The sequence below is a fragment of the Macrosteles quadrilineatus genome, unplaced genomic scaffold (genome assembly GCF_028750875.1).
Source record: "Macrosteles quadrilineatus isolate MER2022 unplaced genomic scaffold, UCM_ALF_1.0 Scaffold_1__1_contigs__length_201487025, whole genome shotgun sequence".
Lineage (NCBI taxonomy): Eukaryota > Metazoa > Arthropoda > Insecta > Hemiptera > Cicadellidae > Macrosteles > Macrosteles quadrilineatus.
Genome location: NW_026542594.1, coordinates 32,882,747 through 32,993,022, shown reverse-complemented (window position 1 = coordinate 32,993,022; position 110,276 = coordinate 32,882,747). Strand labels below are relative to the sequence as shown.

Below are 110,276 nucleotides of genomic sequence, written 5' to 3'. Positions count from 1 at the left end.
ATCGAAAAAAACCCTTTCGGGGTCCACCCCATTGGCTCTGGAGTTTCCTTTGTTAACCTTATTAGAATGTATTATTAACTGGGACAGGTGGCGTCGTCCTGTAATCCAGCTACTAGGAAGTCACGAATTGTGGATATTTATAGGCATGCACTGTTAATGCGATACTCCCTGGTGTGGATTAACGTCCGCACGAGTGAGTACTACGACTATCCGCAGTACTATCCTGATAATTAGACCAATTCGTATATACCAAGGAAAAATGTGGTTCGGATTCCACTATAAACTGTAGGTCCCTTAGTTGCCATTAGCTGTATGGGCTATTAATTAACAGCTGTGTCTAAGGAATGTCGGCCTTAGTCACTAACAAGACTACAAGATTGTGTCACTCATCCCACACTCTTGGCTTAAAATACCTACTATGTATGGTCGCCATTTCATTGAACAGTTTTCATATTTATAATTTATTATTGTAAAAAAGTACAACCGACTTCAAACGCTCAAAAAAGAATGAAACAATTTCAATAAAGTAAACTTTTGTATTGGTCAAGCTCTCATATCGTCGGCGCGGCTCTATGATGATTTTTTATACAAAATTGAATGAGGATGTCCATATTGCAGCTGACTATCTATAACTAAAGGTGTCAATCTGCATGTCTTTTTCATAGTTATGCGTTGGGTGTTATTTTATTACCGTAACCAAAGATCGGCATTATAGTGGTATTAGGCTAACTAGTATCTTTAAAAAGATTATAACGCATTTCAATGTTTCTAACTAGGAAAAGTAACGTTTTAATATTAAACTAGCTTTTTTCCCTATCATAATATCAAAATAAATTATTTTCCTATTCATAGAACATTTGTGTGTGTTATTTTCATAATGCATTCATTCTGAAGTAAACGTAAAATACTTCCTTTGATATATAAACAAAACAGTTCAGTATGTTTTTTTTTTTATATTTATGCTATCCAGCTAAATTTATTAATTTTCAAAATAAACACACAATATTTTATTTCAATCATATTTGCAGTTAGAGCCGACTTGAAATGCGAGAGCTTGACCAATACAAAAGTTTACTTTATTGAAATTATTTCATTCTTTTTTGAGTGTTTGAAGTCGGTTGTATTTTTTTACAAAAATAAATTATTTCATGATTTTTAGTGACTGTAGGGGCAGCGCTGTAGGTAGGTCCGCCACTGACTATCAGGTTTACGCAAGGTTTCCACTCTAATACAGCAGGAAGGACAGCAGTGGCCTGGCCATGGCATTTGCCACCTAGACTGGTTGTATCAGGGAAGGTCAAATCACTTATAAGTTATAGATGGTGTGTAGTGTATACTGTGTCTGATATGGTAGTTCCAGGTAGTAAAGGGACAAACCAGACAGAGGAGATCCTGGCTCTGGATAGGGGGCGTTACTACCCTGAAGCATAGAGATAGACTCGCCAGCAAGTACTCATCACACATACATCATGGTACTGTCCGATTCTTTGATGACATAACATAGTAAAAGTAAAGACTCTAGATATTAAGCATTTCTCTCAGAATAGTTTTGTAGGTATCAGTATAAAATAAGGTAAGAATACAATAAAAATGTTTATAGTTGATATATTTTAACATTAGTAAACTTTTAAAAATTAACAAATTAACAGTTCAAAAGGTAAAGATATTTGACTTATGAACACATTTCATAAATTCTAAAAAAATAACAATTAAAATTGACGTACTGACGTATTATAATAAATTTCTTAACATTAATTACTCAAAAGAGTTCTTGATTTTACTCTAATGGAGCACTGACACACTTTGGAAAGCTGTTTATGAGACATATTATATAAAAATAAAGGTATTTTAATGTGGTAAAGGGCAATACCTTGATTAAATAAGAAGCACAATTTAAAAATATTTAGCGAAAATGGCACTAATAATATATACAGGGTGTCCCGGAACTCTCTACCAATATTTTAGGGCATTGTTCCTGGGTAAGAAACATATCTAAATATCATATTTAAATTGTCCGGAAGTCCTTATTTACTCAGATAGCCGCCATTTTGTTTTTTTCACTTATTAATTTTTTTCTGAAGATTGGTTAAACATACGAAGTTGAAACTTTGCACAAACATTTATGACAACTAGACAAAGCTACAAAAAAATTATGACCATTTTTCAAATTCATAAAACAAAATGGCGGCTGTTTAAAATTTTGTTTCTTAAATTACTCGAAAACCGTTGATTTTACAAAAATTTTACAAGAATAACTTTTTTAAGGCAATTTTATTACAAATCGATCGACACCTTAATCTTTAAGATCGGACGAGTATTAACTGAGATATGGCAGTTTTAGTGATACGTGACCGCTTTCAGCATGCGCTGCAACTAATATCCGGCGGTCACGTATCACTAAAACTGCCATATCTCAGTTAATACTTGTCCGATCTTAAAGATTAAGGTGTCGATCGATTTGTAATAAAATTGCCTTAAAAAAGTCAATCTTGTAAAATGTTTGTAATATCAACAGTTTTCGAGTAATTTAAGAAACAAAATTTTAAACAGCCGCCATTTTGTTTTATGAATTTGAAAAATCGTCATAATTTTTTTTTGTAGCTTTGTCTAGTTGTCATAAATGTTTGTGCAAAGTTTCAACTTCGTATGTTTAACCAATTTTCAGAAAAAAATTAATAAGTGAAAAAACAAAATGGCGGCTATCTGAGTAACTAAGGACTTCCGGACAATTTAAATATGATATTTAGATATGTTTCTTACCCAGGAACAATGCCCTAAAATATTGGTAGAGAGTTCCGGGACACCCTGTATGTGTAATAGTGGTAGGCCTATATACCGGTAGTTATTTAAAAAAAAAAAACAAGACTAACTCTGAAAATAATTCAAGTCCTACTAGTAATGATTAACATTAAATATAGAATATAGTTGTTATAAAAAATGAAGGGACAGTGTTTCAAAAGAATAATTTATCTAACATTTAAATTATATTTCATGTACAGCAAACGAAAGAGGCCATGGTTCTGAATTAATTATCTAAATTAATCTTTATTTATTAGGTAACGGTACTCATATAGTTCTTGCTAGCCAAACTGTTTAAGGCACAATATCATAAATTTAAGACACTTTTAATTTAATATGTATGAAACAATATTTTTTAACAATCATAATACATTTAATTAAAAAAAGAAAGGAATTGAGAGATTATTACAATTATTTTATTACTGAAATATTGTATTTATATATTTGGCAACAAAAGGTGAAATATTAATGAGATTTTTGTATTGATTATTATCTACTATTAGCTCTGTTGATAAATATAAAGAAGTAAAATAAGTAATAAATGGTAATTATAATAACCAGTACAAGTAATATTTCTACACTATTTTCCACAATTTTTGACATAGCCAAGTCTTGTGCTTTGTCGATGAATGCATGAGCAATTAAGAAAAACAGACCCAACATTCAATGTTAGCCTCTTGTTATGTCCCTTGGAGTGCTACGAATTAAGTAAATTTTTAACTAAGAGCTTTAATCATTGTTCAAGGGGCCCAAAAATTGTTGTCCATTAAGAAATCTCTGTTTACCAAATTATATATTTGTTTATTTGTAGGGTATTTACTAAATGCAAAATGTCTCAGCTATGGATGATAGGGTTAAAAAGTTAGAGTGGCGTGGCTGGTTGTATCAGATTTGTCAATTGGTTGATTTGTAGATTGATTAATTAATTTTACTAAACTTTTAGCAAACAGTCAGGTGGTTTGAATCTATTATGTATTCAATAAATAAAATACACCTATTTTAAATACCATGTTTGAAATTGCTTTTTGCCAGAATAGTGTTTATGTTTCAAATATGTCAATCAGGCTATATAAACATTTAAATGCCTAATTATGGATGCATAGAGGAATAAAAGACTCAACTTTTTATTGTTCAAACAGAGAAATAAAATGATTCTGCTCTCTTAGATTAGATTAGCTTAGATTTATAGAACACTGTCATAAATGTTTGTTAGATATAAAGTTAAACTTTGTTATGCCCATGATGCATAACATAGAATATTTCCTTGTTTAGTATAGTGCTTACTGAGTTTCATTATAATAAAGAAACTGTTTAGAAAAGAATTAACAATCACACATGCCATCCCCAAAATGAGTGCTTAAAATATGTAAGCTATTTTTATTTAAAACTAATAAGATCTGACAAATTTTAAGAAATTGTAGACCTATATTATTAGATTTATTTTTATACAAAGCAACTTGAGCAAAACATTATTTGTAAATATTTTCTTTTGCTTGCATAGCATAGCTAAAAATAAATTATAATTTAAGGCACAATAAATACACAGTTACCCAATGCATAAATACCAGGGAAAAAAAAACAAAACAATTAAAGTGTATGCATATTACATCTAAGGTACACAAAGCGAAACAGAAAAAATATTTAATCCTCAAAAATAGACAATGTTGTACATTTAACAAATTATATGTAGGATGCCATGGTGCAGTGGATCAAGGCTTGATATTCCTATGATCAAAAGAATATGGTACTATGGATGGTACCATAGTTCTTTCTTTAAACAAAAATACTCCTCTAATCATAATACCTAATTTATTAATTAACAGTTTTAGCTTGGTTTTTTATCACTTTTTACACTACAAAATCATGACTCTTGTTATTATTAGAGCTAGTTAAAGAAGTTGAAACAATGAAGGTTTAAAACTAGAACTACCTTTGGTCAACAACAGTAAAATAAGGCACAACTATATGCATCTTAAAACAACTAATGTAGGCTACTACTCTAAAAATTTGTTGACTATGATATGCTGTTTGATGTTCGTAGCAAGTAGTAGACTGACAAATTATGTTTAGGTCCATATTCATTATGTAGTGCCTTAGTTAATTCAAAAATAAGGGAAGATAAAAGTGGACATTAAAGTAGTACAAAATATTATCTTATCATATTGATAATATTCTTTATGTTACAAAACAAATTGGAAATAAAAGTTTCAATTGAGGTACTGAGGTAACCAATAAGATAATGCAATAACTATTATCAATATAATTTTTTTCAATTTAAATTCAAATAAACTTGTATTTTAAAATCTATTTTACACAATATACTATTTTTGATTCCATTTTATGGCACCTTAATGAGGATAACTACAAACAGGTAACTTTACCTCAATATTGTTGCTGTAAACACCATTATGGCTTATTTAAATGTGGCATCATCAACGCTCACAATAAAATATTAAAATAAACAAAAACACAAAGAGTGATAGTAATTATAATAGTTGATAAAAAAGATGATTTAAAAAATCATTGATCTAAACATTAATTCTAATCCACAGAAATTAAAATTTTAAGGTTTACAATGTAAACCTGACATGTTGTTTGTCAATCTCTTTAACCTGATTTGTAATTTGTAAAAAAATAAAAAATAACATCAATTTATTTTCAATTCATCTGAATTCTACTAAAAATTACTTCGGCTTTGTATATTTCAGTTATTAAAACAACTGGATAAGAATTGTACAAGTTATAATAAGTTTTTAGAGAATATTTTCCTATAGGGAAGTAGCTATTACCGTTGGTGGCATGGTAAAACCTAAGCCAATGTTACCAATTTACTTTTTCATTTTGATGTCTCCAGGGGCCAAAACTATTCGTTCAAATTGTTATATATGTGTGTCAGTGAACATGATAGCACGGATAATTTTGGTCTGATTTGAATGAAGTTAGGCTTGAAGGAGAAGGGCGGGATAAGCTTGAATGAATTCGCGAACCAGCAAGATCGGGTAATGGGGTACTTTGGGGTTTTGAAATTTAAAAAATGGGGGTTTTCAAATTTTCACTTAAAACACGGAAATGCCCAATTTCCAATAAGACCATCTTGTAGAGCTTAAAGAAAACAAATAATTTGGCATATTGATGCGTTGCTGTACAATTAAAGGTTACAGAGAAAATTTTAAAAACTGTACATTCAAAATTCCCACGTTAATCTTATGGAGGAAAAGAAAACTGTTGCAGTTGGCTTGTTAATTTATGGATATATCTTGATCAAATTTGGCAAAGTTGTTTATTTTATCCTCTGTACTATTATTATTTGGTAAAAATAAGACTAATAAACCACCCCGTAGCAGCAAACCTAATTATGTATATATTATATTCTTGAGTGTGGCAGATTGCGTGAAAATATAATAATATTGCGTTGACGGTAAGAACCATAGATATTATTACTAATTATGTACTCGCTAAATCTAATGTTATTTAAATTAGAATAAATATGTCTTGTTTATGGATTGGAAATATTGCAGAAAATATCCAATCAGACAAATTGAAATTTTCTTAGTCTGCAGGTTTGCTGTGGTAGGGGTACTTTACTGTGTTTCTTGGCCTTTTAATGTTTTTTAACATACGTTTTTAAGCACTACGCTTTCATGATGCCACATATACGATAGAATATGTCAGCGAAGTATATATTGCTACTACTTTGATTATGTTGACAGAAGTAAAGTGAAATATACATACACAGTATAATATATGGTACATATAACAATATTCAAGGATATAATCAATAGTTTACTTCTCTTTATTTTCTTGTACTGAGTTTTAGTTGATCATCACCAATTGACATTAACGTTTAACAAATTATACCCCTTCAACTCTTGTAATAAGCTTTGACTAGTTTATTATTTGTTATAATTTGGGCTCAAAGCACTTTTTATGGGTTTAAATACCACATGAAATAAATTCATACCTATAACAATAACAATACATTTTAGTTTATTTTGTAAAATATAGGCTATGCCTGATTGTTATATCATCATCAACTTTCTTTGACACAATGTGAGATATGTTGTACATATTCACTTAATAACACAGACCCACTTATCACTAGTGTAAAAAGGTCCATTTTGGTAACAGATAGTGGTAGTAAAACTTCAAACAAGTATAACAGGTATACACAGTAGCTAAATCTACATATATATTTATACATGAACAATTACTATAATACACACCATTTGATGATGTGTACAATTTCATATAGGATAAAATAAGGTAACTCGAACCCCCAACCGACTAAGTAAATCTTCTACAAGGATATATACAGGTTTGATTTAATCCTAATATTTGGAAATGAGATCACGTAAAAACAAACCTTTAAAATAGACTGTTTGGACTATAACAGTGATGTGGTGACTAAGACAGTGACTAGAGATGTGTCCGAGGGTCAGGGCTGGCGTGGAGTGGGAGTTGTCTGGCTCGGAGGATGACGGTATGATACATGTTTGCGTAGCGCGTCGCGAGACCGTGACACGTGGTTGCATGCTGAACACGCGTAGTGAGCGTTTTGATGAGTCTCCATATGAACACGCAAGTTGTACTGATTGCTAAGCTGTTTCCCACATACAAAACAAGTAGCATACAGCTTCGGGGAGTTCTTCGATTTGGTTTCAACTACGCCTGGAACAATCATAGTTAAACAATCAAGTTATTCACTGTCTAGTCTTATTGCTCCTTCTGTGACTGGCCAATAGGTTTGAGGTCTGACTGCTGTAATAAAATGCAAGGCTTGTTATACCTGAATAGTTAGTTAGGTTTTTTTCTATGACAAACGATTCAAACTCATCTGTAAGTAATAATTACCATATATATTAATTCAACGAATTATTATGCATTTTTATCTGTTCACATCTTGAATGAGACCAGAGATGTTGCAGAAAGGTAAGTAGGTATGAGGAGTTGATAAACTGTGTGGTATGTAGCTCGATATATCCATTACTTTTGTACACTGTACAGTCCAACGAACTACTGGATCCCTCTCTTAGTAGCACTGCGGGCACTGTTTTTGGTCTAGCTGGGGAGCTAGACCAAAAACAGGGAGTAGGGGGCTACTCCCGACCGGCAGAAGCCGACGCAGCCCATACACTCACCATTATTAAACGCATATTTTTATTTGCTGCTCTGTTGAAATATTTAGGGATAAAATATTGCTAACGCATGCCAAAATCTTTTTACTATTCCAGACTTTATGGCTGTTTGGTTTCTTGCAGAAAATAACACATTTGAACTCTTAAAAACTAAACATTCACTACATTTAAGTTTAAATGTTTTTAGAGCACTGACATTGCTATTGTAGTTCCAAATTATACATGGGAAATTAATCAGTAATAGCAAAGAAAGGATAGAAAATACAATATTTGTAATTTTAAACCCATCACTAAACGAAAACATATTACACATTAAACATTTCTGAATAGTTCAATCTTTAACCTTCAGAAATGTTTAATCTTATCTTATACTAATACTAGCTGTGTACCCGTTCTACGCACGGGGATCTTATAGTATTCAGTTGAAACCTTCTTATATAAAGAACCTCAGTTGGTTTGCATATTTTCAGATATGCTGGCCAAACTATCTTACTAATATTATAAATCAGAAAGTTTGTGAGTTTGTGTGTGTGTTGCTCAATCACGCATAAACTACTGGATGGATTGGGCTGAAATTTGGCATGATGATAGCTCACATTCCCAATTAACATTAAGGCATATTTTTATCTCAAAAATCCTGTTGGGCTCCAACCCAGTGGCTATGTAGTTCCCTGTGTTAACCTTATGAGTACTTATATTTAAATGGAATTAAAGAATCTTAACAGCTGGTTAAACTAAACAATTTGATTCTGTGATGTTTGATAGCATTAAAAAGTTAATAGGTTTACCAACAGGGTGCAGCACTATTATTTTTTTTTATTTATGACAACAGCTAATTTGCAACCAAAAGGTGGACGATAACTTGTATTTGTAAACAACATTCAATGTAAACATATCAGTGAGAGCTAGAAGAAATAATCTTGATTCGAACAGCTGTTTGTTATTTCATAGATAAATATGTGATAAATGTTGGGAGAAAACTTTACAAAAATTCGCACAAAATTGGGTTTTTAAATGTCCGTCATTTTATTTACAAAGTAGTGACGCCATATTTTAATGACTTAAGACAATCTCGCCGATCCAGTGAATACATTAAAATGATTTGGAAATTAATAGGTACTCTCGTTTTTCAGGAGAAGGCCGCGTAAAATGGCTCTTGGGCCGTGACAGACAGGAAGACAAACAGACAGACAGAAATTTAGATGAGACTTGTTTCGGTTTCTTTAATGTTTAAAACGTAAAAATAACCTAAAAGTTTATGATTCTGAGCAATGTACAGACAAAACTCTAATTTAATTTATATAGATTATAAATCTGAAAGTTTGTGTGTTGCTCAATCACGCATAAACTACTTGACGGATTGGGCTGAAATTTGGCATGATGATAGCTCACATTCCCGATTAACATTTAGGCATATTCTTATCTCAAAAATCCTTTCGGGCTTCGCCCCAGTGGCTCTGTAGTTCCCCATGTTAACCTTATGAGTACTTATATTTAAATGGAATTAAAGAATCTTAACAGCTGGTTCAACTAAACAATTTGATTCTGTGATGTTCGATAGCATTAAAAAGTTAATAGGTTTACCAACAGGGTGCAGCACTATTATTTTTTTTATTTATGACAACAGCTAATTTGCAACCAAAAGGTGAGTGAGCGTAGCGAACGAACTTCAACCTGGAGGCGAGTTAGCGTAGCGAACGAGCTAAACCTGAAGGCAAGTGAGCGCAGCGAACGAGCTCCAACCTAAAGGTGAGTAAGCGTAGCAAACTAACTTCAACAGGACGTAATTGAGCGATGCGAACGAGCTCATCTTGAAAATGAACGAGCTTTGACATAAAACCACATTAGGACAGGACGACGTCTGTCAGGCCAAAAAGTTGTGGTACACCTCGAACTTTACTTTTTTCTATGGTTTAGGTGCAGTGGTAGATGTGTGCTACACTATAGGATACCTTATAAATTAAAAGATCAAATTTTCTTAAAACGTGTCCTCTCCCATAACTGTAATAAGCATTTATACTTATATGCCAACCCCGTACAAGGACGGGTACTCTGCTAGTATGTAATATGTTTTCGTATAATAAAATGGGTTTGTAATTACAAATATTGTACTTTCTATCATTTCTTTGCAGTTACTATTATTTTACCATGTATGATTTGGAACTAGCAATATCAGTTGTCTAAAAACATCTAAATTCGAGTTTAGTTACTGTGGAGTTTTAAAGAGCTCAAATGGGTTTTTCTGCAGTAGCGAACGTGTTAATATCGACGGAAATTTAAATAGCATTCAGCAATTTATTTCTCGGATTTATTACCGAGTTCCGCTGAGTTAAACAAATATTACTGAAAACTTCATTATATAAAGGGCTTTACAATGATGTATAACTACATTTATCTACTGTAAAATCTATGGTGAATTTTACGCACTATTGTGAAAAATCACGGTTAAACCAAAACAGATATTGTAAAAAATAGTTAATTTTACTTACTATTTTATGAGCTGACCACTGATGATGAGGGTTTGTGTAATTTATGATTGACCAAACTACACTTCCATCAAACTAAAGAGTTTTTGTTTAGACTTTGGAAAATTTGTTATAAAAAAAACACAATACATTAGTAAAAATACACAATAAAAATCAAATCAATGACATACTTCGTCCGAAGCACAACTTTTATTAAGGTGGAATCACAGTTTGGGTGTAAAGTGCCCTCCGTTTTCCCGCATGCAGGCCCTAGCTCGCTTGTGAATTGCGCCAACTGTGACCTCATACGTCAATTTTTCCCTTACTTTCCCAGCAGCCTCAAAGATTCTCTCCCATAACTCAACTTCAGAGTTTACAACAGTTGAGTAAACTAGATCTTTCATGTAACCCCAAACAAAAAAATCTAACGGGCTCAAGTCTGGAGATCGAGGAGGCCATGTCACACTTCCTCCACGTCGACCACGTCCAATCCATTTCGGGTAGTTTTGGTATAGCCACAACCGAACTTCCGCGAGTTAATTGAAATCTTATCTGAAATATGAAAAATATACGATAACCATAACTTTATCACAAACACATTTTACTACTGTATGTTTCTTTTCTTAGCTTAATAGTTATTAAAAAAACGTTGCATGCAAGAAAAAAATACAAATTATTCGTTGCCTGCACTTAAATGTATTATTCTTCACAATAGCTTTTCTTTGCCCTACCATGTTTTTTTCACAACAATGATTGAATTACATTGGGAAATTTGAAACTTGGTAAAAACTATATTACACCATTGTAAAGCCCTTTATATAAGGAAGTTTTTAGTAATATTTGTTAAACTCAGTGGAACTCGGTAACCGAGAAATAAATTGCTGAATGTTATTTAAATTTACGACGATATTAAAAATAATTGTTTAACGAAGAAATTTAAGTAGGGTATTTTTCCGTACCCCAGCGATTATGTGTTATATCTATTTAAAATTTTGTGAGGATTCTGAAAATGACATTTAAATTAACAATTAGTGCATTTTTAACAGAGTAATATAACCTTTTTCCAGTGTTGGGAAGTAGCGCGCTACAAGTAGCGACGCTACAGTAGCGCGCTACTTTTTTTGTAGCGTTAGCTGTAGCGTCGCTACTTTTAAAATTTTGTAGCTTTAGCTGTAGCTAGCTACATTTTTAAAGTAGTTGTAGCGGAATTTTAGCTACTTTTCTCGCTACATTTACATTGTTTGAGATAGTGATTTTTACCATAACCTCAACCTTACGTGAAACAACATCTTTCAAACTGAGACTGAGATTTTCACAACAGTTAGGCCTACTTTCTTGGCTTCATACAGCTGGTTGCAGCCGTTTCATTCCCTATTACAACGTTGTGTGGACATGGAGACCATTAAATGAGTGTTATCCACATTTTTAGCTCTCATTTCCTTAATTTACTACTCTATGATTACTGTCAGATAAAATAAAATCGCTACATGCAGACGACATTTAAACGTTACCGGTACCAGTGACAATACAAGCTATTGAACGCTTGCAAGTGATTGACAGGGAAATTAGTAATCAATTTAGTTTCTTTGTTATATCGATAGTGTTTTAACTAGGGTTTTAATGAAAACCAACACTTAACCTTAAAATAATGAGAAAGCTGGTCTATCAACCTTTGCTTCAGCTGTTGATTGTGGTTCATCATCACAAGCCCTTCCTTGGTTAGATTACAAAGATTTTTCTAAGGTTTACTAAATTAACAAAGAGGAAATTACCTGATGATGAGATTTAAGATATGCCTAGACTACATAATAATTGTAACGAAAAAATCTCCATATAACATGAAACTTACATTTAAAAAATAGCATAGTTTGCTCCTGCTAACTGCTCTTGTATTGGACTATTCCTAGGCTATGCTAGGGCTTAAAACGAATACCAAGTTCAATTATTAGGAATATATCTGTTTAGTCCTTGCAAGAACAAAGCTACTATAGCCAACTTGTTACATAGCCAAGTAGGCCTACATGTTATTTTTACTTTACAAATTTCAACATGTTTAAATTAAAAGCCGATTTCAGGATAAGTTGCTGCTGAATACTGTTTTCTGTACCAACTAGGTTGAAGCACTTGCCCTATGCATAATGACAATTAAGGACGATTTCTTGACATTGAAAAGTGTTATTCATAGAGAACAAGTAACTTATCACTATGGTTAAAAGTTATAGCAATGTCGTTTTTAACATTAAAAGTAAAGAAAGGTAATAAACTCCAATTTCAATAGGCTAGGCTCTGTAACACAAAAAAGTATTTTTAAATAATCGTTTTACAGTTTAAGTGGTCTTAATTGTTGATATAAGACATCTATAAATAAATCTATATTAAAGAAATAAAATGAGCTTTTAAAATATAGTTTGGTTGTATGTCCTTTGAACTTAATGAAATTTACATATAAGATGCTTAAAAATAATGCAATATTTAAAAATAAGTACTAAATATGATGGGACACCCAATTATTTGATGCTGTTGTTGTAATGTTAGGTTTATAATGCCAACAAATTAAATCAAATCTAGGAATAATTTGTTTTCCAAGTAATGTTATATACAATACTGACATTTCTTGTTTAAATGTTTGTTCAATAAAAATGTTGTTGCAATTAATTTTACATTTACCTAATGTGCGTGGAATAAAAAGTAACGTCTTTGGAAAAGTAGCTAAAATTGTAGCTGTAGTTGTAGCTAGCTACTTTTTCGGAACTGTAGCTGTAGCTGTAGCTAAGCTACTTTTTTGGAAATGTAGCAGTAGTTGTAGCTAGCTACATTTTAAAAGTAGCTTCCCCAACACTGCCTTTTTCATAACAACTACAATAATTTTTGGAAAACCTTAATTAATTTGTTATTCCCTAATGGTTGAGGTTGGGAACCTCAAATGTGCGTCATTATGTCGCCATTACCATGTAGTTTGATGCAAAATTTTATTTAACACTTATGACCGGACACCCTGTATATATATAGTCAATGCTTATATTTACTCCAAAGGAAAAAAATACCAAACCCTTAAAATATTTTAGTTTACGGGAGTGGGACCTACCACTTCTAAAGAACGCCACCGTGTCTGTCATCCCTATTCTCTTACTTAAGAACAACCCTAAAAACTTTCACTGAATAGGTAAGGTACTATCATAAAAATAACGAGGAACTTATATAAATCAGTTTTAATTTACAATTCTCTGGACGTACATCACTGTGAGAACCGAAGTCTTGGGGAAAGTCCACGGGTGCGGGACTTGCCACTAGGGCGGTCAATATCTTCAAAAGAACGCCACCGCGTCTGCTTTCCCTAACTTAACAACACCCTTATAAGCCCTAAATGAATAGAGACTATCATAAATATGACAAGCACCTTTTACAACTTCTTTCCATTTCCAATCAACCTGACCTGACCTCCATTGGCGTGAGAACGAAAGTATTGGGGAAGTCCAGGGAAGCCTAGTACTGCGTAGATGAAAGAGAAGCCGCGTTGGATGACCTTGCCACCCCTTCGCATACCTTCATCAGCAATATGTCATAGTTTGACTTTTTACAACGCAATTTTTGTTGTTTAAATATTTCTAAATTAACTAAGCGAATAGCTGATTATAATTCATTATTTTTATTGGCATTTGTGTAGCCACAATATCCGGATTGAGCGTAGTAAACAAACATCAACCCGGACGTGTTTGATTGATGCGAGCGAGCTCATCTTGAAAATGAAACATTGTATGAAAAATGAAATAAATTTGTATTTATTTCTCTATTGAATAAATGTAACGGTAGTTACCTCACCACTGTTCACAATATTTGACCCTGCTATTACAAAAATATGTTAGTTAATTTAATATTCAAACTCGTGTACATGTTGCTCGAATTCGAGCAATTTCAAAGTATTACAGAAGTTATTTCAAAACGACAAACAGTCATATTTTCAATGTGTTTAAAAGAGTCTACTCAAAAATCACCGGTGTGTAACTCATGTATATACATGTATATACAGTAATTAACATTTCCTGTAAATATTTTATGATATTTCATAACTTGGTATTGCTTTTTAATGTATCTGCAAATATTTCCTGACTTATAGCCGTATAACGTTTTCCATGTTTATCTTATTTATTGATAAACCTATGCATGGTACCACCCTTTTCGCCAGCAGTAAGTTAACAAATTTCAGTAATTCTTTAGTAAAGAACTTTTTTGATCACCTTAATGACTTCCTGTTGTCTGTCACAATTTTATTTGTTCAATTGGTGTTTTTTTTTTTATTTAGCTAAATAAAACATTTATTTCATTGAAGTAAACTAATAGGCCTATTTATATTCACTGTACTCTATTTCAAAAATATATCGATTGAGAAACAAACAATTAGGTACACGTAATAAAAAACCTCATAGCTGAAAATCGCCGTAATAAAAACCGCCACTACAAGAAACAGAAGTTGGTACGCCTGCAGCTCCCTCCACAGCTGCTGGCGCTGCCGCTCAACACATCCCCACCTAAAAGACGAGCAAGTTGTAAGTCGGCCAGGTCGATTGCCGAGCAGTTTGTTTCTCGCGTATAATAATTTAGTTTTACAGGCCGGTCAACTGGACTGGCGACGAAATAACTTGTCAACGTACTGGTTTTCAGTATTTATCTATTTATTTAAAAAAGAAGGTCTAGTGGCCAGACGACCAAGTATCTTGTCGGTCAACTGGTGGCCCCCCCATAAAACATTGTAAAACTGTATTGTGAACAGACCACGGATAACTGAAAACCACGGTTCATCCAACATGACATAAAACAGTCATTTGTAACTCATAAACGCCTAATACTGTATAAATGAACTTAATTGTGATAATTTGCATATTACACCATCAAAATACAATTAGTAGGCTATTGCGCAATCATGATAATTATGTTAAACTACAACCGTTTTTTAAAGTAGCTGTTTCAGTTCAGTTTTTAAAATTGAAAAGTTTCTCATAACAGCATAGCTTTACTCATAACAAAACGGGTAACGGACCAATGAGGTTCAAGGATTGCGAGAGAAGAAGTATAATTGTAATGATTCGAACTTCAACTAATAAGCTGTTCAGGCCAATTTAATTGTTGAGTGGTGCAATTAGTGTTTGGTACAATGTTTTGTTGCATCACTGTCAGTGGCAATGAGACGTTATAAACGAAAACATAACCTCTCTTAGAAGTTATGAGTAGTGGTTTTTAGTACTTAAAGCACTGTCGTAGGTTAAGTAGAGTATGCAACTCGTGTAAATAGTGTTAACGACACTCGTAGAAGTTTTTAAGGCACTCGCCAAGGCATGTACCTTAAATTTTCTACTTGTGTCGTTAACACTATCTTTATGCAACCTTTGCGTAAACTACTATTAAGTCATTAACGTTAGTTAGTAATAAAAACTGTAACGTTTAAACTCACAGATTTCTCAAACTTCTACGCTTACAAACAAATTGCCAAACATTGTACAGCAAAATAAAGAACAGAACAATAGAAAGTCTAGTTACTGCTAGTCATAGGATAACTGCTACGCTGTTTCAGGAGAGAAGAATGTCGATAAAACATTAGATAATGTATAAAAAAGTATAAAATAACAGTAGCCTAATTATAAATGAAAACAACAGTAAAATACACTGATAAAGATAAAAATGACATAAAAACAATGATTATTCTTTCTATTTGTTCTTCTATTCTTTCTTGAGTTTCTCTTCATTCACCCATTCAACAAGTATCCATAGTTACTAATCACTCAATCACAGGCTACTAAAGTTGTCATGGTTACCAAATACCCAATCACAAAATGTTGAGACAAAGCAAGTGCACAGCAGACTGATGTGTAGGCCTAAGGAGCAGACGATTGTCAGTGCAAACAGATAGCTTGACCTTGAAGCTTTGTTTGATGGTGCTTTTTTTTGCTTCCATTTTATTTTTGTCAAATGGACTGTGATTTTTCAAAAACAACAATGTGGCAGCCTACTGCATATAAATGATGGGTGGAAATAGTTAAATATACAACGAATTTCAACACAATTTATAAAATTGTCTAGGTATTTTTCTTGGACAATGAGGTTATATAAGTGAAAGCCTATTGTGTCGGTGGCACGGTCGGACCAAGCGAGGAGTCGGGACTATCCGAGGTCCGATTAGTGAGGTTCTACTGTACAAGTCAATAGGTTGATTTTTGCTAGTAACAAAATGTTTGTGAATGAAAAGGGATTCAGTCAGTCATTTAGCCACTGCTAGGGCTGATAGCTGTAGTAATAAGAATTCTTTGATGAACTCTGTAGACTTACCTTGGGTCAAATCAGTTGGATTGCCAGTCAAATCTATGCTGACTGTGGGAGGACCTGGGTCAGCCTCAATATTGTCAGCACTCCTGTGGCTCAAATCTTCAGCTATCAGCGTTGGCTGATCCAACGTCGCGACTACATTAGCATTGGCCTCTACCCAACCATCGTCTACTGTTTTTGATCGACTTTTGACAGTGGTACTTGTTGAGTTATTGTTAGTAGAAGCAGGACTTGAACAGTTCACCTCTTCGCCAGATCCTGCTGTTGTCTTTACACGTTTGCATCTTGGACTTCCACCTGTATTTTCTTTCTTTCCTACTTCACTATTAGCTAAGTTCCCACTCTGAAATACAGACAAAACAATAATTGATAGTAGTATACTGTGAATTTGAATATACTATTTAATATAAACTAGTTGTCGTCCAGTGTTCGAAAACTCGACCAAAAATTTGTAATGTACAGACTTCTCTATTTTTACCCCACGCTGAAAATAAAACATGTTATTGTAATTTCTTCCATTTGTTTTTATTTTCTGCTTATATTTTGTTGTTATTTTGTCACCAGCATGGCAACCCATGAGGCCCATGTTAACTTCTTTAAAATTTAAAATTAATTTTTTGTGCTTATTTTTTAGCCTATTTTATTTTATAAAGGAATTCTGCACATCTACAGGAAAATATCTTTCTAACAGTATGAGCAGATTTTCCCTGCAATGCACACGAGCTGAGAAAAAGGGTTTTCAATAAACTTTTTTGTTTATTAATATACAGAATTATATAATATAGAGAATTATTTAAGGATCCGGATATTGTTGCTGAGGTAAGGAGCAGATGACTGAGATGGGCAGGGCATATTCTAAGAAAAGATGACAACTCCCTATCAAAGAACATCTTGAGGAATAACCCAGAAGGTAGAAGACCCCTTGGAAGACCGAAACTTAGATGGTTCGACCAAGTGGAGAAAGACCTGAGGAAGCTAGGGAGAAGGAAGGAAGATGCAAGAAGCAGAGACCTATGGAGGCAGTGTGTTGGGGAGGCCAAGTACCATCTAGGGTACCAGTGGCCACAGCAGTAAGTAAGTAAGTAAGTAATATACAGAATTAGCCCCATGTTAAATCTCCATAAGAAAAGTTTAATTTCCATTTTTGACCTAATTAACAAAAATGTTCTCAAAATACAAATAAAACCTGCACATATAGGACATGCTTGCCTATTAATACAGTAAGAATGGAAAAGTGTAGGTGGATTCAAATGGCAATAGCAATAAAGGTCTTTGTCATCTGCCATCAGGTTGGTAACACATCACAATAGCTGTTTTTTTCTAGAACATAAACAAATCTAGCAGCAGGAAAACTTTCTATAGGCAAGATATCAAGATTACAGAAATGAGAAAATCACACTATACTCTGTTCGGCGAGTGTTTGGAGTGAAGCGCCGCCCGCTGTGGGAGTGACATTTGAGTCAGGCCTGTTCACAGTAAACCCCCTGCGCAGCCTTGCTATTGGTATCAACCTCGAGTCCATTCAAACACTTTTGTTACTAATTTGACCGGTGGAATGTTTTTAAAAAGCCCCCGAAGAAATGTCAACCTCTTAATTCCACCATCTCGGGGATCACTCTTTTTAAGGGTAAAGAGGCTCCCACAGGGCTAGGCCAAATAAACCTGTGGTACGGAGTAACCCATTTCTTCTATTTATTAAAAGGATGTTGTTCTTCAGCTAATACAGATTCATCACTGTTACTAATGTCATTTTCTAAATGTATTACTAGATGTGAATTTTCTTCCTCCATACCTTTAATAATGTCATCCAGCTTTCATAATTTTTCTCCTTCCTTAATGGCGTGTTCCACACATCTCTTCCAGCGATCTTTTGTCACTCCTGTAATGCCTTCTTCCATAAGATGTTTTGCTTCAGGGAGCTTAAAGCTTTTATTATTAGAAGTAATGTAACCCTTGATCTGTGCCCAAATTAATTCAATTGGGTTAAGTTCGCAGTGGTACGGGGGCAGCCTCAAAACTGTTTTATTTGAAGCTTTGCTTCTTCATCAATGACGTACAGTACTTCATATTCTTTGGCTTTTCTTTGTACGCTAGTTCTAGTAATTCTTTTTTTTAACAATGTCTTGTCAATGTTGATTCCTTTTGATACCAGCCACTCGACTAGTTGATCTTTATTCCAAGATGATGTTGGGAGTTTTTCTACCTTCACGGAATGATAAGGCGCGTTGTCAAGCACAGTCACACAGTTTTCTTTCAGATTTGGTAGAACTCGTCGAAACTGTTGCAGAAATACATCGCCATTCATTTCATTGTGGTAGTCCTCTTTTGATTTGGATTGGAAAATCAATGATGCGTTGTTTACAAATCCATCTTCATTACCAAAAAGAGAACTATAAGACGCCTACCTTTGCCGCTTAGATTTTTCAACTCCGTTGAAAGTCCATTTAGAAAAGCATCTTTTCTACTCTTGACTTCGCCATCAATCCAAACTTAATTGTTTGTTTGACCTTCATTTACCCATGTTTCGTCTTGGTTGTATATTGGCCTACCTTCTTCTCTAAACCTCTTGATAGATCGCAGATATTTCCTTCTCCAAAGAAAGATATCGTCTCTATCGGCAAGGATCATATTTCTTCCCCTAGTGCTAAATTTGAAACCTAACTGCTTTAAAATACCGTAAAATGTAGTATGTTTAAAACTTGGTAGATCTCTGCCTTCATTTAATGCACACAATACTTTTTCTACTGTAGGCTGTTCATTTTTGAAGAAAAACTCATCAACTTTTGTCTAATAGCACATTTAGTAAAGTTGTCAATTCTTTCAAAAGTACTGAGGCTTTTTTTCTTATTTTTGGGAGATTTTAACCCCGAAACATGATCTTTATTGTAGGCGGAAATTAATCTGTACACGCTACTTTTTCCCACTCCTACCATGGCGGAAACCTTTTTAACTTTTTAAAAATATTAGGGGTTTCAGATAAAATACTTTTGTAAACATTAACCATTCACTGTTTCTTAACAAGGTTTATGTTTATAATATGAATTTGTCCACATTTATTCCTACTCACTGGTGAAAGAGTCTCCATAGTTAGCCTATAAAAATAGTTTTTGTGGATTAATATCATAAACTAATACCGGTATATATGAAACTACTGTACAATCAATGAAATAGATAACGATAACTAACTATTAAACGCCACTAAATAAAAATATACTGTACACTACGACTACCCAAGAAATATCTTTATACAAAATCGTGAAAACCATGTTATATAAAAACACTAACTCAAGAACTGTTGATGTTTAGACTGCTGGCAAGCGACTGAGGGCATGTGAACCAGCCTTTTATGATGACACATTCTGTCATACTTTCTCTTTCCCTATAGGCTACGACCCTTAGTCCCGTTAGACTTGGGGAGGCGCTTCACTCCAAAAACTCGACGAACAGGGTATAGTTTTAGAGTTTAATTTTTACTTTATATATAACAACACATAATGTTATAATGATGTCTGTAAAATATTAAATACACATGAAGAATTACTCTCCAACACTAATTAATGAAAAAGTTCTTCTTCTAAAGAGGGTGACATTGGTTTGGAAGCCATTAATACCATGTACATTAATTTTTTTTTAATATAATTTCTTCATATAACTTAGCATATTTAAATTGAATACAGATTTCTCTTTTAGACGTGGCTAACTGTTTCAGACTCTACACTCACTTTGGTCCTAGGATAACTACAACGTATCATCATGCCTTCTAAGGTATAATTAATCCCTAACATATTTTAGCTTGTGTAGAGTCATTAAACTTTATATTTTCAAGCTGTAGCTTCAATTTCAGGGTAAACCTGGGCAAGCTGTAGCTTCAAATTCAGGCCTTAACTACTTTACACATTTTTGTTGGTTTACATACCCAAGTAAACTCAGCGAGTCCTCTTATCTGCAACGTTTCTGCGACTGATAGCAAGCCTGCCAACTGATGCTCGTAAACATTGACTTCTCCGCTGTACATGAAAGTGACTAGAGCCACAAGGTCAGTGAAGTATGTACCTGGCAGCACGATCACAGGGTGTTGAATAGGGATCATCTCCTGTTCAAATAATAATTGCTAACTATTAAACATTTAAAATGGAATTTTTTTCAAAAGTCTTGCAGGTTTTATAACACTTTAAAACAGTGCTTGATTTGTAAAAAAGGAGGTACCGGAACTGTATCCTATTTAATGTCATTCGTACCAATTTATGCCAATATTTTTATCTTTCCAAAAGAGAGGTACCAGAACTCCATTTTGCAGCGTTCCCCTGCAAACCGAGCACTGCTTTAAAACAACATTCAATCAGGCCAATAATTATTGGCCTAATTACTGGTTTTATTTGTTTAAACCTACTTTTGCATAATTTTTATTCAATATTTATGTCTAATTGTAGGTTACAATTTTTTTTTTAATTTTGTCAAGTCTAATCAAAATAAAAAGTAAAACTCTTGCTAAAATAGCTAATTTATCTACGGTTCTTAGAGTTGTGCAATAAGAGAGCCTTTGTGATTTTTCAACTTAAAATGTTAAGAATTATTTGCTTAGTGTCATAACCTGTCTCAGGTAGTTCACCATGTGAGTTGAAAAGAAAGTTGTTAAATCATGTCTGAACTGTAAAAACTACCAGAGTAACCAAATACTTCAAAATAAATTCTTGAAATTTAAATCCTAAAAAGGTGTTTGTTATTCAAATTGAGATAATTACATTTTGCCATTTTACACAGAAGCGGTTGCTTTTTGACGAGAAAGTAAATGTTTACAGAAAAGGACTGTTAAAGTCAGCTAGAGAATAGTAGAAGCGGCTGCTTTTTGACGAGAAAGTAAATGTTTACAGAAAAGGACTGTTAAAGTCAGCTAGAGAATAGTAGAAGCGGCTGCTTTTTGACGAGAAAGTAAATGTTTACAGAAAAGGACTGTTAAAGTCAGCTAGAGAATAGTAAATTGACTGGTCAGATTTGTAATAGCCTACAACAATGCCATAGGCTGTCGATGAATCTACCTCCCCCCTTCCCTACCACAAAGATGCTAACATTTTGTTGGTTTGAACATGAATCACTTTCACCGCCATTGTGCAGAGTATTGTGATCATTTACGGAATCCATTGCAATAGAGAATATTGTGAAATCCCAAATAAAATAATTGTTTAAGTCAAGCGAAATTAGCTCAAGTCTGCTGCCTAATGAATCTAAAATCAGGTATGAGTTGGTGAGTCGGTGGCTCAGTCGGTAGCGTCGCGGACTTCGGGCCCAAGGCAGTAGTGTCGTGGGTTCGGATCCTGGTCACTGCCACTAACTTTTATCAGTACAGTTCACCTTTGTACTGTACCGGCTCACCCCTTGCTTTGCTGGATACAATCCACGCACAGATCTGTAGTCTATGTGGACGTGCAAATGCAAGGTAAAAAGAGGCCGCCAACCTCTTTAAATTAAAAAGAGAAAAAAAAGAGTTAAAGCTGGGTTTTCCTAGGCCCGGAAGAGGAACGCAGAGAGCAGAAAAGAGAAAAGCATTTTCCCTCCGCTCCCTAAAAAAAGCTGCGAGAAACATGACTTTGAAAGAGCAAAACGTGTTCTGTGTTTTAGAATTTCATTGATTTTAATTTGTGCAAATAATTTAAAATTGTAGTTAAAATCTAAAAATGTCTGTAGAGACTAATTTTGCAACTATGATTACAAAAGTGGTGTCAAAACAAAACTTTAGAATCTTCTCTTTCAAATTGATTCTCATCCTGTGATGATAGTATATAGGTATAGTTTTTATTAGGAATTAAATGTGAGATTTTTTAAGGAACATTTTGGTGAAAATCCAGTCAGGTATAGGAAATTTGCTGAGTCTGCAAGTTTCTGCAGCAGGGGAATTTACATTTGTGTTGTATTTTTTTTTGCAAAGTTTCCAATAAAATGTTTACAACATGGTTCAACAATCTTCATGGTGGGGATACTTGATCAGGGGGGGTACCTGTTTATTGCTGTTTTCACGTACAATATCAAGTTAAGTATGACTGTAAGCCAAATAGTGTAAAGATGTCTTACAATCTTATAAATATTAGTTTTAACCACTTAGGCCCTCTACACACAGAGCTACTTAGTTGGTAACTCAACCAGTTGGTAACTAGTTACAGAGACTGATTGGTGACTTGGCTCCACACACGAGGCTACTCATCACTAACCAAAATCTCGACATCTGACATGTCGGACAGTTTAAGTGGTGACGAAACCATAATATTGTATCACATAAGAAGGAGATGAAGAATTATCAGAAATGTTGGATACACCCATAACTTGAGAAGATTTTTTTAAATAGGTTGTCGCTTCAAAAGAGATAAACTTATGTGATGCGAAATGCCTGGCATTCTACAGAATGAGTTAAGAAAGTTATTTGGAACTTGTTCAATTGGTTTCCTCTATTTTGCGGAAGGTAAATGTAAGATAATATAAAATACTAATAAATGCTGCAAGTAAAGAATGTGTTTATTATTCAACAAGAGTCATCATCACCACAACAACAAACTAAAATATAAAACATATGTTAAATGCAAAGGCATATGAATGACACTACATCTCCCCTTCCTCATTATATTTACTCATATCTTATTGGTGGTCTGATAGTTCTGCTCGATCTTCTTATTCCATCATTGTGGTTTGGCTGCACCCTCCTTCCACGGTAGACATCGTCAGAATCATCATTCTCTTTTCTTGGTAGGGGAATGAGATGCCATCTGTTTCGTCTTACATCATTCCCATTACTCAATGATACTATGTAGGATCGAGGTAGATTGGTTGTTGTTCTTATGGTTCCTTTCGCACTTATATCTTTAACCCAGACTCTCTCTCCTACTGCTAAAGGTGGAAGTTCTTTGACGCCTCTTCTGTTGTCAAAGTTTTTCTTGACTCTGTCTCTTATTTTCTTGTCACAGTTTCGAAAGGATTCTATTTGATCTTTTCCAACCACTTGAAAGTCGTTGAGAGAAGGTAAAGTTGTTCTTAGTTTTCTACCATACAGCAGCTCTGCAGGTGATAACCCCGATTCCAATTTGGTGGTCCTGTAAGCTAATAGACCAAGATTGGGATCCGGACACTTTAGTAGAATCCTCTTGGCTATAGATACAGCGTTTTCAGCTTCTCCATTCGATTGAGGAAAGTGTGGACTACTAGTTACAGCTCTAAATCCGTACTCTTTTGCGAAACCTTTGAACTCGTCAGAAGTAAACTGAGTACCTCCATCTGTACGAATTTCTAGAGGGATCCCGTGTCGTGCAAAAATGTTTTTCATCCTTCCAATAACTGCCGCTGAAGTCAAAGTATTGAGTTCGATGAGCTCTAAAAATCGTGAGAAATAATCTTGTATTACCAAATACCAGTTTTGGTTACATTTCAAAATATCTGCACATAAATGGGTCCAAGGCTCTTGAGGAAGCTGTGTAGACATCAGAGGCTCCTTTCGCTGTAGTCTGTGTTCTATACATGTTGGACAATTTTCCACTGTAGTACTAATTTCTGTTGAACAGCCTGGCCACCAAACAGATTCTTGAGCACGCCGCCGACATTTCACTATACCCAAATGTCCCTCATGTAATCTTGATAAGATTTCTTTTCTCAAGGCCTTTGGAATGAACATCCTCCTTCCCTTAACAATTAATCCATCTTCCAAAGCGAGTTCATTGCGATACTTCCAGAATACCGAATTTTTCCGCCATGTATTCTCTTGGATGCATTTTAAGAGCTCCTGTCCTTCCGGGTCTTCATGTTGGGCATTCTTAACCCTAGATCTGGCGGTCATTTTATTCCCCAGTGGCGGGTATATTTTGGCGCTTTTGTAGTGGTATCATATATTTTGCCACAGAACATTTATTTGTGAATATAAATACACACATATATATATTTTCTATTTCAGTGATGAATTTAGAATATAATAATATACAAATATTCTTTTCCTAGCAATGTGTTTAGGCGTAGTAGCAAAAGGTTTGCAAATTTTTGGATTATGCAAATTAGAAATTTCAAAAGCAACCCACAAGAAAACCACAAAATAATTTTTTTACACATTTTATCTAAATGTAAAGTTTGTGTGAAATATGATTCCCTACGTAGAAATATCAATGTTTTTTAAATACTCATAAAAATAAAATTATAAAAAAATAAATTCTTCATACATATTTTCTTTTTTGAAAAACTACCAAATTTCTTTTTGTCACGTAGGAAATAATAAAATGCATCAACAAAAATGAAATGATACTGTACAATAGGTAATAAAAAGATATTTCTGAAAATATATAGTTATATTTAGTTGAATTCTAAAATGTCGGAGAAATTTACGTCGGAATGTAAAATTTTGAAGATTTTTTTACAAAAACATAATATTTATGACATTTTTAAAAAGAAATAAAATTTTTACAATCAACCTTATAGATTCACAGGGAATTGTAGGGAATTTATTGTAGTTTCAGAATATGTACTAATATTGTATACAATTTAATTGACAATCACCAAAAACAGCTGTTTTTGTAGTCAGGTGACCAAAACCTTCCACCGCCAAAATCTATTTTGAACTCTCTAGTTTTTCAAACTACCGTTTATCGCAACATAATACTCACTCAATAATGTTTTATGCATGAAAATGAATCCTCAGAATCTCATCTTTCTAATGGTATAAGATTTATTGCGTTTTAAAACTGTTTTCATATTTTAATAATAGAAAAACCCGACCCATGTCATCTTGGTCTATAATCGACCAGCGCCACTGAGAACTCACGTTTTAGTGGTCGAAAATCGACCAGCGCCAGATAGAGGGTTAATTTCCAACAGCCGTTTATCAGAACAAGGCAATGCATCAATTATGCTTCTTACAAACATTTCTTCCTCCAGATTCTCGATAACCTCATTCTCCCGATCCATTGGTGAAATTTCAGGGCTTCTTGATAGTAAATCTGCAGTTACATTTTCTTTCCCCGGGATGTGAACAACTTCGTAGTCGAAATTTTGCAATCTCATACGAAAACGTTGCAGCCGAGAAGAAAGATCAGAGATCGGCTTTGAACCCATTATCTCAGTCAGAGGCTTATGATCTGTGTAAAGCTGGAACCTTTTACCAAGAATAAAGCTAGAAAATCTTTCGCAAGCCCAAGTTAAGCCGAGAGCTTCTTTTTCAATGGTAGCATATCTTGACTCTGTTTCTGTTAATGTCCTCGATGCAAATGCTAATGGACACCAATCCTTTCCATCAAACTGCTCGATCACTGCCCCTAAACCATAAGATGACGAATCTGCCATTACACGGGTTTTCGCTTCTCTGTTGTAGTTGGCCAATACAGTATCATTAGCTACAACCTTCTTCAATTCCTTAAAAGCTTGTTCTTGAGGCTCATCCCAAGTCCATTCAACTCCTTTTTTAAGGAGACTTCTGATTGGTGCTGTTTTTTCAGCTAGATGAGGAACGAACTTCATTAATTGGTTTATCATTCCCAAAAACTGTCGAACCTCCGTTATACTCTGGGGGCTTTTCATGGCCAGAATAGCTTTAGTCTTCTCTGGGTCAATACTGACTCCCTGCGATGAGACAACGTGTCTGAGTAAAATCACACTTTCTACTCCAAACTTACATTTGTTTTTGTTTAACGTGATACCATTTTCTGAGAGTCTCTTTAGTACCAGTTTGACTCTGCTGTCATGTTCTGCTTCTGTCTTCCCCATTATCAAGATATCATCCGCTTGATTCACTACACCTGGGATATCTGAAAGCATTTGACTCAGTCGGAATTGGAAAACCTCCGGTCCAGAACAGATTCCAAACGGAAGTCTCTTGAAGAAATATCGCCCAAATGGTGTAATGAACGTGGTGAGTTTAAATGAATCACTGTGAAGTGGAACCTGCCAGAATCCATTGGCAGCATCCAACTTAGTGAAAAGCTTACCTCCTTCCAACTTAGCTAGAGACTCATCCACTGATGGAAGCTGCAACAATTCTCTTTTCACATGTTGGTTCAATTTTGTGTAATCAACACAGAGTCTAATTCTACCATCACTCCTTGGAACCACTACTACGGGAGAACACCAGTCAGTAGGTTCAGTTACTGGTTCTATTACACCATCAGCAAGCATCCTGTCCAATTCATATTTAACCTGTTTGTGGAGTGAGAAAGCCACCCTCCTCTGTGACATAACAGCATAAGGTTTTGCATCTTCGTGCAGCCTAATCTTGTATGGATGATTCATTCTACCCATGCCCTCAAACACTTTTGGATATTGACTCTGGAGTGATTCACCATCTACAAGATTAACGTTAAACGTAAGTAACTCCAGTTTCAACAATGCATTTCTACTCATTAGAGGTGTACTTTGGGAAGGCAAGACATATATGTCTTCTAATATTTGCTTATTGCCATACATAATTTCAGCTGAACAGACACCCACAACAGTCAATTTAGTCTGGCCCGGCCCAAAAAGAACTTTATGGGTTGGACGGATTACAAGTTTGAGGTCAAGTGCAAGTGTACTTCCCATAACAGAAACGTCTGCCCCAGAGTCCATCTTAAACTCTACTGGTTGACTATTTACCTTTACCACTACACTCGGACATTCACCCTGCTTAAAGTTTACTTCACCTAAATGTCCTTTTTTTGAATCAATCGAATCGTCTGAGTCAACTTCCTTAATCTCTTTTACCTCCTTCGGTTTGTTTGGACAACATTTTGCAAAGTGACCACGAAATTTGCACTTGGAACACTTTTCTCCAAAAGCAGGACATTCCCGAGGGCCATGAGTAGTTCCACAGCGACGACAGGAAAATGTTTTAGTAGTTTGAGCCACACGTTTATTATTATCAAAAGGTTTTGAACTTACCCCAAATACATCTTCCCTGGTTGGTTTATCTCTAATTACAGCTTGCTGTTTAGACATTGCTTCTGCTTGACGTACTCTCATGATTGCCTTATGAAGGGTCAATGACTCGTCTAATTGTAGAGACTCTGATAAGTTTTGGTTATGAACACCAATAACAATTAAGTCTCGTACCAAACTGTCCTTGAGCTGTCCAAACTCGCAACTTTCCGCGAGTTTGTGCAAGTCATTGACAAAAGCATCCACCGGTTCACCTGCACTTTGCCTACGTTTTAGAAATTTAGCTCTTTCGTAGACCTAATTTCTTTTAAGGCCTAAGTACTTCGCAAAGGCATTTACTACATCCTCATAACTTAACTCTTTTTCTTCGCCTAGTCCAAATGTTTCAAAAAGACCTTCACCTTCCTGCCCTAAAGTATATAAAAGGGTGCTTATTTGCTGGTGGTCCGGTTTTAGATACAACTCTGATGCCTGCCTGTAACGTTCAAACCGCTTAATCCATACAGGCCACATAGCTGGGTTGGTAAAATCAAATATTTCAGGAGCACTTAGTGGTGCCTGTAGACCTATCACTATTGGTGCTGGCTTTGATTGGGTACTAATCATTTTCATAGATTTATCAGAGCCTATTTGAAACTTACTTCTATGTCGTGGACCAACTGCCTCATCTCCAGAATCTTCAGTTGTAAACTCGTCCTCTTCCTTTTTTGACTTTCTAGAAGATTTCTTGTTAGGTCTTGGCATATTTTAAATGTTTATTTCACAACCTGACACCATGTAAGATAATATAAAATACTAATAAATGCTGCAAGTAAAGAATGTGTTTATTATTCAACAAGAGTCATCATCACCACAACAACAAACTAAAATATAAAACATATGTTAAATGCAAAGGCATATGAATGACACTACAGAAAACACGAACAGTAGGGAGTCCATGGAAGCTGAGGAACGGCTGTTTTCTTGATCTTGCTCAGGCTGAGAAAAAGGTTTTCAAGAAACATGCTTGCCTATTAATATATAGGATCAAAATAATAGGCCTCCAATCTATATGACATCTTGCTATGAACTGCTGAGCTATCTTACTGTCTAATGTATGAATCTTATTCAATAATGCTGTAAAAATGTACAAATTTCAACCCTCCAACTGGCAATGGGCAAACTCTGTGGTGGCAAGGCATTTTTGGAGATTTTGCAGTCATATTTTTGAAACCGTATAGGCCTACAGTACTTGTTCGTAATGAAATGAAGAATTTGAAAATGGTAACAGAATAAATATTTAGAACAGTAGGGTTTGTAATAATATTAAACAGAAAAAATTTAAAAAATGTTTTTTTTTTAAATATTGAAATTAAAACTTTGCCGCATGAACCAAAAATTCTTTATGTGAAGTTCAAGATATACAAAATGTTCGGAATCTATTTCATTACATGGTTTCTCAAAGTGACACATTTTAATGAAGGCACAATAAATAATATCAATACTAAAACTTAACAAATTTACTACTTATAAAGACGATGCAAACTTATAAAGTAAAACCACACCAAAACTCAACTTGTTGTTGGTCAACAGAGATTGAGGGGTAATCCTCGCAATCGCCCTCAAAACTCTACTGAGAAAAAAGAAAATACTCCTTCTCCCCCTGATCTGAGTTCTGCTACTCATTTTCCTGAGATTCATACAAACTTTTCGCCTCAGGAACCTTCTACATCATGAGTTTCATTTGCTAAAGTTGCTGCTACAAGCCGCCGCAACACTAATAATTCATTCTCACAAGAACAGATCCGATGATGCTCCTGATACGTCTGTGTTTTAAACGTTGAAAAAAATATCCTAGATGTGGTGAAATTCTTCATTCCTACTCTCAAAAAGATAATTAATAAGTAATGTGATAAGCTCTTTTCTCTCAAATGGATCAGATCAAATATTTTCAAATTAAAAATAATTTAACCCTCCTTAACTGGAATGCCAATAGGCTTAGAGATAAACGTGCTACTTTTATCGCGTTTATGGCTAGACATAGCATTGATATTGCGTGACATGTATTACTGAGACACACCCAACCAATGTGGAAAATTTCAAATAATGACTTGCAGGTGCTGTTTGCAGAAAATTGTTTGACTGTTGTTTTGGGGGACCTAATTTGCAAATATCAGATATGGGGTTGCAGAACCACAAATCCAAATGGAAACCGTTTGTTACGACTTCAAAAATAACTCATACGTAATGATTGATGCGCCACAAGAACCAACACATTTTCCATGGTAACCTAATTATCAGCCAGATATACTTGATTTGGTTCTGCACAAAAACTTTACAGCTCCAATCATTCAAAATGTTTTACCCAAGCTGGACTCTGACCATTCTCCCGTTATAATAAAATTTCTTCACGCGACCTCAATTCAGTTGTCCACCTCAACAATTAATTAATGGAAAGATAAATTAGGAAATTTTCAGTGCAGAATTGGATAAATGGTTAGAAGGTATGCCTAAATAATCGTCTTGCATCGAAATAGAAAACTTTGTAAAACTATTTACCTAATCATTAAAAACTTGTGCCAGGAAAGCTATCTTGAAACCATCACATCCCATATCAAATAACGACTACTATCATCCTCCAATGAGAATAATGCGTCTTATTAGAGAAAAACATAAAGTTAGACGACTTTGGCAGCGATACCGTCTACCACACTTTAAAAGGCAACTCAACAAACTGGGAAGAAGAGTGAAAACAGAACTCGAGGAATTTAGAATAGACAACTATAAGAAGTATGTTTCTGATATTCATCCGAGTGACCCAAATATGTGGAAAGCAACTAAACGTCTTTTAAATACTCCTACGTCATACCTACGTTGAAAAAAGACAACCTAATCTGTGAGACTGATTCACAGAAGTGTGAACTGTTGGCAGATTTTTATGAAACTACATTTCAACCCACTGATCTTGCTGATTATGGCGACTATGAGATGGTGAAGGAGACTTTGAATGGACAATTTTTATCTGCTGAACTACCAATGTGTGCCAATCTGAAATTAAGGCAGTGTGATAGAAAATATTCCCAGCTGTTGTTGGACATTGTTATTTTATTTGTTTATGTTGAATGTTTGTAATCATTATTTCATTCTCTAGATTTAACTCTTACTTATGAATTCCATTACTTGAATTGTGTTAAATAAAGCCTACTCATTCAAGGCAAACAATCTTTATTCTTCAACAATTTATTTAACACAATATCTGCAATCATGGAAAAACATTTTGCTCCAGCAAAACTTTCAATAGATCCAAACTCTTCAACAGCAGCAATGGAATGGAATCACTGGCTCAGGACATTTACAAATTTTATTGAAGTGACAGAAGCAAATGAATCTGAGAAATTGAAACTTCTAATCAACTATGTGGTGCCTTCAGTATATACTTATATCAGTGAATGTTTGAATTTTAAAGATGCAATTGGTAATCTTCAAAATCTATATTGTAAGCCAGTGAACGAAGTATTTGCTCGCCATAAGTTATCTACTCGTCAGCAACAACCAGGAGAATCAGTTGACCAATATCTAGAAGCTTTAAAGATACTCAGCAAAGACTGCAATTTTAAAGCTACTTCTGCAGAAGAAAATACAGATGACTGCATTAGAGATGCATTTGTAAATGGTCTGATTGCTCCACACATTCGCCAGAGACTGCTAGAGAACTTTAAGTTGCCTCTTCAAGATGCTTATGAACAGGCCCGTTGTTTGGAAAGTGCACAACAACAAGCCCTCCTATATCAACCCAGCTCAAATCTCAATTCAGTTTTAAAACAAGAAAACTCAATCGTTCAAGACGATGATACAAATAATCCAACCATAGCCGCTACTTCTGGGAGTAATAATAGATGTTTCTTCTGTGGATTCAATAGACATCCAAGAAATGACTGTCCCGCAAGAAATTCTTACTGTAAAGGTTGTGGTAAAAAGGGTCACTTTGTTAAGGTATGTAAGTCTTCCTCTCAAATAGATAAATCAAGTTTTGGTCAAAACTCAAAAATTAAACATACAACTTCATCTGTCATAAGCCACATAAGTTGTTCTTCAAGTTATCCCCTAGGTCTTTCAAAAGCTATTGTCCCAGTTAATGTAAATGGTAAAGCAGCTCAAGCCCTAATTGACACTGGTAGTACCACTAGTTTCCTGAGTAGTGACTTAGTAAATCAGCTGAAAATAAAAACCTATCCTTCTAAAATCAGTCAAGTATCAATGGCGGCTTCTGAGTTAACTTCTAAAACTAAAGGTGAATGCAAAGTTAATTTGAAGATTCTTGGTAACTCATACAAAAATGTGATTTTGTGCATTTTACCCAACCTCTGTTGTGATTTGATAATAGGTCATGATTTACTCAGTCGCCATTCTAAATTAGAACTCACATTAGGCGGACCCGAATCTCCTCTTGCTATAGTATCTGTAGCTGCTGCAAATGTACCACAAGCTTCACTATTTGAGCATATTTCACATGATTGTCACCCTATTTCTGTGAAATCTCGCCGTCATACAGTAACAGATTATCAGTTTATTTCAGAAGAAATTCGCTCACTATTGCATGAAGGGGTAATAGAACCAAGTATATCTCCATGGAGAGCTCAAGCTTTTGTTACCAGCTCCGAAAACCATAAGAAGCGTATGGTAATAGACTACTCTAACACTATAAACAGATTTACAAGTCTCGATGCTTATCCAATCCCAAATCTTGAAGAAATTGTCAATAAAGTTGCTAACTATGAAGTGTTTAGTGCCATTGATTTAAAAAGCGCTTACCATCAAATACCGATCAAGGCTGAAGATAAGCCTTTTACAGCTTTTGAAGCATGTGGTCAGCTGTATCAATTTACCAGAATTCCTTTTGGGGTGACAAATGGAGTTGCTGCATTCCAGAGAGTTATTGATGGCATAATCAGGGCAGAAAATCTTAATGACACATTTGCTTATTTAGATGACATAACAGTATGTGGTAAAACACAAGAGGAGCATGATAGGAACCTAAACAGGCTGATGAACGCTGCTAGCAAGTATAACTCGACTATTAATGAAAATAAATGTTCTTTTTCAATGAAATCTATTAGTCTCCTTGGATATACAATAAGCAACAAAACCATTAAGCCAGATTCTGATCGGCTTTTACCTCTAAAGAATTTCCCCTTGCCCACAAACGCATCATCCCTAAGAAGGGCAGTAGGAATGTTTTCCCATTTCTCAAGATATGTCCCACGATTTTCTGAAAAGATTAAAGTTCTGACAACCAGCTCTTTCCCTTTATCCGCAACGGCTATAAAGGCATTTAATGAACTGAAACAAGAGATTGAAAATGCCTCAATGAGTCCCATAAATCCTGATCTACCCTTCACTGTTGAGACTGATGCATCTGACACTGTAATAGCAGCAACACTGACCCAGGAAGGAAAACCTGTAGCCTTTTTCTCAAGAGGTCTGTCTCATAGTGAACTAAAGCACAGTTCGGTTGAAAAGGAAGCATATGCAATCGTGGAGTCAGTACGAAAATGGAGACACTATTTGCTAGGCAGACATTTCAAACTAATAACAGACCAGAAGTCTGTCTCTTTCATGTTCAACTCTAAGATATCGGGGAAAATTAAGAATGACAAAATCATGAGGTGGAGACTAGAACTATCAAGCTATAGTTATGATATTGTTTATAGACCTGGTAAACTGAATGTAGCTGCTGACTCTCTATCACGAGTGTGCTCGATGAGCGACAAAATGAACAGACTTCATCAATATCATGAAAGAATGTGTCATCCTGGTGAAACTCGTATGTATCATTGGATAAGAAGCAAAAATTTACCATACTCCCTTGATGAGGTAAGAAGAATGACTGCTTCCTGTAAGGTATGTTCTGAAGTAAAACCAAGATTCTTCAAACATGATGGAAAATTAATAAAAGCAACATCACCGTTTGAACGTCTTAGCCTGGATTTTAAGGGTCCTCTTCCCTCTTCTACAAGAAATCGGTATATGCTAACAATCATTGATGAGTACTCACGATTTCCATTTGCGTACCCCTGTCCTGATATGTCCTCTTCGACTGTTATTTGCAAACTGAAACAGTTATTTTCATTGTTCGGTACTCCTAGCTACATTCACTCCGATCAGGGATCTTCTTTTCTTTCAAAAGAACTAAAGGAGTTTCTCGCTTTAAACGACATTGCTTCTAGTCGGACTACTGCTTACAACCCTCAGTGTAATGGCCAGGTTGAGAGATATAATGGTATAATCTGGAGAACAGTAGAACTTGCCCTTAAGAACTATCAACTTGACGTGACAAAGTGGGAATTAGTTCTGGATGAAGCTCTTCACTCTATCCGATCCTTGCTTTGTACTGCCACGAATTGTACGCCACATGAACGAATGTTTGGACATCCCAGAAGATCACAAAATGGTGTTTCCACACCAACCTGGTTGATGACTCCTGGAAAAGTGTTGATGAGACGTCCTATCAGAAACTCTAAGTATGAACCAATAGTGCAGGAGGTGACATTGCTGGAAGGAAACTCTGATTACGCTCATGTACGATTGCCAGATGGGCGTGAGACAACAGTGTCTACACGCAACTTAGCTCCTTGTGGAAAACAAGCTGAGAGAACAGATTTTGATGATGAATCAACACCGGAGAACCACACAATGGAACTTAATAGCGATGTAAACTTAGTAGACGAGACCCAGGATGTGTCTCATCCCGATGCAGAGGTGATAGAAGAATCTGCAACTCAAGAGCCTCTACAAACCTTAAGGACTGATGGAACACAATCACAGAGACGAAGCTCAAGACAGAAGAAACTACCTTCTCACCTTAAAGACTTTAAATTATATTAGCGGGGAAGAATGTGATAGAAAATATTCCCAGCTGTTGTTGGACATTGTTATTTTATTTGTTTATGTTGAATGTTTGTAATCATTATTTCATTCTCTAGATTTAACTCTTACTTATTAATTCCATTACTTGAATTGTGTTAAATAAAGCCTACTCATTCAAGGCAAACAATCTTTATTCTTCAACAGGCAGTAATTAAAAAGCTTCTACTACGTAAATCGCCTGGCCATGACATTATTCCTAATATTATTTTGCGAAATCTCACCAATACGGGCTTTTCATATTTCACATCAATTATTAATGCATGTTTGTCTAAATCTTACTTCCCTTCTATTTGGAAGCATACGGAAATATCAACCCAATAAACCAAAGTTTTCTCCATCGAGTTACCGTCTACAGTACACTTTCTAAAGTTTTTGAAAAAATAATCTTGAAACAAATTGCCTGATCATCTGGAATGGAATTGCCTGTTACATAGATGCTGCAAATATAATTCCTGCTCATCAATTTGGATTTCGGCCGAAACATTCGCCTATACATCAAATCTTAAGTATATATATATGAAACTATAGTCAAAGGGTTTGAGAGGAAACAGCACACAGTAGCGGCATTTCTTGACATCTCAGGCATTCGATTAGGTATCGCATGACGGTCTTGTGTTTAAATTGATTAATTTTGGATTTCCAAAATATTTAACCGATATTGTAAAATCGTTTCTCTGTCACAGGACCTTCTCTGTTAAAATATGTTCTTCTAAAGCATCTATTCGACGAGTCAATGCAGGAGTTCCACAAGGCTCAATATTGGGCCCTGTATTGTTCAATCTATACATGGCAGACATCCCTCTTCCAGAAGACACCTCATTAGCTCTGTACGCCGACGACACTGCTACCATGTGCCAACATTCCAATATCCACAAGGCCACATACTCTCTGCAATACTCTATGGACGTTCTCGTTGATTGGTTTTACAAGTGGAAATTTCACCTAAAAACGACTCCTCAATTCCAATAACACAATATCATCAAGAGTGTCCCATAAACACTAATAATAGACTGCATTATATCTCTAGTCAGATACCACACTTCAGTTAAATGGAAACCGTTTGTTACGACTTCAAAAATAACTCATACGTAATAATATAATGGGATAATGGGGGGTAATGGGATTTTCTTTACCTCTTATATTAATACGCAAGCAGGTTTCTTTTCACAGTCATAACTCGATAACGGCTGGACGGATTTTAACGTTTGAGGTGTCAAATTAAAGGTATTTTCATGTAGATATGCAAATACGTCTCAGAATATTAAGAAAGGGCAGCACTTAAGTACAGTTAAGGGCTAAAGTTTGGGAACGGTGGCGCTATCTGTTGACAATAGTTCAAACCAACAAACTCAATTCCCTTTGTTTACAACTAAACATATGGACATATGGTAGCTTTAAATAGTTTTTAAGTTTAATCACAGACTGCAGGACTTATTACTTCCAGAGCAAAGTCAGAATTTTATATTTTTATTTAAACATCTGTTGGTTCATAAATAAAGAGTTTCCTTGCAAGACCTGACAACAAATTGTTTGTAAATGTTAAATTTATTTACCTTACATCATATTTTACTGAATTATCACATAGTTTTGTTTACAGTTCGGTGTGATTAAGTGAATGTTTGAAAGTGATTATTCACAGTGCATAGTTACCCTTTACATTACCATATTATCATGTAATTTAAAATGTGTATCAAAATTCCTTTTAGTGTTTTCTGTTGATTGGTTAACTTTCACATTTTATCTAAATTTAAAATTAAATGCCACAAGAAAGACGAAGAACTGTGAGTGGCTGGAGGGAAAGCAAACGTGACCGCTTGCATCAACCTCCCAATTTGACGGATACAGAGTGGCAGTACCACCGTGGTGATACATCCAACCTCGGACAAATTAACATGTCGGCCTTAGTCACTAACAAGACTACAAGATCGCCCCACTCATCCTACACTCATCCTTCACTCATATTTGGGTTAAAATACGCACATAGTGGCGTCCCCATCTTAAATAATTGATAATTGATAATTGATCACGTTAAATATTTACATTGTGGTGGCTTACATTTTAAGCAAGAAAAGACTGGCCGAGACAGTTCAATTTTTACTCTTTGTTGCCATAAATGAAAGGTTCGATTACCTCATTTGCCGAATTCACCATACTTTCAGGAACTTATTGGAAACTCCCAATCTGAAAACAGGGCTGCAAGGCTTAGATCTAGAAATTATCTGGATAAAATTCGTCAATTCAATTCCGCCTTTGCCATGGTCAGCTCTGAAGCTAATTTTGACGAGAGGGTCACACAGGGGATCTACAATTTCAAGATCCATGACACGTTTTACCACTGAGTAGGTAATCTAATTCCTCAAGAAGGTCATGATCCTGAATACGCACAGATCTATAAGTATGACGTTGGCACTAGAACCCAACAGCGCATGTAAAACAATTCCAACAAAAAATTAAACAAAAAAATATGCAAGAGTAGGGTGACAATGCCAACCCATTTACCCAATATTTTAAAGCTGTGGCAGAAATTTGTAGGGACGAGAGCTCCGAGGAGTCAAGTTAGATTCTTAAGTGCATAGTAAGAGACAAAATAAGTGACTTCCCTTGCTACAATGATGCTACCTGTATAGACGTCGCAGCTATTTTACAGCTGAAAACAGAGCACCACCTGTCCAAATAAATCTTTGTTTTTTTTTTATTTTCAAAAAAGAATAGTGTCAAACGTGAATCCGTTCTAGATACGTCATTAAATCCACTCTTATGTTCCAAACCGGAGACTTTGGTTGGGGCACCTTTGGTTAAACACGCCTAAAACAGAACATATCGTAGAAATAATTTAACAATGCTATAGCATGTGTCGTACTGGTCGGCGTCAAGAGAGGGATTTAGCTTGCTACATTAGGTCTGAAAAACTCACTTTACAGCACAGCTTTACAGTGTGTGGTTGACATCTACGTTCTCATAGAGGACACCTGCCCACAGTACATAAGAGATAACCAAAGCAGTATGAGAAATACTGTTGTGATCTATATTTAAATATTTTACCGTAGATTACTTTTATAATTTTTTACAGCATAATATTTTTCAAATTTAATTACTTTAGAGCGACTCTATGATTGAGGTTTCGCTGTTTATGTTTTTTGTTCTTCATTATTTTATTACAAGTTGCAGTTTTGCTCGATTTTGAGCAACAGGCTATCTAGTTCAACTAAATGTGAGACCAAAATATTTTCCTTGAAAAAACATACATTACCACATGAAATTCAAATATATGGTAAATTTCTACCGTGGAACCCTGATGACCAGGCCATAAAATATCTTGGAGTATGGCTGGACAAAAAACTTAATTGGAACTACCATGTTAATAAAAAGCTGTCCCAAAGTTATGCACGCCTTGCAGTGCTTTTCCCTTTGGTCAATAGGAAATCTACACTGAAGCCAGCTTGTACAGTTCTAATCTACAAATCAATAATTCGGCCTTTGATTACGTATGCATCTCCTATTTGGGGATTATCTATATCAAAAAACAAACTCTTCAAAATTCAAGTGACCCAAAACAAAATTCTAAGAATAGCGGTGAATGCTCCCTGGTTTGTTAGAAACAGGCATATACATGAAGAGCTAGGAGTGGAGTCTTAGTCTATCTCGGCCTTTATTGAAAAAACCACCTCCAAATTTCTGAAGTCTTTAAACAATGTTCCTGGTGCACTAGCTTTTCATCTTCGCGAAGCAACTGAGAACAGGAGGCTACGTCGAAGGCTTCCTCATGATCTATTGGTTGAATGAAACCTAAAGAAGATTAAATAACTTTATCTAAATAAATTATGTTACAGGGTGTCTCAGATCTGGACAAACCCATGATGTTATTATTGTTATTTTCTTGTTTATTTTTTTAATACTTCTGTGAATTATGTCATCATTGAACCAGAAATAAATTATGTAAAAAAATAATAGATTGAGGTTAGTTAGTCAGACAAATTTCCACAAAAAATAACAGCTGATTACTTCAGCACCAGTGGTGAAATCTAAAACAATGAAATACCACAATGCACAGAATTTCATGGAGTTTTGAATGAGATACTTTATCATATGGATAATTATATATTTCGGTAAATAAAACGTGTTTTACGACTGTGACTATTATAGTTGCTCTGTCACTTCACGAACTTGTAAAAATTGATTGATTTGTTTTTATTGTTGTGAGATCATATGTAATTATATCGAAATGATTTTTGCACCATAATATAGGAAATTTCTTCCTTATTGCAGTGGTACCACCCTTTTCTTTGTAGGCAAAAAATATCCTTTGTTATGATTTTTTTTACAATACGCGTTTGGCAGTTTTGGGACATGGTACAAACTGACTTTGCTCAAAATTTTCGTTCACTTTAGTGCTCAATGACAGTGATCCCTTTGTGAGATAAAGTTCATCTACGTAAAAGAGCAAGTTTAGAGAATCCAATTTTTTTTAATACTTTATCTTTCTATCGGTATAAAAATTATTCCATTTTACAATCGTTTTAACCATTTATTTGGAGTTAACCAAAACCTTGCAATACGCGAATATTATAGTCGCTACCACTCCAGAAACCACCTACCGCGACTATTATAGTCACCCTGCCAGTTGGAGGGTTAATGTATATCATATATAGTTTTGAAAGTAAAATTAGTTGATTTTAGTCTTGGGACAGGTGAGCTATGGATAACGTATCCCTAATATGAGTAGCACAAGTATCCCAATCTCCTCCATTATTGAAGCAGAGTTCGTTGCTGCGAGTGAGGCTTCTAAGCAAATTGGATGATTGAAAACTATGTTGGGTGAGATATATGGTCAAGAAATCAAGGCTGTTCTTTTTGTCGACAACACTGGAGCTGTTCGACTAGCTAGAAATGCTGGAGAGTTTTATAAGCGGTCAAAACACATTCATGTGAGATACCAGTACGTACGTAAGCAATTTCTTGCAGGTACATTTGATGTACAGTATGACACGTGTCTGGGAATGACCAACTAGCCGATTTCATGACGAAAGGCCTACCAGTGTCCAGATTGAAAACCCTGTTGGAGCCTGTTAGTTTGAGGGCATATTGAAAGAAACTAACTTGCTCAATGTCTATTTCCAATCACATGGTTTATAATTAATTAAATCATGTGTATAATTGTTTTATCTTAAAAAAACAGTTTCTGTAAACACAGTTAATAATAAAGTTTAACAACTATTAATCAATTACTAGGGGAAACCCGTCGAAATCGACGGTTACTTTCAAGGCTTACGTTAATTCGTCTAACTGCGTTAAATTTGGTGAAATATACATATTTTAAGCATTTAGCATTCTTTAAAGAGTAATAAGTGTAAAAACAATAATGATATTAATTGCGTTAGTTTCCGACTCTGGTTGATCATTCAATGATTAAAATATTTCCCATACCGTACGTCATCTGAGTTATTATTAGTATGTTATATGACATCTCTTCCTTATCCTTTGGAAGAACATTTAAATAGTATTAAAATCGTATTGGTGGGTCTTTTGTAGTTAAACACTTCTGTGATTTCATCAGTGTAATATGATTTTTCTTTTAAAGAAAATATTTTTTGGGAAGACATATTCTAACTTCAAAGGGAGGTATATCCGTTACAGTGTAAGATTGATTTTTCCTTCGTCACGTGGCGTCAGTTCATATCGTACTTCTGTGCCAATGAGTGAACCCTCTAGCATAGTTTTGAGAAATTGACTGTGGGGTTACTGTTAAAGCTGGAATTCCTTGACATGGGTCTCAGCCTTATCAATAACATAAAGTTGTCAAAATAATCTCTTTACGGAATGTTAGGTGTAGTGGAATACTTAAAGTGAAGTTAGCGGCTTCACTGGCAACCAATAATGCAAATGACATAGCAATGGGACATTTCCAAAAGCAAAAATACTGTAAATTGGCTGTTACGTATATATTGACGTTTACATAATGTTAATCAACGTATCTTATAAAGGATTATGTGATCTAGTTTAAAAGGAATATGACCTTTCTGTCATGACAGTAGCTGCTTAGATAGTATTTTCTCTTTGTACCATATTCTACAACCAAAATGTCGTGTTATTTTCAATAATGTTACCTACCCAGAGCGCCAAAGTTCGTAATATAGGCAGGTGCAAATAATTTGTCAAGATGGGTACCATTTTAGGCAAGGTTATATGTTTGGATTTTATTAGACACGATAATAGCAGATATTTCTACATAAATATTTTATATGTGTAGAATAATATGATAAAATGTAGACAAAAGTGGTGAAAAAGGCAGACACCAATAGCAAATGTAGTGTTATTTTCAATAATGTTACCAACCCAGTGCGCCAAAGTCCTTAATATAGGCAGCTGGCAGGTGCAAATAATTTGTCAAGATGGGTACCATTTTAGGCAAGGTGTCTGGGTACCATTTTAGGCAAGGTGTCTATGTTTGGATGTTATTAGACACTATAAGAGCAGATATTTCTACATAAATATTTGATATGTGTAGAATAATAATATGATAAAATGTAGGCATAAGTGGTGAAAAAGGCAGACACCAACCCGTACAATATATACGAGATAGTTCAATAAGAAACAATTTAAGAATTGCTGTGAAATAAGGATTTTCCACTGATTTCGTAATGGAACGTTATAATGCAAAACATGACATGACATGATAAAGAGGAAAATCAATTTTAAAATCAGAAAATAATATTGCAAATACTTATTTGGTAGAATTCAGTAACTCCCAATAAATATGTGTTGTTTAAGATACAATTTAAAAAGGAACAGCTGTTTTATTAAAAAGTATTATTCACATGGCCAAAATGTAAACAACTCTGTGGAGGGATCTTTAAAGGCTTCTGGGGCAGAGCCCTAAGTGATTTTGCTTAGTTTTTCTTTTGATAACTCATCTACAGACCAAGACCTTTCTTTGGACACCCCTACCAAGTTCCTACGCCCAGCCGATCTCTCAAATTAGTGGGGACAAAGTTTCCAATTAAATATTTCAATTCCCCCATGTTAATCTTATGGGAGAAAATCCAACTTTGATGGCCTGTGAGGCAAAGCCCGAGGATTTTTACTACAGGAATTGGTGAAAGGGGGCGTCTACACAAAAAATACTTTATTTTGACATGTTGTTTGTAAAAATCCGTCCATTATTAACGGAGAAGTAGTGTTTTGTAGAAATCACCTTCAAGTATTATATATAAGGATATTTTCTTTCTTTATTTAAAAGTATTCATTTCTGTGCTTTCTTCTGCATCATTTTCCTCTTTTGTTTTGGTATATGCGGATAACAGACGCTTCCGATTATCCTTAGATGCTTGATACTAGGTCTTTTTCCAAGCCATAGTTCGTACTGGGTTTTGTCAGCTTCTGAAGAAGGGCCGGTGCGATTGAGGATGTAAGCAGCACAGTTGTTCAGTTCATCCATTGATCATCTTGTGGAAGGGGCTCATGGCAGTGCATCATAGCACGAGCTGCTTCCACGATTGTTCGATTTTCCCTCTCACTGCAACCGTTCTGCTCCAGTGTGTAGGGCATCGTCAGGGTGTGCTTGATTCCTCTGTTCTGCAACATACTCTTAACTACGCCGTTATCAAACTCTCCGCCATTGTCACTCACCATTTCTTTAACTAAATGTCCAGTAGTTTTAGCTGCTGCCAGAAATAGTTTAAGTTTTACAGAAACTTCCGATTTCTCCTTCATGAAGTGAACATGTCAATACCTGGAATAGTCATCTGTAAACAAAACATAGTACTTGTAGCCTGACATTGAAGACTGGAAAGGTCCGCACACGTCCGTATGAATTTGTTCCCCAGGTGTTGTGGCTCGTTCTCTAGTGCCAAATTTCAACCTGTGACTCTTTCCATATACACAGCCTTCACATAACTCTTTATCCCCAGTTAGTTTTATTCCCAGCTCTCTCTCAATGGTCGCTTACACATGTTTCGTGTTTTGATGCCCCATCCGCTCATGATACACCTGTAGAAGATTGTCATTATTGGTTATTAAGTTTACTTCGATAGGCTCGCTTGGTTTATCATTTTGAACCTTCAGCTTATACAGACCTCCTTTTCTGCATAGGTAACCCACCAAGGCAACTTCTCCATTCACCTCAAGTTGACATGTTTCCGTTGTTGACGTGAACCGACTTTGTACATGCTAGTCCTGAGACGCAACTGACGTACTAAAAATAAATTCCTTTTTATTCTCGGTACATACCACACGTTCTCTAGTGTGACTCTCTTAGGCTTCCCATTTACCTCCACATCAAGTTCAATGGTTCCTTTTCCCAGCACGTTGATGGACTCCCCATTGGCTGCCATCACTGACTCCTGGTTGACGAACGGCTGAAACTTCCGAAACAAGTATTCTCTATACGTGACATGATTAGTGGCACCGTTGTCTACATACCAACAGTCACTGTTGTTTTCAGTCATCATTACATCAAGTCATATTTGAACTAGGTTTACCGGTACTATCCTCTGTTACTTTGGAAGTGGGTGGTTTAGGTGGCCTCCCATCTGCTTTCCACTTTGTATACTGCTAAACTTTGTGCCCTATCTTTTGACAATAATGACATGAGACTTTCTTATTAGTTCCCTTAGTTTCTAAACTAGCTTTGTTTTAGTTCTAGTTTCTGATTTTACCCATAACGCTCCTTGACCCTGAAGCTAGCCCTAATGCTTTTTCGTATGCACACAGTTGAGTGGTTAGGTTTTCAATAGTCCTTTCAGACTTTGCCATCATCATCCAACTAGACTTGAACGAAAAATAGTCCTCAGGAAGCATTCCCAAGATTTTACAGATCAAAAACAAATCTGGTAAAACAAATTTGTTGTCCCCTTCTTTAGATATTTCAAGTTTCAAACTATTCCATAAGTTCTTAAGCTTAGATAGGTTACCAGAAATATCAACAGTGGCGGCGATAAGAACCCGCGCCCCCCCCCCCCCCCCGCAAGTTTGTTCGCCGGGCCCTCCTCTCCCAATGATCTTTAAAAACATTTTCCCATGTATTACCGCCTAAACTTGCAATGAACTTGACAAGGCATCTCACGAGGCGTCATTATCGTCTTCCATGATCGCGGCAAAATCGTAAATACTTCCCGTAGTCATAAGTCATGGAAGAAAAATTATCATAGTTTACCGTGATTGCAAATGCAACCAAACCTATGACATCATTAGATAGCAGCATCATCGTCTACCGTGTTCACGGCCCAATCTAATATCACGGCCTAATATCTCCCCCCGACCCGTCGGTGGTAACGGGTAAATCATTTTTCCGTAATCGAGGCTTAATCCTAGATATATCTCTCACTAAAAAAGAAACGTCATTATCGTCTTCCGCAATCGCGGCAAAATATTGAACATCTGCGGCCGTGGAGACATCGTCATCGTCACCCGCGGAGAAATGTTCTCGTCGATATCCGCGATCGCGGCAAAAGCGTAGGCCTAATCTTTCAATTTCGTGAGCGTGATCCTCAAGGATATAAAAGCTTTTACTTTTAATTGTGCATTATTGTATTGAATACTGAGAAAATCGGCTCGAGCTTGATTTTCTGACTTTGTGCTTGATCTCTCAAGCAATCCAGGCTCTGCTCGGCTCGAAAATCGACATTATATAGGCCTATTATAAAAATCAACCGTTTCCAAAGCAACCCGATTTTGAACTGATCTGATTTGGCCTGAGGCCCTTAGGTAAGTAACATTTTTTACCTGACTTGTTGTTAACACATCTAAAGTACGAAGTAAACAAATCTAAAGGGCATCCTCCTAATAGTAAGACATGAAATGAAATGAAAATACTTCTTTAGCATCAATGAAAGAATGGAATTATTTATTAGCTAGTGCCCTAGCCACCTAAAATTGTTAAGTTTATTTAGTCGAATCAGCATAGAGGATCCTCTATTGTGTCACCCGCTGGGGACTAGGAGGATTAACATTAATGTTTTATCTTCCTAGGCCAGTGGCCACATTGGTTATAAATACAGCCCTATTATTATGCAACCAATTTTGACTGCGCCTTCACACAATCCACGAGGACAGTTAATGCAACCCGCATGACTGATGACAGTTCTTTTACTTAGGTTGGTAGGCCTAGATAATTTGATAATTTATATCGATTGGTCAAGTAATATAGTGTTAGTTTAGCTGTTGTAAACTACTTGAACTATAGGTTTCAACAAATTTTCAACATTCAAAACGTATTTTAATTCTCATATAAATATTGTTATGATAGGGGACCCGTGTGGTTGAGCCTGTCACACTATCGCAGGCCCGTGTGCCGGTAACATTTACCGAAAATTCCGGTCAAGGCTCACGGGCCCCACTAGCTCGCGGGCCCCCCCGCACCGCGGACCCGCTATCGCCGCCACTGAATATCAATGCTAGGATCCCGATTGAAACTGAAAAATTCTTGACATATTTCGTAGGCTTTGTCCTCAGACACCCCATCAAACAACCTATGCAGCTCTAGCCACACGTCTCTTGCATTTGTAAAACGCATGACTTTTTCTAGGGTTTCATCTGACAGATTGGTGGTAATAATTATCATAGCTGTACTATCAGCCTTCCTGAACTTATCTAAATTTGCCTCATACTCAGCTACCTCTGCTGTTGACAGCTCTTCTTTCTGTGTAGGCGCTTGTAGATTTCCCTCTATGACATCCATTACTCCAGACTGACTCCTCAGCAGAATACTAATCTTGAACTTCCAGGTAGCACAATTATCTTTCCCATTTAGAAGTCCAATTTGAACTTTTGTAAACTCCATATTATTATTTAGCCCTTTCCAGTAAATATAATATGTTACAAAAAGAAATAAGTACTTCACTATCAACAGTTTGTTATATTAACGAAACCAAAGCTCTGCTACCATGTTGAAATTAAAGAAAATAACTACTGTTGATACAGGAAAGAATAATTGTGTTTAGACATTTTGCTATGTTCACATCTGGGCAAAAACTTGAAAACAGGACAATTGCTGTCCCCAGCATTTGAAAAAAATTATACTTACCTACATTAATAAATCTTATATTTTTTGAAAGTTTGGTCTTTGTAGTTCATAAATATAATGTTTTTAAGTCTGAAATTAATTTATATAATTAATTATTACTAGAAGAAAAATTTGGGGACAGGTTTTTGTGTAATGTGGGTCACACACAAAATCCTAAGTTTTGACACAGTTAGCTTGAAAGAATTATGGTAATTATGATTCCATTAGCTTTTTAGGTTACCAAATAACAGTCAAGTGTGAAAAATATAATAGTTTATGAATATATTTGATGTTAAAAGCTCAAATAAAACTGTAATAAATTTGTGGACATGATTTCAGGATCTCTCTTTTTCCTTTATCCAACACACAATACTTATTATAGGTTGTTTTTTGGGTTTTTTCAAATAATGTACTTATAAGTACAATTTCCAATTATAAAACGACCATTTAAATTAGTAGTTTTTATTATATGGCAACAAAAACTTTGTGACCCACCATTACAAGAGTGACCCAAATTACAGCTAATGTAGGTCACGTGACTGACATTACATGTAATGCAGGTAACAAATTTTCAGCTGGATCCATTAACTAACATCACAACAGAGGTGTCAGCAATTTGTTAATTACAGTAATGCATAATATTAGTAACGCTGTGTCACCTTTTGATTTTATCGTCTGCTAATGATAGGTCACATCAGACTGAGCGAGGTTCGTAATTTTCTCGCTAATCTCGCAGCCAAACTCTGGCCGCCCAGATTGTCATATAGTCTCCACAATCGGAATATTTATCGTAAAGAAAATAAATATAAGCAATCACCAATCATATCGTGGGTTACTGGAAAAAAAAAATTCTCGACATTGAAAACTCATAAGAGAAGTAATTTGGGTCACAAAATGTACGAAAAGTAATGCTGGTCACACCTCAGATCCTCAGATTTTGTGACCGACATTAGCGTGACCGATATTAGCATTTTTACTCTCGTCATTGACTAAAACGAAACATGGTGGCATAGTTCCCTTCGCAAGCTATTATGTTTGATTTAATATTTGTTTTACTTATATTTTCTTAGTTTTCAATAACTTATTCACCTTATTGTCACAGTTATCAAGGGTACCGAGCATTACGCAAAAACTTAACGCTAACAAAACAGGTTTTAAAAAACGACTTTCCTGTTAACCTGCAAAGCCTGGAGTCACATCGCGTCTGACCTACCACACCCACATCTAACAAGGAACTGAGAGAGGGCGAAGTCTTGTTCCACCCGAAGACGAGAAGGTTCAATGACCCGACGAGAACCGGTCCCAACCCTCGAACCCAGCATTACGTTCCCGGCTGGGGACGCGACTTTTAACGCCCGCTATTGCCGTTATATTTAATTAAAAAGTCCGTTTGATGTATTTTTATAATCTTTTAACATTATTCATCAATTTAAAACCAAATATTACAACAATATCGTCTTAATACTACTGAAGAGGTAGGGTTATTGTATCCAACTTCTAATCTTGGGGACAGGGTTTTTGCATTAAATGTAGACAACATGAACTTTTTAAACACACTTTTCTTTATTAAATACAACAAAAACAAATACAAATTACACATTTTTATATAAAGTAAAGTATGATAAATTATTTAAAACCATTAGAAGTAAGAAATACATGACAGAAGAGAGATAATTAGCTGGGGACAGCAATTGTCCTGTTTTCAAGTTTTTGCCCATCTACAAACTCATATTATTTGTTTATATGACAAAACTGCTTTAATAATAATATCACAGCTGTAAAAAAAAAATTAAGGAAAATTATTGAAATGACAGATAATCACATATCTTAACAATTTGTGTAACTAGTGAGCAAAGTGGCACTTTGCTGCACACGAGAGCAATGTTTACGCACTCGCCTGCGGCAGAATGGTCTTGTCTTTTGCACTCGTGTTAGACATTATATTTTTCCTACAGTCACTATAAAGCATATAAATAATTAGTCTTTCAAACACTATGCAACACGTTTTTAGGTTCAGCCGGCAACACAAATAGGTGCCCTAGAGAAAGTAGTCACCGGTCCGTATGACTCCGCTATTTTTTCCTTGGCAAGCAATGTGCTCCGCGACTTGAGAAAATAGTTCCGTATGTTTTTGTAATTTGAAGTGGTTTCCGCGCCTAAAAAAAATGCTTTAAAGGTATTTTCTTGTTTATTAAGATCGTAGGAATGTTTTAAAAACGTTTAAAAGAAAAGTTCAGTAAGTTCAGAAATACCGAAACTATAAACACAAAATGAAAAGTTAAATCGTAGTTAAAATAGTCAATCAGCTGCTCATAGTATTATTATCTTTAAGTGTTGCCAACCTATTTCCAAGCGTACACGGATTACGTGCATCATAGAACCATGCTGTTTTGTGTTGTTTCGTTGGAATCCTGATGTGCGCCAAAGTATAAACCGTACGACAAAGTATAAATACGCAGCAATTAGCAGCTTTCTGTACTATAAACAGTGCAAGGAAGCCAACTTTTTCGGGTGACTGTAGGAAAAATTAGTTATTTCATTGAAAATATTGTTTTGTATTGAAAGTAAAACATAAATAAAAAAAAAATGAAAACTACTTACTGCGCCTTAATATATACCATGCTGCTGGTCAGTGTATCCAAGAGACCAAAACAAAATTTCAGCTAATGGGGTTGAGAAAATCCTGTTCTATTTTTACCCTGCTTTCATACATTAAAAAAATCCCGTTTAATACAGCACTAGCTGGCCCGACAGACGTCGTCCTGTCCTAATGTGGTTTTATGTCAAATGCTCGTTCATTTTCAAGATGACCTCGTTCGCATGGCACAATCACGTCCTGGTTGAAGTTCGTTTGCTTCTCTCACTCACCTTTTGGTTGCAAATTAGCTGTTGTCATAAATTTAATAAAATAATAGTGCTGCACCCTGTTAATAAACCTATTAAATTTTTAATGCTATTGAACATCACAGAATCAAATTGTTTAGTTGAACCAGCTGGTAAGATTATTTAATTCCATTTAAATATGAATACTCATAAGGTTAACATGGCAAACTCCAGAGCCACTGGGGCGGAGCCCTTTAGACGGATCTGCACCAAACATCACACAAACCATCCTTGAATAATGCTTAATAATGCCTGAAAGTTTCATTACAATCTGTAGAGTGGTTTCGGAGTCCATAAAGGACAAACAAACAAACATACATTGGATTTTATACAGGGTGGGGCAATGAAAGCGCCCCAATTTATAAGTAGTACAAACTCAATAATATTCACCCTATGGGTATAAATAGCCCATCAAAACACAGCTTATCTTTTGCCATTTTAACTTAACCAACTCATTTTTCATTTCTTGAAAACAAAATCCTGCAATTGACGTCCTTGTCCTACTTGACATTCCTTTTTAGTCACTTGAAAACTCCATTAAAGTCCTCCAGCATTTCTTCAGGAATCACTTTAGTTTTTGGATAATTCTTAGCTTCGGTTCAAGAAAATCTGTGGGGTGACTTTGAAATACCTAAAACTTCAGGTAACTTGTTAGAATAACCCCCCTCCCCCCCCAAAAAAGGAGCCAACGTAAAGCTTTGAACAACAAAAGCTTCCTGGCAAATCTCTTTGGACCTTGAGTTACTGCGACTCGCACATTTTCAACATTTGCTGGTGTACAAAGGGTTTTGCGGTACCCACCGATTATTTTTAAGGTTTAAGCTATTATCCTAAATAGTTTTACCCAGTTCACCATTGTTTTCCAATCTGTAACAGCGCCATGTTGACCAAGGAGGGAATGTGGTCCAAACAATCTCTGAATTTATGCACAAAAATCACTTTTTTAAAAATAGGTTTCCACATCAAAATCTAAGTGTTAATATCCTCAGGCATAATATTTACTAAAATGGCATAGCTTAATTGATGATATAAGCACAACTGTTTATTCATTGTTGCTTTACGTATAGTGTGACAACGAAAGGAAATTGGGGTGCTCTCACTGCCTCACCCTGTATATATACTGTAGATATTGGTTTAAGGTGAAAAGCAGTATAAAAAGAAAGCAGGCGTAAGAATCTTGTTTCACTTGCATCTTATTTTAATCCTTATTTTAATCTTATTTTAATACACTGCTCCTGGTGCTTTTTTTCAACTAACTTTTAAGCGGAACTGGGAAAAGTCAATTTAAGCTACCTTACAGATGAAAATTCTTGACTGGGTCAAGTACCCCTACTCTCCCCCATCTACCTAAGTAGGCCTAGAGATTACATGGCATACACACATTTTAAATCTACACAGGTTGACTCCTGAGACCTCAGATACCTAATGACACAAAACACCATAGTAGCTTTGCAGAACTTTGCAGGAGCTTTGATTTTCCATCTCATTGGCGACCCTAATTAACGAGATAATATAGATGTGGACTGTGAGTACTCTAGTGAGTAAATAATACAAGCAAAAAATTTACATTTGTTATTCAAACCAACACAGCACCAATAAAATTCAAACTCGTCCTGATAACAGAGACCAGACTCGTTACAGGCTAATGTTTTATGTTTTGTTGAACCATACCTTGAACAGATCTTTGAAGTACTGGCTGCAAGCAGAGAGCACTACACGATGGGCACGAATACTTCGACCTCCTGCACACAGGGTAACATCTGTCAGGTCGTCTCCATCCAGCAGCTGAGGCAATGTTGCTAACAGACAGTTCTGGTAGTTGTGCCACCTCAGGCAAAACTGCTGTTCTCTTTCACTTCCCATCCTGCAACATCATAGAGCAACTTTTGGTAACAAGTTTGCAGTGTGATCATCATATATTCAAACCCACTTGCTGATTATCCCTCTATGGCTTATTGTTTCAAAGAGGGTAGGCCTAAAAGACTTCCATTGACTCGGTAGTTTAGTTGTTTCAGTTTGCTCATTAGTTGACCAGGTTACAATAGGTTAGTCTGGATTATGGAGCATTGGATATTTCAGAGCAAGTCATTGGATTTTAGTGATGTTATAGAAACAGCACTTGCTGGATTAAGTGCTAGTCTAACAATCGAAAGGTCACCAGATCAATCCTGAAAAAAGTCAGTAACTTTTTGATGGTTCGAAACTGAATCCAGCTGTCCCTGAGCAACGTGCCATATTACATCTACTGTCCATACAATTAAAGGCAGAACACACACATATGGCATGTTCTACTTGCTACGGTCTGATTATCTCTTTTAATAAAATCAATTAAATTTCCTTTTTTTATTTGATTGAATGGTTATTAATGTAACTAGCTGTTACCCAAGGGCTTCACCCCGTTTGACTTCATAAGTATTAATAAAACTATTGATTGGTTAAGTTAAGCTAAAATAAACAAAGCAGAATACAGTAATACAAACAAATAATCACACCTGATTTTAATAAGATAACTAGGTGGCGTTTGCAGACGCGTCCACAAAATTGAGCGGAGTCATCAGGGCATTATAATGCCATTGACCCTCACCATAAAGCTTCAAAATTATTTTTACGTACAATTTAAAATAGACAAAAGATTGTGTTGAGACAACTTTAATTTATTGGTTAATGAAATTCAACAGATGTGAGTGAACATTTCAATTACACCAAAAGTTTATCTTCAAAAAGTTTCTTTCTCAGACGTTCTTTTGGAAATCCTGTGTCAAAAGGAGGGGGGTCCGGGGAAAATTTAGAAATAACGTCTTAAAATGAGTGATTTTAAACTATTTTGAGGACCTAGTTTATTGTCCCAAGCTTCCCAATATATTTCAAGGTCAAAGAATTTTTTAAAAATAAACTTGCATAATGTCACGCTTTTGCATTATTGAGACTTGTGGTTTTAATAGCGAAGGAATACCGCAACATTACAACACATTCAAGCATTATTGATTTACAAAAATACCCTTTCAACTGGTGCCGATGTGAACATGCTAAACAGAAAATGTCCAAAATCAGACCAAGATTTCGAACCAGAGAACTTATTTGATCTAATGTTTGAGAAATTGTACCCAACACGACTGCATTATACCTGCCCAGCAAGCAACAATTAACCTACACAGAGTACACTACCCAACTAACGTTGCCCGTTGCCGCTACCGCCTGAAGAATTGGTTCTCAGTGTTCTCATTTTTTTCCACGCCAGTGGCATTTTACAAGTGGTCAATGCGAGAATAAGGTTTTTGTGGTTGTCCGGGAATGAAATCCGTCCATTCCGCATCTAAGTCTGAGAAACTACCATTTTGATTTTGTTTTGTGGCTAGCAACATACCAATGGTAATCTTAAATAATATGATATAAGGTGCCCTAAATATGAATACTATTTAATATTGAAAGGAGATAATATTTGCTATGGTAATCATTGAATTACATTACTGTTGCTGTAATTACAATTCCTAATGCTGAACTCAGATAAATTAATATTTAACTACCTTTCAAGCTTTGACTATTGATACAACTTCTTTTCTTTATCCAATACCCAATTCAAGTTTTCAATCATATGTTAAAATGAATGATAGCATTAAATGCTGAAAAATTAAATAAGAAGAAGAATGCGGCTGAACGTTGAACGCCAGCATCGGAGACTGCCGTTGCTGTGTATGACTGAAAGTGTCCGTCGTCTGCCCAACTTCCCTACTTTTCATAACGTACAAAAAATAGTCAGACTCAAACGATCCCGAGTTTTAGATTAGAGTTGTAATTAGTACTTTCGTTCACCACAAGTGTCAAGACTACAATGGTGTCAAGACTACAATGAATTTGATAGAACGATTTGCAATAAAAATTATTAAAGCTACCCTGTTATAAGAGGTTATCTATATAAAAGTATTTTGGGGGGTCACGCAGTGGCGGATTTACCATAAGGCACACTAGGCACGTGCCTAGGGGCGCCAGCCGTTGAGGGGCGCCCGCCGTCTAAGGGCGCCTAACCGCGGCAGGCAGCGGGTAACGTGACGGGCGGCACGACTACGGGGGGTGTGCGTGGCCCCTTCACAGTGAGTAGCGCTCTTAGCGGGAATGATGACATCATCACTTACTTCCAGCTTTACGCTTTACTGATTTCTATATCAGTCTAAAATAATTTATTGGTATCTTCTATGATTTAATTACATTTATGGATTAAAACTTCATTTTCTGAAGGAGGTATGAGCTCATCATGGTCAATTAGGATAGCTGTAATCTGTATGTTATAAAAGGTGATGTGACACTAAACTTGGCTCTCGGTTGGTAAACCAGTTGGCCTACAGATATTATAGAATTCATTTCAACATTTATCTTGGACTTATTTACCACACAATTTGAGTAGTTCCAGATTTCATGAATCTATTTTGATTATCTAATCTTACTAATATTATAAATGTGAAAGTTTGTGTGTTTGAAGTTTAATCACGCATAAACCACTTGACGGATTGGGCTGAAATTTGGCATGATGATAGCTTACATTCCCGATTAACATATAGGCATATTCTTATCTCAAAAATCCTTTCGGGCTCCGCCCCAGTTGCTCTGTAATTCCCGATGTTAACCTTATGAGTATTCCTATTTAAAGGGAATTAAAGAATTTAGTCAGCTGTTTCAGCTAAAAAAGTTGGTTCTATGATATGGAAAAGCATTAAAAAGTTATCAGATTTACCAACAGGGTGCAGCACTATATTTTTTTTGCATTTATGCAAACAGCTAATTTGAACTAAGCAGCAACAAAAAAATGTGATTCACAATGAGAACTGTCAAAGTAGGATTGTTTACAGTTATGTTTACGTTTTTAATTTCATGAATAATTTGTGATATTTTGCGAATTGTTGATAATTTATTTTTCTCTATTGTTTGGGTGAAGTGGTAGAACATTATGGCTATGGTAGATGTGTAATACTATAGAATACTGTAAATTTAAAAAAGCAAATTTTATCAAACTGTGTCCTCCCTTATTGCAAACGCAAAGCTTGAGTATAACTGCAATAAGCATTTTATACTTATATTCCAACCCCGTGCGTACGAAGGACGGGTACTCTGCTAGTCTTAAATCATTTTGAATCAACAGCTTGTGCATAAACCAGAGAAGAAGGTCAAAATTTCCTCCCTTGCTACAGGAGAAACAAAACTTAGTTATTTTAGTTTCGATATCTATATATATAAAAGGCAAAGCCCTCACTGACTGACTGACTCACTCATCACTAATTCTCCCACTTCCCACTTACCTAGGAGGCTGAAATTTGGTACACTGATTCTTTAGGCATTAAATAGGAAAACTAAGTGGTTTTTATTCTGATCGGACTCTCGGGCTCTGGAGTTTCCCATGTAAACCTAATGAGTACTCATATTTAAATGGAATTAATGAATCATAACAGCTGTTTCAATTAAACAAGTTGGTTCTGTTCTATGATGTTCAATAGCATTAAAGTTACAAGGATTACCAACAGAGTGCAGCACTATTATTTTTTTAAATATTTGACAACAGCTAATTTGAAACCAAAAGGTGAGTGAGCGTAGCGAACGAACTTCAACCCGGAGGCGAGGTAGCGTAGCGAACGAGCTCCAACCGTAAAGGTGAGTGAGCGTAGCGAACGAACTTCAGCCATGACGTGTGAGCGCAGCGAACGAGCTCCAACCTAAAGGTGAGTGAGCGTCGCGAGCAAACTTCAACCAGGACGTGATTGAGCCATGCGAACGAGCTCACATATGAAGTTAAACGGGGCAAAGCCCGCGGGTACAGCTAGTTACGTATAAAACGTTTAGTTGCCTTGAAAATTACCCAAGCAATTATCATTTAAAATCCCGGCATTCTTTTAAAAAGACCCTGTATATATATATATATATATATAACTAACTAGAATATATATATATCTACTAGAAATATAATTTTTAGGGTTCTCTGTTGTACTTTTACTACCGTAATTTAATATATTATCAGCAGCCCTATTACGTGAACACCTAAATTCAAATATATATAATAATTTCATAGAAAGTATAAGAAAAACCAAAACAAAACCAATTTAAGCTGAATACATTTGAATTGAATTTAGTCAAGGACGGCAACGTGTTCGGCGATTAATTTAGGCTATTCATATTCATATTTATTCTCGTCTCAACAACAAAATATATGTTTTTCTTAAAACCTATTAATACAACTTTAATATAAAGTAGGCCCTACTCATATAGTGACTATGTTTTTCCTGGAAAATGCATTAATAAGCATGCCAACAACGGGAAGTTTAATATTGCTTTACGCTGAAACCTTTCCTCAATCGCGGAAAACAAAGGGGCGGCCGGCCGAACGGGCCTAGGGGCGGCGCCGTAGGTAAATCCTCCACTGGGGTCACGACCCCCCCCCCCCCCTGGGACCGCCCTTGACTGTAAACATACATCAACCCAGCACTGAATTCTCTAGGTCCAATATCAACAACTGCTTGGTTCAGGGTCATGTCTTGGAATTTGTGAAATGTAGGTGTCAATAAAAACTGGTTTTCGAGTATACTTAATGCCATGTTTTACAAATTATTTACAATAGGGACAATCGGTACCACATTATTGTATAATGTGGGCCCTCTATAATTACTAAATTTAACTAATACACATAAAAACTTCATTTTCAAATGTGATAAGATTTCTTCACATTCGTATAAAATATTGTGGAAAGTGCCGACTACCACTACATAGACTAATCCTGCATTGGTCCAAAGGTTGTGGCGTTACATGACTCTACATAATTTGGCTAATCTGAGGATGTTTTCATAAGATTGGCATTCATCAGAACTCAATATAGAGTCTATTGAAGGTTTGTTTATGACACAAATGAATACTACAGGACTATGCAGCTTAGCCAATTTTAGGGGTGTCAGTAGCCTTGTTAGCACCTATTCTTTTCGTGCCATGATACGAACAGCGTTGCATACTTCTACGATTTTGTTGGTATTATTTATATGAATCGTAAAGAAAAGAATATAATCTTCCTCTTGTATCGTTCCATGAGCAATATTAGTAAGCGCAATACGAAAATGACTGATCCTTGCCGGATTGACGCATAGCAGTTTTTAGTTGAAAATTGTTTTCAATGTGTTTGTATGCAAAACATCCATGTGATACCACTGATTTGAAAGATAAGATGGCATGAATAAAGCTTGATCCTGCACTGGATAGTAGATGAGCCATATCACCACAAAGATATAACCTATAATAATATTATTAAACACTACCCACACATTGCTTTTTCATCGCAAAATACGACACAGACCTTTTCTAACAAAAACTAAAGATCAAGTTCATTTTCCCCCTGTAGTTAATTTAAATTTTGTATATTCAATCTTAGTGCTAAGTGAAATGTTTGACCATTATACTGTTAATATTGTTCTATGAAATGGCGACCATACAAAGTAGGTATTTTAAGCCAAGTATGAATGGAGATGAGTGTAGGATGAGTGGCGCGATCTTGTAGTCTTGTTAGTGACTAAGGCCGACATTCCTTAGACACAGCTGTTAATTAATAGCCCATACAGCTAATGGCAACTAAGGGACCTACAGTTTATAGTGGAATCCGAACCACATTTTTGCCTTGGTAATTACGAATTGATCTAATTATCAGAATAGTACTGCGGATAGTCCTAGTACTCACCCATGCGGACGTTAATCCACACTGGGGAGTATCGCATCCACAGTGCATGCCCATAAATATCCACAATTTGTGACCTCCTAGTAGCTGGCTTACAGGACGACGCCACCCATCCCAGTCATTAGAATCATTAACATTAGAATCAGCACAACCGGTGAATACAAGAACACTTGTCGTCACCATTGAGTTGATTCTGTTGTACCGTATTTACAAACTAGTTTTTAACTACTGACATTTTTGTCTAAAGACATAACAATGTTTAGTTTGCAAGATAAAACTAATGGAACATTTTTATAATAAATACACCTATTCAATTGAAACCAAGAAGTAATTACGCAGCACGAGTATTAGAACAGAAATTGTATTGATGATAAACAAATAACGTTACTAATATCGGGACCATGTAAGTTTGCAGTTGAGGGAGGAGCCTATTTACCACATGGTTTTGAATGAACCAATGAGAACCGTGCGGTGTTGCCAAATCTAATAATACCAGCTGATTTGAAAATATTGCTTTGTATATTTTAATTAGTGTTGTCAACGGGTGATGTGGCAACGTCGCACTAGCCTTGTCTTGTGATTGGCTGCCACCAACTGCAAACTTACGTGGTCCCGACTTTAGCGCAAAAGCAAACATATTTGTATTATTATTTTTTATTAACCTGTCAAAAACCGTCCAAACTATATGTTTATGTTATTATTGGTTCGAGCTAGTGACATCATTTGTTTATGTTTATGATCCATACAGTTTCTGTTCTACTATCCATGATAACAGTTACAGTCATTCCTTTAAGTCAACAGCTGATCACAAGCCTTTGTTTTTCAGTCAAATACCGCTTCCATGAGGATTAGGATACATCTAAATTTTGTGGGTCCGTGGGGTGGATTCCTTAGAGATCCAATTTTCTTAGAGATGTAAAATTCCTTAGAGATGTAATCTGGAATTACATACAAATCAGTAGAGCTGAGGTAATTTTAACATTAGGTAGGCCTATAAGGAAAGATCCCTTTAGAAAGGAATTACAACCTTAAAGGGCAATTTATGAAATAATGGATAGTTTTGCGCCATGGATTGTTTCTCGTCATGACAAACATTTTAAGTACCTATATGGTTTATGGGGGTGTGACTTGTAGTTTTCTCATGGGTGCTTTGGGATTTATATATGGATTAGGTTTTTCCAATAGGCTATTCAATAGTTATTTGTGTAACTAGTGGGCAAAGTGGCACTTTGCTGCATAGGAGAGCAATGTTTACGCACTCGCCGAGCCGCAGTGCAGAAAAGGCCTTTTTTTTGCACTCGTGTTACACATTATATTTTTCCTACAGTCACTATAAAGCATCCTTATATATAATACGTGAAGGCGATTTCTACTAAACACTACTCCTCCGTTACTAATGGACGGATTTTTACAAACGACATGTCAAAATAAAGTATTTTTTGTGTAGACGCCCCCTTTCACAAATTCCTGTAATAAAAATCCTCGGGCTTTGCCCCACAGGCCATCAAAGTTGGAGTTTCTCCCATAAGATTAACAGGGGGGAATCTAAATATTTAATTATAAACTTTGTCCCCACTAATTTGAGAGAACGGCTGAGCGTAGAAACTTGTAGAGGTGTCCAAAGAAAGATCTTGGACTGTAGATGAGTTATCAAAAGAGAAACTAAGCAAAATCGCTCTGCAAAAAGGACTCTGCCCCAGAAACCTTTAAAGATCCCTCCACAGAGTTGTTTACATTTTGGCCATGTGAATAATATTTTTTAATGAAACAGCTGTTCATTTTTAAATTGTTTTTCAAACAACACACATATTGGGAGTTACTGAATTCTACCAAATAAGTATTTGCAATATTATTTTCTGATTTTAAAATTGATTTTCTTCTTTATCATATCATTTTTTGCAATATAACGTTCCATTATGAAATCAGTGGAAAATGCTTTTATCACAGCAATTCTTAAATTATTTCTTATTGAACTATCTTATATCTATTGTACGGGTTGGTGTCTGCTTTTTTCACCACTTTTGCCTACATCTATATATATAATACGCTAAGCCGATTTTTGTGAACAGAACTCCTCCCTCATTTTTGGACCGATTTTAATGGTTAAAAAGTCAAAATAATGGCCCTAATCTGTAGTTTTGCAAAGTGTTTTTCATTTTTTGAAATCTTTATTAGTTTGGGCAGGATCATCCATCAACGTTGGGTTTTCTCCCATAAGATTAATCTATATATATAATACGCTAAGCCGATTTTTGTGAACAGAACTCCTCCCCCATTTTTGGACCGATTTTAATGGTTAAAAAGTCAAAATAATGGCCCTAATCTGTAGTTTTGCAAAGTGTTTTTCATTTTTTGAAATCTTTATTAGTTTGGGCAGGATCATCCATCAACGTTGGGTTTTCTCCCATAAGATTAACATGGGGGAATCCAAATATTTAATTGGAAACTTTGTCTCCACTAATTTGAAAGAACGGCTGGGCGTAGAAACTTGGTAAAGGTATCCAAAGAAAGGTATTGGTCTCTAGATGAGTTATCAAAATCAAAACTAAGTGAATCCCGTTAGGGCTCTGCCCCAGAAGCCCTTAAAGATCCCTCCACAGATTTGTTTACATTTTGATCATGTGGATAATACTTTTGAATTAAACAGCTGTTAATTCTTAAATTGTATTTTAAACAACACACGTCTATTGGGAGTTATTGAATTCTCCAAAATAAGTATTTACAATGTTATTTACTGATTTTAAAATTGATTTTCTTCTGTATCATGCCATGTTTTGCAATATAACGTTCCATTACAAAATCAGTTGACATTCATTTTATAGTATTGTCCTATTTTTGTAGATAGGTCCAAAAATAAAAGTAAAGCATCTTGGTCAGTCGTAAAACAAGAAATTGGATTAAATAGAAAAAACTCGGACACACCGGTTGAGATCCAATTGAATGATGGAAACGACCAATATGGTAGTGCATTGGCAATAGCAAATAAATTTAACAATTATTTTATAAATGTTTCACAAATTGCTAACCAAATGACAGATAAAGATAAATCCATTCAGCTACTGAACAATAGTCAACATTTAATTAGATTTCAAAATTCTGCTTTACAATTTAAATTTAGGAAAATTTCAGTTCAGGATCTAAGAAAAGTTTTTACCAGTCTTAGCAATACTAAATCTTCAGGTTGGGATGAAATTCCCCTCTTTGTTATTAGTAGAGTTTTTAAACTTATTGAACAACCTCTCTGCACACTAGTGAATCAGTCCCTTGAGGAAGGAATTTTCCCTGAAAAACTTAAATATGGAGAGATAAAACCTCTTTTTAAAAAGGGTGATGTTAACAATCCTTCTGACTACCGACCAGTTGCTCTTTTGCCCTGTTTTCCAAAGTTTTTGAAAAAATTGTGAAAACTCAACTTACAGATTATTTGGAACAAAATAATTTACTAAATCCATCTCAGTTTGGTTTCCGCTCAAAATCCAGTACTGAAAAGGCTATTACCAGTATGATTAACTGCATTGCGGAGGCCTTGGACGGGTCGCAGCGCACAATAGGTGTGCTGTGTGACCTGTCCAAGGCTTTTGAATGTGTTGATCATGATATATTGCTAGAAAAATTAAGTAGACATGGAATAAAAAATGTGGAATTAAAATGGTTCATTTCATATTTAAAAAGCCGTAAACAAAGAACTATATTACAGAAATGCCAAACCAAATATAAGTCAGAGTGGGGTAACACACCCTACGGAGTTCCTCAAGGTTCCATTCTTGGACCTTGTTTATTTTTAATTTATGTAAATGATTTATGTAATGTTACAAAAATGCATACTTTTCAATATGCAGATGATACTGCTTTAATCTGCACCGAACAAAAAACATTGGATTTTAAGCAAGACTTCATTACTAATGAGTTTCAACTCCTCGGGGACTGGTTCACAGTAAATGGTCTATCTATGAATGTGTCAAAGACACAACTAATTCACTTTTCAGTTGCTAATAAGAATAGAGACATTGTTGTAAATTCAAACCAAACATCAATATATTCTCAAAACTCAGTTAATTACCTTGGAATTGATATAGATTGGCAACTTAATTGGCAAACAAACATTAAGAATCTATCAAAGAGACTCAGATCAGCTATACTTGTTCTTCGGGTAATTCCACATACTACAAATTTAGACACACAATTAGCAGTATACCACACTTATTTTTCTTCCATTATGAATTACGGTTTAACGGTATGGGGTTCTTCTAGTCATGCCGAACAAATTTTTATCCTCCAAAAAAGAGCAGTTAGAGTCTTAGCGAAAGTGTCTCGAATTACTCACAGTAAAGAGTTTTTCATTCAGTTTAAAATTCTTACTTTGTATAGTTCTTATATCTTTAAACTAGCTTTAATGGTTAAAAGTGATTTTGACACATTCATGGAAGATCAACATGCCCATCCTCACAACACTAGATTTAAAAACAATATAAAACCAGTTCAACACAGACTTAAAGTATTCCATTTATCTCCTCAGTACATGGGCCCAAAAATATATAACAAATTACCTTCTTCAATTAGGGACACTGATTCATTCCCTAAATTCAAAAAGAAGTTAAAAAACTTTCTTTTGGAGAAGGCCTTCTTCTCATTGGAGAAATATATGGAAGCTATGTAGATATTTAAGGCTCAGCATATGAAATTTATTTTAGTAATAATTTTAGTATAATAGAGACTATAAAATATTGTAACAATGACGAATACCCTGTCTGAATATGATGTTATGTGATTATTGGAAAATAAATAAAAACTCTTACAATTATTTCTTATTGAACTATCTTATATCTATTGTACGGTGTCTGCCTTTATTACCACTTTTGCCTATATTTTATCATATTATTCTAGACAGATCATCATAGGTTCATGAGATTATTGTCATAGATGTTTTCAATCATTGGAAAAGTCTTTGATTGTGTAATACAATACAAAATAAGACAAGTGCAGAAGGGCACGTTGTCCATATGAGCCATGTCTATATTTTGGTTAATTAATATTAGTGTACAGCAACTGGATAAAACATTTTACAATATTTATGTAGAAATATGTGCATGATTTATTTGTACGTCAGCCAGACGGCTATAAGTGTGGTCCAGCCTTTACCACCATGTTTAACAAATAACATGCGTTTAAATGTGGGGAAACATGTTTTTTGTTGTTAACTCGAAAACCAAAATAGATACGCATAAGGTTAAAATTTGAAAGTTTCTTAGAATCGCAATACCTTTAAAATGATATGCTATTTGACTAATGGTGCTATTTGAAAGTTTTGATTTTTGGCTATGTACATATTTTCAAAAACTGATATTTTTGAAACTTTTTGTTTTAGAGATAATATTGATGTGTTGCATATGAAAATAAAGCTTAGCTCATAAGGAATGCGATATTTGAATCAGAATCAAGATATCTGCATTTTTAAGAAAAATACAGGGTATTCAAAAAAATATTAATTTTTTCACAAAAACAGCCGCCATTTTGAAATGAATCAATATAATCAAAATCCGATTCTGCTAAATGGTTTGGATTGAAAAGAGCTTTAATTTGATGTATAACATGATATACGTTTGTATTTGATATTTCGTAGATTCGGACTAGTGACCCTCAGTTTCTGGTACACCCTGTATTTAAAATCGTTAAAAATATTTTTACGTTATTCCTTGGGGTTGGTTTAGTGGGAAATAATTTTACTTCATCATCGTAGGACCAACGGTTGGTCTGAAATCAATACTGGACACCTTACGACATTCACCCTGTATACGTAACAGCCAATTTACAGTATTTTTGCTATTTGGAAATGTCCCATTGCTATTTCATTTGAATTATTTGTTGCCAATGAAGCCGCAAGACCATATGAACTAGGAGGCCCCTAACAGTAAAAAATAAAAGCCAACTTCACTTTAAGTATTCCACTACACCTAACATTCTGTAGAGAGATTATATTGACAACTTTATGTTATTGAAAAGGCTGAGACAACTCACTGACATCCCCCATGTCAAGGAATTCCAGCTTTAACAGTAACCCCACAATCAATTTCTCAAAACTATGCTAGAGGGTTCATTCATTGGCACAGAAGTACGATATGAACTGACGCGACGTGACAAAGGAAAAATCAAACTTACACTGTAACAGATATACCTCCCTTTGAAGTTAGAATATGTCTTCCCAACAAATATTTTCTTTTGAAATAAAATCATATTACACTGATGAAATCACGGAAGTGTTTAACTACAAAAGATCCACCAATACGATTTTAATACTATTTAAAGGTTCTTCCAAAGGAAGAGATACCATATAACATACTAATAATAACTCCGATGACGTACGGTATGGGGAATATTTTATTCATTGAATGATCAACCAAATTTGGCAACTAATGCAATTAATATCATTAATGTTTTACGCTTATTGCTAAATGCTCAAAATATGTATATTTCACCCAATTTATCGCAGTTAGATTAATTAACGTGAGCCTTGAAAGTAACCGTTGATTTAGACGGGTTTCACCTAGTATAAATAATTAGTCTTTTAAACACCATTACAACTCGTTTTTAGGTTCAGCTGGCAACACAAATAGGTGACCTAGAGGTCATCGGTCCGTATCACTCCGCTATTTTTCCTCGGCAAGCAATGTGCTCTGCGACTTGAGAAAATAGTTCCATATGTTTTTGTAATTTGAAGTGGTTTCTGCGCCTAAAAAAAGGCTTTAAAGGTATTTTCTTGTTTATTAAGATCGTAGGAATGTTTTAAAAACTTTTAAAAGAAAAGTCCAGAAAGTTTAGAAATACCGAAACTATAAACACAAAATGACAGGTTAAATCGTAGTTATAATAGTCAATCAGCTGCTCATAGTATTATTATCTTTGTGTTGCCAACCTATTTCCAAGCGTACATGGATTACGTGCATAATGGAACAACACTGTTTTGTGTTGTTTTGTTTGAATCCTGATGTGCGCCAAAGTATAAACCGTACGACAAAGTGTATACCGTACGACAAAGTATAAATATGCAGCAATAAGCAGCTTTCTGTACTATAAACCATACAAGGAAGCCAACTTTGTCGGGTGACTGTAGGAAAAATAATTTTTTTAACACATATCTCAGGGTCTAATGCTGTACATGACAAATAAGTAAACTTAAATGGAATTAACAACAATGTGCATTAATTCAAATAAGTTAAATACAAAAATCAATGTTCAATAATTTAAAATTAATTGAGCTAACGGTTAAATTTAATGATGTTTAGTTGAAAATGTTAATTAAATTATGGTACACTATAGATAGTTAAGTAAATAAAATAAATTTTATCTGGCCTTATATGTTGATGATATGTTGGATGCCTAACGCGTGATGATCTGAGGTGATATCCATAGCCTAAGCAGTTGGTAGTCCAGAAGACTTATCCTCACTGATTCATACCTAGTACCATATTTGTATCACCATATGTATTCTAATTCAACTAAGCCGCTTAACGCTTTATTTTGCGCACAGTTCGTTACAGACGCAACATAATCCCACACCTCAGTCGATGGCTCACTGTTGAGAGGCAGGCGCGCAACGTGTTACACTGTATTTGACCATGGGTTGCCCTCATCGATGTATAACTAGGTGGCGTTCGCAGAGGCATCCACAAAATTGAGCGGAGTCATCAAGGGTTTATATTATATTGTTTTGGTCATACTGCAGTAATACCAGTTTTAATGCATGCGTTGCGGGTCTAAAGTAGCATTTTTACTCTTTAGGAAGTAAAAATAGTTTTTATCCTCTATGGAGTAAAAATCAGCTGTTGTCAACTCAGTTGTAAATTACTATTATCAACGATTGCATGTATCAAAATATGTATCAATTCGTGCTTCGTAATTATTTTAACCTACAGTCTACAGTCTCTTCCCATAGTGTTTTAGCATTGCAGATACATAAATCCATTCCCACACTCAACACGCTCACCTTTACTACTTCCTCACCACCCCCTACGCCGTGGACCTATTTCCCTCTCTTCCCATAGCATTTTAGGATTGCAGATACCTTAATCTAATCGTCAAAAACAGTTCCCACACTCCGGACAACTCGCCTTGACTACTTCCTTCATCACTTCCTACGTCGCGGACCCGTTTTCCTCCCTTCCCAAAGCATTTTATGTTCGTTGATACCTTAATCTAATCGTCATGAACAGTTCCCACATTCCAGACTGCTCGCCTTTACTACTTCCTTCATCACTTCCTACGTCGCAGACCCGTTTCCCTCCCTTTCCATAGCATTTTATGATTGCAGATACCTTAATCTAATCGTCAAAAACAGTTCCCACACTCCGGACAACTCGCCTTGACTACTTCCTTCATCACTTCCTACGTCGCGGACCCGTTTACCTCCCTTCCCATAGCATTTTATGTTCGTTGATACCTTAATCTAATCGTCATGAACAGTTCCCACATTCCAGACTGCTCGCCTTTACTACTTCCTTCACCACTTCCTACGTCACGGACCTGTTTACCTCCCTTCCCATAGCATTTAAGGATTGCAGATACCTTGATCTAATCGTCATAAACAGTTCCCACACTCCGGACAGCTTGCCTTGACTACTTCCTTCGCCACTTCCTACGCCACGGACCTGTTTCCCTCCCTTTCCATAGCATTTTATGATTGCAGATACATTAATCTGATCGTCATAAACAGTTCCCACACTCCGGACAGCTCGCCTTGACTACTTCCTTCACCACTTCCTACATCGTGGACCTGTTTTCCTCATTTCTCACAGCATTTTATGATTGCAGATACCTTAATCTAATAGTCATAAACAGTTCCAACACTCCGGACAGCTCGCCTTGACTACTTCCTTCATCACTTCCTACGTCGCGGACCCGTTTTCCTCCCTTCCCATAGCATTTTATGATTGCAGATACCTTATTATAATCGTCATAAACAATTCCCACAATCCGGACTGCTCGCCTTTACTCCTTTCTTTGTCACTTCTTACGCCACGGACCTGATTCCCTCCCTTTCCATAGCATTTTAAGATTGCAGATCCCATAATCTAATCGTCATAAACAGTTCCCACACTCCAGACTGCTCGCATTTACTACTTCCTTTACCACTTCCTACGTCACGGACCTGTTTACCTCCCTTCCCATAGCATATTAGGATTGCAGATACCTTGATCTAATCGTCATAAACAGTTCCCACACTCCAGACAGCTCGCCTTGACTACTTCCTTCATCACTTCCTACGTCGCAGACCCGTTTTCCTCCCTTCCCATAGCATTTTATGATTACAGATACCTTAATATAATCGTCATAAACAGTTCCTACACTCCAGACTGCTCGCATTTACTACTTCCTTCACCACTTCCTACGTCACAGACCTGTTTACCTCCCTTCCCATAGCATTTTATGATTGCAGATACATTAATCTAATCGTCATAAACAGTTCCAACACTCCGGACTGCTCGCCTTTACTACTTCCATCGCCACTTCCTACGCCACGGACCTGTTTCCCTCCCTTTCCATAGCATTTTATGATTGCAGATACCTTAATCTAATCGTCAAAAACAGTTCCCACACTCCAGACAGCTCGCCTTGACTACTTCCTTCATCACTTCTAACGTGTATTCACTTATACAATTAAAAAGTACAGCTTAGTAAAATGAAACTTGACTTTAATCATGTAAAAACTAACTGACAACAAAAAGTAAACAATCTTGTTATTTGTATGTAACATATGGTAATAAATAATGTGAACTCTATACAGACCAAAAGCACGAACACTTCACCTTCTCGCCGAGATTGAACTACTGTCCTTGTCTTCAAGAAGGTTTTTATGCTTTAGTTGGTCAGCGTGTTTTTTAAAGATTCTTCTATCGTTACCTTCAACTTTCCACACGTTTCGCCCTAGTCTCTTCAAGATTACGCCGGGTTTCCACACAACATTTCCGTTTCTGGTTTCTGCCCAAAACACAGGTTCATTTATTTTGAAGTTTTTTAGGCTAGTAGTGGCTCCTTCTTTATTCTCTTTCTCTTTTGTTTTATCTTCTTTATTTTCTTCCTCTTCTGTTTTAATCTGACTTCCTTTTTGGGGTTGAACTAAATCTAAGATACATCTTAGCTGACGTCCTAAAAACAACTCAGAAGGTGACATTCCAGAAGTTATGTGTGGTGTTAACCTGTACTTAAATAAAAAGTTGTTTAAGTCAGCTTCCAAACCTTTAGGGGATTGTTCTTGGCAAAGTTTTCTCAACGCCTGTTTCATGGTACCGACGTATTTTTCAACTTGTCCGTTGGAACACGGATGGTAAGGTGGAGTGGTTACGTGGTCGATTCCAAATGCTTTACAAAACTGTGCAAATTCTACGGACATAAAACAGGGTCCGTTGTCTGTCACTATGGTTTTAGGGATTCCATATCGGCATATTAACAGCTTAATTTGTTTGATTGTTACTGAAGTAGTCATAGAGTTCAACTTGATAATTTCTGGCCAACCGGAGTATGCATCTACGACCAAAAGAAAAACACTATTAAGGAAAGGTCCAGCGAAGTCCAAGTGTATACGGGTCCAAGGGTCAGTGCATCTCGGCCAATTACTGAGGAACTTTCTCTGTGGTTCTCTTGCAGCATACAAGTTGCATAGTGCACAAGTTCTTGCCACGTTTTCGATGTCATTGTCCATCGATGGCCACCAAAAACGATCTCGGGCCAACGCCTTCATCTTTACCATTCCTAAATGAGTGTCGTGCAGGTTCATAAGTAATTTCTGCTTGAACTTTTCTGGGATAATTGCTCTAACCCCCCACATTAGGCAGCCCTCATGTATGGATATTTCGTTCTTCCTTGGCTCATAGGGTTTTAACTCCAGATTGTTTGTCTTGTTTGGCCATCCACTTAATACAAACTCTTTGACCCGATTAAGAGTGACATCATTCGACGTTTCTTCACTGATTTCTTTAGCCGTAACTGGTAGACAATCTATGTTACCTGAGAATATTAATCCAACTACGGTGCTATAACTCTCATCGGCTTGGTCAAACTCGACATCTTCCTTGAAAGGCAAACGACTTAAACAGTAAACTTTCCCAAATAGTTTAGTAGAAACGTATTCTATGTCAAAACGAAAATTTGTTAAAAACAAAGCCCACCTTTGTATTCTGCAAGACGTGGTTACTGGCACTCCTTTGCTGGATCCGAATATAGACAATAGAGGTCTGTGGTCTGTTTGGATCAGAAAATGGGTGCCCCAAAGGTAGATGCGGAACTTTTTAATAGCATAAATCAAAGCTAAAGCTTCTCGTTCAATTTGCGAATAATTTTGCTCTGCCTTGTTCAGTGTTTTAGAAACATACGCGATCGGCTTCTCTTCTCCGTTAGGATATCGATGAAAAATTGTGCAACCAATCCCCACTGATGAAGCATCGGCTGCAACCACTATAGGTAATTCACTATTAAATGGCACTAGAATAGGAGTGGAAACTAAAGCATCTTTAATACGGTCAATTGACTGAGAGCATTGTTCTGTCCACGTCCATTGAACATTTTTCTGCCTGAGTTTGTTTAATGGTGCACAGATCTCAGAAAAGTTTGGGATGAACTTTGAGTAAAAGTTTGGCATTCCTATAAATGATTCCAACTGTTTAATGTTTTGGGGTTCAGGCATATCTACTATGGGCTTTATCTTGTCTTGATTCGTCGAAATTCCATCTTTGGAAATACATAGACCCAAATAGTTGACTTTTTCCTTCATGAAGTGACACTTAGCTCTGTTTAAACAAAAACCATTGTCCTCAATGCGTTTCAAAACCTCTTTTAACGTGTTTAGATGTTCAGTGTCATTTATTCCTGTTATAATGACATCATCCAGTAGGAAAGCGACTCCATCTAATCCAGAAAGCATAGAATGCATCTTTTTTTGAAAAATTGCCGTAGCAGGAGCTACGCCAAAACACAGTCGATTGTATCTCATAAGACCAAAAATAGTATTAATGACAAGGAGTTTTTTAGATTCTGTGTCCATGGGAATAGAAAGGTAAGCATCAGAGAGGTCAAGGGTAGTAAATTTCTGTCCAGGACCTATCTTGGTTAATAAATCGTCTTGAGTTGGTAATGGAAACTGCTGCACCTTTAATGCTTGGTTGAGTCCCGTTGAAAAATCTGCGCATATTCTAGTTATGTGATTCCTACTCCCGCATTTGTAACATCTTGGATTTTTAATGTTACAATTCCTTTTCAGATGTTTACCACCACATATAAAGCATGGTCCTAGAGATAAAACATTACAATCTTCCCTCTGAGAAAAACTATTTAATGAAGCATCTTTTACTGAGAAAAGAGAATTAGCTACGTTAATGACTTCTGAGAACGTTTCATAATCCTTCTCCATGAGTTTGGATCTTATATTGTTATCACATATCCCCATTACAAAAGCGGTAACAAGTGCTTGTTGGAAAAATTGAATGGGAAATTGACAATCATTTACTTTATTCCTCAAAACATTGGCAAACTCCGTCAGACTCTCGCAGCCCTGACGCAGTGAAAAAAACTTGACTCTTTCTGCAATGGCGATTTTTTTAGTTTTAAAATTGTCCAACAATAGCTTAAAAAGTTCTTCATACTTAAAGTCATTTAAATCATTAGGTCTACAAAGGTTAACCAGTGTGCTTAACACATTTGTACCCAAAGCGTTTATGAATAGCAAGCGTTTGGTTTCATCATCGTTAATTCCATTGAGTTTAAGACCTGTAGTAAACTTAATGTGCCACACATCAATCTCTACTGTGTCCGGGTCGAACAAGTCACATTTAAAATTACAAATACTTTTTTCATTACGAACTTGATCGGTACCTGGATCGTCTTGATGTCGTCTATGTCTACCTGATGTCGGCATTGTGTGAGTTCTAATTCCTCGTCGCCAATAACGTGTATTCACTTATACAATTAAAAAGTACAACTTAGTAAAATGAAACTTGACTTTAATCATGTAAAAACTAACTGACAACAAAAAGTAAACAATCTTGTTATTTGTATGTAACATATGGTAATAAATAATGTGAACTCTATACAGACCAAAAGCACGAACACTTCAACTTCCTACGTCGCAGACCCGTTTTCCTCCCTTCCCATAGCATTTTATGATTACAGATACCTTAATATAATCGTCATAAACAGTTCCAACACTCCGGACTGCTCGCCTTTACTACTTCCATTGCCACTTTCTACGCCACGGACCTGTTTCCCTCCCTTTCCATAGCATTTTATGATTGCAGATACCTTAATCTAATCGTCAAAAACAGTTCTCACACTCCGGACAACTCGCCTTGACTACTTCCTTCATCACTTCCTACTTCGCGGACCCGTTTACCTCCCTTCCCATAGCATTTTATGTTCGTTGATACCTTAATCTAATCGTCATGAACAGTTCCCACATTCCAGACTGCACGCCTTTACTACTTCCTTCACCACTTCCTACGTCACGGACCTGTTTACCTCCCTTCCCATAGCATTTAAGGATTGCAGATACCTTGATCTAATCGTCATAAACAGTTCCCACACTCCGGACAGCTTGCCTTGACTACTTCCTTCGCCACTTCCTACGCCACGTACCTGTTTCCCTCCCTTTCCATAGCATTTTATGATTGCAGATACCTTAATCTAAACGTCATAAACAGTTCCCACACTCCGGACAGCTCGCCTTGACTACTTCCTTCATCATTTCTACGTCGCAGACCCGTTTACCTCCCTTCCCATAGCATTTTATGTTCGTTGATACCTTAATCTAATCGTCACGAACAGTTCCCACACTCCAGACCGCTCGCCTTTACTACTTTCTTTACCACTTCCTACGTCACGGACCTGTTTACCTCCCTTCCCATAGCATTTTAGGATTGCAGATACCTTGATCTAATCGTCATAAACAGTTCGCACACTCCGGACAGCTCGCCTTGACTAGTTCCTTCACCACTTCCTACGTCGTGGACCCGTTTTCCTCCCTTCCCATAGCATTTTATGATTGCAGATACCTTATTATAATCGTCATAAACAATTCCCACAATCCAGACTGCTCGCCTTTACTCCTTTCTTTGTCACTTCTTACGCCACGGACCTGTTTCCCTCCCTTTCCATAGCATTTTATGATTGCAGATACCTTAATCTAATAGTCATAAACAGTTCCCACACTCCGGACTGCTCGTCTTCACTACTTCCTTCACCACTTCCTACGTCACGGACCTGTTTTCCTCCCTTCCCTTATAGTTTTCGGAATGCAGATACCTAAATCTAATCGTCATAAACAGTTTCCACACTCCAGACTGCTCACCTTTAGTACTTCCTTTAGCACTTCCTACGTCACGGACCTCAAGCTAGTGTCGTCATTTGATTATATTTATGATTCATACCGTTTCTATTCTAATATCTGTGGAATAATGCTATCAGCTATTTCTTTATCTACTGCATTCAAAAGTCAACAGCTGATCATATGTCTTTGTTTATGCGTCAAATACTGCTTCCATAAGGATTACATTGAAACTTTGAGACCCAGTGGGGCGGATTCCTGAGAGTTATTTTTAACGCCATATAGATGTTGGCACTCACCGATATGGTCTTTATCACCATCCAAAATTTGAAAACGATTGATTCAGCCGTCTAGGAGGAGTTTGTGTATTATGAAATGCATAAAAGTCGACGTATAAGAGCTTCGCTCGCTCCGCTCAATAACTCTACTGGATAGTGCGTTGTGTGGTGGAAAAGCGGTCCGTGCCCGCCAATGGAATTGGTGGGATACTGAGGTGGACGGGCCGAATGAACCTCTCTGTTTTACCCAAACATACATTCACTCAACCTGCTTTGCTACCCCGCAAAACAGTGTTATGATATTTGTTAACATAAAAATTTCAAATTTAGGTCTATATTTTATTTTTTGGGAAAAACCAGTGCTTAGTACTATGCAGTTAGTTTTTACCTAAACATATTTTTTATAATTTATTTAGGCAAATTAAAACTGATGATTATTTTTTAACACCATTAAAAACATGAAAAATGTAGTAAGCGAGGAACTTTTTTATTTTTTTGATCAGGAAAAAAATTCCTGCGGCAAAGTTTTAGATCAAAGTATGAATTTATTTTTTATTTGAAGCTTCTTTTGATACGGAGTCTGCTTGTATCATTTTTAAGCGATTAAAAGTAGGCATAAAATCGCTTGGCGCAGCATTGGCGCTAGGAGCTCGGCCAGCCTTAGTATCAGTTTACGGGATATAGATACTGTACTGAGTTTCTGGCATTTAATTATCATTATACATCAAATATGTCATTACATTACAAAGAATGGTAACTAAATTTACAAGCGTATGTTTATGCATTTTAATGCTTACCGGTAGTCTATAGTTAACAAAATTCTTTGATTAAAAGAATAAATGTTGGATTCCACAGTAGTATTTACTACCTGAGAAAATATTTTGTTATTATTTTACTTCAGTGAGAATAATCAATACATTTTAGATATTGGCATTAAATATTATACACTCATTTTATTAAAACATCTATACAGAGGGGTGCAAAAGTAGGTATACAGTACAAACAGGCACACAACACACACAACACATAACAACACACAACACACAAGGAAGTGAGTGTTTTGTATCAATTACAAAATTTTTAAGAGTTAATTTAGGTGTCTTAATACTCTTCAAATCAATTTCTTTTTATATGAGTGGATATATTTTTCTATAATGTTTCAATACTGTATACCTACTTTTGCACCCCTCTGCATTTTTGATACTGTAACTTTCTTATTGTTTCAAGGGGAAAACCAGTCAATCAAAGATGAAATTTCATTTTCGATGGTTATTTTCCCACAAAGATCACTTTAATAACGAAAAATCTGGTTTTTACAAAAACGGTATTTAATACGCTAGGCATATTTTTGTCATAATTGTTTTGGAGTGGTGGTGCTACCGATCACCATGTCTAAGGTGTCGTTAGAAAGGTCTTAGCATGTAGTTTTGCCATCAAACAAAAACACTTTGGAATTCCGTCAGGGCTCTGCCCCAGTGGCCTTCAAAGTTCCCATGTTATTCTTAAGGAGAAAATGTTTGTTTACATTTGAACAGATGAATACTTTGAAATTGACACTAATATTTGAAACAGCTGGTTATACTAAAATTTTGCACAAAATCAAAACATAACCAAAAAAACGTTCGACATAATGGAGACTAATAAGACGTTGACCTGAACGGCCAATAGGAGGAGGCCGACGAACTTAAACTGGTAGACGCGAACGAAATACAAATAATACTATTGTCGTTGATAGCCGAATACAGCAAGCACCCTTCCCTGTTGGGTTTAAGTGTGATCTCCAACAGCCGCCTGAAGATTTCACATTCAATTTAGGACTGTTGGATAATTGCTGCATAAGCTGTTGATTTTGGAAGATAAGGAGGCGGGTAGGACTACATCGTTAACAGAAGAGAGGAGATATTAGATGAGTGCCAAATGCGTTGGGAACAGATTGTTTTATGTTAACGTTTTAAAGGTAAACGTTTGGATATATACCTAACATCAAAAAGAGAGTGGAACAAGATTGGGAGATGGGCCATTATGAAACGCAGTTTGTCACAGGACATGGACAATTTCAAGGCGAATTTGTGAAGATTTCACATGGTGGAAGAGGAAGTATGTAGATGTGGAGAAATAAAAACCACAAGTCACGTATTTATAAATTGTTCACTTCAGGAGACAAATAGGAGAGAACAGGAATAAGTCTTGGATAAGAGAGGTCTAGATGAGAAAATTTAACATGATGAGTGACAAGGAAACAATTGAGACGTTTAGAAAAGTAGCTATGTAAATAGGAAAAACCTGGGATAAATACAGGCTTTTAAATTTAAAAAAAATAAACAAACAAAAAATGAGAAAGAAAAGGATTGAAAACTTGCCCATGAAGGGAAGAGGAAAGGTTAGAGCGAATCTCAATGGTCCCTATCGCTCAGGGCAGTATGGGGAAGGGAGTCGTGCTGTTAGGCTTTTGGCCACATAATGTGTCTGGAAACCTATTGCGGCTATGAGTAGGGCTATTTGTAGAAAACACTATTTACAACAAATGTTGATTATATCAATCTGTTATGTACATATTGAGTATTTCCATAATCTTTGAGTCGAATATTTTAAAGTCATCAGAAATTATGACTGTTATTCGTTTTAAATTAACACCTGTAATACTTAGCAATTGCTCGAATTCGAGCTACAGGTACACTAGTAATATATTATATTCTTAAATGTTGCAAAGTCTCTCAACAACAATTAGGCCTCACAGCAGCAAATGATGACATGCTTATGTGATCAAATAATATTGTGATATATTTTGTTCTGGCCAATGTTAAAATATAAATAAATCTAACTCTTTCATAACAGCACTAAATTTCTTATGAGATTTACTTTTGACACATAGTCTGTAAAGTGTAAGCAAGTACATAGATTTATGATATCTGCTTATAAAACCTCCTTAAGTTCGTTACAATCAATTATCCTCGGAATATTTCCACAAAACTAACATAGCAATACACGGCGAGAGCGGGCGCGACGCTCGGCACTAGGGTGAGTCATGCCTTTATCCCCACTCCTGGCGGACAGAAGCGAGGTAGCGACGGCCTGTTTTTCCAGCCCTACTTCAACCTGAGCGCGCAATCCAGGGAGTTATTATACATCGATGGTTGCCCCACACACGGTCTGATACCCCTAGCGAGGTATCGGGCGAATATCTCTGGACTTACTACCGAGCTTTATTTGTGACTGCAACAAAAGCAGTTCAAAGGTGTCCATGTCTTTACGCCGAGCAAGCTGTAGACTGCTACTTTGTCAATCTTACTCCCCCTCTCACTACCCCACACGCTTCAAAGATAACCTGCAGTATGCAAGGCATCCGCTTTGTCTGTACGAAAAGTCACCCTACTATATGAGTTTGAGGCTTTACAATAGTCTACCAAATAGATTCAAAAATATTAGCTGCATAACTAAATTCAAAAATGACCTTAAGCTGTATTTAATAGAAAAAACCTTCTATTCTGTATCTGAATTTCTGGATGACAATAATATTGGTGCACACTTTGGGCAATAACTCAGTTTATAGTTCATTTTACTTTGATACTATTTTAATTTATGGAATGTTTTCTTTGTTTTATATTATGCATATTTGACAATGTCACCTGTTCCTCTAGCTGGAACTTGGAATGTATTCTTGTGTATGTGACAATAAAGTAATATTTATTATATTTATTTATTTATTTACTCCTTCTTACACCTGCTCGAATCCTGTTCGGGCTCTCTCATTGGCTGCCAAATGTACTCTCGGCCTCCGAACCTTCCCGAAGACTTTCCGAGCCCGGTTTACGTCACTATAGGGGTGCCAAGAGCCTTTCAAGCTTGTCTTAACAAAAAAAAAATTTTTGTGGTCATACATACGTTTGTCACGTAGGCCATTTTAAATCTACCTCCATTTTCCTTTATAAATAATTATGTTTACTAAATTATACTTTATACTTTCATTGATCGAAGCAATAAACTATTTTTAATCAATCATGTTTTATTAAATACTAGCTGTGTGCCCGTTCTACGCACGGGGATCTTATAGTAGTCAGTTGAAACCTTATTATATAAAGAACAGCAGTTGGTTTGCATATTTTCAAATGTGCTGGCAAAACTATTATACAGGGTGTTCATTTGAAAACTTTCCATATCTGTTGTGTGCAAAGGTAAGGCTTTTAACACTTGTTTGATCTCATTTCCCCCTAATTTGGACATGCCAAATCCAATAAAATTATTTTCAATTTTGAAAAATGCCCCAAAAGGGCCCAATTTGGGGGGTAGGGGTGCTTTTTGAGAAATTTTCAAATGTAAACATGGGTTGTGTGATACATCAATTTAAAGGTCTAATCACCCCGATCATTTTGGTGCAAAAAAAGTTTAATTATCTTTAACCGTATTTACAGGGTGGGTCAAAACGTTTTAAAAAAGGACTTTGAAGTTAAGTACCGTATTACCCTAACTACTGAACGGAACAGCGCCAAATTTCTTTCCAAGCTTATTCTTGAGCTACTCTTTAAGATAACTTGTAGTAAGGGCATTTTCCAAGTTATTTTCTAATTTTTAAAAAATCTCAAATTTTAAGAATAAAAGAAAGCTGAAAACTCAAAATTCTTAAATAGCAAGGTATAACAAATTTCATACCACGTGAAAGGTCCTTTTTTAACAAACATTTTACGTATTTAAGTTTTCTTTCTATCTCTTACCGTTTAAAAATTGCAGTAGAAAAACATAATTTTTTGTGGTAAAATTGTAACTAGTTTTCTAATAAAACAGCCAAAATTCGTCTCTAGACACATTAAATGGTGCAATAACTGAAGGAAACAATTCATAATTATTTTTAGGCAGATAGGCAAACAAGTCATTACGTTTTACTTGTGAGAAACAAGTTTTATAGCTGATGAGAAAAACCCAAGCGTGGGCCGCTTTCTGTGGTACCATTGACTAGTCAATGGTAGTACTGTACTAATTTCAAAAGTACCATTTCCTGTAGTACCTAATCAAATATGGTGTAAACTTAAAAAAATATACTTTATTTTACTTATTGGTCATAACAAAAGTGTTCCAGGATAACTGCAAAGTGTTTAACAATAGATATCCAGGTATAATCTTGAGTCATATGGCTGTAAATGATTTAGTTAGGAAGTTTTCTGAAACTGGCTCAGTTACCAATGAGAAAAGAACAGGATGAAGGGTCCAAGATGAATTCTGACACACGTAAAAGTAGTCGATCAATTTGTTATGAATCCTACTACATCGTTGAACAAAGTGCAATGTGTTTTATTAGAAAACTAGTTATAATTTTACCATGGAAAATTATGTTTTTCCACTGCAATTTTTAAACGGTAAGAGATAGAAAGAAAACTTAAATACGTAAAATGTTTGTTAAAAAAGGACCTTTCACGTGGTATGAAATTTGTTATACCTTGCTATTTAAGAATTTTGAGTTTTCAGCTTTCTTTTATTCCTAAAATTTGAGATTTTTTAAAAATTAGTAAATAACCTGGAAAATGCCCTTACTACAAGTTATCTTAAAGAGTAGCTCAAGAATAAGCTTGGAAAGAAATTTGGCGCTGTTCCGTTCAGTAGTTAGGGTAATACGGTACTTAACTTCAAAGTCCTTTTTTAAAACGTTTTGACCCACCCTGTAAATACGGTTAAAGATAATTAAACTTTTTTTGCACCAAAATGATCGGGGTGATTAGACCTTTAAATTGATGTATCACACAACCCATGTTTACATTTGAAAATTTCTCAAAAAGCACCCCTACCCGCCAAATTGGGCCCTTTTGGGGCATTTTTCAAAATTGAAAATAATTTTATTGGATTTGGCATGTCCAAATTAGGGGGAAATGAGAACAAACAAGTGTTAAAAGCCTTACCTTTGCACACAACAGATATGGAAAGTTTTCAAATGAACACCCTGTATATAAACCTAATATAATGACATATAAAAATACCCCCGCCGCAGCAAACCTGCAGACTAAGCGAATTTCCATTTGATTTACACTGAAATGTCTACTTAAAAATATAACATTTATTCCCGATTTAAATAGAATTAGTTTAACAAGTACTTAGGTTTGCTGCATCAGGGAGGTATAAAACTGTTTTTTTTTTATGTTAATAGTTAGTAAGAAATAAAAACCTTTTTCAAATTTGATCAAAATATGTTCATAAACAAGCAAACTACAACAGTTTACTTGTTCTCCATAAGAATAACATGGGAATTTTAAATTTACAATTTTTTGGAATTTTCTCCGTAACCATTAGCCGCATAATAACGCTTCAATATACTAAATTATTTGTTTTTTTAAGCTCTACAAAATGGTTTGGAAAGAAATTGCTAAATTTTATGTTTTTTGGGTCAAAAATGCGAAAAACCTATTTTTACCCCATAAAACCCCCCGTAAACCCCCGTTCCCATGGTCCGATCATGCTGGATCGCGAACTCGTTCGAATAAACGTAGGTTTACACGTTTGTACCGAATTTCATCAAAATCGGATCATTTTTGCTCGAGTTATCGTGCTAACGGACACATATATATATATATATATATAAATATATAAATATATAAATATATAAATATATAAATATATAAATATATATGAATTTGAACGGATGGTGTTTTTGGTCTCTAGGGACCTCGAAACGAAAAAAAAAATCGGTCCCGCGTCCAGGTCTTACCATGAGTACTACGGTAATAGCTTATTCCCTATATGGGAAATTCGCTAAAAAAGCAAAACTTATACAGTAAGACATCAGTTAAATTGAATACTACTATAATAAATAAGGTGCAACACTAACGATAACTAATTTGTAAATTAGTGATGTGTTGGTACGTAAAAATTATTCTTGTTGATACCACCGGTTCTAAGGACAAAAACAGTACCAAAAACCAACGTTTACAGTTAAGAACTATAGTACATCCAACCAATTAAATGCGTTAATCCAGTTCCGAGGCTATTGATCTCTCTTGGTTTTGGATTTTCTGACGAAAAGTTATCGAAAATCAAAGTTATTTCCCATTAATTGAATTATTTGTAAACAACTTTTAATGTAAACATTTTGGTGACAGTTTGAACAAAACAACCTCATCCAAACAGCTTTTTGTTATTTAACAGATTGCGTATTCTCTAAACTATGTTTCGTATATTATGTAGTTAACATCAGAAGGAAATGTGAAAAAATCTCACAATGTTGTGTTTTTTTAACGTTTTTAATTTGATTTCCTAAGTAGGTAGGCCATGTATTGTAGGGAAAAGTACCGGTATCAAGGATCGTCGTCGAATAGGTTGTCATGAATAATTGGGTAGGCCTACGTACCCAAGATACAGTCTATGGGCTAATTGGCTGTATGGTCCAGCAATTGCAGCACATAGCGGTGAGTAGAAACCGAAAGTGACACATTGGAAAAGCGAGTTTAGCATCATCCGTAAACCGGCAAACCTCTGTTACAATCACCCACTGCAGTTATGACTTTTCACTTTACACTTCACACAACCGCCATTGAAACGCCGTCAATGAGTGAAAACCTTGTTAGTAAGCTATTGGCGACGATGATTTTATAAATGTAAGTTCCCAGCCCTATACAACACTGATTCAAGGTCTTTTTCCCGGATATCAAAACTTCAGAACAATTTTATACACAAAGAATCTCTAATTTCATTTACGGTTACAATACACATTATTGAACTTTCAATTAATTAAATTCTTTATGTAAGGAAAATCTATTTTAATCTCACTTGGTTTGAATTTTGCTTTCAAAACGTTATTGGAAATGTTTGCGGTATTTGTAAACAACATTTAATGTAAACATATCAGTGACAGCTAGAAAAAATAATCTTGATCCGAACAGCTGTTCGTTATTTCATAGATGATTATGTGATGGACATTGGGAGAAAACTTGACAAAAATCGCACGAAATTGGGTTTTTAAACATCCGTCATTTTATTCAGAAAATAGTGATATGCCATATTTTAATGGCTAAAGACAATCTCGCCATCCAGTGAATACATTAAAATAATTTGGATCTTGATAGGTACTCTCGTTTTTCAGGAGAAGGCCAAGTAAAACGCCTCTTGGGCCGTAACAGACAGACCGACTGACAGAAATAGATATGAGACTTGTTTCGGCTTCTTTAATGTATAAAACGGAAAAATAATCCAAAAATTTATAATTTTGAGCAATGTAAGACAAAACTCTAATTTTATTTATATAGACTAATAAAAGGACTGTGTGCCCGTTCTACGTAAGGGGATCTTGTAGTCAATTGGAACCTTCTTATATTCAGTACAGCAGTTGGTTTGCATTTTAAGTATGAATGTTTCCAGATATACAGGCAAAACTACTATAGGAATACACATAAACCTTTGCAAATAATATTTGACAGTTTCAAGCCAAAACAAATGCTGGATATAAATTGTATTAGTCTACATTTTATAACCTTTGAAAAATATACCTATTATAGTTAGGTAGGTCATGTGATTTAGGGAAAAGTGCCAGTATCGAGAATCGTAGTCGAAATGTGGTTATGGATAAGTGGTGTGTTTTATTGGGTAGGCCTACTTACCCATGAGATGGGCTATGGGCCTATAGGCAGTACGGTCCAGCGATTGCATATTTGAAAAGAGAGTTTGGCATAAAAAAACACTGTAACGATCGTGCAACACCTGCGATCACCCACCGCAGTTGTGATTATTTACTTGATTCAACAGCCATTGAAACTCCGTTAATGAGTGGAATCCTCGATTGTAGGCTATTGATGACAATGATTTATATTGTTGGTGATGATAAAAAAAAGTTTCCCAGTCTTAAACTGATTTACAGTGAGACATAGAATTTAGGTTCCTGACCTGGATGATGATTATTTAAATTTACAGTTACACATGATTGTAATGTACTTGCGATCAATTAAACCCGTTATGTAAGTCGAAAGGTCACTTATGGTATTTCACTTGGTTCAATGAATGGTTTTCGATTAGCTTACAAAATGTGATTGGAAATGTTGCAGTGGGTATTTGTAAACAACATTTATTTAATTATTTATTTATTTATAGAGTTACATTTCAGTACATCATAATAACAGGACATATTGTCAATGGTTAAATAAAGACTTAAAACTAATAGATAAAACTAAAGGCCTACATCTGTATTTACACAAAATCAACTGAATCTTCCCAAAACACAACATTGTTACACAACAAAAAATTGAGCTAGAAGGAGTGGGAAGGTTTGTTTATACCTAATTCCAGCAGTCCTTAAAATAATCTGCCAATGAAAAAAAAGATTTAGTCTTGAGCCATTCTTTTAAAGAAAGTCTAAACTTATAGGGATTTTCTAGAGTAATTAAACTTGTTGGCAAGTTATTCAAGATTTTTGGACCAATGTATTGTGGTGATGACTCGAATATTTGTAAATTACAGTATGTGCTACAGGTTTGATAATATTCTTTTTTCTTGTATTGTAATTACGTTGAGTTTGGGTCTCCATAAAAGTGGAGAGGTTTCTATGGACCCAGCATGCTATTTCCAAAATATAGTGATCGTAAAAAGTAAGGACTTTAAAGTTTTGAAACAGTTTTTTACTAGGGGTTAAATTTAATGTAAACATATCAGTGACAGCTAGAAGTGAGAATCTTAATCCAAAAAGCTGTTTGCTATTTCATTAATAAAGTATGTAGTAAACATTGGGAGAAAACTTGACAATAATCCCACAAAATTGGGTTTTTGATGGTTCGTTATTTTATTTCCAAATTAGCTAGGCCATTTAATAGCCAAAGACATTCTCATCAATCCAGTGAATACAGAAAAACAATTTGAATCTTGATCCGTACTCAAGTTTTCTCGGAGTAGGACGCGTAAATTGACATTTTGGCATTACAGACAGAATGACAGACAGACAGACAGAAATTGAGATGAGACTTGTTTCGGCTTTCTTAGGCTATGAAACGTAAAAAAATGTGCATGATTTTAGACAGCACTAAACCACCTTAGGTTAATCCAGCCCATGCTACTCTGCCATACAGATATATTTATGCCAGCAGCGCCCGTGGTTGACTAGACTGTGGTGTGGGGGGGGATTGCCTGGGCCGGACCGTGTCTTAGTTCACGCATCATTATATGAAGCAGCTTGAGATCCGTTGTTGTATATATCGATGGTCGAGCCAAAGACAAAATGCTGGCAATTCACTCATTTCAAATAGGAAGAAGAAAGAACTATTCTAGCATCAAACCTCATCAAAATTTGTTGAACTAGGCCCTACAAGCATGTGGTGCAGGACTGCCTTCACACTAACACGTCCGCACGGCGCGCCAAAAATCAAACTCATCTTGATTTCCACCGCGCCATGCAAATGCACGCCATGCTAGAACGTTGTTCCCCACACACTGGCACGTTTCATCTGTTTTTAGCATGGCATGCACATGTAGTGTATGGGCACCCTTACAAACACTCAGCTGCAGATCAGACCTACTGATATTGTGTCAACTGCAAACTTTGGAGTCTATAAAAAAATTCTATCTTAGTGTAACTTATAGGCCAACAAATTATTTTGGACGGTAGGCTACAATTTATAAATACTCCCGCCGCAGCAATCCTGCAGACTAAGCAAATTTCCATTTGCCAGATTGGATTTTCACTCAAATAACTCCTAAAAAATGTCATATTTATTCCCTATTTAAATAACATCAGTTTAACGAGTACCTAGGTTTGCTGCTACAGGGAAAGTAAAGTGTTTTTATAGTTAAATGTAAATAGTATAGTATGTAATAAATAAACTTTCCGATTTTTATCAAAATATGTTCATAAACAAGCAACTACAACAGTCTATCTATAAGAATAACATGGTAATTTAAAATTATTTACAAACGCACGACAAGGCTTCTATGTACTAAATTATTTGTTTTTAAGCTCTACAAAATTTTTTTGAAAGACTTAAAAATTTTTGTTTTTAGGGTCAAACCTGTGAAAACCTATTTTTACCCTATAAAAACCCGCATTCCTACAATCCGAACTCGTTAACAAAACAAATATAGGTTTACACATTTATACCAAACTAGCTGTACCCGCGGGCATTGCCCCGTTTAACTTCATATGTGAGCTCGTTCACATGGCTCAATCACGTCCTGGTTGAAGTTCGTTCGCTACGCTCACTCACCTTTAGGTTGGAGCTCGTTTGCTGCGCTCACACGTCCTGGTTGAAGTTTGTTCGCTACGCTCACTCACCTTTACGGTTGGAGCTCGTTCGCTGCGCTCGCTTGCCTTCAGGTTAGCTCGTTCGCTACGCTAACTCGCCTCCGGGTTGAAGTTCGTTTGCTATGCTCACTCACCTTTTGGTTTCAAATTAGTTGTTGTCAAATATTTAAAAAAATAATAGTGCTGCACTCTGTTGGTAATCCTTCTAACTTTAATGCTATTGAACATCATAGAACAGAACCAAAACAGCTGTTAAGATTCATTAATTCCATTTAAATATGAGTACTCATTAGGTTAACATGGGAAACTCCAGAGCCATTGGGGCAGAGCCCGAGAGTCCGATCAGAATAAAAACCACTCAGTTTTCCTATTTAATGCCTAAAGAATCAGTGTACCAAATTTCAGCCTCCTAGGTAAATGGGAAGTGGGAGAATTAGTGATTAGTGAGTGAGTGAGTGAGTCAGTCAGTCAGTCAGTGAGGGCTTTGCCTTTTATATATATAGATTTCATCAAAATCTCATAATTTTTGCTCAAGATATCCTGCTAACGGACATATATAGGCTAAGTATATATATAGCCTATATATAATAGATTATGAATTTGAACGGATGTTTTTTCACCACCACGTGAATATCTTGAGAGGGGTGACCTCGTCTTCTCGGGAACAGTAGGTAATTCGATTGTTTCCAACAAAATCAAAGAAAAGTGCACTATCTGTTGTAAACTTTTGTTTTAGAAACAAGTGTTACCAACAAACAGTTCCAAACATTTTGTTCCAAACTCTGGTGAAATGTGGCATAACATTTGGTATAGCTCACAATAAGTCATTCCATTAGTTTGACTTGGTAAAAAGGTTTGTGTATTCAACAGAAATTAGTCATTTTATATTTAACTTAGATCAGCACAATCTGTCATTGGCTTGCATCAACTACAAAGATTTTGATTAAAAAACTTGCTACAGCTTTAAGTTTTAACATGGGGATGGAACGTCTAGTTGTGTTATTTCACTTTGTTTCCTTCCAAAGGTCTAACAAGCCAATTTATTTCAATTGCCAAAGGACACTCAAAGTGTAGGCTATTTGATACATAGAATTTTATAATTTATGGTTTAAGAAATCAAATTTGGTAGTTTGATTTTGCCTAGCCCAAAATGTAACTTAAAGCTTACTGAGTAGGCCCATGCATCATAAAAGTATTTAAAATAACCAGTGGCGGTTCTAGGATCTTGTCAAATGGGGGGGCTATCAGGGGGGCTACCGGGGGGGGGGCATCCCCCAATATAGTAGGTGGGGCCGGAGGTCCCCCCCCCCGGGAAATTTTGGTATTTTCAAAGCCGTTTGGTGACTTTCTAAAGCCATTTTAACATCTAAAATCGTGCCCACTTGTCCACAAACTCCCATTTCACCTGTTGTATGTCATGATCAAATTGACATTTTAAAAACTAGGTTGCGTTCACAGAGGCATCCACAAAATTGAGCGGAGCCATCAAGGGTTCATATTATATTGTTTTTGTCATACTGCAGTAAAAACAGTCGTTTTTAATGCATGCGTTGCGGGTCTAAAGTAGCATTTTTACTCATTAGGGAGTAAAAATCGTTTTTAGCGTCTATAGAGTAAACATCGTTTTTAGCCTCTATGGAGTAAAAATCAGCTGTTGTCTACTCAGTTGTAAATTTCTATTGTAAACGGTTGCATGTATCGAAATATGTATCGATTCGTGCTTCGTAATCATTTTAACCTACAGTCTACAGTTTCTTCCTATAGTATTTTAGCGTTGCAGATACATTAATCCATTCCCACACTCAACACTGCTCACCTTTACTACTTCCTTCACCACCCCCTACGTCGTGGACCTGTTTCCCTCTCTTCCCATAGCATTTTAGGATTGCAGATACATTAATGTAATTGCCAAAGACAAACTGAAAGAACAACTGTGTGAAAGACAAACTGTGTGTTTTAATTCCCACACTCTGCACTGCAAGCCTTACTACTTCCTTCACCATATCCTACGTCATAGACCTGTTTCCTTCCCTTCTCATAGCATTCAAGTACTAGGTACATTTATCTAACTGCCCAAACGGTTCCCCCACTCTGCACTGCTAGCCTTTACTACTGCCTTCACCACTTCCTACGTCGTGGGGCCTGTTTCCTTCCCTTCTCATAGCATTTTAGGATTGAAGATACATTAATATAACTGCTACAGACGGTTCTCACACTATGCTCATACTTTACTACTTCCTGAGCCACGTCCTACATCGTGGACCTGTTTTCATAACTTTCCATAGCATTTTAGTATTTTAGATACGTTAATCTAACTGCCACAAACATTGACCACACTCCGCACTGCTAGCCTTTACTACTTCTTTCACCATTTTCTATGTCGTGCTTCCATCCCTTCTCATAGCATTTCAGCATTGCAAATACATTAATCTAACTGCTACAGACGGTTTCCAGTTCTCACACTCCATACTGCTCACCTGACTACTTCCTTAACCTCTTCTTACGTCGCGGACCTGTTTCCCTCTCTTCCCATAGAATTTTAAGATTGTAGATACCTTAATCTAATCGTCAAAAACAGTTCCCACACTCTGGACTACTCGCCTTGACTACTTCCTTCACCACTTCCTACGTCTCGGAACTGTTTCCCTTCCTCCCCTTAGCATTATTGGATTGCAAATACCTTAATCTATTGTTCATAAACAGATCTCACACTCCGAACAACTCGCCTTTACTATTTCCTTCACCACTGCCTACGTCACGGACCTGTTTCCCTCCTTTTCCATAGCATTTTAGGATTGCAGATACCTTAATCTAATCGTCATAAACAGTTTCCACACACCGGACATCTCGCCTTTACTACTTCCTCCACCACTTCCTACGTCACGGACCTATTTCCCTCCCTTTCCATAGCATTTTAGGATTGCAGATAACTTAATCTAATTGCGATAAACAGTTTCCACACTCCGGACAGCTCGCCTTGACTATTTCCTTCACCACTTCCTATGTCGCGGACCTGTTTTCCTCCCTTCCCATAAAATTTTAGGAATGCAGATACCTTAATCGAATCGTCATAAACAGTACCCACACTCCGGACAGGTCGCCTTGACTACTTCCTTCACCACTTCCTACGTCGCAGACCCGTTTTCCTCCCTTCCCATATCATTTTAGGAATGCAGATACCTTAATCTAATTGTCATAAACAGTTTCCACACTCCGGACAGCTCGCCTTGACTACTACCTTCACCAATTCCTACGTCGCGGACCCGTTTTCCTCCCTTCCCATAAAATTTTATGATTGCAGATACCTTAATCTAATCGTCATAAACAGTACCCATAACTCCGGACAGCTCGCCTTGACTACTTTCTTCACCACTTCCTACGTCGCGGACCCGTTTTCCTCCCTTCCCATATCATTTTAAGAATGCAGATACCTTAATCTAATTGTCATAAACAGTTTCCACACTCCGGACAGCTCGCCTTGACTACTTCCTTCACCAATTCCTACGTCGCGGACCCGTTTTCCTCCCTTCCCATAGAATTTTAGGAATGCAGATACCTTAATTTAATCGTCATAAACAGTACCCACACTCCGGACAGCTCGCCTTGACTACTTCCTTTACCACTTCCTACGTCGCGGACCCGTTTTCCTCCCTTCCCATATCATTTTAGGATTGCTGATACCTAAATCTAATCGTCACAAACAGTTTCCACACTCCAGACTGCTCACCTTTACTACTTCCTTCACCACTTCCTACGTCACAGACTTCAAGCTAGTGTCGTAATTTGATTATATTTATGATCCATACAGTTTCTGTTCTAATATCTGTGAATTAATGCTATCAGCTATTTCTTTATCTACTGCATTCAAAAGTCAACAGCTGATCATATGTCTTTGTTTATGCGTCAAATACTGCTTTCATAAGGATTACATTGAAACTTTGTGACCCAGTGGGGCGGATTCCTGAGAGACTTATTTAACGACATATAGATGTTGGCACTCACCGATATGGTCTTTATCACTATGCAAAATTTGAAAACGATTGATTCAGCCGTCTAGGAGGAGTTTGCGTATTACGAAATGCATAAGAGTCGACGTATAAGAGCTTCGCTCGCTCCGCTCAATTAAACTATGATGATTGCATTCATGAATTTTAAAACACACTGTAGACTACAGCCATATCCTCCTAAAAGCCATTGGGGGACTTTCTACAGCCAGTTTTAACGTCTAGAACTGTGTGCAAAACCTCCCATTTCCCCATTTATTTGTCATGAATAAGTAGACATTTTTAAAACTAACTATGACGATTGCATTAATAAATCTCAAAACATATATGTAGGCTTCGGCCATATCCTCCTTACTGACTTTCTAAAACCATTTTTAATGTCTATATCTGTGTCCAACTGTCCAAAAGCCTCCCATTTCACCTGTTATTTGTCTTTGTCATGAGCAAGTAGACATTTTAAAAATCAAACTATGACGAACTTGCATTCATGAATTTCAAAACATAGACCTACTGTAGACTACGAAGCCATATCTCCTAAAAGCCGTATGGTGACTTTACAAATCCATTTCTAACGGCTAGAACTGTGCCCAATTGTCCTAAAACCTTCCATTTCACCTGTTATGCTATGCATGCAAGTAGACACGTTGTTTAACCTTACATTTTTCTCCATTTCATAGATCTGTCATAATATGTAGGCTATAGTATCAAATTCAGTAGGCTAATAGCATTGACTATATAAACTTTAACAATAGTGTTTAACTTCTATAGTCAATGGTAATAGGCTACTGGGGCTACCGCTGATTGCTGATTGATGACTGTGTAAAGTTAGTGGCTAGCAGACAATTTTACAACGAACTATGGAACATCGGGAAAGCAGCTGTTTTCCCGTCCTCGCTCGCGCGCTCTTCTTTGCCTAACATGTCAACAGCTGACTGCTGTAAAAATTGGATGACGCGTACAACTTTCCATAGTGTAATATATTGTTTTATTCGTTGTGCTATTGTCCACAAAGTTTATCTAGGCCTAGGTGGAACCTAATAATACTCCTACCATCGCTTATTAAGTTTAATAAAAACTACTTTGATGATGTCTGTTTTATGACATTGCGTGTTTTAAGGACGAAATGTACGTTTAAATTTATTTTTCCAGGGTCTAAGGGGGGCTTTAGCCCCTGTAGCCCCCCCCCTTGGAACCGCCACTGAAAATAACTTATGATAGGCTTATGATATTTTGAGATAGGCCTACAACATTGTTTAAACTTAGCTAAAAATGTGATTAGAACAGTTGCTTGTAAAAGTTCAGTACATAAGGAAACTCAGTTTAGTCTGGAGGTTGTTTATAAAAGTAGGCGTAAAATAATAAACTACATCCTAATTTTTCTTTAGCGGAGCTCAGCTAAGCTGAAGGAATTTTATTGCCCTTTGAAGTGTCCAACTTAGTACATTTGATTCTAAGTCTAACTGAATCATGAATTGAAGGGGTACAGTTTCTAAACTGGGCTACTCTAATTTAATATCGATTGAAAATATTGATTCGATTAGTAAGTTACCTAGGCCTAAGTTAAACCTTCATTGGATTTTTCCATTATTATCAGCAAGGGGTACAGTTTCTTAACTGGGCTAAGTTATGCTAATATCGATTGAAACTATCGAATTGAAAATATTCATTAATAATCAATATTTTTAAATATATCTAATTATTAAATTAAACTATCATAACCTAACCTAACCAACCAAACTTGCTGATAGTGAAAAAATCGCATGAAGGTTTACTTATCGAATCAATAGTTTCAATCGATATAAGCATAGCCCAGTTAAGAAACTGTACCTGCAAGTTCCCTAACAGTTTCATTTTTTATTTGATATTATATACTTAACTTAACTTAGGTAACTTGGTTAGAAATATTGATTATTAAGTTAACTTAATCGATATTTTTATTTGATATTTTCAATCGATATATTAGGGTAAGCCCAGTTAAGAAACTTTACCTAATTGAACTAATAACTTGTTTAACACTTTTTTTTATCCAGCATAATTGTACTCTCGGCTATGCTTGGGCAAAAATTAAAAATTGCCCTAGAAATCTGTTAAGTACTGGATATGGTTGTCAACTAGGCAACCTATTTTAAAGTCTTAGAATGTATAGATAAGATTAGGTAGTGCAAACTTAAAGCTGAAATAAAGTTATAAAAGGCAAATATTATTTTAATGTAATAGAATGAACGTGCTTCCTTGAGACATCGAATTTGGTCCAGCCATTCTATTATTATCAGTGCTAAGTGCTAAAGGCCCTATGTCCTACCCCTGAACTCTGGACATTATTTGGTAAGTATTGTATTTGGTAAATTGTAGAAATGTGGATTATTGAGAGGGTAATAGTGTCAAAACGACAATATTTTTGCGATTTGGATTGGTAATAATTGAATAAAAACGAATGCTAAAAGTAAAATAACATTAAAATCCTTACCCCAAATTATACTACTTATCTATGAAGGAGAATAGAATGGAGATAGAGATATCAATGTAGTTTAAGTTTAGTTTACTCAGTCAGCAGATAACATTCAGGTGATAAACAGCTGTTTGATAAAACACTTCTTGGAAAAAACTTGAAGGGTTACCATTCAAATGATCAAGGCACTATACTGTAAGTAGTAAAGGGGTCATCGGGCTCATATGTATGTTACGACCACTGAGCTAGTAGAGTAGAGATACAACTGGAGGGAGAGTGGAGGCAGCACTGAGACTGAATGAGAGAGTTGGCTGCCTTTGGGCACGGCCGCGGCCTGGTTGAATTGACAACGGTGCAAGTACATTTGTAGAATAGTGTTGTCATAGTGTTGTCATGGTAAGACCTGGACCCGGGACCAATTTACTTTTTAGTTTTGAGGTCCCTAGAGGCCAAAAACACCATCCGTTCAAATTCACACACACACACACACACACATATATATATATATATATATATATATATATATATATATATATATATATGAATTTGAACGGATGGTGTTTTTGGCCTCTAGGGACCTCAAAAATAAAAAGTCAATCGGTACCGGGTCCAGGTCTTACCATGAGACCTACGGTAATAACTTATTCCCTATAATGGTAAATTCGCTAAAAATACACCAATTACAATTAGCTGCCTCCAAACAAAGCAGCTGTTACAATCCTACTTGTGATGTTGCCACTTCGAAGGCCCCGGCGAGTTAAAGTAGACCGTGGCTGGTGTCACCTGTCTGCCATGTTATCTTATGGGACTTCTGGCGCTAGACAACACCATAAATAAAACATACTCCTTAGTATGTTTAAAGAATGTATGTATGTAGTATCATAGATAAAACATACTCCTCATGTTTTATCTATGGTAGTATGTATAAAACATACTCCTAAGGGACTGATTGATTGACATTTTGATCTATATGGTACTACGGTAATAGCTTATTCCCGTATTAGTATATTATTATTATTATTATGGCTTATTCTGGCTAATTATTATTATTACATGGGAAATTCGCTAAAAAGTTTGATGAATGCTAGGGAAAACTTTATCACTAATGATGCGCGACGATCCAAAGAAGGTAGACTGACGAGTGATCCCTCAGCGGTTGGATATTATTAATGCCTTAAATAAAAGATCTCCTGATCTTGTGTGCTCAGTCTAAAGTGCTCAGTTTTGCATGTCAGTAATTCTTCTTTGCAGGGCAAATTGGATTCTAATAGGAGTAATATGATAATTTCTTTGGATGATTGGATGACACGCCTTTATCACTTTGTTCCTCATTAAGAATCCTGAGTGTCTATCTAGCTAGACGATTCTCTTAAATTTTCTGAGCAGCTGAGTCGCGTATCTGTCGGGTTGCTGTTGGCAAGCTGAGACAGTTGCAGAGGTTGAGGTCTGTACTGCCGTTTTCAGCTAAACTTCAAATAGTGCAAGCAGTGATTTATCCATCCATTCATTATTGCCTCCCTACTTTTTCTAGTTGTTTCCCTTTGGAGCACGGTGGGATCACTGTGATCCCACCTTATTTTTCGTTTATTACTAGTTCTTGCACAGTGGGACAAGTGTAATCTCACCATCAGGCAGTGACTAGAGCTTCACTCTACTAGCGGATTTTCATATAGGTACTACGTCAATATTCGCATTGTTTTACTGGGCAATCTCACTTGTTAGTGACAGTTGCTGCTACTTGAGCATGCTGCTACGTCAAGCTGTAATTTTTTTGGTTCAAACTACTCGAAATAACAAAAGAAGGTGTGTATAGTATGTTTTTTCTGTTCCTTAGTGATATCTTATAATGCATTATTATGTGAAATGATGATACTATTGTAAATGTTGGAAAAAATTGATAAAATGTAAGTGGGTTCACTATGAACCCACTGTGCATTTTGCATGCTTACTTGTACAACATGGTTTTATACAGGGTGTCCCGGAACTCTCTACCAATATTTTAGGGCATTGCTCCTGGGTAAGAAACATACCTAAATATAATATTTAAATTGTCCGGAAGTCCTTAGTTACTCACACAGCCGCCATTTTGTTTTTTTCAGTTATTATTTTTTTTCTAAAGAATGGTTAAACATACAAAATGGAAACTTTACACAAACATTTATGACAACTAGACAAAGCTACAAAAAAATTATGACGATTTTTCATATTCATAAAACAAAATGGCGGCCATTTAAAATTTTGTTTCTTAAATAGCTCAAAAACCGTTGATTTTATAAAGATTTTAATTGGCCGCCATTTTGTTTTATGAATTTGAAAAATCGTTATAATTTTTTTGTAGCTTTGTCTAGTTGTCATAAATGTTTGTGCAAAGTTTCAATTTCACATGTTTAAGCATTCTTTAGAAAAAATTAATAACTAAAAAAAAACAAAATGGCGGCTATGTGAGTAACTAAGGACTTCCGGACAATTTAAATATGATATTTAGGTATGTTTCTTACCCAGGAGCAATGCCCTAAAAAATTGGTAGAGAGTTCCGGGACACCCTGTATAGTTGAAAGACTTATATGTCTTTTATTTTACCAAGAATCCCTTTTCATGAATCTTTTGTATAACATACATTTTATACAAATCTGGTTTCCTACAAGAAACGCTGTTTTACAACTATAATATTGAATACATACATTTTATACAAATCTGGTTTCCTACAAGAAACGCTGTTTTACAACTATAATATTGAATACATAAAATCATTAAATATGCTACACAATGTTTTGTTCAAATCTGTGTTAATGGCTTATAAACAAATCCTATTCTTGTTATAGTAATATGTACCACCTGGAGATGCTGTTTTAGCATCTCTAATTACCAGCTGCTAGCAAAGACTCGAGTTATGTGTGGTAACTTAATCAAACAATTTTTCTTGAATATTTATCATTTTGTAAAAGCCAAATATAATCTATTTACTTATCTTTGCTTTATTTTTCAATTTATTAAATAAATATGTAAATATGATATGGTGGATGTGTGTTTGTATAGGTCTACTACTTAATCGCACGGGAACCACTCAAAAGATCTAAATAAAACTTCACATGGAGGTAGTTTATCAAATATAATCAAATATAATAAGTAAAATACTATGTTACAATACTTTGTCAGTACATATTTTATAATTATGCCATAGTTATGTAATAATATACTGACATAGTCATTAAATATGAAATCCCTCTCACATAGGCTACTGTCCGTGCGTGAGAAATTTCCTCTATCAGTAAATAAATATTCTAATTCAAAGTTTTTTTTTAATTTGTGTAACAATAACAGTCGGAATTAAAAAAAAAACAAGATTTGTATAAAGATGAATTAAGAGCAATAAACTGTTTGATGATATAGCCTATGACAGATAATTAAGAACAATGCAATGGATTTATTGACCTATACATTTTATCTAACAGTGCAAAAATATAAAAACAATAAAAATAGACTATATAACTTAGTATAAATCATTAAATTTAAAAAAAAATATTTACAAATATACAAATCGTACATTTACCACAACATACTAGCAGGTGCAAAAGAAACAATACTAGTGTCCCTGTTGTTGGAATTCGAGCAATTTCTAAGTATTAGAGGCGTTTTTTTTAAGGAATAACATTCATAATTTCTGATTACTTTAAAGGATTCGATCCAAAGATTATGGAAATATTCAAGATGTACATAACAGAATATGTCAATTTATTCAGGCTCTCTCGCTTTTTTCCATTGTAATATTTACGCCAACCCGAATTCAAATACAGTAGTAAATATTTCATTTCAACCAAGTCAGTAAATGTTTGTAGCAAACTGTAAAATTAGCAAATTTATTGACTGTTTAAAATTAACATATGTTTTTCTTCTTACTTTTAATTTTTGACAACAGCTGGAGTTGCATAACAATTTTTGTTTCCCATGTTAATCTTACGAAACTTTAAAGGGCCCCAGGGCCTCACTCTCTGATTATTTCCCTAAAAAGAAAGTTTCCTGCATAACAAGACGTTGACTTAAATTGTAAGCTTACCTTTTCACATCCATGTGTAGTTTGATAGTTAAAAATTAACCCTTTAAACTGGAGTAGGACTGTTATGTAAATTGTGAGTATTTCCATTAGTTAATAATCTTTTAGTCGACTCTTTCAAAATTATTGGAAATTATGACTGTTATTAGTTTTTTAAACAAGTCATTTGTTTTTAAATAACTCCTGTACTTCTTTGCAATTGCTCGATTTCGAGCAACATGTACACTAGTTTACCTAAAAATAAAGTTAGTCCTGCACAACTTCACGGTACGCTCTTTCCAATGACGCCAAAAACATGTCAATCGGTTCAGTAGTTTTGGAGGAGTAATTGTCACTAAAAACATGCTTGCGTATTAAATAAGTATAGATTTGTGACATAACCGGGATTATAGGCATAACAAAAGCCACAATTTTTATAAGCGTTTTAATTTTTTTGGGAGTTTTTTTTATATAAATCATCAGCTTTATAGATAGCTTCGTTATTATAAATATATAGAGTTTTTCTACAATAAATTCCTACCCTTTTCTTGCCTCATATTATTATTTTTGAGTTAGTAGAGTCTTAGTCATTTTTCGTGATAGCAGGTCAACAACATCAGGGGTTGTAAGCTGACATACTATGACTAGAAACCTCAAAACCTTCTTTATTTAGTTGTGCTAGAATACTCTTTTCCATTTAGGGAATAAGCTATTACCGTAGGTCTCATTGAAAGACCTAGACCCGGGACCTATTTTATTTTTCGTTTTGATGCCCCGAGAGAGCAAAAACACCATTTGTAAAAAATAGATGTAATTTGTAATTTAAGTAATTTGGTTATAATTCATTTCCATTCTAGCTCCTGAGCTGTATATATATTCAATGTGATAAATAGGTTTACATACCTTATAATCCGACAAACAGCTCAAATAGTAGGTTGTTTACATGTTTCGGCTTGTATCCACCGTTGTCAAAACATTGCAGTTGGAAAAAATACTTATCATTGTTTATTAATGTCCATAAACTTTCACACACACATACACGAACGAATAAAAAAATAAATAGGCCTATTACAATAAATGCACCTGGAGTCTACAAACTGTTATATAGCCCAGTCAATAAAGGGAAAAAATAGTGCTTTGTCGGAAGTAATTAGTGAAAGGCTGATTTTTTCATGGGTGTTAGTAGATCATATAAGGAACATTTTCTAAAAAGTCCCCGCCCCTCCCCCTCTTGTTTATCCATGTTAGAGGTTGACGACTGATACGTCCAATCATTGAAAAACCAAGGACAAACCCCCAGACAAAAACACTCCACATATTTCGTTTCTATAAACCATTAACAAATTTTGATTTCAGCCGCAGCTCCATATTGCAAATGTATGTTTTGAAGATTCAAATGTGCCAAAAACAATGGACAGCTAATTACTATTGAAGGGTACTAAAAATCACTTAAATATGGCAGTTTTAAAATGAGCCTTAAATAACTTTTATACGACGATTAGCAATACGTATATTGAACAAAAGCTGTAGATTTTAACCATCCATTTGGGACACGGTGTATCCAGGTCCCATAGGTTTAATTTGTTTATTAATATCCAGCAAACATTTACAACGACCAAATAAACATGCAATTAAATTTCCGAATTTATAATGTCCAATGTGTTTCGCGGACTATGAGTCACTACAACACAGTGTATTAGTAACAGTGTGTTAGAAAGAAGCCTAAGGCGTATTCACGGCATTTCTGTTTAGGAAGCTCATTCGGAGTTTACCAACCGAGCGAAACTGAGAATTTTATGAGCCTGGTGTACAGTCTGTTCAAAAACCAAGAGTGTCCAGGTTCGTCGTTTGCGTGCAACGTTACCCTTGGACACATTTGAATGTGTCCAGTTTCGTCGTGTCGTGCAACGCCACCCCTGGACAACTTAAAAACTTGTCCAGGTTCGTCGTTTGCATGCAACGTTAAACTTGGACACATTTGAATGTGTCCATATTCGTCGTGTCGTGCAACGCCACCCCTGGACAACTTATAAATGTGTCCAGGTTCGTCGTTTGCGTGCAACGTTAAGCTTGGACACATTTGAATGTGTCCATGTTCGTCGTTGTCTGCTTTTATCGTTGTCTGATTGAGGCGGTGTCTGCTTTTAACGTAGTCCACGTTTAACGTTGTCCAACTTCGACATCGTCCCGTTCAAGGGATCAAAGTTACAGAAAATCAATCACATCACAAAAAGTAAAGAATCTGTCTAACAAGTAAATACCAAAAAGTAGCAGTAATTTTTATTTACATGTCACAATGCATCATTTATTCGGTTTCATTAAACAGCTTAGTCAGTCACAATGCCGTGCGTAATTATAAAGTAAAAGTATTATAAGTTTGCGGCAGTAATTTTAATAAATGACAATTTCAGTTCTTGTATTTAACTAAAATATTTAGGATCTAACAAAAAATTACATAATATCTTGTTATTTAAACAAAGAAAATACTTAGTCCTTGGCCACTACCTTTACAACTGCTGGACTGACTGTGTTTTTACATACATAGCCTATTATAGACTAAATAATAAATATTGATAGAATGAAAACCGACAATTTTCGTGAGGCTCAGCTGTACTGAAATGATCTTTCATTGTACATAATGTGTATTATTTTAATTATGTTTGTATATTATTTTGTTGTACAGCTAAGAGGCTGTTTAGTTCATTTATTTTAGTTCATTTGTTTAGCAGTGCCATTTGTGACGGCGATTAGGCTTAGCGTTAAGGGGCCGAGAGGTTGTTCAATTCTTTTCATTTATATTAAGGTACAGTACTGCAATTTGTGACAGTAATTAGACTGAACAGTAGGGGACCGAGCATAGTTCGATGTTATTTAGTAGGTTAACAGAGTAAAATATACGGCACTTATTTATGGTTTAAAACTATTTAAAAGTAAAACTTACCATTACTAACCCATTAAAGTATAAAGTTACTTGGTCGTTTCGTTTGTATTTACAAAAAATGACAAACGTTGTTGCCACGTTAAAACGTTTTTTCTTAAATTGTTTTGCAAAAAGTATTTTAATGGTTGCTCCTGATTGTTTTGAATGTTATTAATTTTTCATTAATAGGTTTAACTATTTTAATTATTACTATTTCAGCAATTTTGAGTATAAACGCTTAAGCATAAATCTATTTATTTCATTGGTAAAGTACATTATTGCTAAAGTTTCATTAATTTGGAGGTTAAGTTAAAATTATTTGAGTTCTTAACCAAATTCTTATTTCAAAGCTGGCCCGTTAGATAAGGCTTAGTCAGTTGTTACATTTGTATTATTCGTGACTTAATGGGTTAAAACAGTACTATATACATATATTTATATATATATGTTATGTGATTGTGGCCAATTAAGGGGATTCGCCACTGAAAAGGGTGCATTTTTTTATTTAATGAGGAAAGTCGTTAAACTATTTTTTTCCTAGTAGGGTATAGTTTAACAAAAAATGGAAAAATTTTGGTTTACTTCTAAATATAAATTATAGGCGGTAAAAAAATAAAATAGAGGTTTTTCGATCAATTTGTAAGGGGTTTTAAAAATTGATATTCTGAAGAGAGTTCTTTATGGATTTTGATAAATTTGGTGTTTTTTTAAAGACAGATATCTAAACTTAAAATTTAGGTAGATTCATAATAATATCTCAGATACTTTTTTTGCTGTGACATATTAAATATAATTTTTCTTCAGAAAAAAGAACTAGTTTGAAAAAAAACGTTATTGTTCAGTACCTAATTAACTTAGATACCTAATTCTACCAAAATATTTTCCTAATACTGTCTAGAATAAGTAGTAAAAATTTCAACAATGTACCTTTAGTGGCTCTCAAGATATATCAAATTTTGTTTTGAAAAACGTGAAATTTCAATGTTGCGGATAACCGCGTTTGAATAAGAAGGTGTCCTATGATCTTGTAGCTATCGTAAAGAGCGAAATCCCTTGGTTATAACATATAATAACATTCATACATGGATTATATCATACTTTTTGGATGTAATAGGGTCCAATGTACAATGAAATGTAAAAAAATATTTTTACAATTTTTCATGATTTTTACCTATTTTCAGTGGCGAATCCCCTTAACAATACTTGTGTTGATAATGTTACTTCTTGTAATATTAGATTGAAATACAACTTATATCGTACTATATCTCAATGAATGCACTTTGAAAAACTACGCTATTAAGTAAAATTTGTTTACTTTTAAAGTTTTAGTAACACACATCTAAACACATCTAATAATTTGTACTTTACGTCTTCTTACTGCGGCAAGACCTGTATTTGTTTTTTTGTTTTTAGCGAATTTCCCATATAGGGAATAAGCTATTACCGTACCGTAGTACTCACGGTAAGACCTGGACCCGGGACCGATTTTTTTTTCGTTTTGAGGTCCCTAGAGGCCAAAAACACCATCCGTTCAAATTCATATATATATATATTTATATATATATATATATATATATATATGTCCGTTAGCGCGATAACTCGAGCAAAAATGATCCGATTTTGATGAAATTTGGTACAAATGTGTAAACCTACGTTTATTCGAACGAGTTCGCGAACCAGCATGATCGGACCATGGGAACGGGGGTTTATGGGGGCTTTTATGGGGTAAAAATGGGTTTTTCCCATTTTTGACCCAAAAAACATAAAATTTTGCAATTTTTTTCTAAACTATTTTGTAGAGCTTAAAAAAACTAATTATTTAGTATATTGAAGCGTTATAATGCACCAAATGGTTACGGAGAAAATTCCAAAAATTGTAAATTTAAAATTCCCATGTTATTCTTATGGAGAATAAGTAAACTGTTGTAGATTGCTTGTTTATAAACATATTTTGCCCAAATTTGGAAAATGTTTTTATTTCTTACTAACTATTAACATTTTACATAAAAAACACTTTTATTACCCTCCCTGTTGCAGCAAACCTAAGTTTGTGTAAAACTGATTCTACATATTTAAATAGGGAATAAATGTGATATTTTTAAGGAGACATTTTAGTGTAAATCCATTCAGGGAAATGGAAATTCGCTTAGTCTGCAGGTTTGCTGCGGCGGGGGTATTTATAAGTCTCAGTTATCTTTCAGAGGTGTTACAGTATACGTATTTAACTTTATGGGCTTTATTTAAAAAATGATTCACATATTTTACTTTAGGTAACACAATTAAGTAGTAGCCGCCCCTAACTCCTGCCCCACCAGCTGATTGAACCGTTAGACCGGAAATGACGTAAAAAGGGGGAAATAACGGTGTATTTGAGGTGCAACATAATTAGGGTGATCATATGGTTTTCAAGGTCATTCGTTTGTGTTTTAAAAAAAGGAAGCTATTCTACACTTGTAGTGTAGGATAGCTCCCTTGTTTTGTTTATTGTTTATTTTATTATATTATAGGTTGGCAAACCTGGAGTAGCCAGACTGGTCAAGCTACAGTTCGGTCCTTCTAAATACCTAATTTTAACCGGTTTGTCTTACGATTAAAATCAGTTAGCAACTATAATTAGCTTATCTTAATAGTTTTGAGTTGAGTTAGTCAACAGTCGAACGAGAGTTGTCTCGGTATAAAGGACATTAGATATCTTTGTACATCGGTCGCGTTACACGTGGTACGATACGCCCGTCGCGACAAGTGCCCGTTAGTTCTCGTGTGTGAAATCTGTGGATCTAACTTATATGTGAACAGTGCTTCGTATTTGTGGATTTGATTGCACTTCTTAGTGCTTATGGACACCAATACTATTCACTCTTACTTCTCTCCACTGCCCAACAATCGTCACAAGCGTAGCAGAGAAGAGGGTTCCCCGGAATCACCGCCCTCGGCACGGTCCAGACTAGACGAAATGGTGAATGAAAAGGTAGGAGATATATCCCACAGCAAGCTCATGTCAGATATTAGTCATCTATTAGACACAAAATTGGCTAATTTCGCCACTAGGGACGACTTTTGTGAGATTTCGGACAGGATGATGAAACTAGAGGACGAAAATAAAGCTCTCAGGGAGGAGGTCAAGGCCCTAAAGGCAAGTGAAAAATCAATATTCAATAAGCTCGTGGATCTAGAAGGAAGGTCTAGGAGGAATAATTTGATTTTTAGAGGACTTAACCTACCAACTTCAACCAAAGATTACAAGCATTACATCAGACGCTTCCTGGCCGATAAATTTGGTTTCACTAATGATGTGTGGATAAACAGGGCTCATCCCCTTGACAAAGACAATAAGGCGATAATCGCACACTTCCCGTACGACGCGGATATAGAATACATCATGGCTAGGGTGAAGTCTTTAAAGGGCACAGGGTACAGTGTACATAGGGACTATCCGAGTGAAGTGCGACGAAAGCGTGATTTTTTGGCAGCCGTGCGTGAGGAAGTAGAGAGAGTGAAGGGATGGATGCGAATGCCACTTATATTTGATCATGTGATGATAGGTGGATATCGGTTCACGTGGGAGGAGAGTGGACTAATGTCAGGGCAAGTGAGTGGTGCTGAAAGACTGTTTAAGTTGTGCAAACATGACTTTTCAGAGTTCCTGGCAAACCTTAAAGAATCTGGAACAGGACGTCAGCGGAGATTGGATCTGGGAGGACAACATACTGTCAGTATCAACAGCAGCCAGCACCATACGACGGCCACGGCATCTGGCCCTCTTAGCCCTCGGAACTCGTCGACGTATGCCCAAATAGTCTCCGTTAACTCCCAGGCACCTACCAACACCCAGGCACCTACCAACACCCAGGCACCGACCAACACCCAGGCACCGACCAACACCCAGGCACCTACCAACACCCAAGCACCGATCAATACCCAGGCACCTACCAACACCCAGGCACCGACCAACACCCAGGCACCAACCAACACTCAGGCATCGATCGTCAACAGTAAAGGCCAGTAGGAACGCCACGTCTTGCCCACAGGACAGAGGACACCGACAAGGACTGGAATAAAATCACAGTGTAAAATCGTGTCATATAATGTATGTGGTTTAAGAAACAAGGTCAGTGACCCTCAATTTTTGGAGTTTATTAATAGCTTTGATGTCATAATATTAATAGAAACGTTTATTTCAGATCAGGATAAAGATTTTGTTTGTAAACATCTTTTAAATTTTAAAATGGTTTTTATTTCTGCTGTAAGAAATTCTAATTTTGGGAGGAACAAAGGGGGGCAAATTTATTTAATTAATAACCAATCATCTCTTAAGGAAAGCTTAGTTTTTGTAAATATAGATTCATTTTCTCTTATCAAGATTAGTAATGTAGGGACTACTAGGGATGAGGTTCTGATTCTGCCTTTGTATTTAAACTATAATTCGTGGGATAATGATTTCACAATGTTGGATAATTTTGTAAATGCTAACAATCTTAATAAACTTGTCATTATAGGGGACCTAAATGGACGTATAGGGAGAGAGCAGTATTTTGCGGAAGATATATTTAAATTTAACGACAAGTTCAATAATTACCGGCAGTCCAAAGATGTAATAACAAACAATAGAGGGAAGCGACTTTTGGATCTGTTTAACGATTTTGGGTTTATAATTATAAATGGGCGTTCAGTGTGTGATCCTGAGGGTGATTTCACATTTTTAGGGCAAAACGGGAATTCAGTAATTGATTTAGTGGGGGCATCAATAGATTGCTTGCATTTGATAGAGGATTATAAAGTTTTAAGCTTTCCAGGCTCTGACCATTTGCCGATAGAAATTACAATTAATGTATATTTACCAGCCGCAGGGATGGCAGACGTTAATAATATAGATGTAAAAATACTCCCGTTGTTACCAAAGTTAAATTGGACCAGTAAAGATAATGATTCGTATTGTGACAAGATTAGTCAAAGGCTTTCTAATTTTCAATTTGTGGACTGCATTCAAGAAGATGTAAATCAAATCACCAGATTAATCACAGAATCAGCCCATTTAAAACCGTCCTCTAAGAAATTTTCAAATTATGTTTCTAAGCAGCCATGGTTTGATTTTGAGTGTGGTAGGCTCCGTAAGAAGATTTTTAAATTATTAAATTTATTCAGGAAATTTAATCAACCAGAAATAAAAGTCAAGTATTTAAAAGAAAATAAAAGATATAAACAATTGTGTTTTAGTAAAAAAATGGCTTATCGAAACAACCTTGTTGACACACTGATAAGAGCGACCGATCCCAAAAAGTGTTGGAATGCGATAAACAGTTTTAAAATCAAATCAGATAAGCGGGTGGGAAATATTTCTCCCGTAGAATGGCATAACTATTTTAAAACTCTGTTAAACCCCCCGTTTTTAGCAGCGGAGATATATTATGCTGAACCTTTGATTTTAGACAATAGATTAGATCGGGATTTTGAGATGTATGAATTGCTGGAAGTGCTAAATAAAGTAAAAACGGGGAAAGCGCCCGGTCTGGACAGAATTCCGTATGAATTTTACAAAAATGCTCCATTGCCCTTTCTTCAAATATTGCTTGCTCTATATAATAACATATATTCAAAAGAAGAAGTACCGGAATCTTTTAAGCGATCTATTGTTTTTCCTTTACACAAAAAAGGTGATATAAATTTAGTTACAAATTATAGAGGCCTATCTTTTATTGATTGCATCGGTAAAATATTTTCATGTTTAATAAATAATAGGTTAGTTAAATGGGCCAATGACGAAGGTATTCTTACTGAGTTTCAGGCTGGTTTCAGGAAAAACTATTCAACAATTGATAATATTTTTAGTTTAACATGCATGGCACATTTGCAATTTTATAAACAAGAAAAGTTATACTGTTTTTTTGTAGATTTTAGCGCCGCTTTTGACACTGTAGATAGACAATCATTAATGTACAAACTTTCATCTTTAGGTGTGTCAACAAAGTTTTTGAATATTATAAAACAATATTACAACGGTACAAGTGCCTCTGTCTGGAATCGAGCAGGTGTTACAGATAGTTTTAATACAACGATAGGTCTGAGGCAAGGATGTGTGTGTAGCCCTAGTTTGTTCAATTTATTTATTAACGACATGCCGGAGGAGATTGGTGGAGGAGTTTTGTTTGAGGGAGTCAAAGTGAATATTTTAATGTATGCTGATGATATAATTTTAATTTCTCCAACAGCTACTGTCCTCCAGCATATGATCAATCGATTAGATGATTATTGTGCACGTTGGAATCTTCGTGTAAATCTAAGTAAATCCAAAGTTATGGTGTTTCGTAAAAGAGGCAAACTGGGGTCTGCTGATCGTTGGTGGTACAGAGGCGAGCGTATTGAAGTGGTGAATGAATATACTTACCTTGGTATTAATATTACTTATATCCAAGGTTAATATTACTTACCTTGGACTTTAACTCCCTCATTATCTTGGATAAAACATTTTAAAGCAAAAGAAAAAGTGTCTAAATTAGCTATTAATTCACTTTGGGGAAATCTTATAAATAGCAACGAAGTCCCACTCAGTGCCAAACAATTGTGTTTTAACTCTGTCATACGATCAATTATTTGTTACGGCGCGCAAGTGTGGGGTTTCATTGACAGCGATTCTGTGGAGTCTGTTAATAAGTTTTTCATCAAGAGATTATTTCATCTTCCGAAAAACACGCCAAATTATTTAATTTACATTGAATCATTAACAAATAAGATATACTTTTATTCAAGCGTGTTAAATATTAACTATCTATTAAACGTGTTATCAATGTCTGAAAGTCGTTTACCTTTTAAATTAGCCAGACAAATAGTAAACAAGAATATTTACTGGTGTAAACATTGGAAGCGTCTGGGAAACAAGCATGGCAGGGAAATAAATTTCGACGTAGACGAGGTTGGCATCCCTGTTCTACAATCACAGCTGATGAGTGTAGTGGAAGGGGAGAGGGCAGCATGGAAAAGTGATTGCGAGGGTCGAGCGCGCACGTCTCTGTATCACCAACAACTCTTATCTATTAACTTCGACCTAAAAGATAAGACATACCTCGCTGACAGATATGACATAACTGTGATGTCCTGGGCGATCAAGGCAAGAGCTGAGCTTATCAACCTCAACTTCAAACCATGGCTTGTAGACAATTATCATTTGTGCACTCTTTGTAATTTACAAGAGAAAGAAGATGTTTTTCATTTTTTATCTGTTTGTCCCATTTTTAAGTCAATAAGGAAATTTTATTTTGGCTGTCCAATTTTGACACAGGAACAATATATAGAGATATTGAATGGGTGGGATTGGCGGGTCTTAAGCAATTATTTAAAAGATGCTTGGTCTAAAAGATGGGGGTTAATTCAAGAATTTAATCTGTGAGAATCATTTTCCCAAATGTCATTACTTTTAAAATCTTTTTATTATTATTTATTAGTTTCATTAAATTGTTATTATTAATCAGTTTTGTACAAGTGCTAACCAGGTACGCCAGCCGCAACAGACGGGCTACTTTTGTCCATAGTTGTTAGTGCTAAGAAGTTATTTTTGTTCACTTATTTGTAAATAAAAGCACTTTTTCATTTCATTCATTTCATTTCATATATATATATATGTGTCCGTTAGCGCGATAACTCGAGCAAAAATGATCCGATTTTGATGAAATTTGGTACAAATGTGTAAACCTACGTTTATTCGAACGAGTTCGCGAACCAGCATGATCGGACCATGGGAACGGGGGTTTATGAGGGCTTTTATGGGGTAAAAATGGGGTTTTCCCATTTTTGACCCAAAAAACATAAAATTTTGCAATTTCTTTCTAAACTATTTTGTAGAGCTTAAAAAAACAAATTATTTAGTATATTGAAGCGTTATAATGCACCAAATGGTTACGGAGAAAATTCCAAAAATTGTAAATTTAAAATTCCCATGTTATTCTTATGGAGAATAAGTAAACTGTTGTAGATTGCTTGTTTATAAACATATTTTGCCCAAATTTGGAAAATGTTTTTATTTCTTACTAACTATTAACATTTTACATAAAAAACACTTTTACCCTCCCTGTTGCAGCAAACCTAAGTTTGTGTAAAACTGATTCTACATATTTAAATAGGGAATAAATGTGATATTTTTAAGGAGACATTTTAGTGTAAATCCATTCAGGGAAATGGAAATTCGCTTAGTCTGCAGGTTTGCTGCGGCGGGGGTATTTATAAGTCTCAGTTATCTTTCAGAGGTGTTACAGTATACGTATTTAACTTTATGGGCTTTATTTAAAAAATGATTCACATATTTTACTTTAGGTAACACAATTAAGTAGTAGCCGCCCCTAACTCCTGCCCCACCAGCTGATTGAACCGTTAGACCGGAAATGACGTAAAAAGGGGGAAATAACGGTGTATTTGAGGTGCAACATAATTAGGGTGATCATATGGTTTTCAAGGTCATTCGTTTGTGTTTTAAAAAAAGGAAGCTATTCTACACTTGTAGTGTAGGATAGCTCCCTTGTTTTGTTTATTGTTTATTTGTATAAAACATGAGGAATGACAATAACTTACATACTATTACAATTAATAAGGAAAACATGTGCGAACGTACGTATCTAGAGTGAGCGACTGCTAAAGTGTAAAACGAATGAGTTTATTGGTGGCCTTTATAAAGGCCGTTTTGTGAAGCTCGGCGACGCTTGTGTACTTGGATGTTTACTTCTTCAACTCCTCTATTGTATTATGGAGCTCTTTCCATCTTGCCATGTCTGCATTGTGCTCGGCCCATTCGATGTTGTCTCGAGGCTGAGCGCACCAAACACGATCAAATTTGCGTCGAATCTCTTTCTCCTCCTCCTCTAGCAGTTGAAGTAGTTTTTCCTTTCGTTTTCGCTCCTGCTCTTCTGCCTCTATGCATGCTTGGTGTAGGTCAGAGTCTTCAATATCGCTTGTCCACTGTTGTTGTTGTTGTTGTAGGTTGGCCATCTTGTGCAAAGTAAACGAGAGAGGTTGAGTTGACTGGTGAAGAGCTGGATGTGAAGTGACTGTTGCGTGTAAAGAAGTGCAGGTCCCTGACGAAGTGGGCGGAGCTAAAGCAGTAGGGGTGGGGGAAAGTAGTAGAGGTGGGGAGAGAGGATTATGCGGGTATCAATCCATACGTTTTAAAAGTAGTTTGATTCTACGTCCTTTGTCTTGTGAGGGATGTTTCTGTTTTTCTTGATACGTTTTACAATTACATTGACAATAGGAGAACGATTCACATTTTTTACAAGCCATTCCATCTACTTGACATTCAGGTGTTTTGAAACACTTTAGATTACAACAATAGTATTTTAAATCGTATTCAGATTTGTGATCAAAAGATGAATTAGAATTACACTGTGACATGTTGCTCGACTGAATTTTAAAACAAGAATGAGAAGCAATGTGTTGCGAGCTGCTATATATAGTGTAAAAGCCTACAGCTGTCGTGCATCTGCCACATTTTAGTCCACATTTTTCCAGAGTAGGTTAACCATTTGTGTTAGATCGTGTATGTAATTTTCATGCTTGTCTTGATATGTTTTACACCTACATATGCAATAGCCAACAGAGTCACATTTTTTACAAGCTTTTCCATCAACTTTACTTTCAGGCTTTCTAAAACATTTTAAATTACAACAATAGTTATCCAAATCGTATTTGGATTTGTAAACAAAAGGTAAATTGTATTTACGCTGTGACATGATGCTCGATGAATTGTTGAAACAAGACTGAGATCAACTGCGTGTAAGACCTGTTATTTATAGTAAAAATTTCAAGGTCATTTGTTTGAATTTAAAAAAAAGAAACAACATATCAACATATAGAATTAACTATATGCTGATATGTTGTTTCCTCTTTTAATTTTTTATTTATTTTTTTTTACAATGACATAAACATTTTACAAACATATGTACATAGACGGTTATTTACAGACTTAAAACTAACATTGATGGGTGATGTGTAGAGATAGTTCAGTGGAATTGTTTCCGCAAACTCCGTGTGATACCAAATAGAGGGATCCTGGTTGAATACCTCGCAGGTCTTCGTTTTGTAGTTGCTGCACAAATCGTCTTGGGAGATAAACTTGAAATTTCGGTTCATCACCTGGTGAAAACGGTGCCTCGCTCAGTGATGCTAAAATTGCGTCTCCATGTGAAGTTTCTGTCTTCTTCAGCTCGTGAACGATGTAGTGTTTGTGTTCCTTCAATTCGTGACATTTCTTAGTACTTAGAATGCTGGATTTGGACTGGGTGTTGAACTGATCCACCAAAGACTGGAGAAATTGTTGTGAAGCCATTTTCTTGATTAGGACTACCCTGTGAGATGTTGCCTCTGCGATGTCTGGAGTACTACTGATGAGGATCCTGAGACTGTCCACTGTATTTATAGCACACGTTCCCCCCTCCACTGCTATTTCCTTCGTAATACTTCCACTGTTGCTGTTTGAATTTATTTTTGTCCCAATAGTGAAGAACTAGAAAATTAGCTAATCGGTATGCGTTTTGTAGTGCACATTGTGTTACTGTGCGATAAGAGTGATCTGTTAAAGTACAAATAGGTCCATAATTAATTTGATGATCCTTGTCCATTCTTATGTCGAAAACATCGTGATATGTGTATTGTTGTATCCATTGCCTTTTTTCCGATCCTCTTGTATAAATATGAGAAAACTTGTTAGAAAAATGATACATGATATTGTTCAAGTGCTTATAGCTTATCAATCCTTCGTTCCACTGAATATGGTGAAAATGTTTAGTTATCCATTTGTTTGTTCTTCTTGCTGTGTCATTCAATTGGTTTACTGAAAATGGAGCTTCAAATATAAACGGGTATACGACATGTGTAATCAAATCTAAAATCACTAATTCTTTTATCACAAAATCATCTTTGTTATCACGAAATGCTTGAAATTCTATTACACAGGGTTTTATATCCATAATGTTTAACCCTATCTACACACCACCACGTATAGTGTTCAACTGAATTCACACCACGCCTTGGTCACTATTTTATACTGTTTTTCTTTAATTACACTTCTTGTGTTGCTGGTTCTTCTTGGTTTATAGTTTCATATTCTTCAACAGCTTCTATCGCTTCTTCATCAATTGATTCGAAGTTCCTTAACTGTCTCCACATACCAACTTCATGAGGCAATCTATTAAAAATAGATGTATCCACGTGTCCGTATAATATGGTGCTTTCCGGTTGTTTTTCCAGTGTATCAATTAAATACTCCTTGATGATTGAACTTGAGAATACAAGTTGTTTCATATATCTAGAGATAGTAGATGTTGCATGCATTAAAATGTAGAATTCTTCACGTGAGAGTAAAATTTTACTTTCATGTTGAGTTAAATCTCTAAATCGTACTTGTAGTGTTCCACGATTCTTTACTATGTCAATTTCATTGTCAGAATCCAAAAGTCGAATATTAGTTTTCCTTCCGCAAACATTAGTATTTAAGTAACATTCAATTAGATTTAAATGTTTTAGAAAAGATTCCCATGCCGTTTCAGAAAATATAACCATTTTTGTACCATGCTGCAAGATTACTGTAGGTGTATATTCCGATGATTTCATTAGTCCAGCTGTTACACTTTTACCCAAACATAGTGAGATAGGATAGTAAATGCGTAGGAAAACTTCTTTCAAAATATTAATTGGGATTGTATCTTCATCTTTCCGCTTCCTCTTAGTGCCATTTTTTTTAGTTTTTTCTTCTTTGTCCTCCTTGTTTTCTTTGTCTTCTTGTTTTCGAAACTTTAAAAATTCTTCTATTTCATTGACGATTTCTTGATGGTTTTCTTGATCCAATAATGCTGCTTCCTCTGCATCCTTTTGTACGACTGATGGAGAACTCATTTTACTCATGATGTAGTGTAGGATGTTACCCATTCAACGAACGAGCAAAGACTGATTGGTGGTGTGCGAAGCTCCTCCTTTTATAGCCGACTGGTGGTTGTGGTGAAACTCATTTACAACACTGTTTTGACTAATCCCGTCAATGGTGTGTACGTTACAATTTTATCATGCAAAATTAAACAATATGCAGATGTTGCATCAGGAACGTTCTCTTCAAACTCCATTTCTATTTTTATATCCACACTTGATGACTTTACAGATTCGTTTTGTTTTGAACAATCTATTACAATTATTGGAGCTTTTGATTTGTACTGCTCGGGAGACAGTATCGGGGTGTTTGTTTTCCCGTAGTATGAACTTTGGAATCTAGTACATATCATACAAAACAGTGTACCTCTTCTTAGTAAAAGAAATATTAAAGTTGTCGTAAGGGAAAAATTGTGAATTAAGAAACACTTTACAATTTGTTAGTTTGCAATGATCGAAATGACTGGCATTAGCTAGTATATTATTCCTTTTTTTTGTTTGTAGTGCAAATATTACATATCTTGCTTTTTCCAAATGAGTAGATGTTTTTACAGTCCATGTGTGTCTTTGTGTTTTAGGTAAAACTGGATATTCATGAAATTCCCAACTTCTGAATGGTATTACAATATCTCTATCTGATTTCAGTTGTCTCAACAGTGTTATTCTATGTTCATCATTTAATCGCACATGTGGTACTCTCCAAACTATTTTGTCCAAAGTTAAATTCCAGTCTAAATTTGCATCAGTGGTTCCAGCTGCTGCACAAATAGTATCCTTATCATTTGATGATCTTAATAATACTAATTCCTGTTTCACATTTATTATTACTCTTCTGTAATCTTCAGCAAAGCCTAGAAATAATTTCAATGGTATGTAGAAATCAAAGTTCCCTGCAGAATCTGGGGCGATTGTGTCTTCATCGGGTGCAACCCATCCTCCAATTTTTAACAAATTCTTCTCGTTTTGTGTCAAAGATGCTAATCCTTTTAATGTGCTTGTTAAACCTACTTTCTTTGTAGAATCCACAGTAACTCCCGATATTTCATATCTAATTTCATCAAATAAAAATGCCATTGGATTATTGATAAAAGGAACGGTGGTTCCAACTGTTCCATCTTTTTTTGTTACTCTTCCTTCAATATACAGATAACTTTCACACGGAAGAGTGTAAATATCCTGTTGTTGTATAGGAATTCTAATTTCATCATTATTATTCAATTTTGACGAAGCGTAGGGGTTGTGCATTAACTCACATCCCCTACTGGGCATCACATTGTGTATCACACATTGTAGGGGTATCACATTGTGCGTGTGATACTCCTTTTCCCATAAAGTCTCGTCGAATGTCGGTCCTTGTGCTATATCCAGTATTTCCATTTTCAATGAGTTTTAATCCAATATCCTGTAAAAACCGAATGTTTTCAGTAGTTAATCCTTTTGCAGATGATGAGCTAGTTAGGTGTTTACCCGACAACTCTCTCTTCTTGAATGACAATCCCATGGTTTAGGTGGATGCTTTTATGTGAATCCTGATCGTAATACGTTCTTCTCTGAAGTCTATGAGGTTTCCGTCTTGATCTAGTATGTTCAACACGATGTCTGAAACAACACTGGTGTTTAAGGGAAGGTACACCAAGTTTTGTGGCTTTTCTACAATCTTAAAACCTGGGGCAACTGTCGGATAGAATGTGTGCAATATATGACTATTCTCTCCATCTCTGTATGATCCTTGTATAATGTTACATGTAATGTCTATCGTATTAACTTTCAGTATTGTTACAGTTTTATCACCAGAATAGGTCTTTTTAGGTTCTAGTATTGGAGTTGTTTCAGAAAATCCCAATAATCCTCCAATTGAATGTTTTTGAGTAAAATCAATATAATAGGAAGAAGTTATTTCAGCTTTCATGGTATTGTTATTTCCTCTTATTGTTATATATTCTTTTTCTGATTCCTTTTGAACAAGTTCGTTAAGTTCTTCGTTTTTCATTTGTTTTTGTATAAATTCGTTAATATGATCTATTTCGTAAGATCCTGTCGGTAAACTAATTTCTTTCATTGGTGTTAATTCTCCTAAATTATTTTTGCTTTTGTAATAGTGTAATTTGTTATTGACTCCTTCAGAAATATTTGGAATAGAATTGTATGTTGTTAAATCCAATAATGCAGCTTCCCATAATCTTCCTTTTTGCAATCGTAGAGCTGGAAATAGAATACTGCGCAGAGTTGATGAAGTGCCGGTCAATGAGACCGTATAGGAAGACATCTTAAAGTTGACTAACGCTTCTAGCTAAAAAATCTAAACATAAGTGTCCGCAAATTGTTGTATTGTCAGGTTGTTCTCTGTTATAGTTGTAAAATACTTCTTTTGCTGTGCGAAAGTAACGTTGAAGCTCTTTAGGTGGTGGCATATTACCGTAACTATCGAAATAATAAATAATTTGATCAAGTTTTTTATAACATATCCAATGAGTGCCAGGACCTTTACTGTTTTCTAAATTAACTATTCCAGTCTCATTTTTCCATATTTTACCGGGCAATGCATCTTTCATAAACACTCCTCTAAAAAATGGTATTTTCATACAAGAAGCGTATATAATTAATTCTTTATTTGTCAACTCTTTGTTTGGAATTAGTATTTGTTTTTTCTTGTTTAATACACACGGTATGGTCTTAAGTATAATCCTCCTCCTTTTTTTATCATTGACCATATTGTTGCTTTCTTGTTTTTTTTATTTTGATTATTCCTTCTTTTCCTTTTAATACTACCTCCTTGCTTTTTAACCATTTGTTTTCGGCCTTTCCTCCTCTTTCCTCCTCCAAACGTAGTTTTTGTCTTCATTGCTGCTGTTACTGCCAAAGCTGCTGCTTTTTCACCAAAACTTGCGTCACTAGATTTTACTCTTTGCCAAGCCTTTTCAGCAAGCGCTCTATCCGCTATGATCTATTTTTTGTATCTGCAAACTTTGAATATGCTATATCGTGCTGTTTGCAAGCTTGATCTAGTTTATTTATTCCAGAATCTCCTCTTTCCAGACGTTTTTTCAATTTTGTTCCAGGTCCACAGTATTGATATCCTCCAGGCAAATGCAGTTCTACTGGTAGTAAATCTATTGTTTTGTTAACAA

The 110,276-nt window shown here is 35.6% G+C and overlaps 2 protein-coding genes across 2 annotated transcripts; both read right to left on the bottom strand.

Moving 5' to 3' along the window:
- Positions 1–1,598: 1,598 nt before the first annotated feature.
- On the bottom strand, positions 1,599–88,434 carry LOC128982175 (longitudinals lacking protein, isoforms H/M/V-like). Its single transcript, XM_054401237.1, has 5 exons — positions 88,319–88,434; positions 50,043–50,235; positions 20,631–20,807; positions 16,718–17,057; positions 1,599–7,467 (listed from the first exon to the last, which is right to left on the bottom strand). The coding sequence occupies exons 2-5, from the start codon at positions 50,232–50,234 to the stop codon at positions 7,235–7,237; spliced, it is 942 nt and encodes a 313-aa protein (XP_054257212.1). The 5' UTR covers position 50,235; positions 88,319–88,434; the 3' UTR covers positions 1,599–7,234.
- On the bottom strand, positions 65,864–67,987 carry LOC128995752 (uncharacterized protein K02A2.6-like). Its single transcript, XM_054420773.1, has one exon. It carries the CDS (start codon positions 67,985–67,987, stop codon positions 65,864–65,866), a length of 2,124 nt encoding a protein of 707 aa, XP_054276748.1.
- Positions 88,435–110,276: the final 21,842 nt, after the last annotated feature.

What these genes read in the sequence shown, in the direction of transcription:
- LOC128982175 (XM_054401237.1), bottom strand. Translation starts at nt 50,234, where the DNA reads ATGGGAAGTGAAAGAGAACAGCAGTTTTGCCTGAGGTGGCACAACTAC. An exon ending in GACTCGCTGAGTTTACTTGG is followed by an intron (nt 17,058 to 20,630) that starts GTATGTAAACCA and finishes TCTGTATTTCAG; the next exon opens with AGTGGGAACTTAGCTAATAG. An exon ending in TCCAACTGATTTGACCCAAG is followed by an intron (nt 7,468 to 16,717) that starts GTAAGTCTACAG and finishes TGATTGTTCCAG; the next exon opens with GCGTAGTTGAAACCAAATCG.
- LOC128995752 (XM_054420773.1), bottom strand. Translation starts at nt 67,987, where the DNA reads ATGCATTCTATGCTTTCTGGATTAGATGGAGTCGCTTTCCTACTGGAT.